This window comes from Amphiprion ocellaris, chromosome 7 (assembly GCF_022539595.1).
Source record: "Amphiprion ocellaris isolate individual 3 ecotype Okinawa chromosome 7, ASM2253959v1, whole genome shotgun sequence".
Classification (NCBI taxonomy): Eukaryota; Metazoa; Chordata; class Actinopteri; family Pomacentridae; genus Amphiprion; species Amphiprion ocellaris.
Genome location: NC_072772.1, coordinates 12849360 through 12974791, shown reverse-complemented (window position 1 = coordinate 12974791; position 125432 = coordinate 12849360). Strand labels below are relative to the sequence as shown.

Sequence of the window (125432 nt, the reverse complement as noted above, 5' to 3'; positions counted from 1 at the left end):
TTTAAAATATGGCTTTCCAAAAAAAAATAAGTATTTTCTTGCCTCAATTTGCCCCCAGCGATGGGTAAATTGTGCCTTAGGTGAAAATATGTCAGGTTAAATTGTAAAACTGAAAATTTCATACCTCATATAATGCAAGATCTGTCTCCATTTGTTCATCCTAGACCTGGAGGGCATATCCTGTTCTCTTGAACCCTGTTGTGGTTACTTATCTTTTTTCCCTTTTGTCAACGATTTGTTTTGAAGTCATTCTGTTTATCTTCATCTGCCACTTGACATATAGACTTCCCATTCTTTACTGCTCTCTCCAAATCTTTAAGAGAAGTTGAAGCCCTGTCTGTCTTCCACTGCTCTCAAAATCAAAATGTCACATCATTTTGATTATAAAATGTAAAAATCTGATATGCAATTACAGTAATGTAATTATTTACGAATAATCATCGATGGGAGTGGCTCAACTAACCCCACTGCCACCATTTTGACAAAAGTGCATCATCTGGGCAGTTTAGAGCTAACTTCATGCTAACAGTTCATCCTCACATTGTAGCTTACTAATGCACTAATACACGTGTGAAATTGTTTCAGATGTTGCGATAATTGCTCAGATAAAACACTCATAAAATAATAAACATGAAAAATTTACTTTGAACAGCAAAAAGCTGTTTTGTTAACTAAAATGTGCTTCCCTCTTACTCAATGTTCCTTCTCTTCACTGGGAGAGTATAATGGATACCTCTTCAAAAACATTTGGCCACAGGACCAGTTTCTCCCATGGTTTTCTAGAAACAATGGGTAGCTCAACTAACCCACAGGCTTATCTTACCCTATTCTCCCCCATATAATTCAACTGAAATTTAGACTAAGTACAGTTTGTTTATGTTTTGTAATGGTGTACTTTGTGGTTCTTTGCCAGAAGTGTTGTATAACAAGTTATTGCCCAGAAAAAGCCACAGCCAAATCTAAATAAGTAAGAACTTAAATAAAATTACAAATGATCTGCTAGTGAATTCGTCATGTGGTGTTGGAAGCCAAAATTAACTCACTGGACTGTGTTACTGAGACCAATACATTTCAACACTGGCTACCATTAAACAGAACCCAGTAGCAAACGGTCTGGATTTCTTCTTTAAACAGCTACAGGACCAACACATGGGTTTGTCACTGGGCGGCTCTCTGTCCTCCATCTCTTCTCTGTGATGAAGCAACTTGTTCTGTCTCACACTTTCCAGTTGTCACACACTTCATCATGTCACTGTTGCACAGTGCGTGATTACATCTGCCAAAAAGCTAGATCCTGTCCATAATGTGACACACTCATGCTGATATATCAGACCGTCTGGTGCTTTTCAAACTGGGTAAAACGAAGGCAGTGCACCAAAGCATTAAGCACATACACACTGATATATCTGCAGTGTGACTCAGCTGTTGGCCCTGCAGACCTGTAGATCCTCCATGAGTAACGGTGAAATACACTGCAGGGGCAAATAATAGGAGCGAGATTAGTACATTGAGCTACAACTGCAAAAATCAGCAGCACACATGTTGACTAAAACCAGAAGGAGAGAGCACATTACACAGATTCTATTCACTAGCTACCTGTTTATAAAACTCATAATGATCTTGGTCCTACCTTTTTTTAATCAGATTTGCTTTTATCCTATGAATCCTCCAGAACCTTTATGTCTCCTGGAAGTGGCCTTTTAATTCTATCACAGTATCAGGGTGTCAGTAGGAAACACTCAGGTGAGATTAATGATGGCTCAGTTCCATTAATCTGCTCCAGTGAGTCAGCAAAAGCAGAGGTTCTCCTCGTGCTGCCATTGTTAATGTTAATAAGTACAAAGCCTGTGCTTTTCCTGTTTCAACAAGTTAAATGTCCACAGCTGAAACGATCTGCTATGACTACGCTCTGTGTAGTATCGGTGGATTTGTATGATGAGATGTGAAACTGAAAGACCCCCAGCAGGTGTCTGTGACTGATTAGTTGAGCAGTTCAGTTGAGACTGGTGGAGCTGGGATTCACATAACATTGCGTCACAACAATTTTAAAGCAAGTCTTGATTTAACAGTCAAACTATTGATCTTATATTCAGGTGTCCTATATTCAGGAATCATGCACTTTGTTAAACATACTAATGAGCGATGTTTGGTGGTGCTGGGCTCTGAAAATGGCTCAACATCACAGCTTTAAATTGGTTTTGTTTTATAGCCTGCATCTTTACCACTGTGGTTGACTCTTACAGCTCTCATGACATAATTTTCAGCTGCAGCAGGATGCTTTCTTTAGGTAAAAGTGCCAGTAATCCCCCAAATACAACAAACATGGAGCAATTAGCTGCTTAAGGGTCTCATATGTCTTAAAGATAAAAAGAAAACCAAAAATAGACATAAAGGGACAGTCAATACTGGATTTACATACATTTGCCTGTCAATTTAAAAGGTGGAAATATGTCACTGTTGTGCTTGTTTCCGCTGCCCCCTTGTGGACAAATACAGTTAGTGCCATTCAACGTGACTGCTTCGTATTCGAGAAGACACTGAAGCAGATCTCTATTACCGTAACTAACAGAAGAATGCTGCAATTCTGCTGCGCCTTCGGGGTCCGTGTATATTTTGGCAACTAGATTTTCCGTTCTGAAACGGGTATTGAAAAACAATAAACGAGTGGTTATTTGATTTTCGTTTTAAAATACAAAAATTTAAATTGAAATACAAGTCGTTTTTCCTTTTCATGATCAAAAAGGGACATACGAAATTTTAAAAATGCTTTGATTTTCATTTTATATTTAGAATAACGAAAAATTTAAATCAGTAAGAGAGAACGAAAAAAGGTCCGTTTTTTCATTTTCTGAGACCGGAAGTGATCATCAGCAAGTGTGGAGCCGAAAGACAACAAGACTCTCAGAGGGCGGAGCCACAGAACAGTGATTGGTCAAACCATAGAGCTATATAGAAGACAGCGCGCTAGCGTATCTAGTCTTCTGTAGCTATGGTGGGTACGTCTGGTAGTGTCTGTGGTTGCTGTTGATCTTGTTTTTGGAGTAAAACACGGTAAGAAGATAAATATTTCTAACAAGTAGCGTTGTTTTGTTGTACGTTAAGTCAGCGACTTGTGAAGAGTTGTGTTTTGTCGTGTTTGAGCAGTTGGTCCGGACGCGTTCGCTAGCTAAGCGGCTAAGTTAGCTAGCGGGCTAATTAACGCAGGTGGCTAACTTACCGCTGAACACCTGTGTTAGTTGCTGCCACAGCTGTCCGACATTACTAGGCTGAACTTCTCAACCTGTATTTCTCTGCTGTGTATTTTAGCTTTTGAAAAAGTTATTTTACTTTAAGGTTAACTGAAACCCGTTGAGCTGCACTGAAGTTTAACATTCAGCTGGTTTGAATTAAACTGCGCTTAACATTGCGCAACATTATCTCTCTGAATCTCCATAATTTCATTAAATTCCTTCTCTCTTCCACTGCTCTAGTTCAATCCAGTATATAAAGTGACATTAATAGTGAGTAAACTAACAACCAGCCATTGTATTTATTTATTATTGCATATATTTGTAGTAAAACATGAGTTGAAACATCCTACTTTTGGATCTAGAACTGCACAAGCCGTTCATTTTCAGTCACCTGATGAGTTAAACTCCCCTTTTTATGTGAGGTTGAAGAAGAAAGTCTGAGTAAAAGAAAGTTGTTTATAATTTGCGATACCTGTTATCTCTGACTGAGGCTTTAGTTTTTGTTGAGCTGATTTACACATAGAAACTTTGTTCAGGAAGATTTCTCAGTAGCTCAGAGGACAGGCTGCTTTTTACACAACCTTGTAAGAGAATGTCTGTCAATGCTTTCAGGAGAATTTAGAAACACAACACTTCCTAAACAGATATTTTGAGGCTGTGAGGTTGAACATTTGAGAGTCTCTGTGTGTTTCTTTGTGGTCTTTCTGTTTCTAGGTGGAAGCTGAATTAGTGAGAATGACTCCTGCTCCTGTCATCTCTAAGCTCCTCACACATCTTTACCTGCACATGAGGAAAATCACTCCTGTAGAATGCAGGTATGTTTGTCATTATTATAAAAAGATGTTGCCTGGTGACCTGTCAGAAACCCATTATACAGAGTCAGCCAAAATAATGTTTACACACATCAGGAAAAGAAAAACTTGCATAAATATTTCAATATCAAATTTATTCAGACATTACGAGATTAATAAAAGTTATCTTTGGCCTCTACAATTACAAGAGGTGCTCAAAGTGGTGGCCACTGGCTTCCAGACATTTCTGTTGTGTTGTAGACGTCACTTGTTGATGCTCCATTCATGAGGGTAGCGCCATCTGTTGGGAAAACATCATACAACAGGACACAGAGTTATCGTAATTTGATCAAACTTAGAAAGAGGTATCTATATGTATAGAAGTACTTACACAAATGAAATATTTATAAAAGTTTTTCTTTTCCTGATGTGTGTCTACATTATTTTAGCTGACTCTGTTAACTTAATGAGAACAAAACTGTCATTTAATTGTTGCTCTTAAAGCTTCTTTAGTGAAAACCAGCTGGTGTTCTGCTTTGAAACAAACTGCTGTTGAGGTCTGTGTTTTTAGGTTTAACCCCACAGTTTCTGAATGAACTGATTGTTTTTTTTCCTTATCAATGTGGATGTTATAATTGATGGTAATATTTACTGATCATATAATCAGCATGACAATATAACAGTATAACATTCTGACCACCTGACTAATACTGTGTTGGTCCCTTTATGCTGCTAAAACTCCTCTGACCCAGTGGTTCATCAGAACCTCTGGGGATGTCCTGTGGATTCTGTGGATCCTGTGGGTTGCAGGGTGGGTCCTACCTAGACCAGGCTGATCCTGGACCATCCCACAGATGCTCAATCAGATCTGGATGTGGGGAGTGTGGAACCCAGGTGAACAGCTTTGCTCTGTCATGTTCCTCAGACCACTCCTGAGCAGTTTTAGTTCTTCCTGCTGAGGGTGGCAGCTGGCATCAAGGACTGCTGTTGCCATGGAGACTAGGGGGTTGTTTGTCCTGCAGTGTTTAGGTGGTGGTACATGTCAAACATCCACATGAACGTCAAGGTTTCCCAGCAGAACGTTGCATTAGAACAAGATGATGGATGTTGTTCTCTTCAGCTGTCAGTGGTCAGAATGTTGTGGCTGATCGGTGGATCTGTCTGCCTTTACTCTGACATCCAGAGTTATACAAAAGTGTAGTATGTGTGCAGTGCAGAAGAGATTTACTTTACTGTATGCAGTTTATTATTATTTTTTTTATTTTTACTTTTTTAAGGGAGAGCTTTTTTTTTTTTTTTTTAATCCACCTGAATGAAGACCTAATCTTTCCCTTCAAAGGATAGTTAATAATTACTACAGCTTCCATAGTGGTCCCATCAGAGAAAATCATATCCATATACAGATTTTTATTAATTCCAGGGCTGGTTCAGTAAAGATTATAATAATAACTACATCAGATAATTCTTTGTCGCAGTTGGAATCTTGCAGACTGAGAGATGTTTGAGAAGGTTTGCAGTTCTGGTTTTAGCAAAATATCTTAAAATAGAAGATCTTTATTGTCATTGTACATGAAATTATCTACAAACCAGCAGTGCATCAGTCTGAGGTATCTAAAAATAAATAAGTCAAGAAAAATGCTTCTAAAGCCAATAATAAACAGAATATTTTGAGGGAATATTCTAAAAAGGAAAGAAAAGCTCCATTTTCACTCCTCTCCTCTCTTGACTTTAAATTTAACTTCAACATGAGATAAAAACATTTACTTTCATTACTGATGTTGTCAAGTTTTAATAAAGTTCATGCTACTTTTATAAAATGATGAAAGTGAATAAATTGTATTTCTGTGATCTGTGTTTGATTTCTGTCTTTTCTCCTGTCATCCAGATGTTCAGAGGGAGATGATGCCACATCTGGTCCAGACGATGGAAGGTCTTGAAGTTCTCTGACTGGCCTCGACTGAAGATGGTCGTCTCACTGGATTTAAGGTTCAGATGCTCAGTAACAAAGTCCACCAATGAGCCAACAGGGAAGCTTTAGGTTAATTAAATGTTGCTATGAAGGTATCGCTGTTTTTCTTTGTGAATGCAATGTGCTCCAACTGAAACTTGAATTAGAACTTAGAAGTAAATCCTTCCATCTGAAAGGATCTAGTTGCATTAATAACCTCATAACATTCTAATTTTTATTTCAGTCTTGGTTGAAAATAGAATCTCTGTATTGATTCAGGTAAAAACTGAACTTCACAGCATGTTGAAGCAAAACAACCAGATGAAAACTGTGATGGTGTTGGATTGTCAGACCGTAATGTTGCAGCTCAAAGCAGCTTTTCTAGCTCAGTTCATTCTGACATTCAGCTATGAATCAACACAGCAGATGGTGATCCATGCTGTGGAAGTCTCACATCTCCTGATTTAATGGAGCTGCTTTGCACTTTTTACACTGTTTATTCACCAACACTTTATTTAATAAAAGTCTCATCTAGTTTTTATGAGGAATGTGATGTTTTAATTTCTCTGTGAATAACTGCAGTCTAATGCAACAGCTGGAGTTGTAACATCTGTCCTGATATTGATCATGAAGTATTGATCAGAATACTTATGGTTAGCAGTCATCCCTGAAGTTTTACATTAAAATCTTTACTTGTGTTGTGAACTTTGGTAAGAAGCAGAAACGTTAGCGTTACCATGGATACATGAGTGTTAATTTCTGTCCATGTTTCCATTTTGGGAAATGCAGTCCAGCAGATGAGTTTGTTTTTACTGACAACTACCATTCAGTCTGAGATATTAAGAATAAATAAAGGTGCATAATGTGGAAATGAACAGATTTTATTTTTATTTATTCCTACAGCAGCTGCGGGGAAAGTTCTAGAATGTGGAGGAATTTAGTCTCATAGTCACAGACAATAAATATTATCTGAAAGTCGGGTTATTGTTGTTCATCAGCACATGTTAGACATATTCCAGTTAAGACTCTAGAATATCAGAATTTATGTAAATTTACCTCAATAATATGAATGTTCAGGTTAAGATTGTACAGTGATGTTTATTATTTAAGTTTAGCTGATTAAAGTTTGACTCTGCACTACAATATTATTTTTTATTGAAATTGACATCATTATTATAATATTTAGGGTCAGACCCTACAGTATTGAGATTAAGAAATCAAATATTCTATAAAATGGAAATACACTGAACTCATTTGGGTATATTTAAGTGAGACTCTACAATATTATTTGACACAAATCTATCTAAAGCCAAATTTTAATCATTTTTACTCCAAACATTTACTGAACTGATTTAAACATTAAAATCACTCCTTTCTATTCCTCTGCTGTACGTTCAAACCTGAGGCCTTAAATAGAAACACAAGTATCTGTTTGAAGGAACTTCTGCAGAGTCCTGGTTCCAGAACATGATGATAGAATTATTGACAAACTTTAACAAAAGCTGCCTGAGAGTTTACAGGTTTTTATGTTGGATTTCTTCAGTAATTTAATGAGAGTTATCAGCAATAATCAAGTGTTCATTTGATGAACTTCATTTCCTAAAACATACAGAATTGAAGCTCATATCTTTGGCAGCTGTAAAGTTTCTGCTCCTTCAAAGTTCACAACACAATGAATGAATTCCTAAAACACTCTCAATGCTGGAGAGCGTTTGTGATGCTGAAGCAGTGACCAGTTTTTCTGTTTCTTCTCTGGAGATGCACAATGAGGGACGTCTGCAGAGACTGAGAAAGAGTCTCACCACATCCTGACATGAGGAAAAAGACTTTATTGAAGACTACAATGAGAAAAACTATCAGACAGCAGATGGCTGCATTCAAGGTGAGCTCTGAACATTTGATCTGGAACAGGAATTCAATAACGGCAGCATGAGCTTCATTTCAGTCTGTAGCTGCTGAATTCATGGATGAATCATCTGGCACTAGAGAAGAAGACCATCAAACATCCATGTCAGCTGATGGAGGTCCAAGAGTCTCACCAAACAAACAACCTACAGAGTGAAGACCTCAAATCTGATTGGATGGCCTCCTATTCAGCCACGTGTGAACAAATGCCTCTAAGCTGATTTGTTTTCTAAAATAAATCTAGTTTGAGTCCTAATCTATGCCTGTGTGTTTGCTTCTTTACACCGCTGTTAACAGTTTAGGCTGTTAGATTGTTCCAGATAAGACAAGTACAAGATTCTTCAGAGCCGTTCTACCACGAGCCTGACAGGAAGAACTCCAACAGCTACTGAATGTTCCTGTGGTTCCCTCAAGGTTACAGGAGGAGCCCTACGAGGACGAGCTGGTCCACCTGATGGTGGCCAGTCGCTGTGGTTCAAAGCCAACACCGACTACGTGGACTTATACTGGACCACACGGAGGCCTTCAAACCGGACCAACAAGTTCACCGACTCCCCGACTCGTGGGTCTGAGGACGCCGCCGAGCCTCGGTCCAGCTGGCCGCCTGTCTGTGGGTGTTTGAGTGCTGATAGGTTTGTGGATGCATGTGAACATGTCTGTGTTGAAACAGCAGCTTTTGACTCACTAACGCCAGGAAAAACCAAGAGCTCCTTTATTTGTGACTTCCACTAAAAAAACTGATGAAAACAAGTTTGCATGGGTTCTAAATGATAACAGATCATTAAATAATGAAAATAATCGTTTAAATATTCCTTTAAACAATCCTTTTAGGTCTACATTTCCTTTACACTGACTTCTTGGTATATGTACAAGTATTTAGGGTGGAATATACCATTAAGCCCGATGTTCAAGGGTTCTTCTGGGAATATACCATTAAACCAACCTTTTAGGTAAATGTTCCAGCATGTTGGGTAGAATATACCATCAGATCAACCTTTTAGGTCTACATTGGAAGATTTTAGAGTAGAATATTACTCCAAACCATCCTTTAGGTCTACATTTAAGGTGGAATACTCCTTTACACCAAGATTTTTTTGGTCTACATTGAAGGATTTTAGGTGGAATATTCCTTTGAACGAACTTTTTAAGTTTATGTTCAAGGGTGTTGGGTGGAATATACCATCAGACCAACCTCCAAGCAATATTCCCTCTAATTTTTCATGAGTCTGAGCAAACACACAAACTCCCTGAGCGTTCCTTGGACCACTGTGAGCAACATCAGACGTGTGCACTGTGGTCACACCAGCATCACATCCATTCAAGTTACATGGTTCATTAAAAGAATCCAATTACAGAATTTACATTTCTGTTAAAACACTTTGTCAACAGGAGCCAGTTGAAGGCTGCAGTGATTTTAGTGACACTACAATGTATAAGAGTGAAGTTATTGAATATTTGTCTCTTTACTGTTGCAGTGGTTTTGCAAATTGCAGACGGACCCTGTTCACGCCATAGACACCAATGTTATTCCTGTAGCTTGAAAGACAGCTACTTTTGATAAAACTGGGCTTGTAGCACATTGTCTGCCTTGCAACAATGGGAAAGAGGCACCGTTTATGTTTTGACAACCTATATCTAACGAGTTATTGATGCTGGAAGTCCGAATCTGTGAATATCTTTCCAACTTTACTGAACTTGGGGCCACTACCACCTAAGGAGTGATATATTTAATTTTGAAAAAAGCATTTAGCCATACTTAAAGCTTTAAGTGCTTTATTAACACGGAACTAAAAATTTTGTATTGTTTTATTATCACAGGTTCTGTCTGAAAAGAGGTGGCATCATTTTAAACAGTGAAATCAAACTAACAAAATGTAATGACCAACCAGTGAGCAATACTGGATTCTGCAAAAACATAAACAACTTTTTTAAAATCTAAATCTTAACACAGTTAATGTATTAACTTATTTTTGTGTGTATGCATGTATTTATTGATTTATTTAGTACTGGTAACATATCAGAGTTCTGAGTGAATTTTTCTTAAGATAGGCAAAGGCCATTTATTGATTACATATAGGCTGTTAAATGTTTATTAAAAACTAAAAAGCATTTTTAAAAAAACAACTTATGCATTTATTGAGTCACTAAAATACTGTAGAGTACAGACCACATCAGCATGATTATAAGCATCCTCTGGTAAATTAACAACCAGATACTGATGTCTCTCACCATATGGACTTCAGGAGATGACTGGGGGATGATAAACTGTGACCTACTGGTTGGGTTCTCTCTGTTCTCATGTTTCTTACATGTTTGTCCCCTGACAGCCGGGTCCTAATGTTTTTTGAGCAACACACCATACTATGACGTTTTTACAATGATGGTTCTACTATGGAACCAGTTTGACATGTTCAGGTGTTCTTTGTGTGAAAACTCAGAGATTTCAGGTATCAGAAGGTGGTTTTCAACTTTCTTTATTAACTTTCTGCTTCAACTTTAAACTAAATTTCCTTCACTAACCCAGCCCTCTGGACTTCCAGGAAGCTGTGTTCCTATTGGCTGTCCAGGTGGCTGTGTTCCTATTGGCTGTCCAGGTGGCTGCTTGGTGTTATCAGGAACACCTGAGCAGCTCAGTATCTTCCTGCTTTATTTAGCTGCAGACAAACATTTCCTCTGCTTGTCTTCACCACTGAACCGGGTTTGGCTCCGTTGCGTTAGTTTGTTCTTTAGGCATTGGCTTGCAGCTTCCAGCAGTAAAATCATCTTTAATGTGTTTCTTGGTGTGTTTTAGGGCTTTGTACTAGATAGTTGTCTTGGTAAATGTGGTTCTTTAGCCACAGTTAGCACATGGTGCTAATGTGTGCAGTGATTAGTGGATTTGGTGCAGCTGAGTTGTGTCTTTATCTTGGCTGTAGTGAGTCTTTAGAGGTTTTTGGTCAGACACATTCTGTATTCTTGTTTGTGAACCAACGTTGGTTGTCCAGAAGGTAAGAGTTCCTGTCCTGATTCTCTGTTCTCAGAGGTTCTCTGGTAGGCTGCAGGAGACTTTAGTGTTTAGGTTGTGCTAGTTTGGTTTTTGTATGGTTTCATTTGGACAACTATCTTGAGGCCCCTCCATGTGGTTTAGTGAGGTTTTCTGCAACAGTTCTACAAAGCAACCTGCAGCAGAAGAGACATTGAGAGTTTTTAGGAAGTTCTGGAGACCAGACTTTAGAGCAGCAGAAACATTTGTCAGCAGTTTGAGCAGGAGAAGGTGAGCTTCAGAGTAGAAATGAGATGGAAACCTTCTTGACCCATGTGGTGAGGTCCTGTACCAAGAGTTTGAGCAGGTTGTGAAGAGTCTGTAGTTCTTTGGTCTGAAAGCACAAGAAGAGTCGACTCACTAAAGGAGAAAACAGGAGATATTGTTGGTTCTTCTGTCGCTCTGCAGTTTCCTTAGACTGAATATCAAGTTTATATTTTAAATGATTTACCATGTGAGCCCAAGAAGACTTCAATAAACTCCCTCCATCCCCTGGACACAACATATTTTATTACCATGACAAATCTTTTTTTTTTTTTTTTTTTTTTTTTAATGTTTTTGAGTTTTAATCATAGTTTTAGCATAGTTTTTTTCTATTTGCTTGTTTAGTTTTGTAATCTGTGTGAAAGGTGCTAAACAAATAAAGTTGAATTGATAAACTGAATAACTGACTAACTCATGACTTGTGACAACATATAATGTAATTGTATTTAATGTTTAACTCTATTAAACAGACAAAATATTGAATGAGATAATTCAACAAGATACAATACGTCATTATGAAATTAAACAAAATTTTAAAAATACAAATATTAAAAATTACAGATAATATATTTTCCATAATTAAACATTTAAAAAATACAATTAAACAAGAAGAATATTAAACATTTTTTAAAAATGCAAAACATTTAATTAGATTATTAAACATTTAAAAAGACAAAACATTTAATTAAAAAATTAAATGTTTAATTAGAAAATTACATCTTAAAGACAATAAAACTTCAAATAGGAATTAAACAGAAAATACAATGAAGCATTTAAAAAGAAAAACATTAAAAGGTGGTAAAACATTTAAAAAGAAAAACCTTAAAGATTTAATTGAAACATTAAATATTGGGAAAGGAAAAAAAACTCAAGCCGATAAAACATTTGAAAAAACAATTAAACATTAAAAAGACAAAACATTTGGAAATCAAATCAGACATTAGAAAAGAATAAAAGGTGAGGAAAGAGCAAAACTAAACGTTTAAGAAGAATCAAACTAAAGACAAAATGTGAAAAGACACCAGTTAGACTTTAGAAGATCAAATTAACCAGAAGAGACAATAAAATGATCAAAAAGAGCAAAAACAGATAAAGGTCTTGAAGCGTTTTCTAGTGTGAAATGAAAACATCAAGTTGTTTCTTCAAACATTTCCTCTTTCTATGTTCTTGGTTTGATTGTGGACAGATTTACTAAGAACTCGTTTAAGAAAACTGCTTTCCAGATAAAGTGTACTAGAGGTTGAAGGCATTTATCAAACTAATGTTACCTTCTGATCTCCACAAACTTTACTGTTCAGTGAAGAGAATTAAAGTTTGTTCAGGATTTCTAAAAAACCCACAGGTGAAGGTCTGAGAAGAACTCAGATGGATGGTCTAAATGTGAAATCAAGACTCATGGTCACAAGTTTTAAGGCTTCTGTTAACCAGAAAGTTCAAACTAACAGAGAAGTACTGAGAAACTTTTAAAATTTCAGTCCTCAGACTGTCTGAAGGTTCAAACTAACAGAGAACTACTGAAGAACTTTGAGGTTTTCAGTCCTCAGACTGTCTGAAGGTTCAAACTAACAGTGAACTACTCAGGAACTTAGAAGATATCAGTCCTTGGGCTGTCTGAAAGTTCAATCTAACAGAGAACTACTGTGGGACTGAGAAAATTTCAGCCCTCAAACTGTCTGAAGGTTCAAACTAACAGAGAAGTACTCAGGAACTTAGAAGATATCAGTCCTTGGACTGTCTGAAGTTCAAACTAACAGAGAACTACTGTGGGACTTAGAAAATTTCAGTCCTCAGACTGTCTAAAGGTTCAAACTAACAGAGAACTACTGTGGGACTTAGAAAATTTCAGCCCTCAGACTGTGTGAAAGCTCAGGTCCTGAGGACTCGGGAGGTGTGGAGGCTTTGGAAAGTCTTGGAACTGAGGGTTCAACCCTCCAGCACAAAGGCTGAAGTCCAACCTCCTGAGAAAAACGGTCGAGTCGAGACTCGAGTTAAAAAAAAACTCGAAAACGAGAAAAAATAGATGATAAATGCGCAAAAAAAAGAATATTTAGTATCTGAGCGAGTAGCTCAGGGGATAAGAAGACAGACTCCGAAGCGGAGGGTCGCAGGTTCAAGACCCACCACCGGCAATTTTCTTTCTTTGTCTTTGTCAGGATTTTGATAAAATTTAAGAAGTGTCTGGTCTTGAACCAGCGACCTGCAGCTCCATAGGCAAATCCTTAACTCACTGAGCTACAGATCAGATGAAAAGAAATAAATTCGTCGTCCCTTTGGCATCGTAGTTTCTGAAGTGACCACATGGGTGGAGCCAAGGCGGAGTCTGGGTGGAGTCAGGGCGGAGAGTAGGCGGGGAGGTGGGTGGCGGCCTCCCCCCTCTACTCCCCCACCTCCCCCCACCGCCCACCACACCTTCCCCCGCCCGACGAGTTCTTCGAGTCTCCACGGGTTTTCCCGAGTTTCTGGAGTTTCCACGAGGTCGGAGGCAGAACAAGCTGTCATGAAGAGGTGTTGAAGTCGGCCAGGATGGACTGACTTTTTACAGCGACTAGAAGGAAGACGACTAGAAGAGCAGGTCTTTAACCACCATCTATAAAATCCATGGAGTCAGCTCCAGAGAAATGAAAGAAGGTCAACTTTTATCAACCTCCATCCAGATGTTCAACTTGATATCTTTACTTTGACATTTTTAGCACCACAAACCTTTAGTATCACACTTTATTATCATTTATTAGGACTTTAACGGAATCCACAAGCAGATTTAGTTTTTGTTGACAAACTTTATTCTTGTCATCGTGGGACTGCAGTATTTAAAACTGTTCCTTCTATTTGACCTCATGTTTATTAGTTTTAGTGGAGAAAGTTATTTTAGTTGTCGATTAGTCTCTTAAAAACCAAGTAATACATTGGATTAGTCAAGAGGTTTAAATTTCTTACTTTGTCATATTTTAAACATGACAAAAAATATAAAAATAAAGTGTCTTGAGACAATTTGACCTGTATTTGGAGTTATTATAAATAAAATTGAATTGAAATTGTATGTATCTTGTAATGTTGGAGTAATTCAGCCATATATGTTGGAAAACACATTTTCTTTGTCCATGAATCTGTTGATTGTTTTCTCCAGTAATTCATTTCTTGTTTTGGTTTATAAAATGTCAAACACAAATATATTCAGTTTACTGTCATGAAAACCAAAAAGATTTACATTCATGATGCAGGAATCAGGCAGTTTTTCACTTTTTATCTTAGTTTAGTCAGAAAGATAGTTGATAATGTGTGAATTGTTGCAGCTTGTGAGCCGTAGAAGGTTTTAATCTTTGGGGACGAGTGTCAGAAAACATTTAGAAACCAACATCAACAAAACACTCAACAAAGATTTGAACATCATTAAAGGAAAATCCAACTTTTGCATGACAATGTCTAATTAAAGGACATTTATTTCCAATGTAAATGTGTGATATTCATCCTCTGGAGCTTTCTCTTCACATCGTCTTCCACCTGGACTGGTTTGGTCGGGAGCATGTGCAATAAACATTTGAAAAACTGCACTTTAACATCAATGAATGACACTGAAGTTTAATCTCTACATAAATGAGACTGAGTTTGGATGTGCTGCTCTGTCATTAACTCCTAAGTTTAGGGAAAGTTCAAACAAAAGAGGACAGTTTAGATAAGACTTGAGAATGAGCTTATTTTGAACAAACATCTCAGACTTTCTGAGCTTCAGCACCTCTAGCAAGATAATTTAACAACAAGCAACTCAAGAGATCCAGAAGTTGGCGAGAGTTAGCTTTAGCTGAGCCAAAGAACATGTGGGATGCTAACCTAGCAAACATTTCAGACTTTCCTCTGTGAATTCTGAGAAATAATTTCGTATTTAATGACAGAGCTACACATCTTAACTCAGTCTCATTAAAACAGACTCTAATTCAGTGTCATGCATCCATATTAAAGTGCAGTTACCCAAAATGTTTGTTGCATGAGCTCCAACAAAACCTGTCCAGGTAGAAGGCCACTTTGACAAACAGGAAGTGGAAGATTCCAAGCAGATTTATAGAAGGGGGAACCGGACTGTACTAAGTGTGGTCGAGTAAAAAGGGGTGTTTTGTGGGTTTTTAAGGCTGATAATGATTATTAGTGAGACATTTGGAGTATATTCATTTGGATATTCATTTGCAGTAAATGAAAATATTTAAAATCTTGGAGTTAAACTTACAAGAACACAAACTCTAACAGAAAACTTTGTTGATACGTTTTTGTTTTGTTTACAGATGTTAAGTTAAAGGAGTTTTATCCGTGACGTATAACCAATCAAATCACTCCAGAAGACAGAGCGACCACAGGTAGATAAAGGTTCAGAGCCAAAGTAGCGCCATTTTTAAATGTATTTATTACCGTAAATCAGTAAAAAATAAAATACTGATAATCAGTAAATCAGTCAGCCCACAATTACTACAATTCTACAATGTATGTCTCTTTCCTTTGACTTGTTATTTGTACAATATACGATGTATATGATGGCGTTTTTTCATACCAAAGGCTATACTATGTTTTCTAAAAGACATACCATGCTACTCTGTTTGCACTACTCCTCTGTTTTCTGGATTGTACTCAGCTGCATGCCTTCGTCCACCCAGCCTCCGTTGACTCGTCCCGCCTGCCGTCTCTGGAGCTGAAGCTGGATTGGAACAGACCAAAGTACAGTCCAATCACGATGCCAGCTGCCTCTCAAAAGGCTCCTTCATCTGGCAGGTGGTGGAACTTCTTCTGAGGGGAAGCTGAGCTGGCCCGGCAGAACTTTGGAGATGTGTTCCAGTGGTTGGTGGATGTGTGGGGAGATAGAGAGGGACCTTTGAATTGTTCAGAAAGGAAAACAGGAAACCCATTAGTAGTTTTAGTTTAGGGTGCTACTGTGGTGTGTCTTTGGGCTTGAAGAGGTGAACAGGAAGAGTATTTTTTTTCGTATTGATTATCTTTTACTTTGTTCCTGGTTGGAAAGCCCATCAATGTGAACATGAAGTTCACTTTTAGTTCTGTTTATTTATTTTTATTTTACTACCACCCATTTGCTTTTAACCCCCTCACATGTTGTGTTGTTGTAAACTTCCTCTTTCAAATAAATACTCATCTAACCCTCTGGAAACCAGCGTTTGGACTGTTTTGGTGTTGCTCCTCACCTACTTCAGACAGCCGGGACAAAACGTTTTGTGTCACGTTTTTACAACATGTTGAAAAATCACATTTTTTTCCGACATAGTATACTATGGCGTTTTTTTGCGCCAAAATGCATGATGATTTTTTTTTCAAAGAAAACCTTTCTGGAGTGTTTTTCAAGGCCTCCTTTACATTATTTCATCATATGGCACGTTTTCACATGTTGAAAAATGACATTTTTCGACAGAGTATACTATGGCGTTTTTTTTGGGCGAAAATTCATGATTTTTTTTTTTCAAAGAAAACCTTTCTGGAGTGTTTTTCACGGCCTCTTTTACATTATTTCATCATATGGCACGTTTTTACAACATGTTGAAAAATCACATTTTTTCTCAACATAGTATACTATGGTGTTTTTTTGCGCCAAAATGCATGATGATGTTGAAAAATCGCATTTTTTTTCGACATAGTATACTATGGTGTTTTTTTTGCGCCACAATTCATGATTTTTTTTTCAAAGACAACCTTTCTGGAGAGTTTTTAAAAGCCTGCCTTACAATATTTTATCATATGGCATGTTTGTACATGTTGAAAAATGACATTTTTCGACATAGTATACTATGGCGTTTTTATTGCGCCAAAATTCATGATGATTTTTTTTTCAAAGAAAAACTTTCTGGAGTGTTTTTCACGGCCTCTTTTACATTATTTCATCATATGGCAAGTTTTTACAACATGTTGAAAAATCACACTTTTTTTCGACATAGTATACTATGGCGTCTTTTTTGCGCCAAAATTCATCATTTTTTTTTTCAAAGAAAATCTTTCTGGAGTGTGTTTCACGGCCTACTTTACATTATTTCATCATATGGCACTTTTTCACAACATGTTGAAAAATCGCATTTTTTTTCGACAGTATACTATGGCGGTTTTTTTTGTGCCAAATTTCATGATGTTTTTTTTTTTTTTTTTTAAAGAAAACCATTCTGGAGTGTTTTTCATGGCCTCTTTTACATTATTTCATCATATGGCACTTTTTCACAACATGTTCAAAAATTGCATTTTTTTTCGACAGTATACTATGGCGTTTTTTGCGCCAAAATTCATGATGATATTTTTTTCAAAGAAAACCTTTCTGCAGTGTTTTTCACAGCCTGCTTTACAGTATTTCATCATATGGCACGTTTTCACAACATGTTAAAAAATGACATTTTTCGACATAGTATACTATGGCGTTTTTTTTGCGCCAAAATTCACGATGATTTTTTTTTCAAAGAAAACCTTTCTGGAGTTTTTTTCATGGCCTCTTTTACATTATTTCACCATATGGCAGGTTTTTACAACATGTTGAAAAATTGCATTTTTTTTTCGACATAGTATACTATGGCGTTTTTTTTGCGCCAAAATTCATCATTTTTTTTTTCAAAGAAAACCTTTCTGGAGTGTTTTTCACGGTCTCCTTTACATTATTTCACCATATGGCACGTTTTTATAACATGTTGAAAAATCACATTTTTTTCTGATATAGTATACTAAGGTGTTTTTTTTGCGGCAAAATTCATGATTTTTTTCTCAAAGAAAACCTTTCTGGAGTGTTTTTCACAGCCTACTTTACATTATTTCATCATATGGCACATTTTTACAACATGTTCAAAAATCGCATTTTTTTTTCGCCATAGTATACTATGGCGTTTTTTTTGCGCCAAAATTCATGATGATTTTTTTTTTCAAAGAAAAACTTTCTGGAGTGTTTTTCACGACCTACTTTACATTATTTCATCATATGGCACGTTTTTAAAACATGTTGAAAAATCGCATTTTTTTTTCGACATAGTATACTATGGCCTTTTTTTGCGCCAAAATGCATGATGATGTTTTTTTCAAAGAGAACCTTTCTGGAGTGTTTTTCACGGCCTCCTTTACATTATTTCATCATATGGCACGTTTTTACATGTTCAAAAATCGCATTTTTTTCGACATAGTATACTATGGCGTTTTTTGCGCCAAAATTCATGACGATATTTTTTTCAAAGAAAACCTTTCTGCAGTGTTTTTCACAGCCTGCTTTACAGTATTTCATCATATGGCACGTTTTCACAACATGTTGAAAAATGTAATTTTTTTTTCGACATAGTATACTATGGCGTTTTTTTTTGCGCCAAAATTCATGATTTTTTTTTTTTAAAGAAAACCATTCTGGAGTGTTTTTCACGGCCTCCTTTACATTATTTCATCATATGGCACGTTTTTACAACATGTTGAAAAATCGCATTTTTTTTTCGACATAGTATACTATGGCGTTTTTTTGTGCCACAATTCAGGATGATTTTTTTTTCAAAGAAAACCTTTCTGGAGTGTTTTTCACAGCCTGCTTTACATTATTTCATCATATGGCATTTTTTCACAACATGTTGAAAAATGACATTTTTCGACAGTATACTGTGGCCTTTTTTTTGCGCCAAAATTCATGATGATTTTTTTTTTCAAAGAAAACCTTTCTGGAGTGTTTTTCACGCTCTCCTTTACTTTATTTCATCATTTGACATGTTTTCACAACATGTTGGAAAATGACATTTTTCGACATAGTATACTATGGCGTTTTTTTGCGCCACAATTCATGATGATTTTTTTTTTCAAAAAAAAACCTTTCTGGAGTGTTTTTCACAGGCTGCTTTACATTATTTCACCATATGGCAGGTTTTTACAACATGTTGAAAAATTGCATTTTTTTTTCGACATAGTATACTATGGCGTTTTTTTTGCGCCACAATTCATGATTTTTTTTTCAAAGACAACCTTTCTGGAGAGTTTTTAAAAGCCTGCCTTACAATATTTTATCATATGGCATGTTTGTACATGTTGAAAAATGACATTTTTCGACATAGTATACTATGGCGTTTTTATTGCGCCAAAATTCATGATGATTTTTTTTTCAAAGAAAAACTTTCTGGAGTGTTTTTCACGGCCTCTTTTACATTATTTCATCATATGGCAAGTTTTTACAACATGTTGAAAAATCACACTTTTTTTCGACATAGTATACTATGGCGTTTTTTTTGCGCCAAAATTCATCATTTTTTTTTCAAAGAAAATCTTTCTGGAGTGTTTTTCACGGCCTCCTTTACATTATTTCACCATATGACACGTTTTTATAACATGTTGAAAAATCACATTTTTTTTCGATATAGTATACTAAGGTGTTTTTTTTGCGGCAAAATTCATGATTTTTTTCTCAAAGAAAACCTTTCTGGAGTGTTTTTCACAGCCTACTTTACATTATTTCATCATATGGCACATTTTTACAACATGTTCAAAAATCGCATTTTTTTTTCGCCATAGTATACTATGGCGTTTTTTTTGCGCCAAAATTCATGATGATTTTTTTTTTTAAAGAAAAACTTTCTGGAGTGTTTTTCACGACCTACTTTACATTATTTCATCATATGGCACGTTTTTACAACATGTTGAAAAATCGCATTTTTTTTTCGACATAGTATACTATGGCCTTTTTTTGCGCCAAAATGCATGATGATTTTTTTTTCAAAGAGAACCTTTCTGGAGTGTTTTTCACGGCCTCCTTTACATTATTTCATCATATGGCACGTTTTTACAACATGTTCAAAAATCGCATTTTTTTCGACATAGTATACTATGGCGTTTTTTGCGCCAAAATTCATGACGATATTTTTTTCAAAGAAAACCTTTCTGCAGTGTTTTTCACAGCCTGCTTTACAGTATTTCATCATATGGCACGTTTTCACAACATGTTGAAAAATGACATTTTTCGACATAGTATACTATGGCGTTTTTTTTGCGCCAAAATTCATGATTTTTTTTTTTTAAAGAAAACCATTCTGGAGTGTTTTTCACGCTCTCCTTTACATTATTTCATCATTTGACATGTTTTCACAACATGTTGGAAAATGACATTTTTCGACATAGTATACTATGGCGTTTTTTTGCGCAACAATTCATGATGATTTTTTTTTTCAAAAAAACCTTTCTGGAGTGTTTTTCACAGGCTGCTTTATATTATTTCATCATATGGTATGTTTTTACAACATGTTGAAAAATCGCATTTTTTTTGACATAGTATACTATGGCGTTTCTTTTGTGCAAAAATTCATGATGATTTTTTTTTCAAAGAAAACCTTTCTGGAGTGTTTTCACAGCCTACTTTACATTATTTCATCATATGGCATGTTTTAAAACATGCTGAAAAATCGCATGTTTTTCAACACAGTATACTATGGCGTTTTTTTTGCGCCAAAATTCATGATGATTTTTTTTTTCAAAGAAAACCTTTCTGGAGTGTTTTTCACAGCCTACTTTACATTATTTCATCATATGGCATGTTTTCACAACATGTTGAAAAATGACATTTTTCGACATAGTATAGTATGGCGTTTTTTTGCGCCAAAATTCATGATGATTTTTTTTTTCAAAGAAAACCTTTCTGCAGTGTTTTTCACAGCCTGCTTTACATTATTTCATCATATGGGACATTTTTACAACATGTTGAAAAATGATATTTAGCGACATGCTATACTATGACGTTTTTAGAGTGACATGCTATACTATGATGTTTTATGAGCGGCATGCTATACTATGACGTTTTTTGAGCGACATGCCATGCTATGATGTTTTTAGAGCGACATGCTATACTATGATGTTTCTTGGACGACATGGTATACTGTGATGTTTTTTGAGTGACATGCTATACTATGACATTTTTCGAGTGACATGCAATACTATGATGTTTTTCAGAGCAACATGCTATACTATGATGTTTTTCAGAGCAACATGCTATACTATGATGTTTTTTGGACGACATGCTATACTATGACGTTTTTAGAGTGACCTGCTATACTATGATGTTTTTTGAGCGACATGCTATACTATGACGTTTTTTGGGGCGACATGCTATACTATGATGTTTGTTGGACAACATGCTATGCTATTACGTTTGTTGGATGACATGCTACACTATGACGTTTTTTTCAACAACATGCTATACTATGTTTTTTGGACAACATGCTATGCTATGACGTTTGTTGGACGACATGCTATACTATGACTTTTTTGGACAACATGCTATACTATTCTCTGGCATTTTTTAGACGACATATTATACTCTGATGTTTTCTTGAATAACATCCTATTTTGACAATATACTGCACTATTATATTTTTTGAACCACATATCGTACATGACAATTTTAGGCAACATCCTATCGTTTTGCGCTTTTTGAACCACATAATAATCTATAGCGGTGAACTTTTTTGGACGACATGCTATGCTATGATGTTTGTTGAGCGACATGATATACTATGACGTTTTTAGAGCGACATGCTATACTATGATGTTTTTTGGACGACATGCTATACTATGATGTTTTTAGAGCGACATGCTATACTATGACGTTTTTAGAGTGACATGCTATACTATGATGTTTTTTGAGTGACATGCTATACTATGATGTTTTTTGGACAACATGCTATACTATGACGTTTTTTGGATGACATGCTATACTATGACGTTTTTTGGACGACAGGCTAAATTGTGACTTTTTTTGGACGACATGCTATACTATGATGTTTGTTGGGCGACATGCTATACTATGACTTTTTTGGACAACATGCTATACTATTCTCTGGCATTTTTTAGACGAAATATTATACTCTGATGTTTTCTTGAATAACATACTATTTTGACAATATACTGCACTATTATATTTTTTGAACCACATATCTTACATGACAATTTTAGGCAACATCCTATCGTTTTGCGCTTTTTGAACCACATAATAATCTATGGTGGTGAACTTTTAAAAGTGGACAGTAAATGTGAAGAATGTGAGCAGCAGCAGCCTGTGAGCAGCGGAACAGATGTGATCAGAAAGAAGTCATTTTCTTTTGTCTTTTCTTTCTGGTTGACTTGATGCTGTCAGATGCAGATGTTGGAGCTGATTCTGATCTTTCAGGATAAAAAGCTGCCTTTCCTTCACAGGCTTTTCAGGAAATTATTCTCTCAGGTTTTCTCTGCTATTTATATTTTTATTATCTGTGATTATTTCATTATTTCATTATTGTAAAGTAAAGTTTGAGGCATAAAGACTCATTTAGTTATTTTATTCCTGAAATCTTTGACGTAGCAGAACTAAACTTCCATTTTCTTTCTTGTACTTCTGATACTAGAACTAAACGTATCTTCAACACGGATCATCTGGTTTTAATGAATAAGCAGCAACATCACAACAAATGAGACAATTTTCAACAAATTCATGGAACTGATGTTATTTAAAAGTATCAGAGTTTGTTTTAGTGTCAAATTAAAGCTGATTACTGACAACTAGAACATTAACGTTACTGTTTTAATCACATTTAAGTTTCCTGAACGTTACATTAACGTCAACCAGCCAAGGTTTTATGAACATCCACATTACAGGAACACAACACACTTCAGCTGCTGACAGGAAACAACACAAACATCGTTAGCTTGATGCTACATTTAGCTGATAATCAGGACTGGTCAGCTCGCTTGGTTAGCATTGCTAATTCACATCAAAGCTAATATTCTCTGGATGCTAACTCTTCTCTGGTCAACAAACACACAAATAAACTCCACCAACTCCTGGGGTTCACTGCTCACATTATATCTGACTCTGAAGTTGAACGTAAAGTTCATTAAAACTGGCACTGATCGGTAAATTATCATTTATTACCTTCAGTCCTTCAGTGTCTGTTGGTCCAATCAGCCGAAGGACTCAATTACTGAACTGAAAACTGATTAAAACAAGAAAACGGACAGTAAAACTGTCTGTGGAAAATGTGCTGCTGCTCCACCGATAAATACCAACAAACTAAAACAAACTTGGTGGAAGTGTTGGGTTAAATGATTTTTGTTTAGTAAATAGCAAATATGAGGCTTTTATTTTTCTGGAAGTAAATGGAAACGTTGCTTATCTGTAGTTTCGCTAACTTAACTTTAGCTGCACTTTCCCCAGGTTCTGATAGATCATTTTTTTATATTAAAGTAGCTGCACTTCCTTTGTATATGTGGTCGTTTCTTATGTTGCTGCTGTTACATTGCAATTATATTTTAATAATATCACTTTAAATACAGATAATTGAAAAAAAAACTGTCTCTGAAATACTCAATGAACTGATACATCATCTAGTGTTAAACTGAATAAGAATTCTTAATAATATAAAATGTAACTGATTGAGCTGTATTAATTAAATTGACATATTTCAAATTGAAAGAAACACAGCATTGACTGAAAGATTTCAGTCAAATAAACCTTAAATTCATTTACCTAAGAAAACCATCCTTTAATGTCTTATTTATATACCTTATTTATACTTATTTATCTTACCTTAAAATGACCGACATTTTCAAAAAATATAGGTGCAAAGTAAAAGTTTCACACTAAAGATGAATCACTGATGAACATTTAATTGCATTAACTAAATTATTATGAGGAAACAGATATCCATTTCTAATATTTGTATCAAATATATTTATGCCTATAAAATGTACTGGAAATCAATAAAAATGTCTGCATAGTGAAATATATGAAGTCCATCTGCTTTTATACATCATATTGATGTTTAAATAACGGGAACTGCAGCCCACGTTCAGTCCAGGTAGCGGAATTACGGATAAACAACGTTTCCAGGTATCTCTTTCAAAATAAAAGCCGTGATTTGTTTTACGGAAAAATTGCGGGATTTCAAAAATGTGACTTTGAAAATGTAAATCAAACTGTAATGAGCGTTAGCTAGCTGCTCCACTTGCTCTGAATATTTCTGTTCTCGGCGTTGTCAAGCCCAAACGAAAAAATAATCCATATTCTGGCTACATTACCGACAACAGCGTCCCTTGAATGACCGGAAGGATTAGCCGACCTAGCGGAAGTGCTAATGGGGTCTGCTCTGGCACGGATTATTACCGTCACACATGTAGCTTTGAAAATAAATCTTCTACAAGACACAGAGCTGTAGCTCCGTTTCAGTGTGAGGTCTAACGTTTCTGTGTGACTGGGCCTGACTTCCTCTAATAAAATCCTCCTGTTCACCGGGAGCCCCCAATAGTATGGCCTGCAGAGCCGGAGAGCGGTGATTGGTTAGACTGAGAGCCGGAGAACAGTGATTGGTCAGACTCACTGAGAGCCGCGGTCGCTCTGTTCCGCCCTCATTTACGGCTTCTGCTGTTTACCTGCTGCTGCTAACAAGGTTTGCATCTAAAAGTGAAGATGAACTCTACAGGTAAGTCCTTTTTGTAACTAGTTGTACTCTTCTCCACATCTGGACAACATCACATATAAAGCAGTGAAGTTACTGTAAGTTAACATCAGACTGTAACCTCTGATATAAACATGTTCTAACATTGTGTTTTACAGTTCTGTAAATCTGAGATTAGGTTTCCTCATTTAGTGTTAACGCTGATGCTAAATCAGGTTAGTCAGTGTCATAAACTAGTTAACTGTAAGCTGTAGCTAAGTTTCCTGCAGATCACAGCTGATCAATCATAATGGGTCGATAACTGCAGTTTTAATTATCAGCAGATATAAATAAATCTACATCAATGTTCCTCCACAGAACTGTTACTGATGAATGTTAATCTCTCAGTTCAGTTCTGATTTAATATCGCTGTTCTTTGCTTCAGTTTTTTTCTCTACAACAGTGTATGGTCAGATAACTGTGGAGCTCATGTTAATGCTAATGATACATTAGAATAAAATAGAATAAACTTGATTGTCCATCTAAGGCAGTAAAATGGTCTTTAGCCTCAACCAGGAAAACAAACATTTCCATAAGATTAAAAAATAGGACAAACTACAACACTCTGTTGTGTTCCATTCATATGCAGATGTGTTCTGATATTTAATGTTCCTGCAGTTGGAATGAAAGAACCTTGTGGATCGTTTCCTCACTATTAGTGTCTTTTCCTTCCAGCCTTGGTCTGGATCATTGGGAACATCTGGTCTGATGGACTGTGAGCTCCAGAGAACATGAACATCCAGCTGTGGTTGTCTGAAGAGTCTTCTCTCCTTCATCACTGTGAGGAAGAGCAGCACTGATGTTCTCCTCATCCTTCCAGTAATAACAATAATGCTGCAGATTCAGCTCTTCTCTTCATAATACAACTTGTCTTGTGACTGTTCACTATTTACACATCACTGTCAGCAACACATTATTTATTTCATCCATGTATTTCATGTGTTTACACTTCTTTACAGTTCACAATAGTTAAACTGTAGTTTTTGAATGTGCACTAAAGATAATAATGAAGCTCTTGACCTGAATGTGTTGATGTTTTAATGCTGCATATCTGCTATAAATAACATGGACTTTTTATATTGTAGTTCTGCTACAACAGCAGAGATGAAGTTAAAGGTGATAAATAGAATCCCTGAATACTAAGAACAGAGAATAAGAAACAGCTGAGAGTTGGTCTGTCCTGTAAGTGAAAGCTAAACAGGAAGCGGTTCACTGAGGATGTCATCCATTCAGTCTCCTTCTTCACATCCAGATGAGGTTTTCCTTCTGTTGGCTTTACTGAGAAGATCCTCACAGTGAACATGAGACACCTGAGATGAAGACAGATGTCACAGTATCCCTGGAAAGATTTCCTCTGTCATGTATAGTTTTCCAGTTACTGAAAGACAGAAAGGCCTGTAGTCACTTTAGCTTTAGAGGAGAGGATTTTATTATCCAGCTTATCTGTGCTGTAATTTAAATATAAGAACTGTAGTGTTCATCATTACTTTGGTCATATTCTGGGAGGTTATTTTTTCTAATCTGCACAAAGGTGTACTACAACATGTGAATCAGTCATCAAACAACATTAACCGTTATAGAGTAGATTGACTGTTTTCATCCAGTTTAACTTCAGAGACAGCAGATATTCAGGACCACTGACAACACAGAACCTTAACCTGACTGTTTTAATCACATTTAGGTTTTCTAAACGTTACATTAATGTGAACCAGCGTCTCCATGAACAGTTTTATTAACTAAATGCACTACATTACAGTAACACAACACACTTCAGCTGTTTACATGAAACTCAATACAAACATCGTTAGCTTAATGCTACGTTAGCTTTAATCATGCTATGACTGAGCAGCTAGCTCGGTTAGCATCGCTAACATTAAAACTACTATTTACCGGATGCTAACTCTCTTCTCTGGTCGACACACACAGAAATAAACTCCACCAACATCTGGAGTGCACGGCACACATTATATCTGACACTAAAGCTGCATATAAAGTGCATTAAAAGCAGCACCGATACGAAAATAAACATTAACTTACCGAACTATCAGAGTCCCTTCAGTGTCAGGATTAATCCAAATGAGGAGAGCAGAGTCTCTGCTGCCTCCTCCATAGGACCTGTCAATCATTCCAGACCAGACAGTCAATCAAGTAACCCCGCCCCCTGGCTTCGCAAAACTTTAACACTCTATAAAAAAATTCAGTATTGATTTATGTTAAGATCGGCCACCTGATCTCTCGTTTTGACCATGAAAACTAACGAAAAAAATAACAGTCTATGCACCCTACTCTGTTTGGCTCCACACTTGCTGATGACCACTTCCGGTCTCAGAAAATGAAAAAACGGACCTTTTTTCGTTTCTGTCTGTTACTGATTTTACTTTTTTGTTATTCTAAATATAAAATGAAAATCAAAGCATTTTTAGAGTTTTGTATATCCTTTTTTGACCATGAAAAGGAAAAACGCCTTGTATTTCAATTTAAATTTTTGTATTTTAAAACGAAATTCAAATAACCACTCGTTTTTTGTTTTTCAATACCTGTTTCAGAACGGACAATCCAATTGCCAAAATATACACGGACCCAGTATTTATAGTTTACTGAAAACTTGATATATAAAGCTGCAGATCTGCAAATATCAGAGAAACACTGGTCCTTTGATAAACCTTCTGGTTGTAGGAAGATGGATCTTGTCAAAGTCTTTTGTGTGTTAAACAGAAAGATCTTCGTGTATGGATGAAGTGTTAGTATGAGAGGATGTGATTTATCCGATGGCGCTGCACTTTTAAAAATGTCCATGGAGATTGATAGAGGGGAGAAAGGGACAGACATGTGACTTCCATCCTCTCTTGACAAAGATCTTTATGATTACAAAAGTGCTGGTATTCACTGGTGACTGACACTATGAAGTAATCATCTCGGTGATTCTGAGGTATTTTAGCATCTACATAGATATTGGCTTTATGTTGTATATCAAACCCTAAATTGTCCGTAGGTGTGAATGTGAGTGTGATTGTTTGTCTGTATATGTAGCTCTACGATAGACTGGTGACCTGCCCAGGGTGTTTAGGCCTTCACTCAAAGTCAGCAGGGATAAATTCCAGCCTCCCTCAAAGGCCCGAATGAGGATTAAGTGATGTATAGATAATGGATGGATGGATGTTGTATATCAAACAATGAGGTCATGTTTGCACCTTTACATCATATAATTATGATGGATAAAGAAATTTTTGTGTTGGATATTTGGTTCTAGTAGGAACATTTAGCATCAGTAGATATCAGACTAATGAAAAAGTGTGTACTGACATTCAGAATGTCAAAATGTTGAAATCATGATTTGTTTGAATCTGAATGTTCCAAGAAGCTCCAACAGCTTGAAGAGGTTCTGTTCTGTATCAAAGCAGACACTTTACTTATTGCCAAATGCTCCGTAACACTTGTGGTTGAGGTGGTTCCCCTTTCGTTCCTCTTTCATGCCTGAGGAAATCTGTTTCTTGAAGAGCTTTAAAATGCCAGAAATGGGAACATAATGGAAGTTTGGGAATTTCAAGTAATCAGCTCCACCAACCTCATTTCAACTGATGTGTAAAACTGGTTTCTGGATCAGAAACATCAGAACCGTGGGAGAAAGATCCAATCTGTAGGGGTTGGAGACAACGTTTGGATCACACAAACAAGATATACGCACAGAATAAAGAATGTCTGGGTTTGTTTGGTGAACATATGGAATAATTTTAGCGATCCTCTCTTTGTCTCTGCACATGAGTTTGTTTGGATGTGTAATGTGGGTCTGTTCAGTCGTATAGCATCATTAAACTGATGTCACGGCTGTGATTTACATTGGGATGTAACGTCATGATCTCCAGGAGATTAGTGACAATCAGTGCTGTCAATGTTTCTCTGCCGAAGCACTGAAGTGACAGATCACAGTCAGCATGAACAAGCCTCAGTTCAACAACCCAATAAATGAACTCAACTGAACAAATGAGATAAAGCTGGACTTGCACGCAAACAATGCACACTTAGCTCAAATCTGTTTCTCATTTTCTTCTCATGAATAGCCAGGAAACCATTATTCAACTTCCTGAATTGTCTTGTTTCTATATTTTTGCAATCCAAGCGAGCAAAACAAAACCAAAGGCGAAAGAGTTTGTTGATTGTAAAGGTTTATTTTTACAATTCTGTCGGGAAAAAGACAAGAAGGGAGACATGCGCAAGGTGCAACAGGCAAATATACAGTCCATAACAACAGCAATTTAACTGTCAATAAAATACAGCATTCATTTGTTTGCAGTATTAATTTGCAGTAATATAAAAACAAGAGAAGGAGAAAGATGGGAAGACACAGAGTAAAATCTGTCATTCATTGTTTCAGTAGTCTTTCAAGACATGATTGGATCCTTGCAATAGCACTTGTAAAAATAAATACTGAGCTCATATCAAAAATCAAATGTAATTTAACAACACTATAAAGTCAAAAAAGAAAATCTACGATTCTTTACAAAAGGCTGATATTTATGCTCATGTTTTTATACATTCTTTAATACTTAATCATCTTCACAGTCTTTGTGATTGTTGAAATCTACAGCAGTTTCCATCCTCATAGTTGGACTGTAAATGTAATCTCATTGTGCTTTAAATGACTGCAAGTAAAAACTAGATAGATAGATAGATAGATAGATAGATAGATAGATAGATAGATAGATAGATAGATAGTTGCTACAGTATCTGTCCTCTACAATATTTATACAGCTGCCTACAAATGTATTTTATGATGAGGAAAGTACCCTAAAAACAACTGCTGCTGGTTTCCACTAACAAACATCGGCCGCAGAGGTTTGGAAACAAGGCTAACATGGCAGTGTGACAGCACTGAGAGCTCACATTGCTACTTTCAGACAACTTTGACATTTATATTATGAGACATTCCCTTCAAACAGCAAGAAATCAACATTTTGCAACTAAAAAGAGCAACGTCAGCCTCATTGTACATATACTAGACAGAATGTGGATTTAAAGCTGGACTTGTACATATACATGAACATCTGTTACATTCCTGCCACATGAGTTTACACAATGCTGATTAAGCCTATCAGTGCCAGGTCAATCTCTCTGTGTGTTATAGTTTTACAATGGTGCTTGGGAGTTTAGAATTTTCTGTATGTCTGCATAAATTGACCGAAAACATCATCAGATTTTCATTGAAGAGCAGATGGACCTAATTTTAATATAATAAGACAAAATACTGCACTTGGCCATTTATTTATTGAGAAACATGATCAGGTATTACAAATCTGTGAGTGGCAAAGTATGTGAAAGTCAGGATTAGCAGGTAATCTGAAGGTGGAATGAGTCTGGTGTTTATAATCAGTGGGATGACAGTCAGGTGCACGTAGACGCTCTGTGGGATTTAAAGAACAGGCATCTGCCAAAGTCTGATCCTCACAATGAATGCACGCAAGCCTGGATGTTTGTGGAAGTGTGTCATGGCACAAACGAGGCAGATTTCTAAGAAGCTCAGAAAAAGAGTTGTTGATGCTCATCAGGCTAGAAAAGATTGCAGAAATATCCCTGAAGAGTTTGGACTCCACCAATCACACACAGTCAGACAGATTGTGTACAAATGGAGGAAACTCTAGATCCTTGTTGCTTTGCCCAGGAGAGATGGACTGACAAAGATCCCTCTAAGAGCCAAGCCACTGCTGTCCAAAAAAACAAAAAATAAAACACTACTGTCTATCTGTAGTTTGCTAAAGATCATATGGTTAAGCCACAAGGCTTTGGGAAGTGTTTTGTTGGACAGATGAGACCAAAATAGAGGTTTTATGGTTTAAATTAGAAGTGTAATGTTTCGAGAAAGAACAACACTGTTGGTGAGGAGGAAACCCACCAACATCCCAGAGCCGGAGCTGTTCTGTGCAAAGGAATGGACTAAAATTCCTATAAACTGATATGCAGAACTGATCAACAGTTAGCAGAAATGTTTACTTGCAGTTATTGTTGCACAAGAGGGTCACACCACAGAAACACACTGAAACAGATTCTGAGAGCAAAGGTTCACACACCTTTGCCACTCACAGATATGTAACATTAGATCACTTTTCATAATAAATACATAACCAAGTATAATATTGTTAAGATTTGTTAACCGTGTTCTCTATATTTACTTTTATGTTGATTTATACATGTACTATAATCTTTAAAGATCAGTTTTTTGCAGAAATTTATATCTACTGGCAATGACTGATTGGCCTGAGCTGTAGATGGGAGCAACAGTAGCAATAATGGAACTAGAAGTAAAACAGAACCGGTGGTGGAAATACCTCGGAGGCATCCAAGAAAAGTTTATGATGCTTCAAATGGAAAAAAAAAATCTGCTCAGAGGAGGGATTCAGGTCTAGATATGTCATAAGCATATAAATGGAGTTTGTGTAATTATCCTCACTGCCACGAGGGGGAGACAAAAGCTCCACACTTGGGGGTTTGCTTCCTATAATATATAGTACTATATAAATAATCAATATAATACCATATATAATAATCTACATTAGAAATCACGCGTTTTAGACAAACCTGTTTTCTTGATGAACAGCTGTGAATGAGTGCTAGTGCCATGACGACGCCATCACTAACATGCTCACAGTATCACCATGTTGATGTTTAGCAGTTATGTTTTTTAACCATTAAATTTATGGTGTTATCATGCTAAACCAAAATAGCGGACAGAATAGAATTTCTACCAGATAACAAAGCAAAATAAAAAACGTTAAGAGGTTAGTTTCTTTAGGTTAATTGAGGGGGACACGATTGTACCCAATTTGATAGCTATTGTTGAGGTTTAACTTAATATTACAATTATAAATCTTCTGCTGGGCACTGAAGGGAAAGTAACCAAACACCATGAGTGTCAAATGTACCAAGCATCACCTTAATCTGTTAAATATTTGCTGAGACATTGACATACATACAGCCTCACCTCTACCAAGGCTACATATGTTTATTTTAATTATGTTACTTTTTATAAAGACTCTGGATTCAGTCATTGTGGAAAATCCCCCCGACTTTGGGGTGCATAGCCAGCTGTGTATGTAGGTCATAAAACTGAAATAAGGTGCGAGGAGGGAATTAAATTGTGAAGGAGAGGCATGGTGTAAATAATACTATGTGTAAGCAGATGCAGGTCAGTTCTGCCATGTGGGAGGGGAGGCAAAAAGTACAAACAGAGGTAACCCAACCCAGTGGGAAAGACTGTTATGGCTGCATGCGCACAGCTGACAGGCTTCTAGCTGTAGGACAAACTCAGACCAAAGAGAATTTGCTTGTCTGTCACACGAGTTCAGTTGAAGACCACCTCCGGCATTTTGAATATATTCAGAACATTGAATTTTACATTTTTTAACCAAAAGCATTCAGCACCAAGGAGGCGTTCACCTGTGGGTGACACACACCTCTGATGTGGATCCAGATAAACATCAAAATCAGACATCGTGCAAAATAATTGATTCGCCACGGCCAAACCGTGAACGCTTGTCTGGTGCTGGAGGTTCAGAGCTTAACTGGGTCAAGACGTTTGTCGTCTGCTTCCCGGTTAGCGAATAACATGAGGGAGTTCCAGTGCTTTAAAGAGGCGTTGCCATAGATATACTTCAGGCAGAATATTGTATAAATAGGATTAAGTGGAGATGAGTTTTCTGACTGAAATCTGAAGAGGGTCCTCACTTAATTCAGCCTCATAGTTTGGACAAAAGACCGCAAAACACACAAGCTTTAAAACTGTTCAGGAAGGGCTTGTTTTAAAATAAGGGCGCTCACCTTCAACTCTTTGGCTGTCCACACTAAACCTTTCAGTCAATTGTCTTAAATCAATTTGACTGAACTGGCAATTATTCTAAATCCACAAGGATAGCACTACTACTTCTGTGATTTGCTTTAGAAGTCTGTGGTCTAAACTCCATTATTAAGCAACAGTTGAGCTGACACTGCTCCTCGTAAAACACAGAGTGAATTGTTGCAGACGTTTCTTGTTGGGGAAAGCCAGAAATAACCCGATCCGATCAGAACCGAGATTGCAAAAGAACAGAAATCTGATCGCTACACTGACGCTTGCTTCATTTGTTACAAGAACAGAAATGGAAAATAGGGCCAAAAAGTTTTTGTTAGGTTTGTTAGTAATGAAATATGGAATATAAAACAAAATACATGATACAAAATGATTTCAACACACTGGATTAATTATGTACATCCACATCCTACATGAAAACACAATGTATTTAAAGGATAGTTTGACATTTTGAGGAACATATTTCATTTTCTTACCACAAGTTAAGGACTAAGGTAACTCTGCTCTGGCTATAGCTTCATATGCATTAATCTAACTCTTGGCAAGAAAGTGAATAAGCATGTTTCCTGAAATGTTGAACTATTCGCTTAAGACCACATTGCACTCACTCACAAACACACACACACGCACGCACGCACACACACACACACGCACACACACACACACACACACACAATATTCTAGTATCGAATGGCCTTCCATCTGCTGTCCATTAGGCTCCTCCTCATCCTTCCTGCTTTCAAGAGGAACTGTTCAGTCTCATTATTGCTATGAGTCCGTTCGAGGTCTGTGCTTCTAGTAAGCCTTTATTGCTAAATACGACTCAAACACAAGTCAGTCATCATGCATCATTGAGTTCAGAAATCCCAAGAGTCTGCAGATGCTGGTTTTGTTTGCTCGTTGAAGCGAGAGTCCAAATTTGAGAAGATTTTCAGTTTCCATACTGTTTGGTCCAGTCAGGTGAAGATCTTAAAACAGACCTTAAACCACATACTGTAACATTCGTGTAGAATCACTGATGGATGTGTCACACACACCTATAAGCAGGTCCATGGTGGACTGTAACAGCAAGTACAGGGAGTCAGTATACTTGGATGCACATGTCAAGAGTCTTTATATGCTGGTTTAATAAGTTGTCGTTCTAAAAATACTGCTAAATAAGTCTTTGATTGTTTTTGAGTGGTTTCACCGCTGATTACAGATGTGAAGTGCTGCTGGCAGTGTAATTTGTGTTGAGTTTGTTGAGATGTTTTTTTTGTCCCTACAGAATGAATGTAGCTCTGTGTCTGTGCTGCTCTCACAGGTAGGTGGTGGCTTCTCTGTTCTCCCTCTCTCTGGCCTGAGCTACAGCCACGTTGATGCACTGCAGCCACTCCTCAGCGTGTTTCTCATCCTGAGCTTTCAGCACGTAGGTTTTACTGTCGGTGAAGATCTCAAAGGCCCGCGGCAGACCCCGATCCCGACGCTTCTTGGCCACCACCTGCGGAGAAAGAAGAAAGATCTTCATCAGCAGGGGAGAAAAGATGGTAAACTCGAAGCATGAGTCTCCTAGGGGAAAGCTGCTGCTGCTGACAATGTTGAGATTGATGTCATTTGGCTTCCTTCTTTCATACGTTAGTGTAATCCATGCATTCGGTGTTCAGCTGTAATGTAATCCTCCTCGTAGTATTTAGGCACATGAGCTGTCTTCTTGAATTATGTAAACTCTGGCTGGGGACTATTTGGACCTTCGTACACTCCAGTGTAACATGATCAGATGATATAAATAGCTATAAAATGGCAACACTGTAAAGAAAAAGTAGAAAGCAGAGCTATGGAACCAGGTCAAGCACACATAGTGCAAAAGCATGTGATTAATAGTGAACATTAAAATGATTCTGCAAAATGTGGAAACGGTCAGTCACCTTGACACTCTGCACCTTGCTCAGCTCAATGGGGATGTCATCCAGCTCATCTTTCTGTAGGGAGGACAGATAGGTAGCATAAATGTGGTGCAGAAACAGTAAATTTCCCTCTGAAATGCCGTGGAGTCAAACTATAAAGGTGCATAAAAAGAAAAAACACAAGCAAAGTGCAAGTCCCTCAAAATTCACTTGGGTACAGTGTGTATAAATGCGCTTATACTGGCAATTACTAGTCACATAGACAAGATTAATGCTTAACTTAACAGGATAAATCTAACCTGTGAATCAATATCAGGACATGACACTGAAATAAATCAAATAAATAAAAATATCTTGAGAGAGAGAGCGATTACACTACATGCTAAAAGTTTTCTCCATGGGGGATCTTCTCAGTGTAACATATTTTTTGTTCATAGTCATTCAAATAAGCGCATAAACACTAATCTGGCCATGCTGAAAAGCTTTTTAAGCATATGAATGACTTCTTGTTGCAGCAGTGCCATGTGTGTTCTCTTTATTTCAGGAGAACAATACTGTTTCCTTGCATTGTTTCCCGCAAGTGTTACCTCAGAACAAACCATTTGCACAATGAACAATTACACATTATTGTTCTATTGTTTCTACTGAGCAGGAAATGAAATCCTGCAGCTCTGCAGCACATCATGTCTGTGTTTTACTAACTGTGGGAAGGTGTTGTGTGTGTATATTGCAGCAGAACCGTGTTGTCTTACCCCATAGGTAGTTATGTGGTTATAACCACATAACCAGAGCGAGCTGCAGGATGACCCAGACCAAGTGCCCACATCCTTTCTGTGCTGTGACTTTGTGTATTTGTATTGAAAAGTATTCATTTAGATACACAAATAATCACAGTTTTACCTCCTGGACAGCCGTGCGGAGGGTTGGTTCCTGCTCACCACAGATGTTTAATTGATTTTGGCTATACAGTGAAATGATTTTATATTATCTAGAAAGTCTGGCTGCACAGTGGCTCAGTGGTTAGGACCTGGGATCTTCCTGCATGGAGTTTGCATGTTCTCCCTGTGCATGTGTGGGTTTTCTCCAGGTACTCCGGCTTCCTCCCACAGTCCAAAAATATGCTGAGGTTAATTGGTGATTCTAAATGGTCCGTGGGTGTGAATGTGAGTGTGATTGTTTGTCTGTATATGTAGCCCTGTGATAGACTGGTGACGTGTCCAGGGTGTCCCCTGCCTTCACCCTAAGCCAGCTGGGACACACTCCAGCCCCCAATGACCCTAATGAGGATTAAGTGGTGTATAGATGATGAATGGATGGATAAATCCAATGCCATTAACTCATGTCTTACTATATCCTTAAAATAGGTTTAGTGTTGCTAATATTTTGTCCCTTCAGTGTAACTTATTCATTCGTTCAGTGCATCTGACAGTTTACATTTTAGGAGGGAATAATGCAAGTTAGAAGACTGGAGCCACAGAGAGATTGGCGTATTATTGTCTATATTCACTGAAGCAGCAAAAATAATTTGTCTTCATGTTATTGTAGTATGTAATTATATTTGTATGCTGACAAAAGGGAGTTTATTTTACAAGCTGGCAGTGAGTAGTGACTAGTACGGTTACACTTGGTTGCTGAACAAACAATTTATGTTCTGTCAAATCATGTTGTTTTTTCCATGATGTGCATGTTTGCTTTTTATGTCTCTTTTGCTCCGATATTCTGACAAATTTAACTTAAAAACACACGGCATGCTAGATTTTGGAGCAAGCTGCATTACAACTAAGTAACAGCTTACATTAACAAAAAAAAAACCCTTAAACATATTTACTGTAATGTATAACCTCATGCAAACAAGCTTCGAGTGTCTTAAAGCTGTGGTAGGCAGGAATTATTAGGCATTATTGGGCAAAAATTCCATTATAGCGTTTCATCATATTGTCAAGTGATCTAAGAGGAAACTTCATCTCCTCTTGGCTCAGTTTTTTAGTTATGGCTGTTCTACAAATGCAGATGCACATGTACATCCTTTTAGATGATGGAAAATGTGATTCAATAGAGAAGAGAAGAGTAGAGAATCCTGCAGCATTAGCATTGGCTGCCTGTACTGCAAACCAATCAGAAAAAGGGCAGACAGACATATCAAAAATAATCTGAAAACAATATTAGCAAACCGTGCTCATAGAACTGGTTTTATAACAGCTAACAAAAACATTCTGAGCTTGTTAATCTTCTTCTTTTTCCTGTATTATCCAAACGTGTTGTCGTTGTTTGTTAGGTTGTGAGGGTAGATTTAACATGCGAGTGGCTGATTATTGTCGTGGCTAATTTCATGTTTACGCTCATGTAAACTTGACATGGAACACATGTTGCACCCATCTGATAGGACAGCTTAGGTCAGAGAAGGAAAAGCTGCTGGATAAGATCTGTATTTGAATTGCTTTTTTGTTCTTTCCCCGTTTCAGATTTCTGCCTACTCCAGCTTTAACAGTGAAATAAGTGGACACTAATGGCTGCCTGGAAGGTTGGAAAGTGACGCACAGTAAATATGAGGCTCAAAAACACAAAACAGATTATATTTGTTGATACACATTTTGCCGCAGAAAAGACTCCAAAAGTTAACTGGGTATATACATACATTTGCTAATGCTTATATGTCTCAGCTATTGCACCATGAATGGAGTTCAGGCTCTATGAAAGAATGTAAATACACCAAATGCCCCCATTTATTGTCATATTCTCATGATCTTTCTCCATCTCTGGCTAATGTTCAGCATGAGGACTTGCCAAGCTGATGTCGAGACCTGCCTGTAGTTTGGCATCAGCCTTTGTCTGTTCACAATTAAGGAGAAAATGCAATATTCAGTGGAGGAAACACTGCAGGTCAATTATAACATACAATGTAAAGAAAAACCTTTTTTCAGTCATATTTCAATTACTAGTTAAATGCTCATGGAAATAACCGTCAAAGCTTCTTGATCATTCAGTATGAAGGAAAGAAAACATTTTTTGCCTTTTAATCTTACATCCCACTTGGGAGAAAAGTCTTTCACAACATACCAACCACCTCCAGAACGCGCTGGCAGAGATGGACTAAGCTCTGAAAACAAAGACAAAAAACCTCCCTAATCTGTGGCTGCTGTAAAACACCAGAATCCATTACCATCTGGATAGGAGCACAAAGACTATTGTTAGGATTTTAAAAAAGACAGAGAGACCTCAACTCTATTTCTGCATTTCAACCACTGAATATCCCCATGTTTCCAGATACTGCTCTATGAGGATGTGCCTTTTTATTTTAGCTTTGAGGAGCCAAGTCTGTTTAAACACCCAAAAGACACTCAATCTGCTGTCAGGTATAAAAATTAGTATAATTATGACAGTTTTTCTTGCGCAGATGACAGATGCTATAAACTACAATGAAAATATGGATGATCACAGCTGCAGTAAAACGTCTGAATAAATCAGATTCTCTCATGAATTGAGTCGATAGAAAATATCAGCTGGGAAAAAACAACTTGACCTCAACCTATTTTCTGCCGTGCTGCTTTTGCTCCATGTTTCTGATTAAGCACATTTTTCCTTTGTGCAATAAATTTGTCTTCAGTATCCTCCAGCATTTGTTCAACCTTACAGTAAATACAGGGAGATTGGAGGAAAATTTGTGTTGTTGCAGTCCTGAGGGAAAAACTCCTCTCTGTTGCTCAAATGAGAATATTCAGTCTTTCTGTTACTCACACATGGTGGACGAGGCTGTCCTCCTCCTCTGTGTTTGCTACTTGTGCGTAATTATATCTGCTTTGAGTTATAGTCGGGGAGAGTGACTCATGTTGTTGCAGCTCACACTCTGGCCTTGGGAGTCCCAGAGTCCTCACTGCTGCCAAGGTTCGCTATAGTTGGATTCACCAGATTGTCCTATGGGATAGCTGGGCTTATCATGAGATGGGACTTCCACTGTTTCATGCAGAGTTTCATCATTTTACAAATGACACGGAACAGGGATGTATTAATGACAATTTTCTGAGAGAGGACCATGACAATGTGTGTGTGTTTATCAGTGTGAGTGTGTGTTTTTGTGTGAGGATGCTTCATTTTCAGTGCTTACGTACTGATTTGCCTCTCCGGAAGAGTAGCTGATTTCCTGCCAAGGTGAAGTAACGGGTTTTCCAGCGTTTAATAAACTTCCAGCGGACCTGCTTTTCCTTGAGCTTCCCTTCGATTAGAGGTTGTCCCTCCTGGTTCACAACTAGAGACGCACATGGACAAAACAACAAAAAGAAAAATAAATAACAAGAAGGAGAAAATACATTTGTGTTTAATATTCTGACCCTCTTAGCGTTGATTCATGAAAATACAACACAAATTGTTAAAGACCCTTCAAAGACTGAGGAACCTGGCTACTGGCCCCTGGGTAGTTTGAGTTTGAGCCCCAGCCACTGGGGGGAGAACGTAAAACAAGGATTCTAAGAAGAACCAAAGATAAACTTAACAACTGTGCAACACCCATTGGTTTGTAGACTGAAGACTCAAGTTATGAATTTGGCCGTTGTTGTCTTTCTCTTTTGATACCAAGTATCAAAACCATTTTCAACTGAAAACTCAATGACACGACAATACAGCAGCGACTTGTCAATCACAAGGTAGCCCCGCCCTAAAACATGTCATGTTTAATAGTCTGTTATACTCTAAATGGAGCCATAATTTACAAAATAAACACACTGCTGTGTTCAAAAAGTTCTGAAACTAGTGACTGAGACCAAAAACTCATTAGGAAAATGACTAAAGTAATAAATCAAGAGGAAAGTTGATTTAAAGTTGGGTAATTTTCTCATCGCCTTCAATGCAGTTGAACTCCTTGTTGCAACCACTGGAGTCGCCCCCTGATGGACATTAGAAAGAATGCAGGTCTAAACTGGTACACTTCTCAGACCTGGAGGTTACAGCTATCAATTATATACTGTTTATAGGTTAAACATTTAGTACAGCAACATAGGGATGGGCCATTTTAGCCAATGATATCCTAGATAATCCTAAGGTTAATGTCCCCACAGCTTCCTCCAAACAAAGTGAGATTACAATGAACATTTTTGCATGTAAAGAACATCACAGCCACCCTGTTGATAAGCCTTACATCATCCATTTACTGTAAAACCAACCAGTCAAACACTGTCATACTTATTTTATATCTTAAAGTTCGGTTCTGTCTTTAATTTACTTTTATTTCCTTCCTTCCTTCCTCCTTTTATAACCCTGAAGCACTTTGAACTGCATTTGCATGAAACTCTGCTGCAGACAAATGTGAATTGATCCACTTCCAGTGAACATTTATGAGTTGTTCAGTTTATACTGACAAAAAGCATTTTGTCTTTCAGTTGTGTGTGATCAGACAGGGGAACCCCACATCGCTGGGTCTGGACTGGTCTTATTAGAAACACCCACATCAACTTCCTGGACTGAGCTAGACTGAGTACAGATTGTGTGTGTGTGTGTGTAGTATGCATCAGATAGTTTTTTGGTGTTACTAGATATGAGTGCTGTGCTAACCTAAATGACCAATGTCTTTAGTTTAACATGAAAGAGCGCCACAGAATCTATTTTTAATTAGATCATAGATACATTTTCTATCAATGTAATACTCCAGTAATCTACAAGAGTCCAGTAATCGTGTGTGACTGTGTCCTCTAAGCGTTTGGGAGATCGTGTTCCCATCCAAACCCCAGTGATGTTCTGGCATGTTCAGGTTTGGTGCCAATAATCAAACCAGAGCTTCAGATGCAGACAACCAAACAGAGCCACTCTTTGTATCCACGATGATGAGCAAAGCGGTGAAGAGATTACTGCAATCTAATGACGCTGCGTAGATGATTCACAGAGGTGGCCGACACCAAAGAAAACAAACCGCTAAAGTTCATCACAACCCCAAATCAGAAAAGAAAAAATGAGAGATGAAAGAGAAGCTGCTTTGCTGCTTTTCTGTTTCACATCTTTTTAAATCAAACAAGTTTTAGTTTCTTGACTGCCAATCAAACCGCATTTGGTAATTATAAAGACATTACATCAAGGCTTGGTAACTTTTAATGGCTATTTAATAGTATGTTTTGACATTTCATAGACAGATGATGAACTGATTAATCAAAAAACAGTGCATTAGTTTAAAACGGTAACAATATAACTTTAACCGCAGCAGACATTATTCAACACAACATAATAGAAACACTGTGCTCTGTGTTACTGTGGCGTAAACATCGATTCTGCTTCAGGTTAATGTATTGATGAGGGTGAAGTTTGATTATGTCTTGTATTTGTGTGGTTCCTTCTACATTTTATTGATGAATCACAGAGATGACAGGCATGTGAGTTAAACATTCTTTCCAACTTGTTCGTCTGTGTTGTGTGTGTGTCCTGCAGGAAAACCACAGATAAGACAGAAACGCTCCTTAAACGCACCTCTACTCCCTCACACCCATATACCAACTTGAGTGCATCACCTGACAAATATTTCTAGATTTTTTTAAACTTGTCTACTGCATATATCACCACACCTCTTCACTTTGCTTTGATGTAGACACCTGGAAAGTGATCTCTTGATTTGTTATCAGCCCCAGGCGTGTGCAGTAGTTCACAACCTTTTGTCGGGGACTCACTGACGTCAAAAGACAAAGGCAACAACACAAAACCCACACACACACTCCTACACACACACACACACACACACACACTCCTACACACACACACACACACACACACACACACACACACACACACACACATTAACTCTTAAGTAAATATTGAGGATGTCTGTGCAAGTAAAGGGCAGACACTTGTCTTCAAAACCAGATGGGTTTTGCCTGCATGGAATTGGATTTCAAACATGTGACAGGAGTCAAGTCTCCAACCCAAGTCATTACGAGAAAAAGCTGTTTGTCTAAACAAGCCTAATGTCACCCTCAGGTCCAAATATGAAAAGACCTACGTGCAGCATAACTGTATTTGTCAATCTGTTTTGGCGTTTATATTGTGAGGAGAACAGTGTGATGAATCCTTAACGACAGCTATGGATGTGAGAAGCAAAGCTGACAGTACACTCACTCACCCTTGTTAACTATCAATTATCGGAAAAAATGTGGCTGTTAACGAGTGGCCCGCCCCTCCGTGTTAAATGTCAAGTTTTCCTTTTGAGTAAATGAATTTCGTAACTGGAAAAAAATGTCAAGTCAGGAGGAAAACTGCCTCTTATGGCATGTCTAGATTTGCAAAGACATGTTTTAGAAAAGAGCAATGAACATTAAAGAGAGAGCAGACGGTTTTATTTGGATTGGTCTGACTGGAAAAGTGTAAGTTTGGATAAATGTGGTGTATTTATTACTGTGGCTGAGTTTAATATACATTATATGTTTACTAGGATCATTTCTGTGCATTTAATGCTGATCTTTTGGAGATAATACTTTGCTTCTTTTAAACATAAAACATGATTTAGCCAGTCCACTACATGGTTGTATTTGAGTATCTGTGTACAATTATTCCATATATAGTGCCCCAAAATAGTAATGTCCATTACCTATAACACATATGCACATTTAGGCTGCAGGTCCTCTTATGTCCTGGCTAACAATAATCTGCTTTACCACCACAAAATTCTAAATTTCCTATTGCAACTGTAAAGTCACAATTGATTCAGCTGTAACCAACAGTCGTGACAAAAATTCAAGAACTTTTCGGCTGGTCTGGGCTGAAATGCAGGCAGTGTTTACACTGGCAACATAGGAGAAAAGTATAGAAAGAAATTACAAACATAGCTAGTAAAGTATCTATGGTATGTAGAGCAGCATTTTTTTCCCCATATTAGTAACACCTGTGGACACTTCTCATTTGTGTAGATTTCACATTGTTTTTCAATTGTTGTTAAATAAAATTTCAAAGAAATTCAGAAAGAAAGTATTGTTAACAGAGTGAAGTTATGAAGTTATTTCAATGTGAAAAATGTTGGATTTAGGACTTTAAGGCTGTGACGAATTCTTTGCATGTATGTTTATTAGTTTGTTCTTTTTGTTGTGGGTGGTGTTTTCTAAGTAGGTGTGGAGCACAGAGACGTCCACTAACATGCAGAGTCAACAGACTAGACCGTCTGCTGAATGGAATCCATCTGGAGGTGGGGTGTTGTGTTGTTAGTGCAGCTCCTGTTTGACTGATAACAGGCAGCTATGCTTTTGTCTGACTCATTAACTGAGCATGTATATGTAGACCTGCCTTCCTCAGCTCCTTTGCACTATGACCAGAAGAAGGCATGAGTTGCTCCACGTGGACACCTTTATTATTAGTTCAGCAAGAATATGTCAATATAATAAGAATATTTTAATCTAAGAAGCACTTTGGTTTGGAGAAACTTGGAGAAAGTGTTTTTCTGATTTGTAATAATTATCATCGTTGCCAAACTCTGTTCTCTCAATTTCAAAACTGCTTCCAGGAAAAACCACAAAGAGTGACTCGTCAACTTTTACTAGAAGTTTGTTCACTTTGCTGCAAAGCTGTGCACCTACGTGTTTCATACCGCACCCTCTGTTTCTGCAATATTATTTAATAGTCTCATTGACGTCAAGATCTCCCTTTTTAGAGACCTGAGTGCAGAAAAAACATTCACAGTCAAACACACAAGAAGCACACGAGTCAGGTATAAAAGGAAGAACCAATATAAAATATGAGAATCTTGATGAGATCGGATGAAGCTATTAAGCCTCAAATTGGGATGAAACCTCAGCCTAATCCTGCTAAGGTTAGGGTGAACATATTGTAAGTATTACATGATGTACTCTAGCTAAGATTAACACAAGAGAGGAAATGTAAGATGGAAGGTTTGGCATGAGACATGAATAGATGAATATTATAAAATGATTAACCTTTCCAGTCATCAACGAGCTGTTGGCTTACATGTTTAATTAATTCTGCCTGATGATGTAGCCAGAATTTCTCACAGCACAGATAAGAAATGCTGTCTTTAAGTATTTCAGCACATTTGCTTAGCCTGTAAACACTATTTGTGCTAATGACACTCAGTTAAACTTTGGCACAGACTGATGCACATTTATCTTTAGCCAGGAAATGTCTGGAATTTGCAACATAACTCCTGGAGGTGTCTGTCTAGCACGTCTTCACTGATTAATGGTGGAATGATGGAACGTCTTACATGGGGGTTTCCATCATTGTCCTTCTTCCAGACAAGAGTAAATTTGTATCAATTAACACATAGAGCCATGATGAGAGAGTGAAGGTATATGTACAGATTTTTAAGTGTGTGTTTGCTTGTAAGTGGATTTAATAGTCTTTTTTTCCATGCTTCTGGTGGCTTCAGTCATCCTGTTTGGGAATTTTGGTGCTCTGGTGATGGCATGTTCTCACCATCCAAGTGAAAATACTCAACAAATCCCAGAAAGAGAAGACAGCGCACTTGTTGAAGCTGCATGCTTCACCCTGACATGTCCACACATACAGTTTGCGCACAAACACACTCGCTACTCTGCTCATTAACGCACACTTCAAAGACATTCCAGTGGTTAAACTCAACGGTGTATCATAAAGTATCGTGGAGGTGCAGTAACCACTGGCACACTTTGGCCTTCACAATGGAAAACACTTCACCTCTCCTTTACCATTAAAACATGAGACCATATGTATGCAACCTCAGGCCAACTCAGCGAGTTTTCATTAACGCACAGCGTAATAATGTCAAACGTTGGTTGGCAGCAGCTTGTAATATGAACAGTATGGTGAATATGTGAACTGTGCTACATTTATGTTCAAAATATGAAAAAAATGGGTCACCTAAAAGTGAAATCAAACTGGATTGAGACTGTGATTACCTTTGCTTCAGTGAGATGAGTCATCACTGTCATTTACTGTAACTTGACCTAATATCCTGGATGTAGGTGGATAGCTTTCAGCTGGACCACAAACGTCCCAGTGGATGGTTCTGAGCTTTTCTTATTCTGGCCCTCAGTACATATTGTGCTCTTGTTTTATGGCTATTTTCATTTCGGTGAAAGACATGTTCATATGTGTCACATTGCCATAAACCATTTGAATTTGTGAATAGCTTCATGTGCGTGAGCCACATGAATGTGAAGGCAGCTGAGGTCCAATATTTAATGGCACAGATTTAGAAATGATGATTTAAGCATTACAGGGTTGTACAGTTTGTAGTACTTTCTCTTTGTCTAAAGAGAGAACAACTTTCTTTCAACAGTTCTATAAAAGGTGCCTCCAAATTTATAGGGCTGGGCCCGAATATCCAAATATTCGCCCCCTCCCCATCGGACAATGTCGTGCTATCGGTATTCGTCTCGTGAATTCGCCCATGTGTCCGCCAGTCAGTTACCTGCAGTCCAGCCCAGTTCTGCCAAATGAATCCTGGTTGTAGGTGAGCCATTAATGTCTACACAGTTGGTGCTGAAAATGCAGAATTTTTAATTTTTAAGCTAAGATTTGGTCATGTTTTCAATCAGATCAGCATTGCACAGATGAGTAGTTCAAGGACAGTTTGAAAGCTGCAAATCTGGTTATTCTCTCTGTTTTTACAGTTCCTGGCTCTGATAAATGCTGTATTTTTGTAGATGTTTTTCAGATAACATGCCTTTCAAAATCACTGCCAGGTTTTGCGGTTAGGAGGGTTAAATGAGGAATTCTGTCTGTCACTTTCGAGCAGTTCAGGTAATTTCCTATAAAACCCCACTTGATGGCTCATAACATAAAATGCTGAACTCTGTAGAGGACAACAATGATATTACTGTTTCATTAAATATATTATGTTAATTATGGTGGTTCATGGTGGCCTAGGAAACCTAAATGTGTACCATATGGCTGGGTCTCTGCCTACATTTTCCATCAGCTTGCTATAAAAAAGCCACAAAAAGCAAAAATACTCACAAAATATTCTAATAAATGGTTTTAAAAGAATTTCATGTCAAAAGGTAGATGGGTATGCTAGGAAATTATAATGTGGCACCAAAGTCTCATATTTTTAGACTTGTCCTGCACAACAAACACTACAAGGGTATCATGCATTATGTTTTAGATTAAACTGAAGCCCCTTTTCCTTCAGGTTATGTAGCTGACAGATAAATAATGATCAGCTGCAGATAGAGTTTGTTTGATACACCGAGTTCATGTCAGAAGTCTGAAGTGTGACTGACACAAAAATGTCGGGCCTCAGGTGATAAAGGCCAAAAAGGGGTCACTTATTTAACACAGCAGGCTGTTTGAATATCATAAAGGACAAATATACAGCTGAGTGCACAAAAGCAACACACACACATACACACAACTGTAAAAAGCTCAAACTACCAAGTAACTTGAGTAACTCCGAGAGTCCTTATTTCTCCGACTGTGGCCTCTTTATTGCAAAAGAAAACATATCACACCTACTCAAGTGCACAAGGGTTTGATGGATTTATGAATTCACACACATGCAAAGTGTTTGATGCTCAGTTGACTTACAATGTGTTCATTTCCTGCGTCAAAAAAACTCTCATTGGCTAAAGCCGCACACAGCTGACGGTACTAGAGTGTGTGGGCTAGCTGGAATATAAACAGTGACGCAATGGGTGTGTTTTTCTAATAGGTTTGTTTAATGATAAGGACTTTAACTCTGCAGTTACAGATGGTGTGTCTTAGCTTGACTTTGGTGCAGACTTTTTGTACATTATACAGTGACCCTGTTGTGTGTGTTTCACCTGATTGTTGAGTGTTTCGTTTCTTAAATGTGTTTTATTGAGTGATGTGCAGGGTTAGCCAGATAGTTAAACACTAAAGTCACATTTGAGAACAAAGGTGCCAAACTGGTTTTGGTACTTTGGCAACAGGGTGATCATTTATGAATCTAACACAAATAGAATAAACACAACTTGCATAAAAGAGGTTTTAAAGATTTTCAGTTAAAATATGTGCAGATGTTTAACAACACATCCTCTCACTTAAATTTGGTGGTATCACGCCAGGTTTTATTTGCTTAGGTTTTATTATGCCTCTGAGAGTCCCCTTTTCAGTAACCGTGTTTACTAGAAATCAGTTCTAATGTGAATTGTCCACATGGAGGTCTCACCGTACACCAGACAGACAAGCAGAGCACCGGTAGGGCATCCAAGGCCAACAGGACACGAATGTTTTCCCAATCACATGTATCCACATGCACACACTCTCCCAATCACACACTCCCAGAGGGAAACTACCCCCTTCTAAATCCTCCTGTAATGAACAGAGGCCACATGAATCTGAAAGGTAATCATCCAGTCCTTGCAGTCATTCAGCTGCAGTGATTACATCGGTTTGTTCTGAGCTGCAGAATTGGAAGAATCGCGTTCACTTGGCTTTGGTACTGTTTGGATTGGGAAGTCTGACGAGTCTGTGTTTACTTCTGTGCATGTGTGTGTTAGCATTTGAAGAAAAGGGTGTTGATGACACAGTGACATGAAAGGCAGAGAAAATGAAAAACTGCAGAACCAGATTAATGACAGCTTCCATCTAGATGAACTGTGTAAGTATTAATTCCACTTAAATGGATGAAGATCATTCATTCAAATCAAGACACTCACTAAATCATCTTACATCTAGAAATTATCAATAAATTGTCAATTATAAGTGAATTTAACTATGCAGTGTTCTTCAAAACACCCACAGGGAGAGTAGCAACTATTTGGATGTTGGTTTTCAGGGGCAGTGTTGTCCTCAGATGGTTTTTTCTAATCATCTAAAGCTTGTTAAACAACTCATCTGGCACTATAATATACCCTACTGGTGATTTCCATACTTACTGTTTATCTATTTATAGGAGATTGTGCACATCACTCAACAATAAGTCAATGAAAACGTGCCTGGATTTACTCAACAGCTGTTTGTTTTACTTGCAGTCTGGACACAACTAAAAATGTGTGTGTCAGAGTAAATTTGAACAATAAAGACCATTACTGAGAGAGAAAAAAAAGATGAATTTTGTTTGAATTTAGATCTCTAACAGTCCCAGAGGATTATCTTGGTCTGCTGTGTTCCTAGCAGCAGAAATAAACACTGAAATAACAGACAAAACTTTGATCAGAAGTGACTGCAGAATAAAAAGTAAATGCAGAAAATAAGGCAACAGCTTTTAGTGGAATTAGGTTAAATCATGCTTTAATATTTACTCGTATGCCTGGGATAGTTCATTATCAACTCTGACATACAGTGTAGGAATAACTTTCTCCAACTGGTATAAAACTGTCAGTGACATTGGACCAGTTTGTTTTAATGTAAAGATCTTAAAACCTCTATGTTGTACTCAGGGTACAAATCCACACACATTTAAGTACATGCACATGGCACAGTGCAAGTAATATCATCAATATTTATAATTTGTGAAACTTGAATAATTAAAAGTATCCTGTAGAGTTGGTGACTGCTTGTAGAAGGAGGAATGTTTCTGAGAGCTTTTTTTTATTTATCTGTGTTTTCCTGCGTTGGCTCTGGATACATTTAGGGTTAAACTGGGATTTGTGAGGAGGGGGAGCTCTTCTCCAGTGAGGTCTTGGCTCACAGATCAGACTGCAGACAGCAGAAATATGGATGATTTCTTCAGTAAAAAAGTTCCAGGAAAATTGTGAACATTGTGTTCTGAACATGTGGATTTAAACAGAACAACAGTGACTCTATTTCTGGAAAAAAAAAAAAAAACATTGCCGTTGGATTTGTAAAATGTAATTTCTTAAACTAAAAACCTAAATCACATTCACCTCCTTTGTAGTAGATTTAATTTGAGCCATCTGACTGTGAAATTTCACTACATTCTAAATAGCCAAATAGCTTTTTGTTTTAATATTTTAATTTCTGTACCCTTTAGTAATTTGAGAAAAGCAACATCCATCCATCCATTATCTATACACCGCTTAATCCTCACTAGGGTCGCGGGGGTGGCTGGAGCCTATCCCAGCTGACTCGGGCGAAGGCAGGGGACACCCTAGACAGGTCACCAGTCTGTCGCAGGGCCACATACAAAGACAAACAAGCACTCTCACATTCACACCTACGGGCAATTTAGAATAATCAATTAACCTCAGCATATTTTTGGACTGTGGGAGGAAGCCGGAGTACCCGGAGAGAACCCACGCATGCACAGGGAGAACATGCAAACTCCATGCAGAAAGATCCCGGGAAAGCCGGGATGCGAACCAGGGACCTTCTTGCTGCAAGGCGAAAGTGCTAACCACTACGCCACTGTGCAGCCAGAAAAGCAACATTTAAATTAATTTCAAGAAAAATAAGAAGCACCGTGAAGTTTCAAAGGTAAATAATATAACATTCTAAATATACAGGCTATATTTATAATAGATAATAATGTTATTATTTGGATTTAATTCATAGTTTTGGCATCATTGACATTCCTACCAGATATTAAAATACACATATCTTTGTACTGATCTAACTAAAGCATCTGCTGTAACTTCTATGCTCAAGCTGAATGACTCTTGACCTATTACTGCTTTTACGAAGTAAAACTGGAACTTCAATGGAATAATCAGCTTTATACACTCAAGTTACATTGGAACTTTTGCTGAAAAGAAACAAAATGCTGGACTAATCTTGAACATTACAGTTTTATTCCCAATTATTTCACTGCAGAACCTGTAGATCTGCGCACAACAGTTCAAGTGTTTGCTAGTAGAAAAGCATTTAGGATATCAAGGCTACGTATGATCACAATGACACATAGGAAGGTGTAAATTAATGCAGTTACCACTGCTGTGCCACCTGTGAAAACTGTGCACAGCTACAGCCCTCAGTTTGGAGACAGGATGGATCCTGCAGCCGTGTGATGATAAAGATAAAGACCAAGAGAAGAAGGCAACATTCTACATTTGGCACAACTTCGAGTCTGACAGCAGATTTTAAGATTTGATTGTAAACTGGAAATGCTGTCAAACTAAAAGAGTTGAGCTTCTGTGAGCCTCAGGCCTGAATACATTATTACTGGCATCGTCATGTTATTCCATTACCTGACAGTTGTAGCAGCAAGAAATTTGCTCGCATAAAGACGAGGAACAGAAGATTTCTAACTGGGTGTAAAGAAAAATGGCTTGAAAATATCCCAAAAGTTGCCTTTGCAAACATGTTTGTGAAGCAGGACATGGTGGTGTCAAATTTTAAATGGTATATGAGTTGTGTTTCACTTATTTTGTTCTGATCATACAATATTTATATTGATTTATTATTTTTGATTTATTTAAACAAAGCTTTATATTGTTGAGATATTTAAATAACTGAAATTCACGATCCCTTTGATCATTAGATAAAGCTAGATTCTGCGGTGGTACCCATCACAGCCCTGATCTTCTCTACCTTCAAAGCAAATAAACACAAATGAACACACACTGAATGTATGCACTAAACTTTAACTGCATCCCACCTGCCTGTTTCCTTCCACCGACAAACAGCTTCCAACTCTGGCTTTAAGTTCCTGAGAATTACCTGCTGGCTTTTTATTAGCGGTCATCAAACATCAGAGCCTAGAAACTGGCCTTTACCTTTTCTTCCCTCCATATTTCTCCATCAGAACGCATCATCTGCCACAAACTGCCTTCTTTTTCTTCTTATATAACTAATAACTGCTTCCATGTGAGGCTGTCAGAGAAATACGTGCAGATTTAAAACCCAACATTTGCTCTCCTGCATGTTCTTAGCTGTCGCTCATCGATTTAAAGGCTCTGCATATTTACTGTCCTATCACTCAACTGATCACTTTGCGCTCTCAGGCTTCGTGACAGAGAAGACACAAGTGAGGAGGACGGATAGCAGGGGAGAGACACTTCACAGCATAAATCAAACCTACTGTATGTGGGGAAATCTGACTAGTGAGGAGCCACTGTGTCTGTGGAACAGGTGTATAAGAGTGTCTAGTGGAGTAGAACTGCAGAAAACACACACACACACACACACACACACACACACACACACACACACACACACACACACACACACACACACACACACACACACACACACACACACACACACACACACACACACACAGTGAACTAAATGCAGTTTAAATGTGGTCATTACTGTAACTCTGACTTCACCAGGAAAAATGTGCTCATTGAAGAAGGTCCAAAGTAAAGCAATCACAGCAGAGTCACGACGGCAGGGATTGACTGCTTACAGCGACCCTTCACAACACTCAAATCAGGCTGGCAGCTGTTTAATAAGACCTGCTCTTTGCTCCACTCTCCTTCACTGTTCTGGGAAAAGATTATTTCCCTTGAAGGCATTTCGAGTGAAATCATCCAACGGAGTTCCCCAGAGGAACCCAACTGTGCCCAAAGAAAGCTGGTGAGATGACAAGAAATGAGAAAGCAGTCTTTGAAAATCCCTCTTTACTTGTTCAATGATATGTTTAGAGAAGGAGACATTCAGCAGAAACCACAGGGGGATGAGAGAAAAAGTGTCATTTGTGTCATTTGATGGTTGTGGATATATGTACGAGAGCACATATGTACATTAAGTTGTTTTAAAAGGTCAATTTTCAGGTAATAAAAGCTCATCCCTTCATTCCTTCCATCCTTTCTGCATGGTTTTGTGTACGTGTTGGTACCTGTGGCTTTCTCAGGGTTGTTACACATGAAGCAGAGCCAACCTCCTTCTTCCTCACTGTAACCGAACAGGTCAAAGAAACGCACCTCCTCCAGCTGGATCTGAAGATTGTCCAGGTCCTGAAGACAAACGGAAAGAAACAGACAAAGACAGATGTAATCACTGTGCATCTGAAATATCAAAATGTTAGGAATGTCATGATTAGTAGCATTACATATCCACTCCCATAATACACATAATAGAGGTGTTTAAAAATGTAACCCAGAGTGGTTTTGTTGCCATTGTCCACTTGTGCACTGCTGGCTGCTGTTCCTCAGTTTTAGTTTTGTATGCAGCACACATACTCGTGACACCGTACAAGGAGGCATTTAAAGGGGTTTAAATAGTTGCAATGGGCTGTTTTTGATGTGTGGCATACTCTGGTGAGAAAAGGATGAGGTTTTATATATGAGTTTTATGCAGATTACAGTGATGCATTGGCACCACTCCTGATCCTGTGGACCACCTCAGGACATCCTTTCTGTCCCTATATTTACATAAAACACTGAAAAGAGAAGAAGCTGGACAGGTGTGCTGCAGAGCAAGTTCAACAAAGCCAAGCTTACTCCACAATAGCTGGCTTTACAGATCCTAAAAGCACAATAAGAGGTAAAGGGTGTCAACACTGTGGTTTCTTTGTTAACTCAGGTTTACTCCCATCAAAGAAGGTGTTTGATGCATTATCATCTTCTACTGCAAGTCAAGAGGAACCGCTTGCTATAATGAAGAGCAATGAAGAATATAAACTCTTTATTACTACAAAAAGCACTGTTACCGCAAATAAGCGAAAACAGGAATGATGGTAGAAAAGTGTTGATTGTTGTTTTAGCACTCAGCCACAAACATGGATGTTTCCCGCTAGAGTGGTTAAACCTTAAACTTCATACATTTAAACATGATAACCTCTAAAAGTGCATTGACACTGTTCCATAATAAAGAATACATAGAAATGACTTTAGTTTTTGGACAAATCACGGTAAAAATTAATGTTAAGGACTGAATATTCTCTGTAATAAATACCAAGAGAAAAATCTATTGTCTAATTTGTGCTCTATTAGCTGAAATATTAGCAATGTAAACAGTCCGCAGCAAATCAGAGACAAGCAAGAAAACTCATTACTAACATACTGCTCAGCAAATTTGTAGATAAGACATATTCCCTGAGCTGAGAATTTATGGAAAGAACTGACGGTTAAAGAATTTGTAAAAATGGGTGGTGCATCTTATAGCCGATTTTAATCCCAAACTCTGATTATAACCTCCTCATTATCATTGTGATCCAGCAGATTAGAAGAGAAACACTATTGTGACAGTGAAAACTCTGGCTTTAGGCTCAACATACTCACAGTACAGGCCTCGGATTTAAAAATCTGCACATACAAATGCAAAATCACACACACACACACACACACACACACACACACACACACACACACACACACACACACACACACACCAACAAGCGACCCTTAACTCCAAGAGGCAGCTACTTAAAAGCTTGACATTGTAGTCATGGACTGCTGCAGACTGACAAACATCAGTGTCCATGTGTGTGTGTGTGTGTGTGTGTGTGTGTGTGTGTGTGTGTGTGTGTGTGTGTGTGTGTGTGCGTCTCAGAACATAAAGCAATGGAAGGCTGGACCCCCATTAGAAGTCCCCACAGACTTCCTGCACATGGTAAGCGTTACATTTCGCTTTAAATACACACAAACGCACTTCAGTGACACTTAAACCCTTGAGATAATGCATATTTATCTTCTGCTGTTTTGGGGGGAAATAAGGAGATGATGGATTACAGTCATCAGTCTTCATGACAAAGAAACGGTATTTCTACTTTGTGTGTTTAGGCTGTATTTATGGCATCCATATCTCACCAAAAACAGAATCTCTGTGCATTTTTCTTCATATTGTGATTACTATTATGTGCTTTATGAGCTCACAGTTTAACCTACCATATACTCTCTGTTTCATCATTCATCTGCGCTACAGCTGTACTGAAACTTTTACACACTGAAAGGATCATCACTCTAATGAACCATTATAAAAGAGAGCAATATTTCTCACTATAACAACATCACAGGAAACCCCTAGAGGCGGCTGGATTTAAATGAATCTAACAAAAACAGTTAGCTGTAAAGCTGAGCGACTAGTGTGTCTGACCTTTTGACCTCTTCCCCTTCAGTCCCTAACACTAATGAGTGAGGATGTAAACGTGAAAGCTGTTTTTTATGGACAAATTCCCATTTGGATCAGACTCAAACCCTCATTTGAACACGCACACTTAGTACTGGTCATTAACAAGGGCAAATGTGACAGAAAGAGTGGCAGTGCATTTAGATTCATTCATACATCAGAGCTTTTTTTGTGTTTGTACAACTGAAATAACTGAGGCGAAAGGGCTTCGCCTGAGGATACAGATAAACCAGGACCATGTGTTTCTGAGAGAGACGGGCCATCTGTGGGTTTACATGGACATTAATAGTCTCTAAGGGTGCAGGGGACGGAGGAGTCTTCAGGATGTTGCAAGAGAGACAAATCCTGATTATGACGAGTGGAAAATCAATACAGAGAAAGTGTGACAAAGAAAGGTGATTGCAGGGAAGACAGTGAAGGAAAGAAGCAAAAGAGAACATAAAACACCCATAAATGGTGACATTAATTCCTTAATTCGATTAAATCTGTGCTATGCTATTAATATTTACTTATACTTTATTATATTTCAGGCAAAATACTACAATATTTAAAGCAACAATTACTTTGCACCTTAGAGTGCAGTACTGCTGATGACCACTAGATGCTGGCTGCAAAAATTCCTGACTAATCAAAGTCATTCTTCTGAAAACGCATCATCACTTCTCGAGAAATACGAAGGTAATAATCTTTCCAGTAAATCATTATGATCTCAATCGCTCAATTCTTTGGTAAAATGTGCTGGTGGTATTGTTATTAAATTGGTTTTAGGTGCAGAGGGCTTAATTTGCTTACCTGCTGCTCTCCTCAGCTCCTGAACTCGTCCTGTCTCTCACTTTCAGAGCTTCTATTTATAGAATACACAGATTTTTTCAAGAGACCTGAAGTCCTACTGTGTTTACGGTTGAGCAGCTGCACTAACAACATCCTCACGGATCGCTCCCAGTAAGGAAGCGACCGAAACAGCGACTCTGGGCTTCAAACTGGCTCCAATGTAAATCAAGGGGTGACATCTCACTACGTTGATCTCTATATACAATGAATGGTATAGATTATTTACTGGTCACATACTTAATGGAGAATTCAACCAGTTCAACATATAAAGATCAGTGAGAAGTGAAGTAAAAGGTCTTATGAGGCTTGTAGAGATAGCTGAGAAATATCTCAGGTTTGAGACAAAAAAATATACAACAGAAAACCTGCCTTGTAAAAAGAAGCCCTTATCAAGCACAGAAAGTTACTATTAAGTTAGATTATGAGAAAAAATGATTCAGAGGTCTTAGGGGTGACTCATATTAGTGGCTATAAATAAAAATATTTGAGCCTTTGCTTTTCTTAATTTGCCTCTGACTTTGTAGAAGTTTCACAATAAATTGTTAGACTTTCCCCTTTAAAACTGGCTTTGCCTTGACAGTATAAAGCCCTAAAAGGCTACATACCGACTGATGCATCATTGTTAAAAATCGGATATTGTAATACATAGCAATGAAAAATGTATAGGCTCCACTTCTCTGTAAAATCAGAACGTTTATTTTGAAAAAGTGGAATTCACTGATAAGACTCCTGCACCTCCACTTTAGGTTTTGCGTGCAGGACTTTCACTTCTCAGCAGGAATTTTCCCCTGTTGGTACTAAACGTTTATCACTGAATGGTAATAAAATAAAATAAACAGCACTAATGACATTGCTGCGCCTTGAGGCCGACGAACTGGAATACCTCCTGACAGTTTCTCACTGAATCATTTTGTGATCATCACTTTGGCTCATCCTGGCTTTCAGAAACAATGACAATTCAGCTCCTGGCTAAACGAAAAGCCAAAGTAATTAACATAGCTTTAGCATTGTTTACCGATTACAAAGCAAAGCTGTAAAAAGCGACAAAAAAAAAGAGAAAAGGCAGAAGCGGAAAGACGATAAAAGACTAAGTGTGAGTCAGAGGTTGAGCAACAATGTGTAAGAGTGAACACTGAGGCCAAATGTGCTGCATGGCACACTGAGAAATGAATCACTGATATTGAGGGAAATGAGTAAGATGGTCCACATTTGCTGACTGAGTCGATTACCGGAAACCCCTTAAACTACACTGTGTGAGTATGTATCGCAGCAAATGTAAATGATCTGTAGATGGTTGGAATGAACTTTAAGGTTACTGTGTTTGGAGACACAGATCTGTAACCTGGCAACAGCCTGATGTGGACAAACACAAGCCCACATTTGATTCATCGGGACCAGAAAGGTGGATTCAATAAGGAGCGATGGAGGAACAATGGCTGGATTATATGAGGCTGAATGTAATCTGTCTATCCTCATGTAACCCCCTCCACCCTTCCAGTGCGCCCCCTTCCTCTTTCTGAAACTCTCCTCCTCCTCTGTCCATCACTGTTTTCACATCAGAATTATAATTTGATCAGGATGTGAGATAGTAAATACACAAGACTGGTGACAACTGCAGGCAGGACACAACTGCAACAATGAGCAGATGTAGTGAATCTGCAAAAGATGCCCTGAAATTAGGAGGTTTTCTTTATCTAAACCAACTGCTTACTAAGTAGCATCACTTCTTTTTTATTCTACATTTGGAAAAAATTTTAAATTTTCCAAAAACTTAAAATGTGGAAAACAGCTGAGTTTAAGCAGCGTCCGACTAAATTTGTGACATGTGAATCCAGTTGTTTGGGTTGTACAAGTTCATTTGAAACTGCTGAGGAAAAGAGAGGCGAGTAGTGGGGGAGAGACAGTGGGAGGGTGAGGCAGGAAGAGGAGGAGAGGGGGGAGTGTAAGTGAGGAGAAAGGTGAGTGGATGAGAAGTGGGAATGTTGGGAGAGAGAGAGAGGAGGAGAGACAGATGAAAGCAATAAACAAGGAACAGATTTTATTTGTCTCTGAGGACATTCATCTTTAGGTCTGTCTGGGCATAAATATAAGACCACAGTAGAGGTCCTGACATTAAAAGGCGTTTCAAACGGGCACAGACAGAGCTATCAACTCCCCTCTTTCTCTCTTTTTGTCTCTAAACATCTTTATCTAATCGTAGCTGCAGCTCTGTCTTTAGCTTTATCTCTCAGTGCTCTGCCTTCCTCCCTCCACCAAACTTTATCTGCAGCACACTTGTATCAACAAACACTCTCACTCTCTGCAAACCCAGAAAAAAAGGTGAAACAATACTTGTAATGCTTGTATCTCCCTTCTCAGGCTTCCACTTTACTCAGTCTCACATCACATCTGTGTCCCGATTTTTCCTCTTTCTCTTCCTCTGTAAATATTACTCCACTATATCCACTTACTTTATTCTACGTTACATCTCTTCTTTTATATTACATTCCCACTCTCCCTCCACGTCTTTCCACAATGTAACTTTTTCTCTTTGGTAATCACCACTCTTTCATCATTTTGTCACCAAACTTTTTCTTTAATTCCTTTCCTTGCTCCTCATTTTATGATTTCATTTTATTTCAACTGTATTTCATCATGACCACATGCACACGTGGACAAAATTGTTGGTACCCCTCGGTTAATGAAAGAAAAACCCACAATGGTCAGAAATGTTTCATGAGTTTATTTTTTAAAATAATTTTGTTAAACCACAGTTCAAAAGCAGTGTCTGAACTTCATTGGTTAATTTCCATAGAATTTTTATTTATTATTACTTTTGTCACATTCAAATTATTTCTGTGTCCATTGTGTGTTTTTCTTTCATTAACCGAGGGGTACCAACAATTTTGTCCACGTGTATGACCATCTTCCCTCCATACACTGCAAAAAACAAGAAAGTTTTAACCGCATTATATATAATTTACATATTTCTGTGTATGTATGTATGTATAAGATACTTGGCATTATTTGGAATAACTAACGTTTTGTTACATTAAAGAAAGAAACAAACAAAAGAAACCTAATCAAGTATGAATTTACCCATTAACCCTTAAAAATAGGCAAAAACAGTCATTGCCTACATTAAAAATATACATGTATAAATATTTTTATTCATAATTATTTTTACAGATATTGGCCATTATTTTGAAAAAAAATCATGTTTAGTAAGGATTGAAAAAGTAGCTGTTATAACTGTTATTTCAATAGATTTTTTTGATGTTTTGTTAAATTACACATAATATCTAGTTAAATCAAATAAAAAATGCTACTTTACATGTTTGCTGTAAAAAAAAGTCCAAATTTACCATGTGACCATAAAACTACAATTTAAATCCACAAAAAATACAATTATTTTACAATTATTTATCATTTTTGTCACTGCTTTTACAGTTTTCAAACGCTACAGTATTCCACCTTTTTTCAAATTTTTAAATTTTTTTCGACAGTGTACATACCTTTTTTCTGTCTCTTCTGTCCTTATTCCTCCATTTGTTTGATCATTCAATCTGCCTTTAATTATTCCAAACATTACACGCCTGTAACCTTCCAGCTCAATACAAACAAGCCCAATCATTGATTTCTCATCTCTTATCAGCCATAATTCATTAATTTTTCATTTTCCCTCCATCTGTCTACACCTTTATCATGCCCTTTCCATTTTAGCTGCTTTTCATTCCACCTTTCCTCTCCTGTCGGTAGGTTTTAACACTTCTCTCTCCTTTTTATGCTTCATTTTTTCATTTTTTATGCTTTGCCCACTCTCTTTATATTGCCTTTTTCTTTGCATATTCAGTCACTACTTCACTTTCCTCCCTCATATTTATCTTCATTTCTCTTATCTTCATGCTAATGAATAGTGTGATGGCACAGCTCTCCATTTTTGTATGACTCATTTATTTTTATTTGTATCTTTTACCTCTTAGACTTCTCTCAAACATTTTTTAAACAATTTCCATCCTATAAAACCGTTACTTTTTCTGACTACTGCATCTTTCTCAGCCTTTTCCTCCTTTATTTCCTCACATCCAACCTATACATCCCCACCTTTCTGTCATTTATGCACCCCTTACCTCCCTCCTTCCCTCTCATTTTCACTCACACCAGCTTCCTATTATCTCTGTGTCATAAAACCACTAAACTGACTTGTCAGAAGACGAACATAAGCCCTCTTAAATCAGTGAAGCCTCATAAAGCCCCGTAGTCTCCTTTTAAATCTCCCTGTCGGTACAGATGTAATTGGTAACCTTTTCTGTCTCATTTACGGAGCAGCTTTCCTCCCTTCACATCTCCTCTCTTGTTGTCAGCTCCATGTGTTTCTGATTGGCTGACAGTGACAGGAGTGGAGCTGTAGGTCTGATGGAAAAGGAAAGAAAGCAAAGAGGAAATGCGCTGCATACGGATGGAGAGAGAGGTTGTGACCTTCTTCCTCCCCCTCTCCTGGTAAATCTCATCTTCTTTTCACTGCGACTACATTTCTCTTAAAGCAAAAACAGGCATTAAAGGTCTATCATTCTGTGTGCTTGGCAGAGCCGTTGGATTGCTATCAGTGCCAAAACTGAAGCTGTTAAATTGAGCGTATATCAGCCAAGAAGTTTAAAATAAAACACAGTCTTTAAGTTCTGCTATGGTATTTTGCAGCGGTGAGCAAACAAAGGTTTTTGCCCCTGTCTGCATGAGCTTCACAGGAAGTCCATTTTACTGTGAGGGCTGCGATGTTGACATTGAGTTGTGGTCTGCAATAACAATAATTTATGCTGATAGTTTTGTTGGATATTTTGTACCATTTTATTTTTGGAAAATTGCTGCACATAAAATAAATGCTTGATGAAGGAAAATGGTCTCGTGAATGAAGATTGACTTCAACACTTCCATCTTTCATCGTTCTTTTTGGCACATGATGGCAATACAGGCGGTTTTTCCATCAAATCTGTGCATAAAGATATATTTACTCAAAACTGTATTCATCTTGCAGCACACAATCGGGCCTTGTTCACAACTGGCATTAACATCTGCCCTGATGATCCAATTTTGATGAGAGGTGTGAATGCATCCAAAATGCAGTGAAGACTCACTGAGATGAGGCCACAGTGGAGGTAGTCTGGACCGCATATGACCACATTATGTTAGCGTTGTCCGCATGAAAATGTCTTTGACCACGCTGAAGGACCGCCAACATTTAATTATAATTACCGCCAACTAATTATTTCCTAATTATTTCCTAACGACCATTTAGCTTGTCATATTACGAAGGGGACAGCACCCACACCCACGCACTTAGAAAAACAACACACACACATTCACACACACGGGACAGTCAGGTTTTCTGTGTGACTCAGTCTTTCACACAGACATGATACAGATGAGGAGTCTGGCTGAGTGTAGGTCTTATATACAATAATGTCCATTTGGTGCATTTCATATCTAAACAAAGTGGATGTTGACACTTTTCTATCTTTGGGTTTCTCATTTCTTCTTTTTTTTTTCTTTAAACACAACCTATGACTTCATCCTCTCTGCTGGAGACAGATAGCTTTTACGAGGAAGCAGCTTGAGCGTGCGCACACACACACACACACACACACACACGCGCGCACACACACACACACACACACACACACACACACACACACACACACACACACACACACACACGCACACACACACACACACACACACACACACACACACACACACACACACACACACACACACACACACACACACACACACACACACACACACTAAGGTCCAGTACCTTCCTGTGTGGGGTGGTGTGCTGTGTCATGGCCATAGAAAAGCTGTGAGCTCCTTTAAGCTGCGTCTTCTCCCAAAGGGAAGCCAGTCTTTGGACACACTCATCGCTGGTGCACAGAGCGACGCTGGACTTACTCTGGTCAGAAGAGAGAGAAAATAAATCAGCAGGAGATCAAAAATCACTACAACATATTCAAAACAGAGATATGGTTGGGATAAGGACAGTGGAGAAATGTGGGCAAGAAGGAGAAAAAAAAAAACATCTGGCCAACAATGATAGCCTTGTTAGCAACAGATTGAACCACTTTTTACATTCCAGGACAGTCTTCAGCTATAAATCTCTGTAAGCATTCTCAAATGCAACGATGCATGTTTTAGAATAGACAGATTGTAAGCTTGCAGTTTCAGGTTTTACTTCCAAATGCAAAGAAATCAACGCTGTCAAAAAGACACTTAAGCTAGATAACTTGGAATCACTAAAACAAAGCACACCAGTGATTTCCAATCAGCCTAACTGCATTAAAATAATGTACAAAAATCATCCAAACATCACATAGATACCTCAACATTATTCACAGGACCTCATAATATTGGTGAGATAAAAATATATTACATTTATCTACATAAATTCCACACATTTTTGTAATATGGTAACCTGTGGCTTATTTTGAGGCACCTCTGTGTGTTTGGAAGATTTTTGTACATTGGTTTTCATTCTCCCTTTGCTTATGTATTTTCAATTGTGGGCACCCATGACATTTTCTATAATACATATTTTTTTGCTGTTCCGTATTTCCATGATTATATGATGGAATGTGGTGATTTTCTATATGGTAAGCTGTTCCATTTAGAGGCACAATCATGGGTTTGCAAAAACAGTGAAAGTATGACAGTGTTACTCTGAGAATATTATTAGTATAAAGATGATGTCACGTAAATTGATTTTGTCCATATTAGGGTATATATTAATGTAGTTTCTGTTTTTTGCTATGCTGTGTGTAGATTTTAAAGTCTAGGATGTGCCTTCTGATTGCTTCAATACAGAGGCTGATGGACAGATCACACGATGACTCAAAATCCCTGATTGACCCTCAGTTATACCTGACGAATGTCTAATGACAGAACGGACACAGAATGGGAGTTCACTCTTTGCTTACACTCATGTTCATTTCTTAAAACAAACTATTGTCACGCATAAGTATGTGGCACAATAATGCCTTGTTTGATGGTTGTAGATGTTTTGTACTTCACAGCTGGATATTTGGGAGCACCTGTAGATGCAGCAGCATGATGTGGATCCAAAGATGAGGTTGTCGGCTGGTCAGGTTGAAGCAGGACTTGGCGTACAGACAGTAGTGGCCCTTCAACGGACAAGAGAACGACAGCTTGGCCACACAGCCTCGATGTGAATCTGTCACACACAGACACGCAAAAGGGTGAAAATGACTAAATTATCAATGTTTAGCAGAGTTCTTTGCATGTGTTTCTCTATCTCTTGCACATATGGACTTGAGTAACCTTATGAACACATTTGCAGGGTGATTCATAGAACGCAAGGACACTGTGTCTCGTAATCGTCAGACAATGTCTTCTCTTCAAGCCACTGCCTCCCACGGACTTCTACCTCCGAGCCAAAATGAGGAAACCAGCAAAAGGGGCAAAATAATTCTGTAAAATGAAATGTTCTTTTCCTTAGCTGCATGACAAGCACGTAAAAATTAATTCTGCAAAACAATTGGGTCGGATTTCAATGGTAACAAAGCTTCTTTCTTTAAACTGGGCACTCGCTCAGAAAAAAAAGAATTATACAACAGCTGCGGTGGATGTCTGCTACAATATTTACTGGCAAAATCCAACCATTATGCATAAGATGACTGGTACACTTTTGGTGCTTATCACAAGCTGTTGGTGCTCTTATTTGCCCTCTCAGTCAGGTTAAGGACACTAACTAATAAACTACATTAAGTGGCCTCGTCGGTCTCTCTTCAGGCAGCAGGTGAAAGTCTAGACCATCAGAAATGTATAATTCCAAAAGCGCAGCAAAGGGAACACCAACAGAGTCAGACAATGACCCAACAGAGTCCCACCCAGAGCAGCCTAATCAGGTTAGTGCGACTCCATGCAGCAAAGAGTGAGTAGACGTAGCATCAACAAAAGCTACGCCGTTAATGATAACATTGGTTGAGCGGCCCAGGATGTAAAAGAAGAGAAGCACAAACTGTATTTCTGCTCCCAGAAACATCTGTCATATGAGCACACTAAAGCACAAATTAGCCTCACGGGGCTTTATAATACGCACAGCACACAGTACATGCTTTTGTCCTTTAAAACCTCCGTTTGGATTGGTTCTGCAGACACTTGGCCCAAAGATTAACTGGACACATGACAAACAGATATGAAACCATGACCTTGTGGGTTCTCTTACAATTAGATTTATTATTTTCTGTTAAATAAATTTATGCTGTTAATATAATTTGCTGGTATCTCATATTCACCGTAACAATTTTAAATGCAATATGCAACAAACTGCTAATGAAACAAATAATTTCCTCTTCAATTTCCTCATGTTTTCACTGTGCAAATGCACCAGTTCAGAAATAGTTATTTCTTGTTTGTCATTGTTCCATCAACACATACAGGGTTTATATGTGTGTGTGTCATTAGCACATGTGTGTTTCCAAGTCTGTTTGTATTGGACAGTCGTCATGCTGCATACTTTTCGCGTCTCCGTGTGCATGTGTGTAGATGTTTGGATTGAGCATTCAAGTCCACTTTTCCGTGTAATCCTCGTCCTCTGAGATGGAGGGTCAGCAGCTAATGTGCGGGTCAGCCAGCAGCACGATGACATCATCCTGCAGAGACCACGTGTGACATCATACGCCAAGAGCCTTGGGGTTGATTCTCACTAAGAGACTCAAAGACAGCGAACGCAAAGCACCAACGACAGGAGGAGGGACAGAGCATGTGCGTTTTGTATATTTACATTCATTTTCACATTTAATCAATTAAGCACAGGGCCAAAGGAGGAGTTTGTTATTTTTTTTGTCGTGTTTCCTGTTTTGAGTGTGTGTGTGTACATGTGTGTGATGTGTTTGACTCCTGGCTGCCTCTCAGATAAAATGACATTAAGGCCAAAGGCGGAGCAATAACATCCTCTGCTGTCACTCAGAATATCATCGCCTCTTGTGTGGTATCGTGTCTGAGGCTGGTTTTCTGTGTGTTTGTGTGTGTGAACTTTGTCTGTTCTTAATTTGATTAAAAGAAATGCAGCTGAGGTGGAGCTCAAGGCTTCAGACGGCTCAAACAAAGGAATCCACAGAGGAAGGTGATGTGCAGATGCATATTTATGTGTGCACTCATGGGTAATGTTGAATTTGTGTATGTGAATATCTGCAGGTGAGCAAGTTCTTGTTTCCCACTATTCTTGGCATAAATGTGTTTATGTATTCAAACATAAAAGTCTGTATGCATGAAATATTTCCAGGATTTACATCATATTAAGCTCTTTATCATTTAAAGAGGGCCTGGATCATGTTATAAAATCAGTTTCAACATGAAAGCAGCGATGACAAGCACCGCTAAAAGATGGCAGCGGAGGTTTAATTCAAGTGAAGCAGATCGAATTGAAAAATTGAAAATAAGCAGAAATAATCGAACATGAATGAAAATAAAATATCAAATCCCCAAATTTGAGAGGAATGAGCACGGAAATGCAAAAATGGATTATAAAGTTTTAGAAAATGGATTAGATTACTTAGAGACATAAGCGGTTTCTCGTTTCATTGCTTTATTCACATGAACTGCTTGAACCTTTGTTTCGGGTCTACATGCACCTCCTGGCACTGAAGTACTCGTATATACATGTACTTGTTGCATACATGCTACGGTATGTGTGCATAACATCCATCTGTTTCTACTCAGTGTCGTGGGTTTTGCTCATGCCATTCGTTTCTTTCTGGTTGTCTGTTTTTCCACATACTAACTCTCCTGTCATTTCAGACCCGGACAATCCCACCTGCCCTGTCTCTCGCTAATTTATCCCCCGACCTTCTCCACCTCTCCACTCACCTGCATCCACTTGCCTGATCAGCTCCTTCAGGATTTAAACCCTCGGGTCACCATGTTTTCCAGCATTACCTTCAGCAGATTTGGAACTTCCATGTTGTGACTAAACCTTTAAATCTGGACCCTGTTTTGTTTGCATGCCTGCTTTACATAACCCTCTAAGAGCTTTTTGCATCCAGTAAACTTTTTAAATTTTGCATGCTGGTTTTTGCCTTGTGCTTTTAGGTCCATTAAACCTGAGTTGTGGCAACTAGGATCTGATTCTGCTGGAAGACATAATAGAATATGATTACTGTTCCCACTTCACAACAGATCTCTGCTTCTATCCTTGACTAATTCTTTTGTTAACAATGAGTTCTCTGGCATTTTCACTAAAAAGTTTGGCTCTTAGTGTTTATATTACAATACCTTCTTTCTGTCCAGAGAAAGAACAAGTTCACTGGGTTTAGTAGTTGAATTAAAAGATGCATTTGGCAATTCATTTTGTCTGATTCTGTATATATATTATTTTTTCCAATAACCCAAGATGAGGTTTCTTCTACAATCATGTAAAGTACCCTTTTTGTGAAAAGATCACATGATTTGGTTGGCCAGTGAATGTGAAATACACCAATTCTACAGCTACAGGAAGTTACATTCCCACCATCCACGCAAATATAAAATTATCAACTAATTACTTCAACACGTAACTTCCTGAATCTGGGCATCATTACAGATGAGAATGGTCTTTTTCACACTATAATACGCTGCCAAAGTATAGACAGGAGCACTCAGCTGAGAGCTGACCTCCTATGGGACTGAAAAACAACATTTCTTTTGGACAGTTCCAGTGTTTCAGGTTCATTTGTGATGAGGAGACAGAATTTGAGAAGCAGGGTCAAGAAATTAAATCCAGATTTTGTGAACGGGGAATTAATTCTTCAGCAAAAGTAAAGGCACTTTCTTTAACATGCTCCTCTAAAAGACAGCTGTTAAAAATAGCTCTAGCATGCAAATTTTTTGCACAATATAGTTTCTGTGACGAATCATTAAATCTAAGTGGACCATCATACAGGGTGATCTGACATAATTTTTTTTGTTGTTGGGATTTTAAGAATGGTGCATGTGATCACTGAGAGAGTATCATTAAAAGATGGACTTCCTGTGTATATAAGAGCAATGGCTTCATCAGCTGAGTTTGTCAGATGTTTCCTATTGTTTTATTGCACGTGATTCTATGTGTGTCAGACTGAAAGAAAGTTAGAAGAGTTTTGCCAAACACAAATATGCAATCTGTGTCAATAATGAAGACTACCCCAAACACCAACAGCAAAACTCTGTCCTTCGAGATTCAGGGCATTGAGATGATAATAAAGTCTGAGGCTGGGTGACAATTTAAAGTTTTTACCATCAATGTGAAACCTTTTGGATTTGCAAATTGAAAGCTTCTGAATATCCAGATCTTAAAGAGACACTTAATTTTAGACCTTTGTTGTGATGGCTGTGGGGTTTGTTTCATCTTTGTTTCTGTATGTGTAAATCACTATCAAGCACTGTTCTTTTCTACTGACGTTTGATATTTTGCGTATTTATGAGGCTGTATTGAACTCTTTGCATTATTTGCTTTCCTGCTGATTTTGTTTTCTGAGTGAGTGTCCAGTTGAGAGATGTGGAATCACACGTGTAATCAATTCGCTAGACTGTCTTGTCAAAAGAGTTCATTTGGAGGTGGAGTCTAGTATTGCTGGTGCAGCTCTTGCTTGACTGATAATAGACACCTGTGCTCTCACCTGCTCATTTGCACTATGATCTGAAGAAGGCATGAGATGAAATATACACATTTTACTCCTGCTTGAGGTTTTTAGCTTAAAATAGAAGTGGCTAGCTATTCAGGGAGACTATTTTTTAAAAGCTACTACATACATTTGTCTGTTTACTATACACTGTTTTATCCTGTGTAGGGTTGCGGAGGGCTGGAGTTTATCCCAGCTGATGTAGAGTGAAGGCAGGATTCACCCTGGACAGGTTGCCAGTCAATCACATAGCTACACATAGAGACAAAAAAGCTCTCTCACATTCACACCTATGGACAATTTAGAATTATCAATTAACCTTAGCATGTCCTTGAACTGTGTGAGGAAGCCTGAGAACCCACTCTACACGGGAAGAACATGCAAACTCCATGCAGAAAGATCCCAGGCTGAGATTCAAACCCAGGTCCTTCTAGCTATGAGGTCCTGGTATGTGCATGTGACCCATAATTTAAAGATTTACATCTTTAATAGCAAAGCAAGGGTTTACGAGTGAAAGCCATAGATGATAAGGAAAACACACATATTTGGGTGTGGTGATAGAACAGAATGTCACAAACTTATTCCTTAAAGGCCTGATTAACTATAACATTTAACTTTTTTAAACTGATGTAAGACGTTGAAAACAATTCTACTCTACTCTCTTAATTTCACATGATTTTGAAACTGAATTGCAAAGGTTGGATTGTCATTCAAAAGCTTGCCGTGCATTGTGTCTGTAATTTCATAGACAGTACACTGTTGCATGTACTGCCAACCCTGGTGGCAGAAATATTACAGTAAATAGAGAATCCCCTCATTGTACTTTATATGTCAAATCTGTCAGATACCTCTTAAACAGACCAAGAAATGATTACTGAAGATATTGGGGATTTTTTTCTTGTGCACCTCTGTAACTAGATTTTTTTTTGGATAGAGTTCTACTGCCAAATTACAGGAGACAAGTATCTTCCACACGAAAATCCCATGATTTTCCGGTTGCACAGTGACTGGAAACACAGCTTTCGGCACACAAATTGTCGAGATACAACATAATAGTGTAAGGTGTCTTTCAGGACAGGTTCTAAATTACGTGAGGACCCCAGATATGCAACAGATATTCAGGACTGTAACTGAGAAGCTGAAGGGAAAATCCCACTAATATGTCCTCTGGACAGGATTAAAATCAGTAATCAGCACATGCAATATTAAAATCAAACTACACCTCCTGGAGAAATAAATCCCTGTCCACTTGAGGCGTATGAGACACCAATCAACTCTCTACTGACTAATGCACATAGTTGCATCTGTACATGTGAGTGTATGTGTGTGAAGCAAGGGGGGTCAGGGAGAAAGGGGAGGATGGGGTGTATTCATACCATACCATTAATCAACCCCAGCTACCACATCTGACTGTAATCTCATTCAGGTTCAGCAGGTTAAACAAACCCTCCCTCTGCCTCTCTCTGCAGACTTCCTCTTTGTAGTCTACCTACAACACTACCAAAGTTTTAATGTTACTGAATACCAGTGATGTAAAGTATGCACTGATGTCCACATTACCTTCTATGACACACTGCTCCGGTATGGGGATCTGCTGCACCATGTCTTTGCAGAACCCTCTGATTGCCTCCATATTGTCTCTTAAATGAATGAAGAGTCTGTCAGCTTCTCCCTGCTCCACTTTCTCTCCATCCGTCTCTTTGTTTTGGCCTTTCTCAGCCTCTTTAACTCCTCTGTCCAGTGCAGCAGTGACGGGCAGAGAGCCGTCACCAGTCACTCTCCTCTCAGCAGGTGATGCTTCCTGGTGTTCCGAGCGGTGATTAGACAAAGTGTTGGACAGAGCGTTGTCTGCACTCAGCTCTGCTCCTTCACCATCTTCCCCGGTGTCGGAGTTGATGGAGCGCGAACGTACAGCGTGGAGAGCCAGACTCTTTGACCTGACAGAAACCGTGAAATAAGTACAGTTAAAGTGCTGAAAAATTATTACATTATTTTCGTTTCCTATTGTAACACCTTACAGTACAAGCTTCCCAAGGTTTGAGTGGGTTTTAGTTTCCAGTGCAGAAGCCAGTGAAGCAAAATGTGATGAGGAAATGTTAAACAGTCATTTTGTAACAACTGCAATTAACATAAAACGGCAAAATGTCTCAATCTCATTGCATGATAGGAGGACTGTGGGCAAAAGTATGTTATTCCTGTAGATGCTGATCTTTCATAATAATTGTTTCCCTTTACTTGAATACCTTTTACTGCTGAAAACAACAACAGCTTTTACTCTTTTAATACTGTTGTGAATTATGATAAAATGATTCTGCAATCCAGCATCAGTTATGCAGTTCACTGTATCATTTGACTACTACTATAGCTGCCATCAGTTAAACTAAACTCTTAATTCATAGTATTTTGAGGTCTACAGGATTTTCACTTCATATTACAGGGAACAAAAACCCTGAAAGAGTGAATCCTAAGTCAAAGAGACTCTTTGTTTATCTTCCTTCTTATTAAAGGATGTCTATAAAACATATCAATCATTTTATAAAAGATTAATTTGCACAACCTAAGGTTATTTTGAGACTATTGCTAAAAATGGCTGTGCAATCCTGCAACAGGAATCAATCATCTAAGTCTACCACTGACAACTTCTAAAACCACACGTCAAGTCCTGGGCTTCAGTTTTAAGGATTAAAGGTTTAAGGGTGTTAAACTACAGAGTTCTGCATCAGTGTCACCTATTTTCAAGTTACAAGAAGAAGTCTGAAGAGATCAAAAATCCAGAAAAGAACAACTTCACTGTCAAACCAGCTTCACATCTCAACTGAGTGACCAGCGTAGGACTGCGAGCTCTTTTAATACATAATAAAAGTTCTAGGAAGCATGTGCATGGTCCCTATCATACAAAGGTTTTGTGAGACTGAATGTTCTTGCAAGGGCCACAAATCTGACATTATTCCAACTAAGATGGCAACTGAAATCGCTGAAGACCAACTTTGTCCAGTTACTTTCCTTCTCAAGAATTTGAGGTCATGATTCATACACTGTTCATCTGCTAAGAATGTGATCAACTTTATAAAAAAGGCACATTAACTTGTATCCAATATGCTAGAGCATAGAGAAAACATACAAAAGCTGTATAATTATCCCAAATTTTGACAAATTGACTAAAATACTAGCATGAGTACAAGTGTATGCCAAAAGCCAGTGTTCAAATTGTCTGCTCCCTTTCTTTAAAAAAAAAAAAATCTTTTAAAGAATCAATATATCTTGAATTTTTGACAGTGTTGAATTTCTTCAATAAGCAGACAAAGATTAATGTCTTTTGGCTCCAGGCATCTTTTAAATCCACCAGGCTTCACTGTGACAGCGATAACAGACTATTCTTCATAAAAACTAAGTCTTCCGATCCAGTCAGATCTGAGGAGAGATTCAGCAGAGTCGTGTTATTGTTACACACTAACTGACCTGTTGAATCTCATCTCACGTCTCTCCTCCCTGACGGCTTGGCTCAGGCTGTAGCGCCGCTGGGGGGCGGGAGAGTCCTCCTCCACCTCCTCCTCCTCCCCCGCCTCCCCCATTTTCTCCTCAAAGGCCTGGATCTTCACCTGCAGCTGCTGCTCTGACTCTCCTCCGCCCGGAAGAGCTGCCCGGGGAGACGGACACGCCTCATCCACCCTGCAACAAACACAGAGTGAAAAGTTGGTTTGCAACTGTGAGATGAAACTAAACAGACACACTTGGAAGGATTTTCAGCAGCTGCGCTTCTCCCCTTCTGTCCTTCTGGTTACTTTTGTGTAATTTCTCATTTTCTCACGATGACTGGCTCTATTTCTGTGTCTCTCAGCTCCTTCTCAATCGAGTTGTCCTGATTTCTTTTTCTACAAATGACCTTTAAACAGTCCACTTGTTGGCTGAAAGAGGACTTCCAAGTGCCCCATTGTTTTTCTTCAGTTTCGCTCCCCCCTGCCCTTTCACTAATAAACCACCCTGCCTCTTTCAATCCCTCACTCCTTCTATCTTTCTTTCCAGAAGACCCCAAGCAAAGCCTTTGGAAGCCTCCACTCCTGCACACAATGTTCTTATTTAAGAGAGAGCTGTGTGTGTGTGTCATTCCCACACTGCAGCCAGATGAATCCCAGTCAATTTATGCACATGCAAACATGCACACGCTGACACAAACACATGCTGTCCTCACAAGCTGTGCAGGTATACAGCTTTCTGAAGCACTTTCCATGACTTTCACTTATTGTAAACATAGCACTTATGAAAGAAGCCACTGGAGGAAAGAACTGGATATAAAGAAGCAAAGAAAAACATTTAAGTCACATGTGGTCTATAAATAATAGTGAGGCAAGGGAAAATCATTTGAACACCATGTGAGAGAAAAATAGAAAAGTTGTCCACTGAGGATAAAGAAAGCAAGGAGATGATGTCAAAGCAGACTTTTAACTGTAAGCTAAATCTGTGTCCATTTCTTTTTCTATTTAATTTCCTTTTCTTTAGGTTGCCTTTCCACTAAGGGGTCTCATAATATTATAAAGTGTGCACATCTCAGCTGTCAGCCCATGTGAACATGTCTCGATGTTGATTGAATTTATACACTATATTGTGGAGGCTCTTAAGTAAATTCATTGTGGAGGTAAATCTAATATTGATGTTAACCTCTTCTATATGCTATGTTAAAGCGCCCCTCGGATGAAAATGGCAGGTTTTTTCTTACCTTGTTAACATGTCCATATAGTGTGTTTTACATGCTACAGAACATCAAGAGCGGAGTAAGCAGGCAAAGCCATGGCTGAGTATTTTCCTCCTTTAAACTGGAGTGTAGCGAGGACAGTTTCAAACATGGATTCAGACTTCTGGGGTTTCAGACTGATCGTGGTCAACTTGCAGGGAAGGGCTTTCTGCATCATAATCAACTTCCAGTTCCAACTTGTAATGCAAAATCTCTCCAATATTGCAAATGTATAGCATAAAGCAGTTTTAACAGTGTTTGAGCAGAGCTGGAGGTGAGCTGGTGTGCTCCAGCAGCAGTGTGGGAGGAGGGGTGAGAGGAGGGATGCAGGGGCTTCATAGATCTGCACATTTAAGAGGAAGCAACGGGTCAAGACTTAGGTCTGAGCCATTTTCAGGCAGGAAGTGACTCACTTAATTGCATGTATACAGGCCTGACAGTGTAGACGTACATTTGATGATTACCTTTAGCACATATTGTGTGCTGCTTTGTTTTATTTATCATGAAGGATTCTCGTCATTCATCAGTGCTCTTTTGTCACTTGCCATGTAAATGTATCCCTGCAGGTTCATCCACATGTGGCCCCTGCAAGATTTTTTAGCATATATTGTATATTTTTAGGAATGCAGTTTGGTCCTTGGGGGGGCTGTAGGCATTCATGTTACAGTAACTTGTCCATCTCATGTTAACCTAATTTGAAGGCACGTTTACGGCTGTTATGATATGGAATGTTTTACTTTTCCAACAGTCTCTGTGTTATTGGAAATCATCAATGAGTACAATGATGTTTTCGGACTCGTGCCTTACTATAGCACACCAGGAATGTGATTGGTTTGCAGAAATACAGTTAAGATGACTTCTCTTTTTAATAAACCACTTGCCTGATGAAGATCCAGCAAGGAAACATTGCAAAAAGGCATTGCTGCAAGTTCAGACGGTGTGCGGGAGTCTGCTTGTGATTTTTTCAACATGTCTCTCCAAACCTGCAGTGTGTGGATGTTTTCTCCTCCAGTCGTCTTCCCAGCAGTCTGGCTATAGCAGTGAAAGAGTTGCTCATCCTGTAGATGTCTTTGCCGCAGCCTCCCAGTAAAGACGGGTAACGGTCGGTCAGAGCTCTGATCTCCAGCAGCAGGGTGTGGTGAAAGCTGTGGTCCATGCTGCCCAGAAGGGACACCAGGTAGACCAATGAGCTGTGAGCATGAGTCTGTAGGAAAGAGACAACAGAGGGAAAGTCAGAGTGGAACTATGTTGACATTACAGTATGTGGTTATGATCCATGCTGGTCCTCTCATAAAACTAAGCAAAGGAAAAGGAAAATTAACAAATAATCAGATTGGGAGGCAGTTGTTTTACTGCACAGGCACTTCCACTTTTAATAGTTATTTCTAATGTTGTGGAGAAACAACATGGGTTGCACTTTGCATTGGGATCAGTGTTGTTCAACTACAATGTGTTTTAGTGGAGAAAGAGTGAGTTTTATCTAATTCAATACACATTATTTTTGCACTTCCAGGCAGTTTGGGGGGTTTGGTGCAACTTCTTTTGTTTCTAAATCTTGACAAACAATAATAAATACAAAGACATGCAGTTGGCTCTCTGCAAACTTAGAAAATATAAACTTCTTCTCCCAAATGTAATGTCTTTCCCTCTGGCCTTTGTCATAACACTCGCATTTCGTCATCCCCAGCCTGCTTTTTGTTTACACCAAATGCAGGACATATACAATCTGCTCACCACTGACATAAAATTGTACTTAAGCAAGAGTACTGTATAACTTGTGCTGTGTATACTTGTATTCTCAGAGGACGGTTGAGGTTTCACTTTTGCATGTACGAGTTGCTGCAATTATAATCAATATAATGTCGTAAATGCAACATATACCTTCTTGTAATGACTTTTTGAGGAGTTTATTTGTAAAAACAGATTGAAGACATTCTGAAAATGATTAAACCAATACTGGTTTGATTAATATTTCTTTTACTGCACAACAAAAGACACAATTTAGGAAACGTAAATGAAAGAGATATCTTTTGAAATGACCCAACAACAGTTTGTTCAAATATTCTTAGAGTGCATAATTTAAAAAGCAGGATTTAGGAAAGTTAAACAAAACACAGATGACTGTTGTTTCAAAGGAACCCTTCATTTAAACTATAAGGTTTTATTTGTACCCTTTTATGGAGCTTATTAATGAACAAATGAGTGCACATTTTTACTTGTTATAAACCACAGAAATCGCTGTGACAACAGATAAACAAAGGTCACGTGACTCAGTGGCAGCTCTCCTGTAGTGTTTTAAGGAAGCACCAAAGCCCAATATCCACATCCACTGACAAAAACTGGATTTGCTTCGAAACTGAAGTCTCTGAGCTTGTAAAAACTAATTTTGGTTGGACTAAAAAATGAGAACATTAAATATTTCACTTGCGTCCTCTGACAAACTGAGGGACTGATTGATGGAGGGACATAAGGACGGACAGAGCCAACCTGTGCTTACAGCTCTCAAACACTTTGTAATGAGGGGAAAAGAATGCAGTTACCGCATAGTTCAGACATGTTTCACAAGCTCTCTGTAGGATACTAAATTTATTAGTGGATCCTAAAACTACCAGAAAAGGTAGAATTTGACTATTTACTGTAACAACATGCCAAGCAGGAATTTAAGAGTTTCTGCAGCCCAACACAGAAATGAATCAGGAACATGCCTGGATTTTACAAGGATGTGTGCTTCTTCTGTACCACAGCTCAGGCTTTTATTGATGAGATGACTTTCCTTTTTAGGGACTTACTGCAGTCCATCTAATTATTACAGCACAAGCAGAACTCATATCTTTTACAGTTTACAAGTGTGACATTTTACCGTAATACTAGTACCGCCAGGTCATATGAGGCTCTCTTAAATCATCAAATGATACAGGCTGGGTTCAATTGTTTATAAAAAGCATTTGGCCTGAACAGCTCAGGAGTTTAACTAATAACTAAAATCATATGTAAGGCAGTGCCAAAACAGACAATAACAGGAAGATCTGAAAAGAGAACCAAATGTTAACAGTTTTTTTAATTGTTTGCTTTGATGTTTTTCAAAAATCATGGCAGGGGAGCAGATAGTCATCCAAAGTGCAGATCTGCAGACGACAGAAATCAACTCTTGCTGCCTCGTGTGCACAGACACAAACAAACACACATAAACACTAACTGTAATAAAAGACACACCATGGCCCATTAATTTACATCCTGACCACTTATCAGATTTGATAGTCAACATTTTTCCACTTGTATTTTTTGTTATTTTATTTTTACCCAACTTACAATGAAGTAAATGCATTTTAAAATGTAATCTCTCTCTATTTGCATTCAGCATTCTGCGATCCTGAGAAATACAACACTATCTGAATGGTAATACGCCATGAGTAAAGTCAATCAACACCGAAGGCTAAAAACTGAAAAGCTCTTTTGTTTTTTGAAACATGGACAAAACCTAAAGAAATCAAGGTACTAGAACAAAGTTTTTTGGTGTTATCTTCAGTTTTGACACCAAGATTTTTATTTTTACTGTACATGTATATTGGTTGATGGGAACTATTCGCACATCTATTTCAAGAGGCAGGTATGTTGGAGAGGAAAGAACGCATCCAGCAGGTACAAAAACTGGAATCCCGCACACTATCTAACTTGCAAAGATACATTTGTTAAAGCACCATTTTGGTACTAGACCTTCACCATTTTCCAGTGCCTATTGCAGTCGCTTAGTTCCTCCTGATTCTCCATCAGGACAAATCAGGTCTAGTTACGAAACATTGCTTTAATAAATGTTTGTTTGCAAGTTAAGACAGTTTTCCGTCTTTTGTCCCCGAGTTAAAATCATGAAAAATAGAGCGATTGCAAGAAAACACTGCATCAGTCCAGGGATAAACAAAATGTTTTCTTTGCTAACATTTTTTTCTTCTTTTATTTCTTCTTCGTCTGCATGTCGGTTGCTTTGCCATCAGTCAGAAAGCCCCAGTGTTTCCACGGCTGGTGCAGTGGCTGTCAGCCCGCTGCTTTTGTTTCTCTAAGTGCTTATTCTTGTTTGCTCAGTCACTTAGTTTCTCCTGATTCTCCATCAGGACACTGATCCCTCTGCTTCCTTTGGAGCTGCAGTCTGGCACAGCAGCTCTGTGTTTGTTTGTCTGCATGAGTGTGTGTTTTCTGTCCCAGATAGCAGTAATGATTTGTGACAGTAGGAATATACTGCTGTCTATAATGGGAGGGAATATTTACATTTCTACCTAAACGGAGCAACTGTGGAGGATTTCAGAAGTGATTCCTTCAGCTTTATATTAGTATGTATATTGATCAATTTAATGACCAGTATTAATTGGCAAAAAGGAGAAAACTAACAAAAATACATCTGAGTATATCAGTTATTCTAACTGCAGATTGTATGTCCTATATTATCCTATCAGTGTCTTCGCTACTATCATATTTTTAGCATTTTTTTAGGAGATATGTACTCAAGCTATTATCCACTTATGTTTTATTTTTTTTAAAGGAGTATGGCTATAAAAATTATTTGATGTTCCTCTTTCTATCTTTTCAAACTTGTTCATCATCCAGCTCTTGTGATCCAAGGCCCGTACAGCTATATAGTTTAATTTGGAAGTAAGAAAAAAAAACATTAAAATTCACTCCAAACAGTTTAAGATGATCACTCTCTGCAGCTTTAAAAATGGCTACAGAGTTGAACTGATGCCAACAGCAAATAAAAATGATATTATCATATTGTCAGAGGGCATTTTTACTACACAACTGTTGGACTGAACGGAACTTCACAGTGTAGAGCAGTTTCTTTTGAGAAATAAGTCCAGAAATACAATATAGACTAACTCCCATCAGGAGGTAAAGGGAGCCAAAGAAAGAATTGTGCAATCCAGTACAAATGCATCCTATCAGTGTGAAAGAGTGTGAGTGTGTGTGTGTGTGTGTGTCCGTAGGGCACAAACACGAACCCATAGGAGGCACTCTCCACTGCCATCACCAGGAGGCCTCTGCAGGGGCATTTCCCAGAAAACATGGGTTATTTTCCAAATGGTTCCAGTGTGAAGAAAGACAGGACACTGGGCTTTGACAAACTGTGTGTGTTCGTGTGTGTGTGTGTGTGTGTGTGTGTGTAAGCTGGGTTGGCAGCTTTTTTGACAAGAAGATTGAGGAGGAAGGGAGCTTTTGGAGCAAACTCTGCCTTGGAGTCACAGAAAATGTTATTATGGTTTCCAGGCCGATGTATGTGTGTTTATCTATCTGTGTGTATGTGTGTCTGATAAATGTATGTGTGGTAGGGGAACACTTCATCTTCAGACGGTCATGATGTATTTTGCCTTTTTGCTAATTTCCCCAAATTGTTGTTAAACTACCAAAAATGGACCCAGAGGAAAAGAACAAGTGGGAACCCTCAGCTGTCTTCTTGTCACTTTCATGCCCCTGAACATCCAGTGCAGATGGTAACGTGTGACTTCATCATATGTATCATCAGTGCTGCCTTGTGTATGATCAACTACATCTGAAAAACACATTTTGATATCGTCCTGATTTCACGTCTTGTGTCACTTGCAAGCATGTGGCACACATTATAGCGATTTTTAACTGGGATAACAAAAGGATTTCCTCTGAACAACTTTCAAATGGGAAAGACTGATAACAAGAAGAGAACAATTCAGAGTTTTTATTTAAAATGCTAAGATGTTGATGTTAAGCAAGAATAATCTTACTGTCTTACTTTAGTGTGTTAACCATTTCATTCGGTTTTTAATGTCTTGTCTATGAAATAAAAGAAAGTAACCTATAAGAGCAGGATATAAACAGACATACATGTTAGCTGCCTGTCTCATTATCCGACATATGGTAGCCCAACATTATATGTCAACAATTCAAATAGGCCACAGTTCACATGTTGCATCATAAACAGCTGTTTTAACTTTTAAATACGAAGACATCTCTTCTCATGTCTCTGTTGCATTTGACGATGTTAAAGTGGTCAAAATCATCACTGAAACTCATGCCAGTTGATTTTTTGATTGCCAGATAGTCTTTATAGAAAAAGTCAAATATTCATATTGAACAGTCAAATCCAATTCGACTGACAAACGTGGAGTGGAGCACAGCCCCAATTTGAATGTTGGCTGATGAGCACCAAGTTCAAACTACAGTACAACAGAGATCAAATGACTTTAGTTTTGAAGGCATTTGGTCGTAAACCAAAGTATCAGACAAATGAAAAGTTAAAACCTGGTGATGGACTCTGGGGAAATATTAACAGATGCCAAAGTTATTACAGTTTATCCTGAGGAATAAACAAAAGTCTGTGCAAAGTTTAATGGAAATCCATCCAGCATTTTGCCAAGGCACTTAATGTGAACATCATTACAGGGCAACTGGAAAAGTCAAACTATGACCACAAATGGTATGAATACATCATCTACATACCATGAATGTCTGAACTGAATTTCATGGAAATCTATTCAATAGTTGTTGAAATGTCATAGTGTGGATCAAAGTGTCAGATCTACTCACAAACAGACCACATTGTTTGAGCCATGTGGCTTGTACAGCTCAGAATCTGGGCTCAATTCTGTTTTCACAAAGACGTGAAGACATAATGACAGATCGTTCATGGTTTGCATGTCTGAGACTCCACCACCTTCACCACACCTCCCTCTGCAGCCCATCAGTCAGCGGCGATGCCACCTTGCAGTTTGCTCCATTTGTGATCTAATTAACCTGCAATCACCAGCTCAAGTGTTTTAGAAGTGGCCTCCAATCACTGTCAAGTAACGGCTGAAACACCACTTTTTACATCAGGAGAAGTGCTATTAGTTACAAATAGGCAGCCAAGTGTTTAACCAAAGGACTGTCCAAAATGAGACACATGGGACGAATTTAGTCTCTTTCAAAACAAATTTTTGTTTTCTAAATCTTCTATAAAATGTGAAATAACAAGATGTAGCAGAAGTTGTCACTCTGGATTAGTGGCAGTCTGAGCCACAAAATGCTTTTTCATCATATTGGTGCAAATAAAATTGAATGCAGACACGAATAACATGCACACACTTAAAAATAAAAATATCTGTCACACATGTGAACTTAATCTAATATTGCTCCATTTGTTGAAGAACACAGTTGATTCTCCCTTCTTCTCCACACGCTGAACCAAGTACCTTCCCTGAGGTTAATGTTCCCTTAAATTGCATTACGTTTGCACCATTAGGCGACAGCTTAAAATGCTCCTTCACTTTTCCTTCAAAGGAGGTATTTTTCTCTCGCACCAGGACAGTTTCTGACTCCCTCTGAGCCGAAAGCAGAGCTGGCATGTGTTTGTTTAGGACAGACGCATCCACTGAACACTGATATAGGTGTTAAATAGCGGTCAAAACCTCCGGATCTGCCTGTCTGGTGTGAGAGTCTGTGTTTTATACTTGGCAGAACAACAGAGAACAAGTCATATGAGTGTGCAGCCCATTTATCCCTACTCATTAAAATAATCACTCCTGCCTGTTTCAGTGTGTGTGGATAACATCAGTGGCTTTATTTCCATGTAATTTTGTTTGTTGTGAGAGTTCTTGTTGCCTGACTTGGTTACAAACAGCCAGCACACCGACAATAGAGACATTTGTTGTAAAAAGCTAACAGTATGCATCGACATTCGTGACCTTTAGTGTTAGCAGCTCAGAGTTTGAAATGATTTCAAGGACCTCCAGGCCCAGTTCAGTACAAAAGCATGCATTGTATTACCATAATGCACCTTCAGTTAAAATTTTAATGATAAACTAGTCTTTTTTTTTTTATTGTGCAATGCTTATGGTTCAAATATCATCACATAGGCATTCGAAAAATGGTTTCAGAGGCCTAAAAACGTAACTGGCAGCAACACAGCAGTGAACACAAAGGACGGCGACGACAGTAATGTTACCAGCAGCAAAGACTCCAAACAAAGCTCTCTCAAGCTTAGCACCAACTACTATAAGCGTAAGTGTCTAAAAATATAGCTAAATCCTCTATACAGTGGGGAGGATGTTTGTTTTGTATCTGATGGTTTAAAAATAGAAAATGGCTAAAACATTCCTCTAACAATTCTGTTACCCACATTTATTATGTTACCTACGTTTGTAGAAATCTTTGGTCAAGTGGCAAAGCAGATGTTGCGTTCACCACTGCAGGCTGGGTGCTGGAGTTTGAGGGTACGGGTGCCGTTGTGATTCATAAAGCAAACACAAGGAACCACGTTTCGTATTCACTTACTGCTGTTTGGTGTTTACTGCTTTTTCCAGCTGTGTCCCAGTAGAATCTGTTCATCATAGCACTATTTTTCATGCTGTTTCTGGTGCTACTTTATATCTAAGCCACCTCTAAATCATGTTAATTACAGTCTACTTTCAAAATATTTGTAAACTAAACTAGTAGCTTGGTCATCCCAAACACAAGCATAAGAAACAACACAATATCGCCAGTATGCCATGCTTCTTTATTCTTTTTATAATATTCCTTTGTTATTATCACTGACAGACATAAAGCTATGTCTATTTGGATGCTGATCCAGGTACACGCAGGTGTAGATGAATATAGACTCAATATAGAATCACTTAATGGTAGAAAACAATCACTTTTAGGAGTCTGCCCTGCTGCACCTCCACTAATGTCTGATGCACCCAAAGCCATTTAGTTACAGAACCAGGTCTGAAGATCTCCATTTGTTTCTGGTATTTCCCTTAGATTCTGCTGTTTCTATTGTTTCTTCACCTTCCTGGTGGAGTTACTTGAGTTAATATGCCCCAATAAAAGGTAAAAATCAACATATATGTGGTGCTGTTATTCAGAGTGCTTTGCCATGTTGTCTCTTGCTTCACTGACATATGGACAGATTGATTTATTGTGATGGTCTAACTATCTGAGGATCAGTGTTGGGGTTCAGTATGTTGCCCGAGGACAATTCAATAACAAAACACACATCCTACCCCCTGAGTCACAGTCATCCTTGAATAAGAGGCCTGCTAACATTCATGCCCACCTTTCAGCAGACTGTTTTTTTCACTCACGCCCCCTATAAAAGGGCTTACCATTCACTCTAAACACACCTGAGGTGCATCTGAAAGTCACACCTCTCCCTTCTGTTTCAATGCCAAACCACTGCGGCAAATAAATGTAAAAAAATCGCCCTGTGTGAGTGCATCTTACCTCACTGATGATGCCCACAGCACTGTGGATTTTGGCAACATGACCCAAGAAAGCAGGACACTGCTGTCCCACAATCCTCAGTGCAGGCAAAAAGCTGACCAATGAGGAAGGACTGGCCTGTGACACGTCCACAAGAGAACCCAGTAGAGCCTCAGTCAGGGACTGGTCACCTAGGTAACCGACCAGCGTAGGCACCTGAGGGCTCAACATCTGTACAGATGGGAAGAAATAAAGACAGCAAGTCAGAGAGAGGGATGCAGAATGAAACAAAAGATAAAGCATTGTCTTTTTTCATTAACAAACTCAACCAAAAAGAGGCCTGATGCCTTTAATGAAGGCTGGAGGTGAGAGGAGTGACCTTGGCATGAGATGAAGAGTCTGGTGACTGATAATAAACAAAAGCTTGACTGTAGGACTGTCTGGACACAGTGAACGAATGAACAGTTCCTCCTCATTATCTGTGCTGGTAACAAAAGACTGCAGTGGACTAACAATGGAAACCATTTCCAGCTACCAGCTCTGAATAATGATGTTAACATCAAACAGCATCAGTGTCTCAGGAAGACAATGTGCTACAAATGATGAACAAACTTCAGTAATAAAAGAATCCCATTGTATTTCAGATCTTTTCAAAGCTGCTTCACTTCCAGTACGTGAACACAGAGCATTTGGTAACTTGTGTGATGAATGCAGCTACAATCAGAGCACAAATATTTTGTAGCATCTGTGTGGGGGGTGCAGATTAGAATAACTCCAGATGGCTGGTTTTGTTGCTCCACTGAGTGAGACGATCCACCACCGAGCGCTCGGTTTGCTGGTATGTGGTACCTCCCCCCTCAGGTTGAACATCAGCAGCTCTGCTCCAAAATATGCAGGATTAAGGGAATTCCTGCTGAGAAATTTGTACTCCACATGCACTGTTCCAGTTCCTCAGTTCTATCTATGTTCCAGTGAATTTTCCACATTTCCATTTGAGCTCATAATGGGATAGAGCTGGATTAAACGATTAACGTTGACTCTTCTGCAGAAGTGTTATAAAAAGCCACACACGTACTTCACTGGAAGCCAAAGCCAAGTTAAATCTCAGGTGTCATTTAGTTGGAAAGTTCATTATTCGGATGATTCCACAGCTCTGACAGTAAATACCTCACTATCACTTTAAACAATAGGTTGTAATACAGCTGGAAGGCTGCTTGTTTTCAGTGTTTAACTTCAAGGCTTACAAAGGCAGTGCAAACAAAAAGTTGAGATTGTGTTACATTTAGGTTGCAAAAGTGGGACTGCTATTTATTTTGGCTCATGCAGTTACAAAAAAGTATCACGTGAAAATAAATAGTTTGATTCAGTAACAGGACACTGTGTTGTGTTTTTTGGGTGAAGTTTTATGCTAGAAATGAGGCACAAACACTTACGAGTGGATGTTGCTCAGCAACTACTTGAATTAGTCTGATAAGGTGTTGTTGCTCTGGAGACTCCAGCTGTGACATCATGGCAGTAAGGTTGTCTAGGTGACGGTGGATGGTGTCTGGTTGTCTAGGATAGACGGAGGGCAGCACTCGTAACAGCATGTGGTTACCTGCCATAAAGAGATAAAGAGAGGACAGACACGCGTTTTAAACTTTAAACTTGGTCATCAACATGTGCAGATTAAAAAGGATCCCAGTATAAAACAGTAGTTAATAAACAGAGAGAAAAGTGGCTTAAGAGTTGATTTTCTCATAAATTGCCAAAAACATGCAAAATTTGGGAAATAAGAGTTGCAATTTCCTCAAATTAACCCCCCAAATAGATGATAAAAATGCACATAGTAAGTGCCTGACATGAAACAATATGTTTTAATAAAGGACAAACCATATTAATTTATATTATTATAAATATATACAGTCTATATTTCTTTCTTTTAAATTGATCTATATTCTCAGTTTATTACCTTTATATCCCTGCATTCTGTATATATGTATCATACTGTAAGTAATATTATACTTCAATACTTTTTATGTATTCATAATTCCATATGTATTCACTTTACTCTATGTACACGCAGTATGTTCTGTATATTTGTTGGCAACATTTTTGTAACCAAAATGTCAAACAGTTTGCTTCATTAAATTGAATTTGGGTGGTCTGTATATTAAACACATACACCTCTACTGTCTTTTTATTTGTGTGCCAACAAATTCTCAGTCTGAGACATACTGCATACCAGGCAAAGTTGTTGATAAATGTTGGAATCTTGATTGCCGAGAAAACCTCATTATCTTGTGGTAAAACCATAAATATGCTTGCTACTGGACAATAGGAAAACGTTTTTCACTCCATCAGTAACTGCAAAAATGATTTATATGGGTGTAAAGCTGTGGGAACAGTTTGGATAACAATGTCACTTTTGGTTTTCTTTTCTCTTAAAATAACTTTGGCTACCCTCAAACTTTGCACAACTCATCTGACTGCTTGTGTCTTTCACTCCATCATTCCTGTTATTAGTGTCATTGCATTCCCAGATGGTAACTGTTCATTTGGTGGCGATCATTTTTTCACTACAAAGTAAATGCCAAAACCATGGAAATACAAACCAAGCTGTATGAAACTTTGAGCTGTCTGTGATGTAGCTGTAGCATCATAGCATTTGCCGTAACTGTTACTATTCTCAGAAAATACACACATGCAGTCATAATATTATATCCATAATTACGAAATCAAACTTTCTCCATTCGTTGTTAATATTCTTTGAGAGATGCTGATGCAGGAGAACAGAGTCCGTGCTGATGCATGACTGCACATAAAGGCATTTAGAAATCAGTACACAGCCAAACAAAACCCACAGCATTACCCAATAGCCTTTGACTGACGCATGAAACATATTTAAATGATTCACTTTACTGAACAAAGACTCTTGTTTTCAATCGGTAGGTTCCTCATTGGTAGCATTTCAGAGTTTCATACAAAGACTTTTGTGTCCTGCAAAAAAAAAAAAAAAAAGCTGCACCACAAGAGATATTTTACATTTTATGTTTAAGTCCAGTAAGATTCAGCAGAAAATGATGAAAGCAGTATAGAATAAAAGTTGATGTTCGAAAAGCTGTATGGTGTGAAAAACGGAGCACATTCTATGTGGTGATGATGTTTGATGATTTATTCTTCTTTAGTCTTTTGTTGAAAGTATATGCAGGGCAGATGGCAAACTGTAGTAAAAGAACAACACAAAGTCTGACAATGGAAGAAAGATGGAAGTGTCTATGGATGTTTTACCCTCCATTATTTGCTGCATTTCTTAAAGAAGTTGTTCAATATTTGGAGAAAAATTCTCATTTTCTCTTGTGCATGATTCAGTCAACTATACATGAACGCAGGAAACAACCTGTCACCTAGACCTGCCCAAAATAATAAAGTAATTAATGTTTATTATTTAATTCCCATTCATCTGTACAAAAACCTGAGGTTTACATTTACCTTTGGACAAAACCAGGTTAGCTTCTCCCCTCTTCCTTTCTTCTACTCTAATTATATAAACTAACCTCTTTTGCCAGAAGCTGTAAAGTATATTTACTGCACAAACAAGAGTGTGGAATCAATTTTCTTATTCAGCAACAAAACTAACATACATTTCCCAAAATGTTGAATTTTTCTCTAAAATGTGTTTGTTTTTCTGAAAACAAGAAAATTCCTCAGTTCAACAGGAAACAGAATAATCATGATAAAATTTAAACAGGTTAGTTGTTGTTTTCAGCTAGATTCAACCTAAAGCGTACATTTCTACCATAAAAGTAAAAAAAAAAAAAAACTGTCACCAAGAGGATGCTTCTTAGAAACGTGAATAACACTGATCAGAAGTTGTTATTCTTCTTTAATATCAGGTAAAACAGTACCCAAAGAATCAAAAATTCTGATATAAGTTGCATTTGCTCTGATTGTGATATTTTCGCCATGATATGTCAAAGAAACAGTAGATAAAAATGGCTTATTTAAACTTAATTTAGTGTACATTTGTCATATTTGAAAATCTCGCTGCTGAAACTTAAATGGCTTGGCACAGCAGCTGATTCACAGCTATAAATCAGCGTAATCACAGGCTGTATGCTCAAAGACGTACTGCAGCGTTAATGTGACACTGATGAGCAGACAAGACTAACTGTTCTGTACTGCTGTGTGCAAAGACAGAGCAGGGAAGAGAATATTTAGAAGATGAACACTGACTGTTTTTACTGTATGTCCCCTCCTCTTGCTTTAAGCATAGCTTACACTGTACAACATCACACACACACACACACCCTAAATGCTGTGAACACAAATCACCATAAAAAGAGACGGATACACTTTATGCACAGAAAGAGAGAGCTGGTAATAACCATAAAGTCGAGGCTGTAGCATTTACAGGTCTGTTCAAAGGAATGTTAAAAGGCAGGAGGAGACAAGAGTCTGCACAGAAACACAGTGAGGAGGATTTATAGAGTGAACCTGTTTGAGTCCATACTGCACCCTCATGCACACATACATCGGTATAGTCATGTAATAAAGTAAGTACATCCCACTGAATTGATATTGTTGGACTGTTCGACATATTTGGACATAAATTGACCTTCTTTGATACAGTGCCTACAGATAACAGACATATACTTGAAAACCACCTCGAGAGAAATCAGCTTTTTAAATTGTTTATTTTTTAAAAAATGTCAATGGATGTAATATTTTTCTTCAGAAGCTTGTATTGCATCCTTTACCAGAAGTAGTTTCTCTCCGCATAATAGTTCAGCAGTCTTTACAATCAGCCTGCTAAAAATTATGACCACTTGTCCACTCTGAATGTCTCAACTCGCAAGACATTTGACAGCTTTTCCTGCAAGTACTACCAATTTAAATCCAACCCCCTTATTTTTCCTTGATTTTTCCACTCCATAACCCCACATTTACTCTTTTTGAGACATTCCTTGATGGATTTGCTTAGTATTATTATCCTGTTGTATCCAGCTTTCAGACAGGTGGCTTCACATATTCTTCAAGCACTTCTGATATGATTCAGAATTCATAGCTGAGTCAACAACTGCAAACTGCCCACACCATTTTCACTATCATGCCCTACAGCTGGTATAAGGGTTCTTCCCCTGAAAAATGGCCTTTAGTCTGCAACAAACCTGTCCACTGTTACTGTGGCCAAAAGGCTCTATCTTTAATTCATCTGCTCGGAACACATTATTCCAAATGGTCAGGTCTTTGTCTGTATGTTCGTTGTCAAACTGTAGTTTTGTTTAAATGTTCTTTTTGGACAGCAAAGCCTTTTTCCTGGCACACCTCCGATGAAGATCAAATTTGTGCAGTCTCTTCCTGACTGCAGACTCTTGGAGATGTTTTATTGCATCACACGATCTGTCCTTGGGCTAAATTTGTTGGGGCGGCCTGTCCTGCACAAATTGGTGGTTGTTTGAAATCGATGCCACTTTAAGATGACTTAAGATCGCTCACTGAGAAGCCTCTGCTCTTTAGCACCCAATCCAGACCCCTGGTTTTATAGGTTTGAAGGTGTGGGAAAGTCACATGGATAATAAACTTTCCATGTGACTAACAGGCCAACACAGAGAGACAGAAAAAGCCTTGTACGCTCACACCCAAACCTACAGCCAACGTGGAATCACCAATGAAATTATCATGCATGCCTTTAGACTGTGGGAGGAAGCCAGAGCACTCGGCTACAACTCAGACAAGCGTTCTAGCTGTGAGGTGAAAGTGTGAACCACTGCATATCTGTGCTGCCCACTTGTTCATTTAAATTATTAAAATTACTGCAAAATGTCAACTTTATGTGTCATTTGTTTGATTGTATCACCTCCATTGATGGAATCCTTGAGCGATAGGCGAAATTCTATGAGGAACTGCACTTCGACAACTCAGACCCAATAACCATTGATGACTCAACATCAGATGCCATTCCATCCATTTTAACTAGTGAGATACCTTATGCCACCAACAGTTTGAAACAAGGAAAAAGCCCAAGACTAGACAAGATGTACTCTGAGAACATCAAAGCTGGGTGAGAACCAATCACAAAGCATTTCAGCATTTATTCAACTGTGTTATCACAACATCAAAAACGCTTGAGATGTTCAAGAAAGCATTGATAGTTGTACTTTACAAAAAAGGCAGCAGACTTGAGTGCGGTAACTATTGTCCTATCAGCCTATTGAGCCTCGTTTACAAGCTCTTCATGAGTATCATTGCTGCAGGAGTGAAGTCGGACCTTTATGCATCATTTCCTGAAACACAAGCCGCATATCAACCTGGAAGAGGCACCATTGAGCAGATCCAAGCTGTTGAGCAAATCATCGAGAAATCAAAAGAATTCAACAACTCTGTGCGTATCACTTTCATTGACTTCCCAAAAGCTTTTGATAGTGTGAAACTACCCAGTTTGTGGAATCTCCTAAACAAATCCTCAATCAACAAGAATTACATTAACCTACTGAAAGAAACTTACACCGTCTCAACAGCATATATCAAAACAGATCTTGGAACTACTTGGATGGTGACATCTTGAAGGTAGTTAGACAAGGAGATGTCCCATCAGCACTTCTTTTCTGTATTGTCATAGCAGTTCTTTTATATCAAATTGAATAAGATTGCTCCTCTGGCTACCAAATAGGAGGTCACACTCGCTCAAACCATAGTTATGCAGATGATCTTGCCATTATCAGTAACTCTAGAACTGATCTACAAAACTTTTTGAATGTACTTGCCAAACATGTACTAGAGGTTGGCTTACACATCAACATCTCAAAAATGAAATGCGTGGCATCTGACAAAAACAATGCCAGTCTCCAACTCACAATATACAAGCAGCAAATCACTCAAGTAACTGCATCTGTGTGTCTCGGTCACAAACTGTCATCAAACAACAATGGAATGATTGCTGTACGGCATCGCATCGCTTTAGGTTGGGCAGCTTTCAACAAAATAAACAAATCTGAAATCCAAGATCTTTCGCACTTACATCATGCCAGTTGTGTTATATGGTCTTGATTGTGTTAACTGGACAACAAAATCATTCCAATATGTCACTGTATTTCAGAACCACATCATGAGACTTATGACTAACAAATGCCCCAGCGACCATATTTCCATCAATGAACTACTCAACACTACCAAACTGAAGCCAGTCACATCAATTCTTAAATCAAGAGTACTTAAACTATATGGTCACATCAAAAGATCAACCCATGGTGTGAGTAAGATATGTCTCAACGGAAAGTTAGCCGGTAAGAGGAACAAATGGACAACCAAAACGCTGACTCGACAATGTCCACTCATGGATTGGACTTGACCTTTTTTTCTCATATCTCATCTGCCAGTGATCGAACTTTGTGGAGACAAATATCTCATGTTGATGTGCAATCTGCAACAGGTGGAGAAACCAACTGATGATGATCACCTTTCGAAATATTTGCAAAAAGCCACCAGTTTCCACAGAATGTGCCTGCTTTTTCACCTGACTGTACTTCAGCTGCATTTGTTATACACAACCTGACTGGCCTGACTGAAGTCAAATAATAACCCACTTAGTATTCTGTAGTTACTGAGTCTGATGCCACAGAGCCTTATTTGATTCCCACTGCATCATCACAGTGTACTGTGTGGGTGTGTTTGTGTACAGTATCTGACCTTCATACCTTCATTCCAACAAACACCCAAGACTTACAAATATCCTGTAATGACCTTTGGTTCTTTAGCACACAAAGGCGACATTTTTGAAAGGCTTTTCAGACATTTTCCAAGAAGAAGAAAGAAAATCTGCTAAAGGATTTGTCAAACTGTTGTTGACTTTATGTGAAGCACCAGAGGAGGCTCTGTGGTGTACTTTTGAGTGTGCAGTTTTTCCAAATGACACATTAGACTCCCAAAAAATTACCAATTTTGAAGAGACTCTTAACTTTGAATAAAAAATACTTTAATACAGCTGTTGTCTGTCTTACAGTAATGTTCTTTCATTTTCCCTGCTATATTAAAAAGCCTGTGCAAAATACTAAGATAAAGCCCCTAAGCAGGCACTACAACTGTCTGAGTCATGGGAAAATGATTTTACTGTAGATATGGTTAGGAATAGAAATAACAATAATAAGAAGAAATTATAACCCATAGCAATGACAAAACCATAAACTAAAAATGTCACATACAGAGCAGAAAGCAGTGCATCAAAATCAGAGCATCTTTATGAGACCTGAATTGATGCAGATAGGTTAAGCAAAGACATTTTTACCCTAAAAAAACAAAATCAGGATGCTTTAAAGCTGAGTTGTGACATAAATGTTGTCTTAGATTTAGGAAGCTTGAAGCAGCTACGTTCACTTGTGAATTAATCTGTGCTGTTGCAGATGAAGTGACTTTTTTTCTGAATTCATCCTTTATTTAGCCAGGAAAAATCTCATTGGGACAGGCTGCTGCACATTTGAACATTTTAAGGGCACGCATACACTTAATAATTTAAACAAGATTTACATGAAAGTTCAGAGTGCGTGCCAGTTATCAATGAATAGACTTTTGTTGCAGCTCTTTGAACAAAGACAGGGACATTCTATTCATATCCAATACTGTACATAACTTGGCAAAAGAAGCTACTAAACACGGAACTCTTACGCAAGGCAGAAATCTGCAGAGATCAGCACAAATGACATCCAGAGGGATGTTTTTGCAGAGCTTTACGACGTGAACGTGTTCTCTGTAATACTCATTCCGTGTACGCATTCCTGTGAGTTGTATATCACACAGCTCCACTAACCTCAGGTGGGTGAGGGTGGGGAGCAGATGTCAAAAAGAAACTGACAAACCTCTCCCAGAGAGCCCATATCGTTGAGATCCTGTGCATTTTTGTTGCATGAGCTACCCCCTCCCCTCCTGCAGTGCAGTAAAAACAATTTAAAATATTCAGGACCATATGAAACATGACTGCCCAAATCTCTGGAAGGGATCCAGTTACCAGAGCGCAAAGGAATACTGTTCATCATGTGTACACAGGACTCACAATGTTTCATGCGTAAAAAATATTTTATATCAGAATCATAAAGTGTGCACCATAACAGCAGACCAGATGTAGTGTGGCAGTAAAGTTGATAAATCTAAAAACACTCTCCCCAGCAGAGTTTAGATGCTCAATGACCATTCTCCCCTTTCACCTGCATCACTTCACTGATCCACGCTCTCTCTGTGTGTGGATGACAACATATCCCATCCATTCTGACTCAAAATTCAACTTTAAACTGTATCACCACTGCAGAATATAAGACTAATCGATGAAGCCTTCAGCCTGTGGTAGATCAAAGCTGATACATTAATCAGCACTTCTTTCTGCAGAGTCAGCACCTAATTAAAAACAGCTGGAGGTGTATTCAGCACATCTGCATGTCTGATATCATATACTCCCTGTGAGTAAAGCTGCGTCTCCAAGTCATGCATGAACAACAACTAGGTCATTTGTCACTGCATTAAGAAAACACAACTGAGAAGCATTTCTGGACTGACGCCACATGGTTAACCCTCTAAACCTCAAAACCTTGAAAACAAGTCTAACAGGCATGTTTTCTTTAAAAAGATCACCAAAAAAGACAGAAAAAAAACATGTAATCTAATAGAATCATTGGATTTTCAACAGTTCTTGAAACATTTAGGTGTAACCTGCGATTCTGATAATAAATTTAACCAAACTAAACCTTAAAAATGTGATGTCTCATCAGACTTACTACATTCTGCATATCTGTGTCAAATTGTTTTAAAAAATTGATGGTCTACAATAACTACATTTAATTTTTTTTGTTTTTACGCACAATTTTGCAACCGACTAGCCATTAAGGACTCAGCTGCAACAAATAGCCATGTGACAACACTCTGACACAGTTTGGCTGAACTGCAGGCTGTGTCTGCAAAGAGCAGATAAAAGGCAAGTATGGAAACAAATTAAAAATGTAAACAAGAAATTCTTTGTACTATGTAGTCTCCATTTTTTTCTCAGTATTGGTAACACCTGTGGGCACTTTTTTTTGCTGTACATGTTGATCCCATGCTTTTTTCAATTTCTGTAAAATAAATAATCATAGATGAGACATCAACTTTGTAGTTTAATGATTTACAGCATTATCTTATAAAAGTAAGTAAAGTGAATGAAAAGGCGACAGGAGCAGAAAATGTCCAGCAACTGCTTGGTGTTATGTTTCAATATCAAAAGCTACTTTGCTACTACCGCTAAAAGACTACCGTTAAAATAAAAGTCTCTTTTATAATATTGTTATAAGAAACAATTATGCAAGAAAGTGTCCACCATCCATATGACACAATTATAAACGTGCAGACAGTACATGTCCACACACTGAAGTGATTTCTCTACTGTCTGTCAGATGATAATGTATGATGTGTATCCAGCTGGCTAAATTCCTACCTCAGGTGGCAGCCATAAAGCAAAACATGGAAAACATGGAAACATTTAAACCACACTATACTGTATGTAAGCACATGCTTCTTTTCTGTCTTTAAGCATTTAACATCTGTCTGCATTCCACCTCTCCATCATAAGGTATTAAACCCTTCATTCCAATCCACATATACTGTGGACTTCAACAATACATTTCAAATTCAGCGTTTCTTGGCCAGCAAAAATGTTCAGATGTGCCATGTCTGTCAGCTTTTTGTCTTACATATTTTAAAGTCTTGCCGTGCCAAACTATGGCAGCGATCAGTAAGAGTTGTCCTTGGGAGAGCACAAGAAGGGTTGATTGATTTTTTGCCAAAATTCCAGGATAACAGCTCAGTTGTTGTTTGATCCATGGACTTCAATGTGGAATCAATTGAAAGATTTGAATCTATGCTTTCAACAGATTTTGTCCAACTGTTTCTGTGTTTTGAGTTATGAGACATATGCCTGTCCTCTAGTGCTCTCTGTTACACATTTTCACAACTGTTGAAAATGTGGAATAAGCAGAAAGTGCAGAAACAAACTTGAATGGTCTGCTCATGCTGTCTTTCTAGGAAATGAATCCTATTGCTGACTGTGGGGACAAGAGGAGGATGCTAGCTGGCCGGTGTGAGGGAAGAAGGTTGAACAATAGGGTTTCACTGCCTATTGTGGTTAAAGGTTTCAAATTAGATACACTTGTAACTGCAGACTCTCTACTGCAGCATTACAGGTGTTAATATACTTTAATTTTACGACTGACTTAATTTTTCCACCCAGCCTGCAGCATTACAATTACAACCTCATAACGAACAAATAAATGCCTATCATTTAATTCTATCTTTTCGATCTATCCATTAGCTGTATGATCTTTAAAATGTGGACGGTCAAATCAAAGCACTGTTATTTTATATAGTACATTCAAAACACTTCAGATCACTAGTTCATTGCTACGGCTGAAACAAAGTGAGACGGACACCCACACTTACACCTACAGCCAATTTAGAATCACCAAATAACCTGTGATGCATGTCTTTGGAGAACATCCACACAGGCGTTTGGAGAACATGCAAACTCACCCACAGAAAGGCTCCAGGGAACCAGTAAGTTGAAACTGGGAAGTTTCCTGTGGTGAGTCAACAGCGCTAACAACTGCACCACTCTGACGCCCATATGTTGTTTTTCACTTTATAATTAGATTTACTCATTTAATTTTCCTTAATCATTTTCTTACTGTTTTAAATATGTAAGTACATATTTTTACTCTGCTGTGCCTTTCATGTTGTGATTTCCCCATTGTAAATCCACTGTCTTTTAGTGGTTTTCCTGTTTTTGTATATTACCCTTGTACACTGTTTAAATGTGTTGCCAGTAAAATCTAAAAGTAAAACCACATTTCCAGCCCTGCAGCAAGCAATTAAAGCTGTCAAAAACAACATTTTCAGTTAATGCACTGCAGTGCCCTTACTGCATACTCAGTTTCTATCCCTTTAACATTTATGTCTTTGCATATTCAGACTGCATATATATATATATATATATGAGTTCATGGTAATGGTGCTCTTTTCTTTTCCTGGTCAGTGACTTCTAGCAGTGAATATTCTCATCGGCTACTCACTTCCAATTATATGAATCCCAAACAAATCCTCACGGCTGCTGAAAGAAACATAAAACACATCACCTCATGTGAATTTGAGGATTTCCTTTTCTTTTTTTTTTCAGAAAGACCTACCAGACAGCAGCGCTATAGAAAATAAAACTGTACAGCTGGCAGACAGGTGTAGGAATGCGTTAAATTCCACACTTCTTTTAAAAACTTTAATGAACTCGCAGCAGATTAGAGCAACATTGTGTTATGTCAAGTGGTAATGGAGAACTAACTGAAGCGGTTTTCGCTACTTTCCCCTTCGTCCCACACAACTCCGTCTGTCTCTCAGTGCAGCTGTGTGAATGAAAAGGCTGTTCCACACAGATAACAAGTGAACAAGTGTGTGTTTCAGTATTTGCGAGAGAGAAAACAAACACAATGAAAGAGAGACACGGGCAGACCGAAAAGATGGAGGCAGGGGAGCAGGATGAGAGTGGGCATACCCTAAAATCCCATGAGGAAGCCATTATTTCCATCCCACTGAAAACACACAAACTAGCACACACGTACACATAGACACATCAATACAGGCAGTTCACACAACACACAGAAGCACACACAGTGTAGACACACAAATATAGGCCCACAGAAACAGTGAGGCTGGCAAATAAATAAATAAACAGAGGGAAGCAGGGGAACAATAAACCCATTTAGAAACTCCTTATGTCTGGGTTCCACTCAAACCTCCCTCCCTCACACACACACACCAGCTCTGCATGGGGCAAAAAATCAGGAAAGTTTGTGTTCTCGGCTTCCTCCTCTCTTCCATTACCTCTTTCTCTCACTCTCTCTCTCCCCCTTTCTCTCTGTGAGTCGCAGGAGCTGCAGTTATATCTGATTACGACATCCAGGCTACCTCCAACGACGCATTACTCACCGCCTCAGTCACAGGCCCGAGCGCTGCTTTTATATTTCTATACTTATGAGAGCCAAAAGCTTTCACAAGGACGGAGATTTAGAGAAATTTTCATACATTTCTTCATTTCCTCAACGGACATTCCCAGTGTGTTTGACTCCATTCCATATTTCTGTGTAATAACTGGGTTAAAAGGTCACAGTTTTGAGTTTAAACCTTTAATAAAGATTAGGTTCAGCTTCAGGTATGATCAAAGACAGAAGTAAGAGCTCGGGCTTAGAGTTAAGGTTGGTTAAAGGTGTAGGTTTTTGGGTGAAGACTGACAGCTCAAATGCTATTTCTGAAGGGTTTGAATAGCCTTTTTTGGTAATAATATTGAACTCAGGCAGTGGGAGCAGCACAAGAGGTCAAAATGCTGATAAAAATCCTACAGCTTTCTCTCACCATTAAGTCTGGATCACTGGTATGACACTGATTTTAACTGGATTTCTCATTTCACATCATGACTTGCATGTTGTGAAATGGATTTCTGGGAAGTCTGAACAGGCAAAAATTGCAAGCAGATGATCAGACAGATTAGAAGCCCTTATTAGCTATAAGCAGACGTGATAAAGTCATTGTATAAACTTTAAACAGCAGTTTACAGATGTACTGGTTCAACTTTGACTGATGGCATTTGCCATGATAGATCATGCAAACAGTTTTCCTTCAGATGTGCTCACTTTAGAGGTTATGTCAAATAAAGCATTTTGATAAAGTGGCAAAACAGCTGCCTTGCTTGCAACCTGTCAGATCAAATATCTTTCACTGTCAGGCTTTAATGCAGTGATATAACTGTATAGGCCCCAATCATCTTTTAGCCTCCTAACAGCCATCTTATTTTTACAAAAAAACAAAACAAACAAAAAAAAACACCAAAGCCTGAAGGATTTTGTTTTGTTGGACTCCAAAGTGATTCAACTAGAATGGCAGATACTATAATTTCTGGTGGTGTGACATCTTTACTCTATATATTCTGTGTAAAGAGGGAAGAAATAAACAACTGTCTCGTTTGGTGTCTTGTTTTTGCTCATTTTGTATCTTGTTTTTCTTGTTTTTGTGGCTTTGTGTCATGCTTTTCTTTTTGTGCCTCATTTTGGTAACTTTCTGTCTTCTTTGTCCCATAGGAGATCTCAGTAGACACTACAGAGATACTGTAGTGACATATCATAACTGATAGAAGTGATAGACAAGAAATGACACCCGAGTTCTATTAAACTGGATTCTATTGAACTGGATTTATCTTTTAAGAGCTGGAATGACAAACTAAGGATTATGGCAAGCGGGTAAAAGTTTCAGGAAAAATAGAGTACAATCATTGCAAAGTTCTAATGAGTATTGTAAAGAAAAACAAATGTGCATGTGTGAGTGCAGGCAGCCCAATCTCTCTGGCTGGCCGGAGTACTCTATACCACTGGGCTTCCTGCCTAAGGATTGCTCAGCATTTAACAAAAAAAAAAAAAAAAAGAATGAGAGAGGGAGCGAGAGAGGTGGGGAGTCATTAGGGAGGAGGGACAAATGCTGTATGAGAGAGTGAGGGGTTGAAAAGAGGGTGGCGGACCTGCAGCTCTGCAGAACGTGAGACAGACAAAGAGCAGCAGCAGCAGAGACAAACTAAACACTCACACAGCCAAAACCTGACTGGGACTTTGATACACAACACTAGCACACACATAGGTAGCACACCTGAAATCTAGCACACCTTTACATACATTTTCTGTCTCACACACGCTCAGGCGGCAGCAGCAGCATGTTTCAGTGGAGGCTCCCTCAGGCGGTGTGTGTGCTGTCAGTGTGTGTGTGCCTCGCTCTCGCCTATGAGGATGATATCGAGGTCAACTACGCTGACACCTACTACAATGAAATCACAGAGGGAGAAACACCAGAACGTAAGTGTGTGATTTATCTGATTAAGGTTTTCAGATGGCTGCCATGTAATTCAATTGTGGAGCATGAAGTGGACATCTGTAGGGATTCATGCGTGGGACTGTGTGAGAGGTAAGATCAGGACAGGGAGTTACATGTTCAGTTTGTGTTACTAGAGTGTTAATGAGCTGCGGGGGAGCAGCAACAGGCTTCGGTTTAATCTTCTCTCTGAAAATGATGTACAGGCATGAATCACCAAACATGGGCAGAAACTGTACAATTGAGAAAGTTGTGTAGGGTGTGATTCCACTATGAGTGAACATTAACATCCTGATAAGTTGGCTGAGAGGTGAAAAAAGGGAGATAGAGAAGAAAAAGTAAATCTGTGTATCTGAGAATACTGTAACCGCTTCACAGGTTGCAGAAATACACTTAAAGGGGTTTAGGATGGTCTTTTATGTCTATTTCTGTGAGAAATTCAAGGCTGACACGCTCACTTTGCTAAGTTTTGGATAGCTTCACCGCTTTGCATTTTTCAGAAGAGAAAGAGAGAGAAAAAAGAAACACAAGCAGTATACAGACTGTTGGCAGAAACAGAGTTTGTGAGAGAGATAAGCAGCATCAAATAAAATGCAGAGCTACAGCAGCAGGGCTCGTTTTCAGCTGCCTAATAGGACCGACACATATTACAACATGAATGACTGGCCACCAACTGGAGAAACACCAGAGTATATCATTAAGAAATTCTTCTCTCAGCTGTTTTGGAAAGCATCACAGTTTCTCAGTGTGCACAATTGTGTAGTACTGTGTGTGTCTGTGGGGTGGACGTGTGAGAGAGAAGAATGTGTTCAAGTGTGCACATGAAAAAGAGAAGTGGGGCCTTCACAGCTTGCATTTTGCATTTATTTGTTGTTTTAAACCTGGCAGGAGTTGTAATTGCAGCACCAGCAGTTAACAGGCAGGAAACTGGGCACAGCCTCTAATGTGATTAAACGATATAGAGGGCGAAAAATTAGAGAGGCTGAAACAAATGAGGATAGTAAAACACACACACGAATACCAGCAGGAGGGGGGAAAAAAGGTTGGTTATGCCTGCCAAAGGGGGCGCAAAGAAACACATAACAGTTCATAATTGTTTGAAAATGTGAATTCACGTGAGCCAAGCCCGGTTTGTATGCAGGTGTCTGAGGAAGGAGGGAGGTCAAAGGCTGGAGGGAAACACAGATCACTGCTTCTGACCTGCCCACATCTCTGAATGTCTGAGAGGAATTTGAATTAATGAGGGCAACATGAGGTCGTGACACAGTTTTTTTTTTTTTTTTTAAATGAGTGACAGGCTGAAAAGTGACATGTTTCAGACACGTTAACCAACATGATAACTTATACACTTTTACAGCGCACTGTGACTGTTAGAGGACGCAAGTTCTGCTCAATTAAGTAATTCTCCATGTGCCTCTTTTCGCCTGTATATTGATTTAGCTCAGTAAGTGTTCACTAAAGAAGAGCAGTGATACTTCTAACAAAAAAAACATCTTTTTTGAAAATGTAAATAAACTTCACAGTAAAAGAGCTTTTTTTCTTTTATTCTACTTGCTCCATATTTGTCAAAATCAGTTATAAACCCCTGTCAGACCTGTTCCTTTACATTGTTAAGTCACAGAGAGCAGGGTGCACAAACCCTCGGTCTAATTTACTTTGAACATTGGGGACATGGAGCCAAAACAAATCAAGCAGTCCTGTAAAAGTGCCCCTCTGGAATAGGTTTTGCAGGTATAAACAGAGTCTGAAAGGCTCAAATGTTAAACAGAACAGTGTGGCTGATATATCTTCTCACTCCTGGATTGTTTTACCCCCTGGCTTTGTTTTACCCCCTCTTCCCGATGTTCTTCGCTGCTCTTATTATCTCTCGCCCTCCTCTCAGCAGGTCTTCCACTTCCTTTTCCTTCCATCTTTCTCCTCACTCACAGCGGAAAGCGAGATAAACTCACAGGAAAAGCAGCAGCTTTTTGGTTTATGAGCCAACTGTCCTATATCTGTCTCATGTTCTTATCTCCCTCCTCAACAACTTGACATCCTATCTTCTCACTCCCACCTGTACTCTTCATTAAAGCGGCTGCTCAGCTGTCTACCTCCACTATCTCTACCACAGCAATCACAGCAGTCTGCACATCATCTCCTACAAATGATGTCCTTGAAGTTTCTATCAAAGATGAAGACAACACAGTGATTTCGGCTCAGCACATTTGATAAAAGTTAGTCCTGCTTGCACTCACTGAGGCCACTTCTACAATTACATCTGGTAAACAACTGGACTGAGCTTGTTAAATCTTTTAAACCTGACAGGACAAATTCACTTTTCCTTTATGAAGTCCAAAATATGTAGACATGAGGGCAAAGGTGGGGTTTCAGGAGTAAATCCTGAGTCTTTGTTGTAGAACAATTCATCTGTCTCCAGGGAGGTGCAGGAAACAGTGATGACTGGGACTCTAAATGCTGCAGCGTGTTCATTGTCTCTTGGATAACTTATTGATTATTGATTTTTTTCTCCTCTTTTTACCATCCCTCTTTGCAGCCACACCGAGTCCTGCCCCCTGCAGTTCTCCAGACCTCACCAAATGGGACAAAATGTTCTCGATGTTGGAGAACAGTCAGATGAGAGAGAACATGCTGCTTCAGTATGCTGATGATATCATTAAGGTGGAGATGGGATCCCTGCGCAGTGAAATGTTAAGGTTGGTTGGAAAAATGAGTGAGAATTCGTGCAATTAAGGTCAAGTAATGAGTCTCAGACATGACCAGCAAAGACTGTCATTTACAGCTTGAAATACAAACATTAGTATTGCTGCCCTTGATCCACTGAGGTACTAATTACACTTGGGCAGCAAGTACTGATTATTTTCATTGCTAAAATCACCGATAATTGTTTTGTTGCATTGAATGATTATTTGGCTGCCAATGTATTCAACAGTATTAACCAAAATGTACTCAGCATTAAAGATGCAGAAAATTGGACAATGTTCAAATTTGAGGAACTGGAAATACCTTTTTTTTTTTGCCAGCAACTTGCTACTGGTTATTTGTCTGTCAAACTTGCTCTGCTCAAGAACAGTATCCCAAATTCATCCACTTATATTCACTATAAATTAAACTTTTTATGAGTGATTTTAGTCGAAATCTGGTGCTGGATGAGTCCGAAGAGGATTGAAGCTCCTCAGTTGAAAAGGTTTAAATCTTGTATATTTGTCTGTTGTCAGGTTTGTGGCCCAGTATGGAGGCTCCTGTGGGGCTGCAGTGGAGACAGCAGGAAGAAGGATGACCTTGCAGCTGGAGGGGCGCCTCAGAGACACTCTGGACCGCTTCAAGGCTGGAGATCAGACATCTGCTGCTGGAAATTCTGTCGGGAGGTCCAACCACCTGGAGGCAATGCTACAGCAGCTCCTCTCCACAGCACGAACACAAGTGTCCCGACTCGCCAAGCTGGAAACCAGCTGCTTCAGTAGCCCAGGAGCTGGGATGGGGACGAACACCAAGACGGGATTTCAGCTTCCAACAGGTGGAGGGGCTGGGCTCAGTGAGCAAGAGGTCACAACACGAGATGCCGCTTTAGACGGCGTGCTGGCCGTGCTGCAGGGGATGAAGGTGGAGCTGGGGGAGGTGCTGAGGTCATCGAGGCAAAAACACCTGCCTGCAGGTGAGAAACTATTCTTACCATCAACAGTCTCTTGTCTTTAATTGCTGTTTCCATTTCTTTTTTGTCTTCATCCTCTCACTCTGCCACCCCAACGGCCTTCCTTTATTTTTTTTCCTGCTTTGACACATTCAGGTCACGCTTCAAGTAAAAGAATGAGACCCCCCTCTCTGTTGGGTCTTGCTTCTTAACGTCCAACAACCAATCATGCAGCTCGTGTTTGTCCTAAATACCTTTTCCAGTTCCTCTGTCTGTCTCCAGGCGTGTTGTCCTCGTCAAGTAGCAACCTATCATTTTCTCTTCACTTACTGACATTATTGATACAGTCAAGTCAAAGAGGATGGCTGGCGGGCGAGTATGAGGTCACCTCTTTAACACTGACTAACTGCCTCTTCTGTCTGCTTTTTGGTTTAATTTTTATTATAAAGACATTTTGAAAAGTCATCCCACAAAAATATGCCATTTATCTGAAGCCGTTTGCACTGACTGATGTAACTCAGTTAAAAATAATGACAGAACAAATATAACTTTTAAAAGATAAGGATACAAACATGTAGTCTTTGGACAAACATGCATTTGCACAATGGTTCTAGTGGTTCCAGTTAACAGAGTTACTGGTTTACTGTCCATCCCTGAATTGAACACTGACTAATAACAATGTAAGTTTAGAGATTAAGTGATTAAGCTTGAGTCAATAAACTCTTATCAACTTCATTTCCTTGAAAAAATCAAATCAAAGCCACAAAAAATAGTCAATATAGTCATAGTACTGACCTCATGCATGCACGTAGACACACCTGTAAGTCTGGCCTACAAACAGAGCAGAGGGAGGTGTAATGATTTGCCAGTCGCCACAAAAACCACACCAAAGCACTCACGGAAAGCAGAACCAGATGGAGACCTTCATGAACACACACATACACATCTTGTTCAAAACGTCTTTTTTTGTCATTATTTTCTAAGTGGCGGAAACCTGAGACAAATTTAACATCAATATTTGGGATCTCCAGTTTTAGTGGGTTGGGAGAGGGTCTGCTAACTGGAGGGAGATGGAAGAAGAGAAGGCTGGGATGGAGGTGGGGCAAGAACAAAAGAGAGAAGAGGACAGAGATAAAAAATTATGTAGAAAACTCAGAGCATGAAGAAGAATACAAAATGACTGATGCAGAGCGGGACCATAAGCAAGAGCTTTCCACATTGCAAATTAAATGGGTGTAATGTTTGCACACACTCATGCACTGCAGCGTACTATACCTCCAACAGAGCCCTTCAGCACACACTGCATTTCCATTGCATTATGTAATACAAGCCAAATTGCCCAGAAAGGTCTCGCTCAAAGGCATATAAACACAAACCACACACAGTTTCTCTCTGTTTTACGCAGCAAAGGATTAACCAACAAAAGTCGGCCGCACAATGCAGACTGAGTTTGAAAAGGAGTGTTTGCAAAAGAGAGTATGTTTGTTTGAGGAAAAACAGAAGAAGAGGGAAAAGAAGATGAAATGAAGCAGAACGAACCAATGAACCAGATGACCCAGAGAGGTGTGCGAGAGAGAGAGCGAGTCAGTGGTGCATGATCTCATCACCTGACCAGAAACTGAACTTTGACTGTGTCCCGTGCTGCCACCTAAATTCCAAAACAACAGTCAGTGTGGGGAGAATGTGCCATATACTGCAGCTTTTAAAATGTGGTACAGTAGAAGCAGCCCCTGACTGAGGGACCCAGCTGTTGTCGCCACTATAAGGCCAAATCACTTGAAGCTTAAAAACAATATTCTCTGTTACGTTACAGACATTTTTTTTAATCTCTGTTCACAAAGAACACAAAATACAAACAGCAACATTATATTCTAATAGCTTAAAAATGATTATATTTGGTGCTCAAAATCAAACCCCCATTACGACATCCACCATGGGCACTTTGTTCTTTCCTGCAAACACATTTGCAAAAAATATCTGGGAGTCATGTTTGAGTTATCACCTGCATTTACTAAACAAGCACATGCCAGCCAATCCAACTCAAATCAAGTTTTGTTTAGTTTTTTTTAAATGGTACCACAGAGGAATTTCTGACATGACTTTCCTTTACCTGCATGTTCTTGACTCTCTGTTTTGACATCCAGTTATTTACAAAGTTTCAAATCTTGCTGTAGGTGGTTGAATGTGTCATCTTTTTACTTCATGTATTGGTCTTTTTCACTATTGCTATAAAGTTTTTTGGATCAACTGTGTTGTTGAAGATATACATAAAAGTTGATTTGACAACTGCATAAATACAGGGTTTAATGATCTGCAATTCAGTGATATCTGTAAACTATAATTATCAAGGAATCCAGTCAATATACCAACACAACTGCTGTGTGAAGTTGCTGTTGTTTGCAAGGTCACCTGATCAAATTTGCTTGTATGAAAAGGCCTTAAACCCTCTAGAGACAACTATTATTTTCTTGTTTTCTATCAAGTCAGCCCAGCCTCACATCATAATGTGTAATAATGATGTTGGTCCACTGCGCAAAATGTGCTACTTTGACAAAAACACATTGTAGAAAACAACTACAGCTTTGTTATTCGCATTTTCACAGGGGTATTTTAACACAAACCATGATCTTTTCTGAAATGAACCAAGTATTTTTAGTGCCTAAAGGTAATGACGTAATTTTCTAGCATAAACCACAGCTAACAGTGACTAAAAACAACATCAGAACACAACAGCTGTAAATGCATCAGTGTCAAAATTCAATGAAAAGAAGAATGCTCCTACACTGACTGAAAGTCCAGTCTCCTGGTTGGAAGTCTTATATTTATTTAATTATTGTTGAAACCCTACAGAACTATACATGGAAAAAACAATGAATCCAAAGAATCCCTAAGAGCAAGCATACTGGCGACAGTAAAGAGGAAAAATTCCCTTTACAAACTTTGTTGCTGTTTTTATGTGCAAAGAGAGAGAAATTTGCAAGTCCCAAGATGTGGGCACAAGCCAATAGCAAAGAACAGGCCAAAAAAATAAAATTCTCACAATTTCACAGCCTTCATTACTCAACTTATACACACTGCACTGTGGACTAATGCAGCTAGAACATGTTGGTGTGAGACTGCGTTGATCAAGTAATAACTTGCAGGAGGAATTTTGGACTTTCATATATCTTCCAGCAGCTGGTCGTGACTGACAAAGATTGATAATTGTACTTAAAAGAGGTCCCATCACCCATACAATTGCTCATAACAATGAAAAACTTACTCAATGACAATGAAAACTATCACACTTTCTTTGCTGCACAGGTTGTGAGATGGCCCTGCTCTTCCCTATGCGTTCCCGTAGAATCTACACCGCCGTCATACCAGATGTCCCTCTCTCCCTGTCTTCCTTCACTGTCTGCATGTGGGTGAAGCCGACCACCGTGTCTAACAAAACCGTGCTGTTTTCCTATGGAAACCTCCGCAACCCATATGAGATCCAGCTGCTGCTCAGCCAAACATCGGCCCTCTTCACCGTCGGAGGAGAGGCTCACCTGGTGGAGGGCCGGGGCGTGGTGAAACCGGGACAGTGGATCCACCTGTGCGGGGCTTGGTCCTCTGAGCAGGGCCTGGCGTCTCTGTGGGCAGATGGTAAAAAGGTGGCCTCCACACCCGGAGTCGCCGAGGGACACGTCCTACCCGAGGGAGGCACACTCCAGCTGGGGCAGGAGAGAAACGGCTGCTGCCCTACGTCTTCAAGCAGCAGCGTGGCAGGGTTTGAGGGAGGGTTTGATCCTAAGCTGGCATTCGCCGGAAAGATGACGGGGGTGAACATGTGGGACAAGGTGCTGTCAGAAGAGAAGATTTCCCAGCTGGCTTTGCAAGAAGGCCAGGGTTGCGAGCACAGGGGGAGCATTGTGGCGTGGGGCGTAACAGAGATGGTGCCACATGGAGGAGTTCAGTTCATCAACTGATTCATGGTGAAAATCTTCATCAGCATCATCATAATCATCATCGTCATAAATATCCACAACTGATTTCATCCTAAAACTGAGGAGATTTACAACTGCTTTTATCATGCTTGTTCCTCTAGTTAAATGTGAGAATTATTTGGTATTATAAAGACAGCCATTTTCCTCATCCTTGTTTTCATGAATGCTAAAGCTGCAATCAATGAACTCTACTGGACATGCTCAAATGAGAGGAAGCCAACGCTGTGAGAGACTGAAGTTTATGTTTGTAACCTAACCTTCTGAACTGCGGCTGTAACACACACATTGACACTCACACTGACAGACATTCAGCAGCTTAGAAAACTTGTAGCGTAGCAGAAAACGTGCTGCAAGCAGCATTTACCAAAGACTTCATTAGAGTACAAGAGAGACAAAGACTCTTTTGTCAAAGTGAACGGGTTCTGAGCCAGTAAACAGAGTAATCACCAGAGGAGAGGTAAATAAGAGGTCATGGACAATTACAAGAGATTATCTTGTGATTGTAGATCCTTTAGAATTCTATCAAGATTTTATTAGTGTGGTTATTCAAAATGTCAATGCAAAACCCCTTTGGACCTGAACAGGGGACATGACAAAATATATTTGCTCTGCTACCTTTGCAGTCTTGTAGGTACAATTATTAGTCAATCAACACTACAACTGAAGGCAAAGCTATCATACTAATGTGTTTATGATGTGTTTTAATGTCATGTGCAGAACAACATACGATGTGTTGAATTCTTACATGACTGAAAACTGCTGTACTTGCTTTCATTTTAAGCATGGCCGACTAGCAACTCTAGAAAAGATTTTAGCAATTTATTGTTTTATTATCTTATTGAATTTGTGAAAGCTTTTAAAGCATTTTTAAGATTTTATATTTCTAAACTTGTACTCATCATAGTGTTTACATTCATATGGGTTATATAATTCCAAGTCTGTGTTGTTAGTTCTTTTTTTGTCAGTAGTTCTCATTTATTTCTAGGGTAATGTTCGTGTGTATTCATTTTTGATACTGCATAAAGTAGTAAGAGTAAAAGTGTTTTATTTGTCATGCGAGATTGACATTTTTGAATTTGACATAAGAAAGTGAGGACAATGTTTACACAACCTAATCTTTTATGGACTAAGCTGTCATGTATTATACTGTAAATTACTTTCGTTCTTGTGAAAAGTTTAAACTGAATGTATTTTGTACATAAATATATTTTGCATAACATGACTGGATGAATGGAGAGCGGGGTATGAATAAAGATTTCAAATTATAGTAACCCCCTTGCTGGATAAGGAGTGTCAATGTTTTCCAGTCATTTCAAAGTTTATCAAGAGCATATTTAACTATGAAGTCCTCTGATGGCTTGAAGATAGACTCATTAAATAAACTGTTTCCTCCAACATGTATTCATCCAAGCACAGCCACATCAATAGTAGTGTTCATTGCAAGCACTTAAGGGTTTCCTCTCTTACTGAAGGACACTTGTGGACACATCGACAAGAAGATTCAGGGAACGATGCACCACACCCTTGTTTATCACAGAACCAGCTCTACCATCTGTGCTCCAGTTAGATTTTACCTCCTTACAACTTTCTTCTGTGAATCATCTTATTACCTTGCTGTAGTATTTGTCCTTCCTTTGATCAGCAAACAATATTTGATGCTTGAAAGGCACTTCCATGTTAGCTGAGGTGAGATCCATAAAACTGTACAGGATTGCCCATAACTTTTAGCTGTAAAAAGTAAAGTGAGAATGCATTGATAAATAATGCCATGAATAGTTTGTATAAACCTTATACAAGGTACTGTACAGACAGAAAAAAAGAGAAAACTAAAATCAACTCAACACTGGTGTAGCTAAGTGGCAAAAACAGGGGCTGAGAAATGAAGCCAATATGAAAGTGTCAAAACTGTAGTTCATCAAATTGCCACATGAGGCTCGCTCCAACTCCCCACAGACCCCCATGGTAAAATGCCCAACTTTATAGCAAAATAAACATGATCACAGCTTGGGACAAAACACAGCTTTGGTCTCTTTAGCTAATTTCTACGTTCATGATATCTATACAGGGGAAGGTTTTTTATATAACTCACCCATTTAAATTGTATTAAGACTTAAACTAATGCATAATTATGGGTATGGCTGCTTTAGCTGACACATGGCACCCATGACAGGACAGTCCGTGGCCCAGAGATGTTTGAATGGCCCACTTATGTCCATAACTTTACTCATTTTTGGCTTAACTGGGAGTTAAGCAAAGTCAGACACTGCTGAGATGTAAAGTGCCAGATCCACAACACTGAGCTTCAAAACTGCTCTTCAGAAAACCTACAAATGATGTCATGGAGGGTTTGCGTTTCTTTAAATACAGTCTACAATTTTGAACATATTTTGTCTTTAATACAGCATCAATTTGGCTGCTACATTGTTTCAAACATTTTGGAGAACTTGCCAAAGCCCTTCTATGGATTTAGTGCTTCTCATTGGGGCCACAGCATCTGGATCTTCTTTCTTAGGACCATCACCAGCATGAGTGGAGTCAATGTCTCGTGCTGAAAAATGAGTTTGGAACCACTCAGACACCTCCCTGATGGTACTGTATGATTGATATGAACATTTAATGTACCAAAAACTGCTTCACAGCACTGTGCATATATGTAAAATAACTTTACTGTATGTGTGATGCCAAATGTTGATCAGAATACTGGTTTGAAAGTGAAAATACATCTGTACCTATATTTAAAATCCATGTACAAACAACTAAATACACCCCGTTTGCTCACAAAGCTCACAATAGTTGCAGATTATGATGTACAGTATGTATATATAACATAAATTAGAGACATATGCCATAAATATACTTTAGTAAACTATATATAACCTCTTGTTTGAAATGAAATGACAGCAGGAGTGAAAATACTTCTGCAACCATGGAGAAAGAGCATGTATGTTTTCTGCTGCTCACGTGCTTACAGTTTACCATGGCACATCCTGCTATGGGCCCATTAGCGAAATATGGGCCCGCAGGTTTATACTGCCGCTCCAACCTCTATGTAGACTCCAACTGTTTCTGCAACTGTTACGAAATGAAAACATCACCTTTCAAAGTCACTTCCATCCAGCCCACCTCCCTCACTCTTCCTGCCCTGCCATCTCTTAACCTTACAAACCAGAGCAGTGGTAACTATATATGTTTTGCAGCAGCACAGCCAAAAAAAAAGACATGCAACTTTGATAGCTGACACATACCAAACTTCCCTCTTTAAGATCACGTTTTACATATACATGGACGATGATGGATTGAACTTCTGGCTCTAAATCCCCTTGAGGCCAAAGCAAGCCCATATGTTGTGAATGTGTGTGAGACATCTGATAATGACTGACTCCCGCTGTAGCTATAAAGCCTTCACTCTGTATCCTGTTGTTGGCTCCCCGTAATGAAACACACATACATACTCATAAAGCTCCCTATGTGCTGATAGAAATACAGCAAAGTACAGAATAAAGCAAAGTCATGTACCGACATGTTGGCCTAGAAAAATACAAAAAAGACAATCCGTATGTGGCCAGCCTTGGCCTCGGTAACAAGACACCCATGAAGAGTCCATCCATTCTGTTGGATTGCATAATCAACCCATCATCAGCTTTCTCTTGTGTTTATGTTGTGATTTCAGAGTAAAGGCTTACAGGGTCCAGAAATGTTAAAAAGGCAGAATGAAGTTAAAATGGTCAGGGAACAGTAGATGAGCCTCAGCAGTGAGATGCAGTCAGGGATAAAACTTTAAAACTGCCTCAGTTGCATTAAAAAACGCCCAAGGAGACATAAAGTCACCTCGCAATGAAAAAACCTTCCATCCACTATCAATATGTGTCTAAGTGTCATTTTCCAGACTTAATAAAATCCATTATCAGTTGATCAAGCCCTGTCAAGCTCAATCAGTCACTCGACTGCTTCAGTGCATATTTGCTGAAGCTTTCAATCTATCCCAACTTCTCTTTTTCTCTTTCCTTCTCTTCTTGCTGCTTCTCTCTGAGCTCACAAAGAAGACTAGGTTACATCATGTGATGACTTCGGGGGTCTCATAAATCTGCTGGAAAGGAATATCAGGACCAAATTTTTGAAACAAATATAATGAGAATATGTCCCCTGAGCAGCCAACATTCAGGAACCTGATACATGTGTGGGGACCACAAAGTGTAAGAGTTAAAATGGCAAGCCATATAATCATGGGACTGCATTATTAGCTTCTACACATTATCAAAGGAAAGAGTTTGACTGTGGCGTCACTCTCAGTGAGATCCAACAACGCCGGTACTCAGAGGATAAGCTGTTATTTTGTACTTGATCAGCTCATCTTACAGCAGCACTGCTGAACCTTGCAAAACACTAACGATATTTAAATTTTAGCATTCTAAAAAGAAAATATCATAAATAGGACAAAGGCATGGTTGGTGCCCTACAAGCTCGTACAAAGCCAATCGGCAAAAAAATCAATAAATAAAGGTGAGCTCTAGAAAATACATATTCAAAGCATCGGAGTTTATTATTTGCTGCTACTCAAACTTTTGTTTAGAGGCAGAAGATCCAAATAATACAACAAGATTAAGTCTCGATGCCAAATCAGCAACCACAATAGTTTAGTATCATAGTTTGTCAGTTAGGTTAACAAGCTCGAAAGCAGAGATTTAAGTATTTCTTGAAAGTACCATGTTTCTTTGTACTTTCAACTGTGCGTCATTTACGTGTGCATTTACAACTTGGCAATCTCCCATGCCTATGTGGGTGCATTACTGTAACTACCAGTTATTCAGGGGCATGCCGAGTGTCAGTGAATGTACCATAAGCACCTTAATGTGTGTACATAATACAAAAAAAAGCAAGCAAAAAAACACAGCTCTACTTGTAAAAACATCGATTGGCTACATTATTTGTGGACAAACCATTACAGCTTACATTAAAAGCTCCCCAAGAAGCCATCAAGGTGCACCTTAAAGGAAACATATGCACTGATTTGTGATGATAGAATTGCAAAGACTACGAGAAAGAAAGAGGTTGTGGTGTTTCTTTCTTTAGTCACCATTTAACAGCAATTACTTAAACATCAAACCTTGTTGGCTAGCACTTGTTTAAAACTCAGTATCCAAATTAAAGTCAGAAAAACACTAGATTTTTGTTTTTCCTTTTGGCAGGACTTGTTTTGGGTTTTTTTACCCTTATTTTTATGAGCCAAAGGTGCAAAGTGTCTTCCATCTATTATTTAAGCCCAAAATCTGGCAAAGTTTCACTTGTAAAATGAAGCAGACAGTAAAGAGCTAAGCTGTTTCATGTGCTGAGCTGCTGGCAGTAAATATGCTCGGTGGGAGCATCGAGCACCACTGTGGTGAGCACCTCACTCTGGTACTGTGTGAGTTGATTAGCCTCATGCACTGAATGCATGTGTGCACGTGTCTGTGAGGAGTGCAGTTCAGCATTTTTCTAGAAGTACAGATTAATGATAAGTGTATTATTAGTGCAGAAAGTAATTTTGTGCGTGCGTGCGTGGCAAACAGATCTCCATCAGGCATGGTTAACTTTTGACTATGAACCTTTAGGGACTTAAGCTACAGTAACGAGCTTGAACACCGTCTGTGTGTTGAAAACAAGGGTTCAAGGGGCTGGAAAAATGTTTTTGAGGAGAGAACCATCTTTAACAACTGATCAGAGGTCAGCTCAGTTACCCTTTCTGACCTGAGCGGGTAAGAAGAGAAGTTGAAAAAAGCAATGATCATATTGGTGCCTGAGGACAACGTCACCTCCCAGCACACTGACAATATTTGGTAGCTGAAAGACAATATTTGATCACCGATCATTTGTGGGGACAAATGAACTCATGGTCTCTTAACTGTGAACCCTAGACCCCTGCAGTGAGGTGATCCAGGGGCTCTGTTATGTTTTGGGGGCATTTTGCTGGCATGGTTTGGGTTTCACTTGTCCCATTAGATGGCAGGATCACTGCAGATCAATACAAATGTTCTGAGTAACCACCTTTACCCTATGATGAAACATTTCTATCCAGATGAGATTAGAGTTTTTTCCGGGATGACAAGTATGAATACTGAGTATGAAATGATGTGCTGTGTCCTTCACAGTCACCAGATCTCAACCCAACTGAACAAATTTGGACGTTTTGTGACCAAAGACAGCGTTCTCCATCATCACCATCACAATACCAAATATCTTTTGTAAGAATGACGTTCCATCTCTTCAGCAGTTGCAGAGATTTGTCTGTGCCCAGCAGCATTACACCTTACAAACACTCCTTGTGCTGTTTTCTTTTTCTCCCTTTAATTGGTCACCCTTGTGATAATGTGTGAGATAAGTGGAAAACTTGCATCGGTTCATGAACAGAATAACATGTGTGGATAAGATGGAACAGGTGTAACCAGTGATGCTGCAAACCAGTGAAAACAACTGCTCTGCGTTAGAGAAAACAGAGCCCATTTAAATAGTGCTTATGCAGCTCACACAGAGAAAAACAAACTGCACAAGACAAAACAGGAATTGTCGTTTACTGCTCATTATAACTACCTCTTATGTATGAACTTCCATCTTGCATCAAAGCCGTATCAGGAAAACGATGATTTGTAGCAGCTGCTATTTACCATAATTATTATCCTGAATGGTTTTACAACTGCTGATTACAGCAGTAATTTTTTTCCCACTACAGAAACACAGTTGATCCCATTGTTTCAGGGCTGCTAGCATCCATCATAGGAAGACTGCACAAGTATTACTTTGACAAGCCAAACCCATATGTCAGCAGTCAACAACTAAATAAATACAATAACAGCCATAATGGTTTTGTTGGAAAATCCTTTCAAAGTTCATTCTTAAGCAGAGATTCTCTGCAAAGCTCTTTCTGTGCCTCTCTTTCTCTTTATAATCCCAGAAAGCACATACCCACACACACACTGGAGCACAGAAATAAAAGAAAAAGTAGAAGATCCTTTTAGTACATGAGCATAAGCGTGTGTGTGTGTGTGTGTGTGTCCGTGTCTTACCTCCCAGCACACTGATTGTTATGGCCTCTGTGTGTTCAGCCAGCAGATCAGCCTTCGCTATAGCAGCCAGGGAGAGATAACTGGACATGTTCCTGCTCAGCTCCTTGTTCCCTCTCTGCAGGAACCTTACTGCTACTGGGACAGCCAGAACCATGACCGACGGACAGCTGTAGTTCTGAGGAGACACAAGAAGAGACGAGGTTCAGGAGACAGCAATTGTTCTATATTTAGCCATTTACAAAGCCAAATTACAACCAAAACAAAGTTTTATACTAACGCTTAGTATTTATTTTTATGGTTTTTGTTTTTTTTTTACTTCTGCACCTCTAGAGCCCACATGTTACCAATACTGGAAAAAATGATTGTACATACTAAAAATACTTTGTTTCCATACTTGCTTCCAATCTGCTCTGTATAAACACAGCCTGCAGTTCAACCCAGTTCAGCTTAAAAGTCCCTGAATTTTTGTCACATAATTGTAAAGCCAAGCAACTAATGACTTCTTGTTTGTGCCATAGAGTGCAGAATTTTTAATCATGGGATCTATTTAACACAAACTTATTTTGGAAAATGTATTTCATGAAACATGTAGAGTAAATTGATTTCGATTAAATATTACAATTTTAAGCTAATATTTGGATGAGTTTTCTGATGGAACAGAACTTTACAGCTGTGTAGTTCAAGGATGTTTGAGTAAGTTGAAAATCCAGTGATTCAGTCTGTTTTTACTTTGTCTGGCTCTGACAAATGGAGTCGTTTTGTTGTTATTGTTTTTCAAAAGATAACCTGCCTCTCGGAAATGCTGTGTTGTAAAAATTGTAAATTAATATTTGTGGTTAAAGCATTCTAGTATTACAAAGAAGAGAGGTTTAGAGAGTCTCTGTTCTAATACTGGGGTATGCAGGACACATGCATACACAAAAACATTTTGCAAAGTGAGGATAAAAAAGGCTGACTGCAACACAGATCAGTACCACACAGAGTGGCCCAGAGAGAAGCAGGAATCTGTCTGATTCAGATTCAACTCTTTCCAGTCTTTGTTAAATAAAAAGAAGGGGCAGCAAAGCAGGCTGGACTTCACAGTGCTGGTCTTTACTTCTTATTATCTACAATGGCCAACAATACCAGCAGGTGGGTGTCCTTCGTAGTTCCTGATGTATATGCATGATGTTAGCATTCAGCACACCACGCTGTATACCCAAAAATATTCTCATTAACAGCATGCATTAAATACATTTAGTGACTTCAAACAATCAGCACCAGCAGTAAGTAGCACTTGCTTCGAGCAGCGCAATGAGTGCCAGAGAGATTAAAACAGGCTCCGAGACAAACTTCAAATGCTGGCATTTATCATGTGATGCAAGTATGAAAGGGAAGGGAGGCTGTGTAGTACTGAAAGTCAGAGCTGCATGCAGGAGGTTGTTCTATCAACGTTTACAGAAGGAACAAGAAGGATGAATGGGATTTGAAAAGCACCAGCACCCTCTGCTGGGCAGTCTGATACAAAGTGTAAGTTCACTACACACCTTAGATGCTTCATTTTACACTTGTGTATCCACTCGTACCACATCTGAATACCCAAAATGTCTTTTAATCTAGATTTACCATCAGCGTTTCACACTCTGCTATGCCTCCATTCTGCCACATGATGGCAGTGCAGACACTGTATTCACAAAAATGTTACTATTCCATCAATTCATTTACGCTATCAAACAATCTATTCATCTGGATTATAGTACACTCATTTGGCACCAAATATATCAGAATGCTCAAAATTTCACAGCGTATCATACTGTATGAGAGCAATTAGCTATTTTAGAGTAGACACTGTGGTCAGTCTGATACACAATGTAGAGATGTCCAGTGCCAACAGCTATATGCAGTAGGTATGAGGTCCTTCAGGACATTTTTGCAATCTAGCAGGCTCCTCATGCATGAATGTACAGATTTATTTATCCGTCCTGTCTCTCTCTCTCTCTTACATCTTATTAGGCAGAGTCATTTTAATGTCAGGCTCAGCACAGATCAAGGAGACCACATGAAAAACACTCAAAATGCCATCACTGGCTAGACATTCTGTTCACATGTGTGTCTGTCGCATACGAGCAGAGAGCTAATGAAAACCCTTCTGTCTAGAGTCGGCTCTTTACGTCTCTCCACCTCTCTGTGGGAGTTTCAGAGGAAAGATGAGACGAGTGTTTGTGCATCTGTGGGTTCAAAATGAAGGGAAGATAAAGAGAGAAAAGAAGAGATCAGAGATAAAGGTAGAACTGTTCCCCGGTAACTGCTGGAGTTAGGACATCAGAGCCAGGAGCTGCCGTCAGAGCTGTCAGAACTTTTAGTCTCACCTCTAAGTGTGTATGTGTGTGTGTGTGTGTGTGTGTAACTGTGTATATGTGCCTTTCCTGAGGATTCAGGCTCATTACGGAGGTATTAAGCACATTCCCATTCCTGAGGAAACCGGGACAAGAGAGTGAAAAGGTGGAGGAGACAGTCCCGCTGCTTTAAAGCTTTTTAGCTGCGGAAGTCTGAAGGGAAAAGTACGCAAGATTATATTGGTATTTTCAAACCCCTTCAGCAGTGATTACATAAAGTATATTTACCCTTAATACAAAAATCCACCACTGGATATCATGTATCATTAATCTGTATGTTCAGTACTAGTCTGCTTTTGTGATTTTTGCCTTCCTTCCTTCCGTCCTTCCTGTCCCTAACCTTCCTCATCTATTTCAGAATACCCACAACAGATTTCAAAATGATGTTTCAGAAAGTTGATTAACTGTATCATTTAACTCATTTATTATCTGTAGCACTCAGTATGGATGCTACCAAGAAAAAATAAAAGACTCAGAATAGTAAAGTGTGTCGGTAGTATTTGCATAAAGTGATGGTTCGGACAAGAGGTTCCAAAACTGGGGTTCAGGACCCCTCTAATTGACTGCAAGATAAAACTGAGGGGTCACAAGATGGTTTTAGTGAAAGAAAATATGCTAGTCATTTATAGATATTTACATTTAAATAGTTTTTTTTAAAATGTAAGCAGTTTTATTTTCTAACTGATACCTCATATACAAAGTAGCCAAATGAACAATAGTACTTCATTAATAATAACACACAAATATGATTTTAAATGTATTCAGAGTGTTTTCAACTTCTATTCTTCAGTAGTGTTGACATATTCAATGAAGGACCTTTATTCTCTATATTTTTGTAATTGAGTGTTTTTATATCGCTACTTTTATTTTGGTGAAAGACCTGAATAATACCCTCACCACCGATCAACACACACTCGTTTTGTGCTGTAGCCACCAGTGTAATGTTGTTAACAATGTTACGTCTGTCTGATTGTCTCCTCCTGGAGATACTTCTTCCCCTTGCTAGTAACTGTTATCAGTGTCATCGTCGTCGAATATTTTATTGTTGTTGACAAATCTTGGTGTTCTTACTTCAGTCGCTCAATAAAACACTTTACATAAACGACTGTAACATAACCGCATCCAGCACTGTTCTGCATGATGTGAACAGATACACATTTGTGGCTGGTTTTAGATAGGGATACAATAGTGTTCCTATCAGGGATGTCCCCATCTGATCTCAAATATCAGGATCAGGGCTGTTCAAAGCATTTATTAACTGATCCTTGATTATGACCACAATCAGAAAGGGAAAGCACAGTGTTAGAGATGCAAATTCTAAATAATTAGTATAAATAATTAGAAAAAGAGCTTTGGCAAGAGGCTATTAAGCAGCACAGAAGTCTTTGTCATGGTGGCATGTTGCTAGCTAAACCCCTATAAAGTTTCCTGCTCGCTCACACAAGACTGCCCACAGTCTAAGTGACTGCAGTCAAAGCCTCTACCAAGTCGGTCAACTTAGATACTACAGCTTATCTACAATACCTTATTTGTCATGTACGAAGAGAATACAGGTTTTCGCCGTCTTTTGGAGCTTGTGGAGTCACAATAAACACCACCCTCTCCACACTACATTGCAGACAGTGCCCTATTAACAGCAAAGTTTGTGAAACCGACATAACACTAAGGAACACGTGGTGCAGAAATTCAATTTTTAGTGCACTGCATAGTTATTTGTTGTCAAGCTAGTACATGACTTTAAAAACTTTTATGTAACTGAGGTGCATATAATGAAGGAAAACATTGGATTGGGACTTGGTACCAGCATGTACACAATAATAATGACTCCTATCAGAGACAAAAAAAACTTGATAGGGACAACTGTAGGTACTATGCATTATAAGATGATATGAAGATCCGTTGCATGTCATATGGATGTGGCATTGATCAAACGTGTGCCAAACCCTTCCCAATAATACTTTCCTCATTTCACAGACACGTGGCTCATCAGAAAATTAGATGTTGCTGACAGAGCAAAACATTATGAGCTCACGCAACTTTCCAAGTGTTGACAAGTATGAGGAAAGATATTTGCTTCAGGTGAAAAACATACAGCAGTATAAAACATTGTTGCGTGTACCTGCAGGATACAGCTGGTGATGTCAGACGCTATCTTAGCGTGCGGTGTGTCCTCTGTGTTTTCACCTTGCGGGGTGAGGTTATGTTCCAGGCACGACTCCCACAGTCCCACCAGAGCCGTGCTGTGTCGCTCGATGGAGCCGGTCTCCCTTATGGCCGTAGTGATGCGAGTTATGCAAATCTCCACCACAGCCTGGTCATTGTCATTGGTCAAATAGTCCTGTCAGACAGCAACAGGTTGCAAAATTAAGGGTTCAATGACGAATTAAGGACAAAAAACATGATTTATGCATAACATAAACAAGTAAATAATTAAACTGACATCTGCCCTGTAATTTTTTGCATAATTATCAACTCTGTGTATTGGCTGTGCCTATCTAAACATGCATACTGACCGGAGAGCAGGAGATGACCTTGATCTGGTCCAGAGCTTGAGACAGACAGTCTTCAATCTCTGCATCCTCCAGAGAGAACAGATCTCCCGCTCTGGACAGATCTCTCTGACCCAGCACCTGGCTGAACAGCTGGTGCATCCCGGCCCTGGTTTAGGACTCCTTTCAGACCAATCTGGGTCTGCTGCTGCACAGTTTAGGACCTCCTGATTGAGAGTGAGTGAATCCCCGACATAATGATCTGGGATAATCTTGAATCACAGACAGCAACTTTTCATCTCTTAGTTTCAGAATATATTTAAATAGTATAAACAGCCCTTTGCATTGTGATCCCAAAACCAAGTAATATTTTTTTAAGGTTCTCTCAAGTTAGAATAGAAAGAAAGTTTTAGGTTTAAGGCATACTGGGTTCTGGGAGCAGACTCCAACTGACAGAAATATCTGGAATACAAAGGAAAATATAGGATGTACGGTCATATTTGGAGTCATTAACTGTATAACTTTTGTTAAAATCTTCTTCAGTGCAGTCCAGGATCAGGTAGGCGGGACAAAGCTGGACCAGTTTGGCCCAATGTTTTTCTGGGTCTGCCTGAGGCCTGTTACCGTGGAGACAAGGCATATTCTGGAGAAGGCAGTCTTTTTACAGCAGAGTCCTGGAGGAGAGGAGAGGGGGGAAGAGAGGGAGAAGAATACTGAATTAACTCAAGACAGTGAAATGCTGGGATAATAATTTTGTATACTAAACAATATTCCAGCAAGAAATAGATTGTGCCGCTGAGACTGAGAAAATCTATTCTAAGCAAGAGAAGCTGTAGAGCATTAATTGGCAATTTTTGTGATTTTAGGTTTCAAGAAACTCACTAACAGAAGTGGATGTAGGCCAGTAATGAAAGAATAATTCAGCATTGTGGGAAATATGCTTGTACATCTTCTTACCAAGAATAAAATGAGAAGACTGATACCACTCTTATATCCATCAAGAGCAGTTGGAAAACAGGGATAAACGGCTAGTCTGGCTCTGTCCAAAGCTAACACACTCTGGCGACAAGCACCGTGACTGGTTGCAGTAATTCCTGGTAATCTTGTTGTCAGTGCTATGATGTTGCCAGGAAAGCAGGGGAGGCTTCAGTAAGTCATTGATCCTGGCCAAGAGACACTCTAACACATAACAATTTTTACATTTTTTGCATTTGGATTAATTAAATAAACAAGCTATAATTGTTTCATCTTGTTACTAGCCTTAAAGTCCCTTGTCGGTCACTGATTAAATCCCTAAAAAAATCAACGATACTCATTGTGTTCGTGTTTGATTAATGGAAGAGGCTTGCTGTTGCTCAAGATGAACATTTATTGTTAGCAGCTCGTAGCCATGGTAGACAGAGTTCACATAGAAAACAAAGAGCATCTCCTTCTGCTGTTGCCTCATTCAAACAGTGCCAGTCCAGACAGCAGCGAAACCTAGTGATAGCTACTGATCATAACGCTCGTTAAATCTTTTTTTCTCCATTAAAGTGATTTCTTCCTGCCTTAAAATGACTTAAATTTAGTTCAACATTGTTGCTTTCACGAGAATGTCAGTATCTAAGAAATCACTGTCTCCATCTTCAGTCACCCTCCCTGTTTGTGACATCTAAAGCCCAATCAGCTGACCTACAACTTTACTCAAACACTGTAAAACTGCTCAGTACCACACACTGGAGAATTCTACAGAGGGTGATGCTCACAAAGCCGACAGGACTGGTTCCTGTCTTCGGTATGTTGCAGTTTTAAGGTGAAAATGCTAAAGTAGCATAGTTGGCTGCTTATTTCGCTCATGATGTGTCTTCTAGCATATAAAAACACAATATGGAATGCCATTTTTAGTTGAGGAGGCCTTTCATAAGCTAAGCTAAACAAATGGGCTGCTAGCGGTATCCTTAAATTTAACACTCACACATTAGAGTTACTCCTCTCATCAAACTCCCAGCCAGGAACCAAATAAGCCTATTTCTCAAAAAGTAAAACTGCTGCTGGAAGCGCTTTGCTTTCAAGCAGGCTTCATGTGTAAAAGTACATTCACATGCAATATTAGAAATATCTTTCAAAACACCCGCTCAAGTCCATCTTTTTTTGAAATCTTTGCTCTCCTGCAGTTTTCTGTCCTTTTACAAATGCAGCAAGTATTAAGTTAATGTGTGCTGGTGTGATCTAAATTGCTCCTTGGTAATATGTGACACACCTTCTGCAAAACTGTACAATCCATTCCAAAATGCACAAACACACACATGCATTAAACAGCAAAGTTGGTATAGTGGACAGAGTGTAATACAAGTGTGACTCTTTTGGAGATGGTACCTAACAGTAGAAATAAATGTACTGGCTCAACAAGAATGCACAATCCTCTGCTATAATGTGTTATGAATGGAGTTAAAATTGTGTCATGTTAACCATTTACTTGGTATTATCACAGTTCTTGTGAGCCTCAATTAAACATTAAAACATTAACACTACGAGGGGCACCGGAAGGGCAGAGGATTGTACGCACATGCACACACACACACACACACACACACACACACACACACACACACACACACACACACACACACACACACACACACAAAAGCACACATGCGCAGTATGCTTGCTGTGTGACACGTCCACAGGCTTCACACTTCAGCCGCAATGTAAATGCATACATCACTGCTTCCTGTGACGTGTTAAGTATTCTGCACACGCTCCGTCTTTGAAGCAGCCACCCAGCCAGTCTGCTGCCTGTGATCATGATGACTTTGCTCAGAGCTGAACTCTGTCTCCTTTCACAGGATGAGCCGCTAAGCATATGCATCTGTGTCATTGCCTGCTTCCTGCGCCCGCTTCCCTCCACAATCAGACGTCATCTCGTCCTCACACCATTTCTCTGAAAGCCACACTGGAGTGAGCCCAAGCCATACCAAAGGAAAGCACAAAGTGGAGCCGTTGGGAGACCGTTATCTCTCCTGCCAAGCCGGTGACGGCCATGGAAACCCGCCCATTGCCAGGATACCACATCAGGAATTCTTACTGGTCCAAGCCAGGGGCTCTGGGACCAAAACAACAAAACAACCATAAACACAGAGCAAAGAGATTTATGTGTCACACACAGACACGCCAACACAAATGTATTATCCCTTTTGTGTAGAGCAACAATCAGAGCTCTTTCTGTGCGTGGTTGGAGGTATGTATACAGTTTGTGTGCATTTTAACACATACTGTCAATTTATATATCCTTGAATTTCATGCCAGCTTCAGTTTTCAGTTAAGGGGACAACACGCTGTCTGTGTTTTCTAGGAAATACATTCTGACATTTAGAAACAAATAAAGAGACAGACAGAGTACCAGAAGGCTGAGGAGAAGAGATGGAGAGGACCAAACCATGCGTTCAGGTGAAGGGGAGAAATAAGAGCTGGACACAAATTCAGAATGAAACAGAGTCCTCAGACTGACAACCAGAGAGAGAGAGAAAGCCAGAGATGGATAATGTTTCACTGTCCTGAATTCCCAGTGTAAACTGTGGACAACTCACACACTGAGCTTCCATTATTCCTCCTGAACGCCCAACCAACACTCGCATACACGCACACCTCCACGTACAGAGCAGAAAATATGCACATGCCATCCTCACTGGTGAACTGTTGTTTATGTACTGCATCCTCTCCTGCACACACTATGTCAGATCCCGCCTGAGTAACTGAGTGTGTGTAAAAGCAGAGGGAGAAAAAAAAAAACGAGCCTGAGGAATTTCAGTTCTTAAACAATCAGCTAGTTACTATTAATCACCCAGCTACGGCTCAGCAAGCTTAGGAATGCAGCCTTTAAACACACACACACACACACACACACACACACACACTGTGAGACTCATGTTTCCGTCACTTTTGAGGACATTGCACCAACTTTTCTGAATTTCCTGGAGACTTATTCTAACTGTAACTACTATTAACTACCACTTGTCAAACCTAAACCTAATCTCACACAGGTTTAATATTATATATTGTATGGACTGGCTATTGTCCCCACAATATGACTATATAAACAGATTTATGTCCGCACAATATGAGTAATACAAATGTATACACACAAGAAAAAAGACAGTTAAAGTAGCTTGTTTTCATCTGTATTTTCACAATTAAAAGCATATTTTAGTTTGTTTTTTTTCTGGTATGTTGTCTTACTTTTACAAATACCTTCACAACAGAAACTCCTCCACTGCAACTCAACTGAATGTGCAGCTCTAACAGGCACCCGCATGTCGCATGGGGCTGTGAGTGGGCCACTGGGTGAGGGGTGACAGGGGGTGCGTGCCCGGGGGGCCGATGGGAGGGTTTTACGGGCTACGTGAGGACAATGTGACCAAAGGGCCTCTCTCTTTCTTGCCTCCACCGCCGCCACTACTGTCTTCGTTGGGCGCACTGAGAGAGGGAGAGAAAACACTGACTCTTTTGTACGACCTGCGAAGACAGACCACCCCTCCCTCCTTCCCTGCCCCGGTCTCTCCCTCCGCCTCCGCCCTCTCCCTGCTCAGTCGGGCCTATCTTTCAGTGTAATGTGCACCTGCTCAGCTTGCAAGACATCTCGCACACACACACACTCACACGAATAGTTTAGAAAGGAGACGGGTGAAAGGGAGAGACAGAAGAGGCGATAGAAGGGGAAAAAAAGCCCCACATTCCACTGTTTTCTCTGCACTGCTGCTTCATATTTGACTATCTGAGAATGAATCAAGACGCCTCGTGGAAGAACAAAAATTCCCCAATGCATTTCTTTCTTTCTTTAGTCCCTGTTTATGCAAATTCTTATTATGGGGAGGTGTGAGTGGAGAGACGAGGGGACGGAGGGGAGGTGGATTTCTAGTAGAGGCAGCCGAAATTCTGTTGGAATGAACCCAAATGGCTGTCATTCTTAAAACACATCCACTGGACTTTTACTGATTGGCAGTGGTGAAAAGTAATTAAGTACTTAAGTACAATTTTGACGTACTTGTATTTAACTTAGGATTTTTCATTTTATGATAGTTCAAACCTCCACTACATTTCAGACAGAAATACTGTCCTTTCTACTTTACTACATTTATCTGACGGCTTTAGTTACTTTTAAGATGAAGAATTTGAATAACATAACACACTTATTTATTGCATATATATTGTATATTGTTAAAGATTAAACCTGTGTTTTCCAACTGTTCCGGCCTCTGACGCCTTAGAAAAGCAGTGTGTAGCTGAGTTGTTAACAACTCCACCAAATAGTGATTTTTCCATCTAAACTACGCTATTGGATTTTTGGAGCTGATGCCAATTTTTATTGACTAAAAAATTACAAAATATTCCCTGATATTCTTATACATGTATACATATAGTATATTACAGTTATAGTGAAAATGGGAAACGTATGGGTCATTAACTTTGCAGCAATGTGTTTCACAACTAGTTAACAGCTTGAAGACACCGCCTGACTCCGCACCACTGCCTGCTCAACTGTGATCTGTCCTCTGCTACATGTGCTGCAGACAGTCCTGAGAGTGTTGTAAACACTGGAGTTGGAGTTGCTCTGCTGAACAAACGATGTGATGACATCATTTTTGAATTAAACCAATTGGTTTTTGAGCATTATGTCTGTAAAAATGAAGTAAACCTATCCCTGTATATTGGACAGAATATGCGTCTATACATGTCATAAGCCAATGTCAGAGGGTAATATTGGCTGAGACCTACATCAATGAGGTCTAGTTCAAATCATCCAATATCTTACCAAAAATCAAAGATTGGAGAAAACATCCAAATCAGAAAACAGATTTAATGTGTGAGGAGATGGCTTGTGGGGCCTGTATTAATCACAGCTGGCTGAAGACCAAGCTCTATATCCCACCTAACAGACATCAGGAATGATTGGCCTGGAGCTCCAGACCTGCTCTTAGCCCTGGTTCTCTTCACTTTCCGACCCGTCGGATTGGTCCATAACCACAACTCCTCCTCAAACAAGACCCCAGCCATCACCACATCTGTGTATAAATCTACAACCAAACTCTCAGTCGAGGCGGCCCTGTTTCCCTTTATTTCATCATTTTTATGCTAATTTTGTCACTGAGCAATGAATTGCTTTACCCTAACCAATGACATCTGGTTGTTCTTGTTACACCCAGCTGACCCTAGCAGCTGGGTCATAATATAAATATACATACACTACCGTTCAAAAGTTTGGGGTCACCCAGGCTATTTCATGTTTTCCATGAAGACTTACACTTTTATTCATGTGCAAACATAATTGCACAAGGGTTTTCTAATCATTAATTAGCCTTTCAACACCATTAGCTAACACAATGTAGCATTAGAACACAGGAGTGATGGTTGCTGGAAATGTTCCTCTGAACCTCTATGTAGATATTCCATTAAAAATCAGCCATTTCCAGCTAGAATAGTCATTTACCACATTAACAATGTCTAGACTGTATTTCTGATTAATTTAATGTTATCTTCATTGGGAAAAAAGTTTTTCTTTCAAAAATAAGGACATTTCTAAGTGACCCCAAACTTCTGAACAATAGTGTGTGTATACATATACATATATGTATATAAATGAGTTGATCAGAAGGGCAAAATCAGTACTCTTTCTTTAATGTGTTAACTATATTTTGCTGCTAATACTGATGTTTCTTTACTTAAACAGCTTTTCAGACAGGACTTTTGCTTGTAATGGGGTATTTTTACATAGCTGCTTTGGCAGTTTTGCTTAAGTAAAGGATGTGACGGCTTCTTCAATCTCTGCTGCTGCTGTTGTGCTTTGGGCTTTTGTACTGTCTGCGTTTTTCCTTTCTTTTCTTGGTCTAACTGTCTCTAAATATGGTGTGTTGCTAACATTGGTACTGCATAGCAAATCAGAGCATGCTTTGTTTTCTTCAAAAAAAATATGCAAACACTTTGCATCTGTTTCAAAATAACAATTAAAAGGATGCAGCACTCCATGTTCAAGCATGCCTACTTTGCAGAGTCGAACATTTATGGTCCTTGTTGCCAGTTGTCGCAAAAGTTGGAGGGTATCCTGAGAAATCTGGCCTACTTAGTTAATTAAAAAATGTGAGCCTGTGTATGCAATAAGCCTCAAAGTGCCTCTCTCACTGTGTTGCTAGAATACTCTTCATTTTACTAATGAACACTGAAGTGCATATGAATAACAAGACAAAGTGTGCACAGCCACGCTAGGAGCAGAGTGGGCTGCAGATCATCTGGACTGGGGACCACCAACCAACAATGAGAGGCTACAATGAGTGTAGTAGCTAAAAAGCCACTGTAAAAAATAAACACTCGCGTATTCGGCTGATCTGATCAACTATTCGGTGGTTTAATGGACCTTTCCTAGTAAATCTCACACCTTACATGCTAATATTAAGAAAAACTTCTATTATGTCCACAATCTATACATTTAAGCCAAAATTTTCATCTTTAAATGGTCCGTTATAGTATATTATGCCAAATGTTGTCCACAAATATCTTCCCATCATACCCTGAGCAGAAACCCACCTTCCATAATAATGGTATGATCTGGTTAAGTTGGTAGTTATTCTATAACTGGGCCAATCGCTTATGTAACTGATGCCTTGAATTTCATGAATAAGTAAGATGAATAAGTCACAAAGAAGACTCCCTGAAGATGTCTTTGGAAATAGGTCCACACTGCCGTGGAGATCTGAGTTAAGACTTGAAAGATAGACCCTCGAGGTTTCACACAAGAGCATACTGTAGGAGTATTGTATTATGTGTGCGTGTGCGTGTGTGTGTGTGTGTCTGTGTGTGTGTGTCAGAAAGTTCTCCATTATTTATGCCCTGCAGTTATGCAGCTGTGGAGCAACGATTGGGAATTACAGTATGACAGTAGCTGTAGGAAACTGTAAAACACACTGAACGACAGAAGACATAAAGGGAAATATGGAGAGACAGAGAGAGAAAACAGAGACTGGGCATAAGGGGAAAGTATAGGAGTCAATATGTCAGCTTCCTAGTTGATAGCAACCACAGTGGACCTGATAAGAGAGAGCAGAACCAGACCACGGGGATGTAGTGACACTTATGGATGTCATACTGTCTGCAGCAGAAAGTGCAGATATGTCATGAATAGAAAGGAAATAAGCTAAAACGCACACAGAATGATATGTGCTCTGTAAGCGAGGCCTTTCAAAATCCACATACACTGGCTCTAATCTACACTACTGATGCCAAAGACTTATAATCTATTTATCAAAGAGTCAATCAACTGAAAATGAACGATTTCAATAATCTGTTCTCTGGTGCACAATAATCTTTGGTTTTTGTGTGTGTACGTGTGTGTTTTTAGCTGTTTCTTAGTACAAAACAGCCAACGTCAGGATGTTAACTTATGCAGTAGTAAATTATGATGGATATCTACAACTATTTTTACTAGGGCTGCAACTAATGATTACCATTACAATCTGTCTGTCAACTGTTTCCTATCAATAAGTCTGTAAAATGTCAAAAAATAAAGAACTAAATCTCCAACGTGTTTCCAGATCTTAAAGCGGTGTCCCCAAAATGTCTTGCTTTAAAAAAACAAACAAAACTAAATCATTTCATTTGAGAAGTACCAAACAGCCAGATGATTGACATTTTTATGTTAAAAATGATTGGCTGACTTGAAGTAATGACTTTTTGTTTAATTAATGATTGAATAATTAATTTACTGTTGTAGTTTGCCATTTAAAAAAAAAAAGTTATTTGCCATTTATGGACCAAATAATGAGGTCCATCAATGACATTAGCATATGCAATCTATTTCTATGTCCTCACTACTTTGTGCTATTACTCTGTTCCTACAATAATCAGGCGTTATCTCTTAATAAAAGTTACTCTCTTACTCATATTTCCTTAAATTACTTGTAACAGCAGTATTATCATTTCTTATAAGCTACTCAAACTCAGCTTTCACCTAAATTGGTCACACAAAAATGTCCTTTGGGACTCACCATGCTGAATTCCAAGGTGAGACTAATTTGACTCCCAGACATGAAAAAAAAAAAAAGATCATATCAAAGAGAGGAGCCACTTCTAACAGAAGGTCTCTATAGACTGATGAAAAGTGAGTTCACTCCTCTTTCCATCTCGTGTGTTTATGGCCACATGCATGGATGTAAATGTGCGTGCACGACTGAGTCTCTGCAGACGTATCTGTGTCAAATGGCAGTGAATCCAGCCTAAAGTGTGAAAGTGGGAGAGGAGGGGGTTTCTCTTTTCTCTGCTGTGGCTCTGCTGCGCTGTGAGACTCACAACTGCTGAGAGGATTTCCATAGCAGAGAGGAAAAGTGCTGGCTGGAATAGTGCATTACCGCCACACTCAGCCAACTAACATTCACGCACATTTTCAAAACCATTCATTATTCATTACTCCCCGCTGCCTTCAGCAGCCCAAACTCAAAGTGTTGCGCTGAGAGCTGAACGGAAGCATGTTCTGGTTTCAACATGCGGGTCTGACCCAGGAGTACCGACCGCTTCAGGGAAATACTTTCAGCGCACAAAATATTAGGAGCTCGTTCTTAAGAGTGTACTGCAAATATCCCCCGAGCTTGTTTGGTGCGTTTCTAAGTTTAGAAGTCTCTTCATAACCTGCATCCTGCACATTATCTATGGTTTCCTGAGTGAGTAAGCGGAATGAATAGCAATAATGAGCAATGAATCACAGCTTTCACTCGGTGGGTGTGTTCCATATGAAAAGCCAAATCCATTAGGTTGTTTCCAAAAAATATACAAGGAACTGCACAGGTGCTGGTAGATAACCTAAAATAAACCAAGCTTTGCCATCCTGAACTCAAAAACCGAGAGGTAATATATGTCACTGTGAAGCTAAAGCACAGGATAAATCAAAGCAAAAATTAGCAATCCAGAGGAAGTTCCATAAATGCATGCTCTAAATTCTAGATTAAAATACATGTATATCTGATTTACATATGTGCAGTCTGGAGAGACCCTAACTATAGACGCATGAAAAACCACATTAATGTTAACTAGAGTGTATTTGTTCAACTGTCCTGTTGTAAGCTGGTGACTTGTACAGAGAACATTTGTTAGAAATAGCAAATGAATGAAAATCTAAGTGAGTCAATGGATTTTAGGCTGCTGGGATGAAGTTGGCACCAAATTACTATGTACACATTAAATGAATGTCACAAGTTATACATGATTAATATCCGTTTAATCGAAATGATGTATAGAAATGATAATAACTGAAGTTCTGTGCACTCTCTAGAATCTCCCTCCTTGCTGGGACATCAACATCTGCCTGTCTCAGAAGTCTGTGACCTTGAAGAGTCGCCCCCTCCCACCCCCCGTCTGTATTCACAGACACAAGTGGAGCAACAGTAGATTTCGACCTGAACAGAACATTAAGAGAAGAAATGCACAGAATAAATGCGAGTAATGCGACTGAACTTGCCTGTCAGGCTCTCAGAAACACATTCCACTGTATTTATACCGAAACACCGAGAGAGACAGAGAGAGGGAGGGAGGGAGAGACAATAAGAGAGAGGTGCAAAAGTAGTCCTGCAAATTAATATGTTTCCAGCTAAAACCCTGGAATTTTCTCTAAATTGTGTTTTTATTGCACCTTCAATTGCAAAGTATTTAACCCTGTCTTACGTTAATTGGCAACAGCCCACGAAAACACCTCTCCAACCCACCTGCGCGCTCCCCCGCGTCCTCGTATCAAGTAAAAAGTATTTGGCGCACGGTTTGGAGAGCTGTGGCACATCGCTGTTATGACCAATGATTCCCCCTCATCCAGTCAACTTTCCCGACATCAAGGAATGTGGGTGGCATTCATGCATTTCGCCCGGCAACGCTTCTAATGACACAATGAAATGCAACAAGAAAAAAAACCCACCTCAAACCCGCCTCGTTTCCAAACACCAGCTGCAGCTTACCTGCTCCATGCCGGACGTCGACGACGCACGGACACTGGATGCGAAGCTTTGGCCACTACCTTCCAACCGCGCGCCTAAAAGCGGCACATAGCGACATGAATTACCCCTGCTCAGCTCCAGGTTCCCCCCACAGAGCAGCCCTTATATTCCGCTTTCGTCGGTCACCATTGGAAAGCGCGCCATCGTGCGGCCGGCCGGAGCGCTCGCAATTCAACAGGTGCACGGAGGGAGGGACAGGTCGGGCTGCGTTCAGAGACCGTCAGGAAATATGGGAAGCCCAGGGTGACATTTATGACCTCACATATAACCTACTCTTCCTTTTAAGGATTAAAACTCTGGATGAATACATCTCCGCTGAATTGTCTTGAATGGGTTTGGCTGCACTGAAGCTTCACAAGTGATGGAAAAAATATGAAATTTTAATTTCTTTTTGTGAGAAATACTTAGCCCACCCTTTTTTTTCTTTCTAGCAATCACTCACATATTTTCAGCGGTACTGTCTGTGGCTGCTGCAAAGAAAGAGAAAGCTAGAAGAGGCCTAATGATTTCATTG

At 38.9% G+C, this 125432-nt stretch overlaps 2 protein-coding genes and 1 long non-coding RNA gene across 5 annotated transcripts; 2 read left to right on the top strand and 1 right to left on the bottom strand.

Moving 5' to 3' along the window:
- The first annotated feature begins 2986 nt into the window (after positions 1-2986).
- LOC129349244 (uncharacterized) lies at positions 2987-8130 on the top strand. Its single transcript, XR_008602166.1, has 3 exons — positions 2987-3051; positions 3945-4045; positions 5907-8130. It is a non-coding gene; the product is annotated as an uncharacterized LOC129349244 (long non-coding RNA).
- A 20615-nt stretch (positions 8131-28745) lies between these two features.
- veph1 (ventricular zone expressed PH domain-containing 1) lies at positions 28746-125037 on the bottom strand. Of its 3 annotated transcripts, none has more exons than XM_055012189.1 (16): positions 124880-125037; positions 113943-114592; positions 113549-113767; positions 109055-109229; positions 80960-81123; positions 79548-79757; positions 71327-71547; positions 69074-69283; positions 67175-67551; positions 61049-61188; positions 59779-59913; positions 50923-51040; positions 38426-38562; positions 34341-34394; positions 33738-33916; positions 28746-33495 (listed from the first exon to the last, which is right to left on the bottom strand). In XM_055012189.1, the coding sequence occupies exons 2-16, from the start codon at positions 114078-114080 to the stop codon at positions 33474-33476; spliced, it is 2499 nt and encodes an 832-aa protein (XP_054868164.1). In that variant the 5' UTR covers positions 114081-114592; positions 124880-125037; the 3' UTR covers positions 28746-33473. The 3 variants fall into 3 exon arrangements, with proteins under 3 accessions (XP_054868164.1, XP_054868165.1, XP_054868166.1); XM_055012190.1 differs by having other exon boundaries at positions 124840-125034; XM_055012191.1 differs by lacking the exons at positions 113943-114592; positions 124880-125037 and having other exon boundaries at positions 113614-113754.
- ptx3a (pentraxin 3, long a) lies at positions 94068-103288 on the top strand. The gene is made up of 4 exons (XM_023297491.3): positions 94068-94402; positions 96952-97111; positions 97634-98070; positions 101350-103288. Exons 1-4 carry the CDS (start codon positions 94264-94266, stop codon positions 101997-101999), a joined length of 1386 nt encoding a protein of 461 aa, XP_023153259.2. The 5' UTR covers positions 94068-94263; the 3' UTR covers positions 102000-103288.
- Positions 125038-125432: the final 395 nt, after the last annotated feature.

Bases quoted from the DNA above. Each gene is read 5' to 3' on its own strand.
- veph1 (XM_055012189.1), bottom strand. From the start codon at position 114,080: ATGCACCAGCTGTTCAGCCAGGTGCTGGGTCAGAGAGATCTGTCCAGA. The intron at 109,230-113,548 runs GTACACGCAACA...GTGTCTCCTCAG, and splicing joins TCACCAGCTGTATCCTGCAG to AACTACAGCTGTCCGTCGGT. The intron at 59,914-61,048 runs GTGCTCCCAAAT...TCTTCTGACCAG, and splicing joins TCATGCTGCTGCATCTACAG to AGTAAGTCCAGCGTCGCTCT.
- ptx3a (XM_023297491.3), top strand. From the start codon at position 94,264: ATGTTTCAGTGGAGGCTCCCTCAGGCGGTGTGTGTGCTGTCAGTGTGT. The intron at 97,112-97,633 runs GTTGGTTGGAAA...GTCTGTTGTCAG, and splicing joins CTGCGCAGTGAAATGTTAAG to GTTTGTGGCCCAGTATGGAG. The intron at 98,071-101,349 runs GTGAGAAACTAT...TTTGCTGCACAG, and splicing joins GCAAAAACACCTGCCTGCAG to GTTGTGAGATGGCCCTGCTC.